The sequence below is a fragment of the Phaenicophaeus curvirostris genome, chromosome 8 (assembly GCF_032191515.1).
Source record: "Phaenicophaeus curvirostris isolate KB17595 chromosome 8, BPBGC_Pcur_1.0, whole genome shotgun sequence".
In the NCBI taxonomy this organism is placed as follows: domain Eukaryota; kingdom Metazoa; phylum Chordata; class Aves; order Cuculiformes; family Cuculidae; genus Phaenicophaeus; species Phaenicophaeus curvirostris.
The window spans coordinates 4,954,732-5,065,017 of record NC_091399.1 but is presented as its reverse complement, the minus strand read 5'-3'; the positions used below and the strand labels follow the sequence as shown (position 1 = coordinate 5,065,017).

The 110,286-nt window shown below is 39.3% G+C and overlaps 1 protein-coding gene across 2 annotated transcripts; it reads left to right on the top strand.

The window, feature by feature from the left end:
* The first annotated feature begins 20,508 nt into the window (after positions 1 to 20,508).
* Positions 20,509 to 85,440, top strand: PLPPR5 (phospholipid phosphatase related 5). Of its 2 annotated transcripts, XM_069862221.1 has the most exons (7): positions 20,509 to 20,583; positions 39,258 to 39,446; positions 62,003 to 62,135; positions 64,368 to 64,618; positions 73,804 to 73,980; positions 75,535 to 75,654; positions 84,448 to 85,440. In XM_069862221.1, the coding sequence occupies exons 1-7, from the start codon at positions 20,515 to 20,517 to the stop codon at positions 84,478 to 84,480; spliced, it is 972 nt and encodes a 323-aa protein (XP_069718322.1). In that variant the 5' UTR covers positions 20,509 to 20,514; the 3' UTR covers positions 84,481 to 85,440. The 2 variants fall into 2 exon arrangements, with proteins under 2 accessions (XP_069718322.1, XP_069718323.1); XM_069862222.1 differs by lacking the exon at positions 20,509 to 20,583 and having other exon boundaries at positions 39,180 to 39,446.
* The last annotated feature ends 24,846 nt before the right edge of the window (positions 85,441 to 110,286 follow it).

Below are 110,286 nucleotides of genomic sequence, written 5' to 3'. Positions count from 1 at the left end.
TAATTGCACAAACTGCAATTTCCCCCCTGCGCGTGGGTTGCCTGTAGCACCCCTGGCACAGGCAGCAGTGAGCAGCTGCCTCCCTCTGCCGAACGCTGAGGTCTTGCAAACATAATGGAGACACTGCTCTGCTCTCTGTATTCATCTGAGCATTTTTTGTCATTTCAGGCTCTGCTCCTTTTCTCTTAATTTTTTTTCATGATATGAGAACGTGTCACTGGTATTTTTACCCAGCTTCTTATCTGTCTGTCTGTAGGATCCATGTTCAGGGTGAGCTGGCAGAGCCTGGGGGCTGCCCCTGGTTGCAGGTTGGGCTGTGGCCAAGTGTGGTGGGCTCAGGATGGGGCCACAGGGCGTGAGTGCAGGTGGTGGCATCGGCAGCTGGGGCACAGCAAGAGTGACAAGGGCCATAGCCGCCTCCAGCCCTGGTGTCCCAACAGGGATTCTGTTAGAGGAGACAGAAATATGTTGTCTTTTGAGCGTAACTGATCTGTAAAAATCAGTCGGCAGTGATTGCTTTGCTTCTTCCTTAGGTACAAGGGACTCTTAGTCATGTGTGCATAATCCTGTTTCAGATGGCACCTGCAATCTCTGTCTGGATTTTCCACAGCATCAATACAGTCCATTTTGAAATTTAGAAGTGAATATGCATCAAACCTGCTCAGTAAAAAATAATCCCAAACATCTGAGCTTCCCCCCAACCCGAGCCCATCAGTCCATGTAATCTGGAAGCAGTCACATGCTATTACAGCTTTTCATTGTTATGCTGTTATTTCTCTGGCTCCTTGCAGCAGCTGTAGGCAGGCAACCACTCTCGGCAGGCTTTCTGCGTGCTCGGAGCCCCCCTGTGGGAAAGTGTGTGCTGCCAGCTGCCCCCAGCACTCCCTGGTGAGTGCTGTGCTGTGCCCTGCCTCTTCCTTTAATTGCCTTTTAAAAATAGTTTTGCCACTATATTTTTCCTCCACAGAAACATTTAATTTCAATAAAAGCATGTAAGGTAGTTTGTTTATAAAAATACATAATGCACAGGCAAACTTCCTAAAGACCCTTGTTCTTTTACCTCCTATTCTATTGTTAGTTTAACAGGCATAGACAGTAACTAATGTTGCTAAAAAGGATAGTAATACTTTTTAATTCTTTTGATTACCTAACATTATCTATCCTTTGGAAGAAATGAACCAAAGAGGTTGATAGTTGCAGTGAAATGCTCCTTAATGCAGGGAGGAATTAAATTATTGTGAGAACTTACCCAGATGAAACGCTGGTTAGTATTTAGGAAGACTAATTATAGTTAAAGAGTGCTTTACTGAGCATAGGCTGATACGCAACCTTGATGTGTGTTCAGAAATCTTTAGTGTAAAACACAAAACAGATGTTACCTTTTTTGAAATCTGGTACATGTGTATTTGTACGGCTTACAAAATGCTTTTTGTATGCAATGAGTGATGGATTGGTATGTAAATAAAGAGACAAAGCACCACACAGCTGTAGCAAAACTGGATACGTCTCCCCTGGAAAAATAGAATCTGATTTCTAGGGGCATTCATCTAACAGGATGAATCTGTGCAGAGCTTGCAGGATGTAAACAGTAATGCTTTTGCTGATGTCAAGAGCTTAATGAGTGGGGAATAAAGTGTACTGGAAGGCAATATATGGGATTTAAAAATAAAAGAGTCTATATTTGCACATTTTTTTTCCAATAAGTTATTCTTCTAATGTACAATTCAAAACTGACAAATGATTTGTGGATATTGACAGAAGATATTTTCTGCAGTAGAGCTGTTCAATTCAATTTATGATGGGTATGATGCTTTTCCATATTCAACTTTACATGCATTTGTTTGCTGCAGCACCAAGAACGTTTAAGCTTTGGGGCATAAAATGATCAGCTACTCAGAATGGAAAGAAGTTCATCCTTCTATCAAACAGTGCATTACTAGAATTTAATGTTCTCTGGACCAGTAGTGGTTGTTAGGAAAAGGTTTAACAGTAGATGGATCTTTGATCTTTTCCTGTATAGTGCTTCTAATGTTCCTAAATTGCTACAGGCAGCTAAATTATAAAGAAATGTGGCAAGTGTTGGTCCACACAAAATTTGCTTCCTTTACACAACATGTTCCATGGAAGGCAGTTGACTAAGTCTCCAAAGCTGTAGAATATGGTGCAGAACATTGTTTTTTATAAAAAAGGAAAATATCAAATAGATGTTCAGTAATATTTATCAGAAAAAAAAATGATAAAGCATATTTCATTCTCCAGCCACCAAAACTGCCTTCCACAAAAACTTTTTCTCTGAAAATGGAAACAATTAGCAATTCCATTAAATTCCCCACTAACTGGTATGTTTGTGCTGAGGTTCCTGATTTTTATTGCTATAGTACTGGAGAGTTGTAATGCCCTTCTACCTAATGTAGTCCCTCACTCCAAGGTAGGCACCCAGACTGGGACCTAATAAGACAGGTTAAACAAGAAGAGCCTAAACTGGTTACTAAAGTATTTTTTTCTTACTGTAACAAATAAATTGCCCCAAAATAGGCCAAATGGGTATATTCCTTCTGGTTAGGATGGAGAACAATTAGTCTCCTAGAAATAATGATACATCCAACACCAGATGCACAGGTACCACAGTCTTAGAGGGAACCGATTATAACACTTTCCAGATTGTCAGAGCAGGAAGGGGAGGATTTTATTTGTGTCTTGGATGAATGTTAAAACGACTACTTTCCTAAAATTTATTACTGAAATTTTCATTAGAAACTGAAATAAAATGTCTTAGAAGAAGTGATTTCCACTAAATAGATGTAGCGATCATCACCTGAATATTTCTCTAAGCTGCGTAGACATACAGTACAATTCTTGTCAAACATAATGCCTATCTGCCCACTATTTACCCATCTTCTTTCCCCACTCAAAGATACTATTCTGATTTGTACCAGATTCATCCAGTATAATCATGCTTGGAATGTTCTTCCTATAGGATGGTGCCGAGCTAGGAAAAGGCATGAATATTTGTTTGAAATAGGTCTCTGAGCAGCCTATCAGCTGCAGCACAACATCATAAGTTTGATGGCTGTATTCTTGATGGAAAATTAGCCTGTGGTCTTTGGCCTATGTGATGGAAAGACATAGCAGTTTGTATGCCCACAGCTGAGACCTCTCAGAAACAGAGGTACCTTTGTCACAGTTTGCATATAGAAAGAAACAAAAGATCTCTGGGAATATTAGGAGATGTGGGTATAGGTAACAGTAATAGGTGGAATTGCAAAAGACATGGGTATTAGCATCTTTTTCAAATTTGCAGCTATGTAAGCTGTAGTGAAAAGAACTTGAGCATTTGTGTGAAGTCTTCTTGATCCACATTCATTATCCTTATAAAGGATTTTCAATAATGAAACTAAGGGGTGCTAAGAATGTGCAAAATACGTGTACATGGAGTAGTAAAACAAGTGTTGTTCCTTACAGTAATGCCTACTTGAAAATGGCTGTAAAATTTGACAGAATTTGTTTTCAACTATCTTCTGCCTAGCCCCTCCTCCAAGATAGCTCTACACTACCATGGTATAATATGTTTGGAAGGAAAACACCTTGACAATTTATTTTATTTTTCTAGTAGTAAGCATGTAATTATTTTTTTTTTTGAGTAGAGATGTTTCCTAATATGTGTCATTGGTAGTGTTTTTTTTTCTGACTGTCGTATACCATTCATAAAGATCAAGCACAAATGGGTCTTCTTATAAGAATTATAACCTTCTGCTTCCTACTGTTTTTCTACTACCTATCTACTCTGAGGTTTCTTTTGTGTACATTATAAATATTTAGAAAAGCTTGTTATTCTTGGAAATAACCAAGTACATATTTATCTACATCTGGATAATTTGAAGAAAGTAATTATAAAAGTAAAATGGGGAGACGTGTTAGTAGAGATTGAATGGTAGCAAGGTAGTGGCATGATGAGTGACCGGCCAATGTAAGGTCACCCAGAGACATGCTCTACCTGGTGGACCAGTGGTGTCAGCAGTACTTATCCCTACATAAATAGATTTTCATTTCCTTTCATCTGTCTTCTTTTAGTCCTATACATTGTTCAAAGTGAGAAGTTAAGTGACAGCAGACCTCATGACACTTTAAATAGGTACACCAGAAAATTTTTGCAGAGTCTGCAGCAAGTAGGAATGGACATAATGGACTACAGTTTTTCATAGTGGTACTTACATATGTTCATAAAGGTGCTTTTAAATTAATGAGTTTTTGAAAAGCGCTCCTGACATTGCGTGCTGTAATCAAGCAGACCAGCTCTCTGTCTAGCCTACCAGTCATATCGTCCAGTAAGAACGAGCCATGGGCAAATTTTCAGTACAAAGGAGGTTAAGAGTGCTCATAAATTTATATCACACTTGGTAGTCAAGGTAGGCTTTGTGCCAGGGTTCTGCAGGCAGAGTAATGGCTTAGTCAATTTGGTTACATCCTCCTCTCCTCTTCACAGTTTTTCTTAAACTTATACCTACACTGTACATAAAAATTTATCTCAGATTTACTGGCTTTCATAGATCTACTTGCGTATTAATTTTTATGTGCTATCCAATAAATGGATCTGGTGATTCTGTAGTGTTGCTATTTTAAACCTGACATCATTTACAGGATAGATGTCTGAAGATTTTTAAGTTACATGGCAGAAAATGCAATGATTTTGTGTTTGTTTTTTGAATGCTTTGTAAGAGAGTTCAAAGAGATACAATAACATGACTCACATTGTTGCAAAACTCAAAAATATCCCAGGCAAATTAATATGGCCTTTACCTGCATAGTTCTCATTTGTTTTCTTTTCTCTCTTATATTGCTGTTATCACCAAAGCACCTGAAGGCCTCTCAGGAGATTAGCAGACCATGCTCTCATTTTTTTTCAGAATCCATGACATCAGGTCCTTCTCTTTCCTTCATGTGTGAATTGTATGAGATAGTCATTTTACAAGGAAAGCAGGGAACCTACACATGCTTATGCTTCCTGAGAGTTGTCCTGGAGCTGGCAGTCCTCTGGCTGGTGACTGATGAGCATTCTTGTGGTAGTTCTTTCATGGCCTTCAACTTGACAGAAGATGACTTCTAGTACCTTCAATAAAAATCTGTAGATGGTAGAAAAGTCCATTGTGTCGCTGTCTTAATCCCCAGATTTACAGCTGACTTTCACAATTTTGACCAATGTGTTTTACAGTTTGAGGATGAAAGCTGAGACCCAGAATGTGACTTGGTGGCTTTGGTGAGACAACAGGAAGCTTTGAAGTTCTGCAGTGAAAAGCAAGAGTCTGATGTACTTGCTTTAGTCCATGTTGACTCCACAGAGTTAGAGCTCTAAAGAATGAGAGCTTCATTGCATGAAAATCATATGTAGAAGTCTAAGAGGATGAGAATACCTCCCCTCTGTGAATTAGCAGAAGCAGATATGCAGGTAAGGCAGTATAGTCTTGCAAGAGTCAATTCTTTCTCCTGTTATCTTGCAAACACACTTTAAAATCCACTACTTACGTAAATAACAAGCAAGCATTCAGAACACCTTAAACTAGCATTTAACTAACTAGTAGGTCTGGATGAAACAGTGTTAGCAGCATCAAGGCCATTTTCTAAAAGTATAAATTATGTATCTAGAAGTTTTATCACCAAGTATTTGACCCTATGCACAAAAGTATTCAAAGTGGTATCTCCAAAGTAAAGGCACAAACCTGTTCAAAAAATAGCAGGATGTTGAGATCTGTTTTTCTGCACATTAAGGCCAAAACCCAATTAATCTCAAGAGAAAAAAGAAGGATCATTATTCTTTTACTTATATATTAATTTATATTTTTAACTTTTTAACTTGGAAACAACTGGGAATGGCTAAAAGAAACTCTTACTAGGAGCCATTAAATTCTTTTCCAGAATCTTTCAAATATCTCAATTTGAGTTATCCTTCAAATGTCAGTGTCAGATAGACACTGCCTGTTCTATTATTACTAATGCTTCCTAACTTGAAAAAAAAATAGTCTGTTCATAATCCATTATTTTTAAAGACCTGCAGCAAAATCTTAATCTGTCTTTCCAGTCTTCCACTGGTTTTATTGCAATGGCATCTGGGCTTCAGGAAGAGGCACTATATCAATGCTAGTCAAAAGTAAAACCTGGAGAAAAAAAAAAAAGGTACTGTCTGAGACAGTAGGATGCATTTGCATCCTTTTTTACTAAGTAGTGTTCAACATTTATGCATTTCTTTTGGGGAAGTTAGCCAGAAGCTTGGTAAAAACATAAATCATATCTGTACCTAAACTGAAGATGCATCACGGATATATTGATAGTTAAAATTTTTTAAAAGGTCAGTTTTCAATACAGTGTGTGGTAAATTCCAAACTGTGTGCTTAATTGTGCAGAAGTCATTTTAGGTTGCATCCCTCTTTGCCCACACAGTTGCTCCTCTAGGATATGCTAAAGCTTTCAGTGGTTTGTTCATATGAATGTAGGTCATTGCATGTTTACAAGTAGTTCCATTGTCCCAGTAGACTTTGTTATCTAATGTAAATCTTAAAAATGGTCTTCAGGTAAATATTTTTCCTTGTACATGTGGACAGTATGGTAATCTAAGCCTTTTGTCTGAGTCCTTTGTTTTTCCCTTATTAATTGTTACTGATCTTAAATCACAGGACACTTGCATCGGTGACTATCTTTCCCTGTCGGCCTGGACAGCAGCTAATACATTTGGAGTACTATTGAAATTTTAATGAATGTTACTAATTATGCATCTTCTTTACAGGCTTCAACAGAGCCACATGGCACTGCAACATTCATTATTGTAAAGAAACTCACATAGTACATGAGGCACTTGCAAGATGCCTTCCAACAGGTCTCAATCAGTTGAAACTTTTTTGACCTAAATGCTTGAAAGTCTATTGACTATAGAGGAAAAACAGAGAGTTCTTCAAAAAGAAGAAGAGAACGGTTTTAATAACATTAAGGTATTCTAATAGCAATGCTTTAACTTTCTTTTGATCTGTCTTAGATTATTTGACTGTAGTGGTAGGCAAAAGGACCAATTTTTGATAGCAGGAGAACCTTGTTCCTAGTATGTCCTGCAGGAAAGGATCGTTTCATGTAGTAAACTGTACAGCAATCTTCACATGAACAGAAAGTGACACACTTTTTGTGGAATAAAATACTGATGCTTTTAAACGTTAATGCTTTTCTCACCATGTCTTTTATGGAAAAAGAAAGGCATCCAGCCTAAATACTATTTTTTTCCACAATACATGAACTTTATTTTTCAATCACCTTTATGAATGACACATATATTCTATGATATCCCCTTAGACTGCACTGTCACTTCATATAGTGAAGTCCCGGAGGTAGCCAAGGATCAGATTTTAACTTCCAGACAGCTTCCCAGCAAAAAATTCTTCTCTTCTTTTCTCTGAGGGTGCGGAATTGGTCTTCTACCAGTATCAGGTTAAGCCCTGTGGCTCTTTGTCTGCAGAAGGGTTATGGAATGAAGGCTCATTGATCACTGTGTTCCTATCCATGCTCAATAGCATAAAGAAATCAGGCAATCAGTAATGGGTGTAAATGTTCTTATTCCCTCTTGTTCTGTTGCAAAGGTATGTTTCAATTTCAAACTGCAAGCACAGACATGTGGAGGTGGAATGGAGGGTCAGCTAGACGACCTCCTCTTTCTGACTGTGGTCATTGAAAGATGCTTAAGGAAAATGTAGAAGAAACATAGAGTATATCTCATTGATCCTTTCCCTGAAAGGATATCCTGAATTTAGTGATTCATAATCTGAAAGTTCATCTGGATCATCATGTTTAAAAACTGATCATGTCCTCAGTGAATGAGTCTAAACACTTTTGGGAGTCCTTTAACAGCTTTAACTTGCACAAGAATATAAAAATTCCTAAACCCTTTCTGAAACAATACATTTTTCTTAGTGATTCATTTCTTAACACTATAACAGCAAGATAAAGAAAGGCCAGACTGTGCTTCTTAAGCTGAAAGCTATGGTGGAGCTAAGTTTTCACTGAAGAGCAGGTGACAGTTATTTTCTAGAAAGTGCCTTGAAGTAAGAACACTTAGATGAGGTGCTCAGGGACATGATTTAGTAGCAGATAGGAACGGTTTGACTTGATGATCTAAGAGGTCTTTTCCAACCTGAGGATTCTATGATTTTCTGCAATTGTTCTCATATCAAAGATCCAAACACGCAGTTGTGGTGATCACACACTTTTAGCACTACTCAGTAGGACTACTTTTGCACACCAATTTTGACTGCCTAGATTCTGTTTCATCCACTGTAGCTCCTCTTATTTCTGTATAATCTGTCACATCTTTACTGTGAAATGACATCTCACTATATTTAGGTGCATATCCTTTTCCTGGCCAGCAAGTTCTCGTCATAACTGCTATTTCAACATGCTCTCCCTCTGTAGGTTCTTTTCGTTTATGCACATACATTTCACATGTTGCTTACTGTCTTTTTTATTTAATTACTTTTTTAATTTAAAAAATAAGCTAGATTTCTGAGGCTATGTCACTGCCTCACCTGATGTTTTCTTACTGCCCCTGATTTAAAAAGTTCACTATTGGGTGGCCAAGCAACCTTCTAAGATTAGTTGTTGACTCTAATTTTAATACATGTTCCTTCTCTTAGGGTTGGAAGAATTCCATTCAAGACCAGATAAGCCAGTTTTTCCCAGGTAGTAGAGACATCTTTGATCCTGCTCTTGATGGAATTTTGCAATGGCTCTTTTTAGCATAAAATAGGATTAGTGTATTCTTCCATTCTCCCATGATAGTTAAGGACAATGTGTATTCTTGCTCCTGCTACACTGCATATCTTTCTTTCTTCCAGATCAGCTCTGATGACTTGTTCATTGACATTATAATGAAAATTCCCAATCGTCTATACATATATGTTTTTCATGTTTTAAATGTGCATCTTCCCTTATCCCTCACCCCATATCTGTTACTTCTTTATCCGTTATTTTTGTCCTTTTCTGATCTCTGTCATGATCCTCTCTATAATGCAATTCATTGTTCTCATGATTCAGCCCCTGCTTATTTTCATTGCCCCTTCCTCTCACCTTATGTAGCTAGCTGTGCTTTTTCCCCTCTTGGTGTGGTCTGCCATTTTCTTCTCTTTATTTTCCCACTTTTGTCTGGCTTTTCTCTTACCTTGACTTCATGGTGTGAATAGCTACTTTTCTTTCCTGGGTCTCCATGTTTCAGACTGTGATTTTCTTCAGGGATATTTAGTTCTTGAATATTCCGTGCTGTCTTTTCTTTTCTCCTCTGTCATGTCGTCCTCAAATGCCCTTTAGAATCTTGATTCTATGTACCCATGGCAACAGTTGCTTCAGATTCTGTCACCAAAGCAAGCGCTGAATTAGTCCTGCAGTGATTTTCTTGTTTACCATGTCACATAAAAATGGGAGAGCTGAATTTTCTTATCTGATGACTCATAAACCTCTACTGGAGCTGATATTTGAGCCCTATGTCTTTGGGCCCCTTTTCTCAGAGCTGAGTGAACAAATCCTAAGGAACAACTAATTTAGTGAAAGTAACCCTACCCCCAATTATTGTATAATAGAATTAGATTTTTACAAAGAGTAAATATTGAATAGTTGGTTAGGATGTGCTTAGCTTTGGAATATTCTTTCCAAAACCTTTAGAGAAGAAAGCCAGCAATGGGCAACACGTATCTGGGATGGTAAGGGAGGGAACAGGATAAACCAGCTTTGCTCGCAGCCATCTGTTACTCCCACAGATACTGCTGCCTTGTGCATGAGTGGCTAAAACGTGAAGCTTTGCAGTAGGTTCTGTCTCAGGGGATGGCTTTGCAAACCCTTGGCAAATGCTCCTAGGAAGCTCACCTCAGTCAATAAGAACAGCTACCAAGGAGATCATCACAATGAATGACTCCATAGATTCAGAGCACCAGCTAGCATGTTAGGGCAACTACATTGATGTCATGTATGTGACATTCATGTTATCAACTACAAAATTAGGAGTGAAATGCACAAATGTCTGTGATACTTACTTACTATGATGCTTAATACTTAATCACGGATGTAGCTTTATACAGGGTATAAATAAAGTGCTGATGTGGTTTCTCATGTCAGTAATACTAGAAAGAAGCTGCTTATGTGATTTTACAGATTGTGGAGAGGACTAGTTCTTTTAGCAGAAGACTCTCCTACAAATAAGATACATCTTGGCCATCTGTTGCCAGATGGAAGCCTTCTACTTCTGAATCACTGGCTACAAGACCATATTTAGAAAATGAATCTTTCATGGATAGATCCACAGCACAAACTGTTTGTGATGAACCTCACATACGCACGATGAGGTTATGTTTTCTGTTTACTTGCCCTTAAGTTATAGTATGGCTATATATTACTGTGAAAATACTGTTATTTAGTATTTAGCAAATCCTGCAGTTCTCACCCACCCTTTGTGAGGTGTCCCAGTTGCCTGAATAAGAAGTACATAATTTATTACTGCAAAAACCCAAACAAAACATAAAGGTCCTAGTTCACTTTTATTTTGAATTCTGGGGATTTACTTGAGGACACTGTAGGATTCAACGTGTGTACTTAGGTGGCCAGTGCAGACTGTGCTTTGGGATTCAGGCAGGCACAGAACAGAGCCAATTGATTCATGTGCCCTCACTTACGGGTCTGTACTTGGATTTCCTCTATGAAAAAAAATCACATTTTTTCTTTCTATTTTTTTCTTTCTATTTTTTTTCTTTAAGATATTTACAGTGATTTTTTTTAGCAAATAGTGATTAAGAAGAAGGAAAAAATATACATCAGCTAACTGGGAGCTTTACAATTATGCAGTGAAATTTGAAGTCCTTACTGTTTTAATGAAGTATAAAGATTATTATCATGCTTAATTCTTTGAAGTTTAATTGTGTCTTTTTGCACGTTATTATGCACACATTAGGTCTTATGCAGAAGCTGAGAACTGTCAGTGAATTTTTTCTCAGCAGAAATAACACCAGGTTTTAGTCTTACATAAGCTGAAATGAGCTGAGTTTATTGGACAGAAGGAAATAAAACATTTAAGTCGAATCTGAAGAAACAGCATATAGAGATTTATATGCACTAGCCTCAATCAAATTTGTCTAAGTGAGAAATAATGGATAGATTGTTGCAGTGTCATAGAGACTCTCACTCTAGTGATGTGGTGCACCTCGCTGATTTTGAATAAGAGCCATACCCTATCCCAGAGTCACATGAGGAAAGTACTTAATGTATTTTAAGATACAGTTTAAAGAAAAGCAGCAGCTTAAGTCTGGGAAGGAAACTGTTACAGTGTGTCTTGCCCAGCTTCCCAAAATTCACCATCAGGAATTCTGAGTTCAGCAGTTCGACATGCAGCTATCATTAAATATAATTTAATTTTTGATATTTTTTTTGATAATTTTGGCCATAGTGACTTCTGCTTCTTTGTATATACTTTTGGTGACCATTAGAGAGCTTGATTTTTTTTCTGACAAAAACATTTAGAAACAGCAAATTTCATAGCCTGTCATGTGAGATAGCTTTTATATACTTCTTAATATAGGATAGACTTGATCTTTCTAACAGAAACAATAATGCATGATATTTACATCTATTTAAAAATAATCACCATAACTAAAAATGATACTTGGCAATGATGACGATTAAAATATCAATGTATAAAAATATCAGTACTGGATAAATTTGAGGAAATCACTAGATGACCTTGCTCTGTTATTATTTTGGTTTAATGATACTGTTAATGAGACAGAAAGTACAGCAGGATAAGTTTCATTGGTAGCTGTTTCACACCTGATTACAGATGAGGCTATATGACATATGGGTCAGTGCCCATCCCCTATGGTTAGCCGACTCCATATCTGTTGTTGGTAGTGACTGTGGTTGACCTGTCCCAGAATTGAAATAAGCAAGGCACAAATATCCCTGCAGATCCTATATTGCAAACCAGGAAGTGAATAGAAAATGTAGCTGCCCATAAAGCACTTCAGGGACCCTAAATACTCAACTGAGGTGATGAATTGTGGGACAAAAGATGCTTATCATATGCAGGCACAATCATGGATGCAGTAAGCAAGCTTGACTCACCCACCACCTCCACAGCCCTATTAGCCTTGACTGTGAGGGACTCAGCAGCAGTAATTCTATCATTGTGAGTCAACAACTGAAAAAAGAGTTTAAATTTACTTAATTATATTTTATTTGTGAATTATTTGTTCAGAACTTTTAGGACTGGAGTCTTGTTTACATTGGATCAAATATTGCTACCCCATTGCATGGCCCACGTCATTCAATGCTTGCTGGCCACTGGTGATACACAGAGAGCTGCATCTGATTTTGCCTTGCCTGATGAATCCATTCCTCACTGAAGAACAACCTGCAGACTAAGACTGGCTGTTTTAAACAGGGAATTATTCCAGACAGTTACACTATACTATTTTATTGTACTATATCTGCGGATATTCCCACAATCACCATCCTGACTGTGGGAAGGTGTCTTTGTATGTACCATCTGAGTGGCAAAGACCTCTTGTTATTATGGGAGAGGGTTATTGTCCCATCCATGTTGGATGAGATTTCAAATCAGCATCAGGATTTGCTCCTTCACTCTAGTGAGGTCTTCTTTTAAGTACAAAGCTATAGGATTAAGATTTGCCTTGATTTTGCAAATGCATGAATTTTATGAAATTCTTTTAATGGCTAATCCCATATTAATTTGCCTGCTTGCAAAACAAGTGTATTCTTCCCTCATCTTCTTTACGTAAAGATTACCTTGTTATTTCTGATAATGCAGCTTGCTGGGCAAAACTTAATCCTGTCACTACAAACATAATTCAGTGAATCCTCTTCTTGTTGATAACACTTTTTACTATTTGAACTCCTGTGTGAGCTTTTGATTTGGTGCTTGACAGACTTGCAGGTCCTCCTAATGTTAATCTTCAGATAATGAGTAATCTAAGAAAGGGGGGGATGTAGTTTCTCTGGTTCCTAGCTTTTATCTTGCATGGTAATAATATTGTGTCTCAATACTGTTTCAACAGTTTTACAAGTGTTTTCAAATGTATTTTATTTAATTTCAAGGCAGGAGAGCGCAATTTAGCCTTCAGTATCACGACAAATGCACACTGATCAGAAGGCCGGCAAAGAATGATAAAACAAGGCAGTTGTGCAACATATGTGGAAATCACTGGGGAAAATAATGTGATAGTATATATTACACTGCCTCCAATCTGCTGATAATATTCTCCTCCACGTTTTATTTACTTTTGGCCTAGATGTTTCTATCTGTTGGCAATCACTGATGCCCTAGCAGATGTTACAGTGATCTGCCTGGCTACGGACTGAAACACTTGTGAGGTGGAAGGTTACTTGGAAGAAGAGGCAAATAGACTAACTGACCTGGGCCTCATTACTAGGTTTCAGTAGTTAGTGACATTCATGAATTTCCAGGTAGCAGAAGCACCCAATAATGCCTTTTCCTGCTCTCATCAGGATGATTTGCAGTTGTTCTTTTCTTATATGACTCTCAGCTGATCGCAACCTATTCTTGCACAATTCAGGTTTCATTGGCTTCACACTTTTCTGTTGCATATACATGAAAATGTTGACTTTGATCTGCATGATCTGTGTCCAACTTATCTTCAATAGTAATTTTTCCCCCCAGCATCTTTGCCATCCACATGAGCTATGTTACTTCTGTTCCTTTTCCTGTTATACATGTAGGAGATAAGTTCTCTCTCCTGCTGGGAGAATTGGCTCTCGCATATTTCTTTTCTTTCTCTGGAAAATGTACAGTATTTTTATAGGAGAATAGCAATTTGGAAAAATGTCACATATTTGGCTCAGAAGAAACTACCTAGCAATAGTAAATCTCTTGGAAAAGGTATAGGCATTAGTGTACAAAATTCTCTATTTTATCACTCCAATCTTTAATATTCTGTAGTTTGGTTTGACATTCAGGTTACAATACATACCAGACTCATCTCTATTCTGTCGGTTATTCAAAGTGCTCATTTGATGTTGATAGAGTTAGAGTTAGCTTCCTATTGCTTTGCCTGACCTCTCTTGTCACACGCCAAGATCAACACTAATTTCAGCATCGGGGAAAAAAGACTTCTGATTGCTGCAGCACCAAAGCTTAAAATGTAAGAGAAAACATCTTGGAAGAAGAGGAAGAATAGTGTGAAGATGTGGAAAACTTAATGAACTATTGTTCTTCTAAAGATTATTCTGAATACATGTTTTGGTATTTCCTCCATGAATATGGTTCAGGTAATTATGGGTCAGAATAAAAGACCAAGGCAACAAAAGGAACCTTGTGGTTGGTGTATACTACAGCCCAACTGACCAAGGAGAGCCTCCTGATGATGCCTTCTTCCTCCAGCTACAGGAGGCTTCATGCTCCAAGCTCTCATCCTACTGGGGAACTTGAACTACCCTGACATGTGCTGGAAAAGTAGCACAGCGAGCTGTAGGTAACCCAGGAGACTCCTAGAATGCATTGAAGATAATTTCTTAACCCACATAATAAACATCCCTACCCAACAGGATGCAGTACTGGACCTGAAGGTTACCAATGCAAGTGAGTTCATCAGTGACATTAAGATCAGAGGCAGCCTAGGATGCAGTGATCGCACAGTGGTGGAGTTCAAGGTCCAGAGGGATATGGGACAGGTGAGGAGTATAGTCAGGACACTAAATTTCAGGAAAGTGAATTTCCAGCTCTTCAAGGAGTTAGTCTGTAGGACCCCCTGGGATATGGTCCTAAGGGAAAAGGGAGCAGAACAGAGCTGGCAAATATTTAAGGATTCTTTCCATAAAGCACAAGAGTGCTCAGTCCCTGTATGTAGGAAATCAGGCATGAAAGAGAAGAAACTTGTGTGGCTGAGTCACGACCTGCTGGTCAAACTCAAGAAGAAGAAGGAATTGTACAGGTCAAGTGCAAGCACCTACAACTGAGTCGGGCAATCTGTGGTTTCAATACAGGATGGGGGATCACATGATTGAAAGCAGCCCTGTGAAGAAGGACTTGGGGGTGCTCATTGATGAGAAGCTTGACATGAGCCAGCAATGTGCGCCTGCAGCCCAGCAGGCCAAATGTATCCTGGGCTGCATCAGAAGAAGAGTGGCCAGCAGCTTGAGGGAGGTGAGTCTGCCCCTCTACTCCGCTCTTGTGAGACCCCACTTGGAGTATTGTGTCTAGTTCTGGAATCCTCAACATAAGAAGGATATGGAACTGTTAGAACAGGTCCAAAGGAGGCTACAAAGATGATCAGAGGGCTGGAGGACCTTCCATATGAGGACAGGCTGAGAGAGTTGGGGTTGTTCAGCCTGGAGAAGAGAAGGCTCCAAGGTGACCTTATAGTGGCCTGACAGTACCTGAAAGGGCTACAAGAAAGTTGGGGAGGGACTTTTTACAATGGCATGTAGCGATAAGGCTTCGGGGAAAGACTTTAAATGGGAAGTGGGAAGATTTAGGCTGGACATTAGGAAGAAATTCTTTATGATGATGGTGGTGAGGCATTGGCACAGGTTTCACAGGAAAGCTGTGGCTGCCCCATCCCTGGAGGTGTCCAAGGCCAGGTTGGATGGGCCTTGGGCAGCCCGGTCTGTCGGAGGTGCCCTTGCCTATGGCAGGGGTGTTGGAACTGGATGATCTTTAAGGTCCCTTACAACCCAAACCATTCTATGATTCTATGATTCTATGATTCTGTGATTCCATGAATTACAATATTTTTCTCTGATGATTTTTCTTAATCTTAGAGAAGCCAAAAAAGTAGCTAGAGCTAATTTTTGTCAGCTTTAGGTCTTGCAAGCATTCTTTTTGATATAAGAACAGAGACTTCATTATCTGTGAAAGCCTGAACAGAGTTTGAAAAAGCAACTGACTCTACGTGCATGCATGGAACAGGAGCTAACTGGAACACAGGTGAAAAGAAAGAGGGAAATCTTCAGTAATGGTATTTTCCATGAGTGAAATATCAACTAAAAATTAACTTTAAGTAAACATTAACTTTAAAAAGTGGGGTGGTTTTTTTGCCCCAATGAAATTCAGCAGTGACAAGAGATATAAAATGTAAATTGTAATTATGAAACTCCTAAAGTTTGCACTGTAGCTATAATGCTTGTGTAGCTGTCAGAGCTGTGTCTTTGTGCTCGTCAAGGCGAGACCACTGGGTGGTGCAGGAGCTCTCAGTCTGGCCATCTGCAGAGACAGGATAATGGACAATTTGAAACAATGGACAAACTTGAGGCAAAGTGGATGCCTGAATTCTTAGCCACGCTAAGAATTTGACTAATTGGTGCAGGAACTATCTAGATGGGAATTTTGGACTGTCCTGAAGGCTTCCTCAGGCAGCTCCTGCCATGCCCAGGCCATTAATATGCATGTTTCAGAATGTTGATTAGCAACATGGGCATAAAATCTGGACCTTCCAGGGACTCCACAGCTGTTTTATTTCAGGAAATTGATCAAGCTCTATATAGCCCACGTACTGTAAACTCTCATGCTTTACGTTCATAGAGCATATCAGCCCTCTTTATGAATAGATATTGATGATAAATAGGTACAAATGATGCAAATAATAGTTATAAATATCAGCATCTCAGAGGAAAGTATCTTTATTGTTTTTCTTTCTCTTTTTCTTCATCAAAATGTTATCATCTTCTCCATTCTCCATTGCCTCTGTGAAGACTATATAGATCTGGCACATAAAAATGGTTTCCTATCACGAAGATTTGTTTTCCTCATAGCAAACTGACCTTATTTTCCTGCTTTCTCGACAAATTCAACATTCCTCAGACACATTCTCTGTTTACCTTCTGGCAAGCCACTATATTTTTACCAGGCTGGGGATATAACTGCTACAAATAGTTCCAGTGAGCTTTATTTGCCTTTGAGTAGAATTTTTAGTTCAGAGTATATATTTATCTCTGAATTACTGATAAGTGCTTTTTCCTTGGTATTGGTGAACTTTGCCATTTGTATTTCTAGCTGAATCCTAAGTTACAAGGGAACCTTTGGTGGCACAGACATCTTGTAATGATGAGGCAGTAGTGACTTAGATCTGCTTGGCACTTGTGTAACAAGCTATGGAAGATGGGTAGCACCAGGCTCTCAAACTGCCTTCTCTCTGGCTTTCACCAAAAAAAAAAGACTGCCAGAAGACAGTTATACAAATGGCAACTGTGGATAATACAAGCAGTAAGATAGCAGGAAGATTAGAGGACTCTCATTCAGAATTAATCATATTTGAGTTCATCTTGTGGCTCTGGCAGAAAGGTGGCATCAAGTAAATCACTTGAAGTCATATTTCCAGGCAAAATATAGGGCAGTGACTGTTTTTTATGAAAACATTCTGCTGTTTTGGCCATGGTCTCACTGACAAACTCCTACTCCCTTTCCACGGTAGCTAAAAGTTTAAAGAAATACCCTAGAAACTTGAATGCAATTCTTTTATGTCGGGGAGACGTGCTGAGGCTTTTTATAAATTGAATGGAGTTTGATCCAAATGGGATCAGAAACACTGAGAACAAGTTTGCAGCAACTGGATAAATTGAGGATGTTCAGCTGGCAAGCGTGACGTTCACCTGTGGCTCCAAACCATGCAGAACTGCAGGGCGGTACCATCGCTCAGGCAAATGCTGCTGTCCAGAGCTCCTCCTGGAGGTACGTGCTTGCAGTCTTTCTTCCAAAACCACAACAGGCACAGATGTAAACATGGTACCCTTGTGTAGCAGTGAGGCTGATTGGTGATGACATGTGGCAGGGGTAGGCTCGGCTTTTCTGGAAAGTGATCCTGTGGGCTACTGTTAGCCACACGCCCAGAGCAGCAGCTGGAGGGAGGCAGACTGCCTAATGCATACAGTGGGGTACTGCTAGGAAAACTGCTTCATAGGCTGCTTAGTAACTAGTTACATGAAAAGATTTCATATTACTGAAATGGAACTTGTTCTTTACTAAGAGCTATTTATAGAGGTGCTTGTAGAGTTTCAGCCGTTCCCTCGCAGATGGCTTCTTGATGCCTAATTCAGGCTCACTCATCTTCCTCCAAACTCATAACAGCAACCTCTGGAAAGGCAATTTTACATATGGTATGTTTTTATCACGTGTTAAAGCTATTCCAGGCTCCAGCCACAGTCTGCCTCCATGTTATTGAAAAGGAAATTCTGAGACACACCTCAAGCTCTGCAGTTCATTCCCATTTTGGTACACTGAGGGCTTTAGGCATTGGCAGACACTCATCTGCAGTCCTCAGGCAAGATTAACAAGAACATGTCTCTCCTTTGATGACAGGCTGGAGAAGAGGAGTCTTCAGCCCTTTTTGTTCTTGAGGTAACATCTGAAGAGTGGCCTCATATTGGTCCTTAATGCTCAGAGCTTGTTCTCTTTTCTTCGAGATACTGTTAGCACTCAATAAATAATAAATAACTGCTATGGTGGTGTCTCTTTAATGAGCTGGGCCTATATTCCCAATGTGCAGTAGCTGTGCATGCACATCTTTGTATGCAATATTAATGGTTATGTTACGCAACCGTATAACAGCGTGTCAAGGAGTCCCTGGGACTCTTGTCTGAGTGAGGATTTGGATGGAATATGAACAACAGAGTTTGGCCCTGGATGCATACAAGTAAACTGATTAGCAGCAACGCCACAATTTTCCATTTGCTTGATAAATAAGTTCAGCCTTAAACAATCTGAGAGCAATTTCAAGAACATGTGCCATACTGCTTGCTTGTGAAGCATTTTCTTCATTCCTTTGGATAAACACAAGCTGAATGCAGATAACCACTGCTGTGCTTGATAGCACCTAAGACCAAGCTAAAAACGCCCAGAGTGACAGGGTTGCAGCTAAAAAGCTGATCGCTCCCAGGGAGACCCCAGCTGGTGCACACACAAGTCTCACCGAGCAGAGCAACAGCTCTGTTCCCACATTTCTACTGACTGACTCTGAAGGGGAGGGAGGCACAATATCAGACTCCCTCAGCCTCCTTCATGAGAGGAGAGTACCAAGGATGCTCAGTGCATTCCTGGGAGCCAGGCCACACACATATACAGAAGTGTTTGATTTTCTGATATTGCTTAGAAGCATCTGCTTTTTCTTCTCCTTACTGTGCTGCCTCCTGGACTGCTCAGCCTCATATGAAATATGCACACGGACAGGCAGGGCATGGGAGGAAAAAACAGTAGGGTCAGCTGCAGCTTGCTAAAGGGAAGAAAGGGAATCAAAGTTGGATTTGAGAGGCCAAGGAAGAGATAGAGAGAGGAAGAGACACAAGATGTTGGAATGTGTGCAGAGTGAAAGAAGCTGAATGAGGGAAAGGAGTATGAGAGAAGGATAAAGAGGAACTGGAGGGGTACACAGTGAAACCAGAAGGAAAGAACGTAAGAAAAAGGAGTGAATGGTGAGACAGAGATGAAGAACAGTAAGTGGCTCATTTGAGAAAAACAGAAAAGGTCTAAAGGACTATTTTAATATCTTTAAAGAAGAGCCTAGAGAAAAGCTTTTAAAACTAGTTTTGAAAATTAAACCTATATTTTGGGGGTTTTTTTGTTGATTTTGGCTTGTTTTTTAATTATTTATTTATTTAGGAATAAGAGAAGAGTCTAGAGGGGCTGCCCAACATTTAGAAGTTTTCTAATTCTTGAAGATGCTAAATCCTATGGAGATTTCAGTCCATTTACTATTCCTGTCATGGGCTGACTCCCAGTATCATTTCACCCAGAGTCTGTTGCTTTCTGTTTGTCTTTTCCTATGGCAGAGATCAGTAATGCAAGTTTTTCTTCCAGGAGGCTATTGCTTTTTTTGTTTTGTTTTATTTTTAACAACAGATCTGAATTTTCTTGCAAAGAACTAGGAAAGCTTTTGTAGCTGTGGTGTTGAAATAAATATTCTGTGGATCCTTCAAAACTAGAAATCAACTGTACTGTGATTGCAAGACACGACTTCACAGCTTGGTAGTTCCTTCTACTCCTGTCTTCTCATGCTTCTGTAGAAGCTTGGTAGACTAAAATTCTATTTTTGAAAAATTTTAAGCCATCGAGTAATGCCCCTTCAACAAAGCCTTCTAGTATATACTTTAAGAACAGACTTAAATTTCTTTGAAGTCAATAGAATTAGAAAAGCTCTGCTGAAAAGAGATCAAGGATTTGTTTTGTTGAAGTATGCAGGAATATAATTAAAACAATTTTAATTACAAATCTTTGTGTAGATACTGTTATTTGGAACAAAAATGGCTGGAATCAATTTAACAAAATAGTAAAATCTAAATTAACTTGAAGTGCTTTTATACTCAAATAAAGGAAAGCACATGAACAGTCCTCTTCCCTATTGTAATTCTCACCATTCCTTATTTTGGTACAGATCTGTATTTTAAGTAAGCCTTTTATAGTTTGCTGTGGTCACTTTATTTCAAAAAATGCTAGCTTCCTACAGATGGACACAACATGTATTTTTTCCTTCACAGGTGAACATGATCTCAAACAACAGGCATCAGTCTCAGAGAAGCTACATGACATCACCACGCTTCATGTTAGTTGAGGTAAGAATATACCACATAGAGATTGCTAAGTTCTTGGGTGCATTTTTTAAGAAAATGCACTCAGCAGCAAAAGATTTATATTTTGCCAACATATTTATGTTTATCTCAACATGGACTGCTGTCTTCTGGTTGGCAATCACTTATGGCAGCTGTGAGTAAAATTTCTTTTCCTATACTGTATTTTTTCCCTAGTTCTTTCAAGAGAGGGAATGAAGGCAGTTCCCTATACCTGTAATTTCATTTTAAGTGGATTTGCTGCTCTCAAGTGCCAGAATCCAGGACAGTGAAGTGGCTGTGAGCTTGACCCATACAGATATTGGTGGTTAAATCTTTATAATTATATTCCATCAGCCTAGAATTCTTTCATTCATCAGTCTTAAACCACCTTACATTTGAGAGCAATTATCATTATTTAATAAATGATAATTAATTTTAAAGATAGGGACCAGTAGGACAGAAAGTTACGTTAATTGTTCAAGGTCATACAATCTGTCAGGAACAGGAGAGATTTTGTAATAATGCATATTGAGTAACTTAATCACCATCTTAACCAGTTTTCATTTCTTTTGCTTTTATTTTTGAGACTGTTCTTACTGAGGCATTATGAACAACTGTTTCTTTACTCTGTTGCTTGCAGATCATGCTTACAGCAGAACTTCATCCAGTTTTATCTGCCCTGCAGTGGAGCTGGAGCTGCAGCACGGCATAAATATATTTGGCTTTATTTGATCTGACTTCAAGGTGGCTCACTTCACCTCCTCCATGAACTTAGCAGAACTTACCACCTGCAGGGATTTTGGCGTGCCTGGCTGCTGTAGCTATATCTCTACTCTTAACCTAATAATGCTGCCGCTAGCTTATCGAGGGTTAGATCTAGAGCTGTAGGGATAAGGATGCTGCACAGCCATAGCAGTGTATGTGGCCAGGGGCACGCTCATTGCACTCAAGTATGTGAAGGTGACAGGTACAGTCCCTTAGTCCTTGTAGTAAATCTTGGGCTAGCATTTAGGTGTAAGTGCAGTACATTGCAGTCACGCAAGGTCTGTGGTACGGAAATGTCCCATTTCTGGCTAGGTGCAAGCTCGCTTCAGAATTGACCAAAGTATGTTGTAAAAAATATGTTATTATATAACATTGTATTTCTTGTGACCCAGTAAAATATTGATGCGAAGGAGAATGTAAATTCTTCATAGGGCAGATTTTACACTGGTAACTCAGTTTAGGGGAGTTTTGTCCATTTATAGCCACAAAGGTTTTGTCCCCATTTCTCTTAAGGCATTTCCATATTCAAATGATTTGGATCATTTATAAAATTCAGGCACCATTTTGATTAGCTTTTAATGCATGTTAATTATAATGAAAAATCTTGATGGTTCTTCCAGGGTCACCAGCTGATTTGGTATGAGGGGGCCTGAGGGACATGATAAGCTCTATTTTGAGCACAATTTTTTCTAACTTACTTGTACACATTGGTATCATTGGATTCTGTGGACTGCAGATCAAAGCAGAACATCTTCAGATAAACATTGGTCAGGTTGAGGGAGTGTATTGGATTTGCATTCAAGTTTCTGGTCAGCCAGAGACTTCCTGCACTGTACTGAACACACTGTTTGAGCCTTAATGCAGAGGCAGGTGGGCATTGCCCTCCATGACCTTTCAAAGATGGTGGAGAGCTTAGCAATAATATCTGCCAGCTCCCTGAGCACTCATCAATGCAATCTCATCAGGACCCATAGATCTGTGGGCGTCTAGTTTGCCTAAATGAGCTCTACCCTGATCCTCCTCGACCAAGGGAAAGTATTTCCTAAAATCCGAACAATTATACACCCACGTTTGGTAATATACACAGATGAAAGACAACAGGTATGTTGTAGCAGTACTTTACTCTAGAATCAGTTTGTATCATCATTGTTCTGCAGGTACAAAAGGTGATTCAAACATTTTAACTGTTGTAATAATTTTTTGTTAAAGCAATTGTATAAGAGAAGTATGCAATATTTGAGCACCTGGGTTTAGGTATTTGTGTGACAAAAAGCTCTGTTAGATTTCTCAGCCTTCCTTTGAAAGCCTCATTTTATGTTCCTTACTTCTTTAGCAGAAGAAATTAGGCCACTCACGTACATAAAAGTCATGATAGCGCAATAACAGTTGCTTACACTCAGGCTGCACCTGGAGAGCAAAAGAAGGTATCAGGTAAGGTTTCAAGTATCTACAACCATACAGCTACCAAAACGAGTCCTCTATACTGACAGAAGGGAACAGAAGTCATGGGGTGCCAGTGGCAGTAGTGATGACTGTCATTTAGTGGCGATTGCCTGTAGAGGGATGATGTGTCTGCAAAGTTTATTCAGTTGGGCTGTCCATCAGAGAAATTACTTATCTGCAGAGGCACAGTAGAGGAACTAAGTAGCTGTGTGTGCCCTTGCCAGCTTGTATTTCAAGAGTTTATTTTGCATGAGGGACAGAAACAACTCTACTTTCCTTGAAATATCTCAGCTTTTATTGACTTGAGTATTAGACAATTTGAGCAGATGTAAATGAGATACAGGCCATGACACAAGACTGTAAGCAAGTTCTAGCCCGCTTCTTGGAGACACAAGCACCTGTGTCCTTGCAGCACTTTCTCCTGAGGTCCAGAGCAGCCGGGAATCAGGGGCTTAGCCCTCATCCAGGGCTCACCCCAGCACTCCTGGCTGTGAGGAAAGCAGCAGTAGCAGAGCACGGGGCAGCACTACTAAAACTATACGAAGGTCAGTAAGTGCCTTAGCCCTGGAAGGAGATTTGAGGGTGTTTGGTGGAAGTTACAGTGGGGAATAGTTACATACATGTTAATCAGATTGTATTTCACCCTCTTCAGAAAAACATGACATTGTCACGAGTAGCCTGGAGGTTAGGAGTAAAAGAAAAGGTGGAGATCAGAGTGATTTACATCAGGGGAATGCTAAGAGTAGTTCCTCTGTTGCAACAAGGCAGCATGAGGTTTTCTGCATTTCTTAGAGTTTGCTCCCAAGCATAGGCTCAACTCTGCTAAGCAATGATGTTACACTTATTTGGTAGATCTAGTCTGTGCTCTTGGCCTTTCTAGTAATATTTAGTGCATTTTTTTTTATAACTCATTTATGCCCTTGGGAGATAAATTATCTAAACAGATAAGATGTACAGGAATCTTCAATAGTAAGAAACTCACAGTCTCTGTAGACTTCATTCTTCTTGTGATACTAAGGTCTATACCTTTCAAAATGTCAGCTTTTCTCTACAGAACAGTCTGGTAAACTGCTACTGTCAACATTCCTAAAAACCTCCGTCTTCTTCACAAATGATAAAAAAGAGACACCTGGGTATTTTGTCATCTGTTCCAGATTCTTTCATTAGTCTAATTCAAAGAGATGAACCTGTTTCTTCTATCTGTTGATCTTAGTCTATGGAACTAGGAACTATCAGACTATTCAAACTGGATTAGACTTTGAAAACTCAGACTCTGAATCTGCATGACAGAACTTCAGCTGTGCAAACATCAATTATATGCTGTTGCTGTCAAGAGCTTCTGCTGGTTCAAGGCATCATTTATGCTGTTTCTTTGGTACTTGGCTTTCTGTATCAGATGTTGAATTCTTCTGATTTGTTGTTGCACTTGTTTATTTCTTGTTTTCCTGCTAGAACCTTCTCCATTAAAGAAGTTAGTTTAAGCATCAGATTTTGAGATTGTTCTCCTCAAAGCCATGCAGTATAAGTTAGTTTCTCCAGCAGTACCAACTCATGCAGCTATTACGACAGTTCAAGTTATTGTTCAAGAGTATTGTTCAGTTTACTGTTGTCCTAAGTCTTCCCTACCTTGCCCATTCTCATGCAAAATCTAGTTTATTTCTACCTTCCCTGAGATGTTTTAATTTATTTGTTGTTTATTGAAATATCTTTTGCTAACACATATGCTGAAAAATGCTGTCCAGGTAACAGCTGTGAGATAACCTTAGCTATAATATCTCTCTTTAATGAAGATACTTTAGACCTGACAATTAGCTGTCAAAAATGCCAGTCAGTTAAGACTCAGTCTTAACCACCCTAAATCTAACTGTACTAATCTTTGTAACTACTTACTATCACCAGGTGCAAACTTCCACTAATCTTGCACACTTTTGCAATTTTAGGCTTAGGCATTCTCCTACTAAAAACATGAAGTGAAACTAGTTAAGCAATCTATTTTATGTGGTTTTTTCTGTTTTTTTTTTTTTCCATTTATGCATATAAATATACTCATTGGAATCTCTATAGGAGGTAGAATTCTTTCACCTAGTAATTTATAGATATTACTAAGTTTACCTTTTTTGAATGTAGGAATTAAGACTATTACTAACTCTGGCTATGGGCAGGTCCTTGAACATATGTACCTGTGAGAATATTGACTTCTATGTACTTCAGGTATTTCAGAGTTACATTCACAAACTACCTATCTAAATTTTGTGAAAAATTTACCTTAATGTGCAAGGGACTTCTGACTTCTTAGCAGATAGCTCTGAACTGTACTTAACTATGCAGATAGACTGTCCTTTTTTAGGTTTTGTTGAGGATATGTTTTGTGGAAATACAGCAGTTGGTTTTTTTTTTTTATGCTTTTCAGGAGATCCCTGCTGACATTTATCTCTGCCTTGGTTATGCACTCTGCAGAGCTCTTTATGCAATTTATTCTCCATTGAATTGTGAGATTCCTGGTAGATGAGAACCAAGATGACTGAGACAATTTACAGCTGATTCAACAGTATGAGGTCAATCTTGGTTTCTCCTTTACCCTTTCTGCAGTTCTCTTAGCCTACCATTTTTTTTCTCCTCTTTTTTTCTGTTATCAGTATCTAATTAGCTTTTTAACAGTCTTAAATCTGGGCAGTAAGGCATTTTTTAGCATAGGATGCAAAAACTAGCTGCATATGAACGACTGTACTGCAGTTGTATGAATCTGTGGTGATATTGGAAAGCCAACAAGAAAGTAAGCAAAAAGCCTTTTATACTTCTCATCAAAATATCCAGTATTCAAAATGGCAACTCATTAAACAATCTTTATTTCAATTTAAAACTCTCAAATTATATCTCTTCTTTAAATCTAGAACTTTTAATTTTTTTTAAATGTATCTTAAAGATACTGCACTGAATTGAAACACTAGTCATGTACTGGAAATTTTTCTTAGATGAACAGAGTTAGTGGTTTCTGCTTCTACCGAGTATATTTGCTGGTGTTAACTTATTTGTATATTTATTCCTATTCCAAGTGTTTTAAACCCCTTTAGGTATGGAGTAACTTTTTTCCTTCAATGTGAAATGAAAGCACATGAACAAGAAAGTACAATGTTAAAGTGTTATGCAGATTTGTTTTGAATAATACTGTTATGTATTGTTGATCTCTTCTCCATGATTTAGCTCTTAAGGTTCTGCAAAGCCTCTTGAATGCAAAATGTAGGTCCTGAAAGGAATTACAGAAAGCATAAAGATTATGATAGCAGTGCTACTGTAATAATAACAACAAACCCAATAATAATTTTAAAATATATTCGTCTGTCTTTTTAATTAAGTTGTAAGAAAATGAAAACTCTTTTAAAGCAATATAGTGCTTTGAATGCCATAGATAAATGCAAAATACTGGGACAGGATCAATGCACAGAGGTTTGATGGAATTGAAGTTACAGAGATTTAATATGAAAAAATAAATCAATAAATTGCAGCTGTAAATCCTGCTCCATAGCTTTCAGTGACTTTGGCTGTCCTTGTCTTGGTTCTTGGTGGAAAGTTTCCTTCAAAAAACAAGGAGCCCTTTGACTCATTTTGTCTTTGCGAAAATATATTTTTTGCTGTCCTGCATATTTCTTGGAGCATATGAATTGGTGGAGATGACTGTTTTTTTCTAAACTTCCATCTCATCAACTACTCCTGGCTTATGACTTCAGATACAAATACAATCCTAAGAGGTGGTACAAAGAAGTTGCTTTAGGAAATACATAAGTTTTAAGTAGGAAGTTAATTGCTTAGAGAGCCTTTGTCACTAAATTTGTCCAGGATATTACAGAGTTCTTTTTACAGAGAAATTGTCATGACTCACTGTCCTCTAACCCCATTCCAAAAACAGGGGAAATAAAATCATTGATCCTTTTTGCTGAATTTGATAGATTAATCATTTTGCAAAGAGCATGGATGGCGATACATCTCTAGAGACTGTGTGTGAGTCTCCTGTTCCAATGGATTCTTCTTTTCCTTTGTGAAAACAGAAGAGTTCACCTGTTCAGAGTCTGAACCTTGTGGATGTTATTGCCATTTATCGAATAGCCTATATTTATTGCACTGTTCATTTAAATTACTTTTGGATAGAAATTGCCTAACATGGAATCAAATCTTTCACAGTTCTTTTCAATTGCTGATTTCTGTAATTCATTTTAGTAATGCTTGACAATGAAAAATATATGTGCCAGAAAATTTATCTGTTTTGTTATTGCAAGACAGGAACAGTCCACTCTTAGAAAGAGTAACCACAGGGGCTCTGGCTATCTGTGTAATATTTTACTTTCAAGAGGATCAACACGTTTTATTTGATAGTAACTTGAAAAACTAAATTTCCAACCACATCTAATAGGATTATAAACATTCAAAGAAAAGATTTCAACACTAATCATTCAGTGAGAGCAATGCAACTGAGAGAGAAAGAACTGAAACTGATGGAAAGCACTAATTGTGCCAATGAAACTTTTTAATGTCTTCTACTGACAAGGCAAGCTCTGGAAAGTGGCTGCATCTTTAAAATGGATAAAGCATAGTAATTCAAACACGTTTTTTATTTGCAATGTAATCCTCCCAAGCAATTTCTGAGCTTAGCTCTCATAAACCGGTAACACCCTACTAAGAAATTTCAGCGTAGCAGGTAATTGTTTAAGGACTTGCATATCAAACAACCAGATGCAAGTAAACATCCTGCATGTGAGGCTGCATCAGCCACCCCAATCAGGCAATGCAGAAATGAGCCACCTCCCTCTCTTTTTTCATCTTCACCTGCTGGTACTGAACATGATTGTAGTAGCCAATAATATAAAGCAGGTACTGTTTCTCCAGCTTTTCATAATGCCTATTTTATTTATGAGTAATGGATCAAAGCACAAGAAGGCAGGAAGGGAAGATGCCAAAGACAGCAGGATCTAAGGGAGCTGTATTCTGAGGGAAACTAAGCTAGGAATACTTTTTCTGGAATTGTCGTGAAGTCTGAAAAGGTTTCCAGAATTTTTGGTCTTTGCTCTGATGCAAAGACTTTTCCAGCCCTGACCCTGAGAAATATAGAGGGGAAAAAACTTCCTAATATCCAGCGGTTTACCTCTTCTACTGGCTAGCCTAGAAGAAGGGAGGGCATCATGAGTTTTGTATCTATTGGATATGAACAAGGAGTTGAACTTGCCTTTCTCTGTGAGATACTTTTAGTATGCTTAGCTATATTTCTAGGCAGTGTAAGTCTTTCTTTCTAAGAACATGTATAGCATAACTATCCCAATTGGTTTATAAGTTTATTACTCTGTATTTCTTTAAAGCACCCCCACTGGTGATATTTTTCTTGAAAACTGAGATGAAAAGATTATGTAGAAGTATCTATTCATTACATAAAACTAGTAAGATACAGTTACTGGTGCAGGATTAAATTGCTGTGTGTGAACAGCAACGAAAAGATCTCCTTTCTGTCTTTGGGGAATTTATACAACAAAAGCTGGTCTGCACCCCCATTTGCATTTACCTTTGTTTCTGGAGTTGCTAGTTGCAACATTATTGTAAGACAGTTGAGATATTAAGCAGAGAGTACATGATTAAAACCTGTGTGGATGATACACATTTTTTAGAGCCATACATAGTACATCATACATATTTTTCCTAAATGTATGCTTGACTTTGGCTGTGCAACTAATGCAAACGTCAGCAGGGATAAATTTGATATTGTTCCCATTTCTGCGGCATGACTTTTCCTTTTATTTTTTATTTTTTTGCTAACTGAATTTTTAAATGCTCCTAATGGAATTAAAGACTGGACGTTAGGATGCCTAATAAGCTAAATAATTTGCTTAACTCCAATTTGGATACTGTCCTAGTTGCTGTAGAAGCAGTATTCAGCATGTTTGATATTGACATTGCTTTGTGAAGAAAAGGTTAATGCCATAAAAACTGCATATCCTAAGATGGTTGTATCTTTTTAGCAACTGCCCACTGCATTTCCCAAAGGTTAATTTTTGTGCCAGCTTAGTAAGAATCCAATTCTGCAGCCCTTCTGTTCTGTACTCATATATCCTACTGATTTCAATTTCTCTAAATCAAGGAAATTCTGCTGTGGAGGAAAGACCAAACACGGATAATGTTTTCATGTCTCTCTGTTTCTGAAGTAGTTACTTCATATTTGCAGCTTTACCACACAGCAGGCAGTTCAAAGTAAATGAGCCTTACATGCTTCTAGGAATGGTATCTTCTGGTAACATGAAGAGTATCAGAACTGCACGATGCTTTAAGGCCGGAAGAATAAAGTCACTAGGAGGTCATAACAGAAGAGAGATACTGATCCTAGTTCTGGCAGGTATCAATTAATCCTGTTCTGAAACGAATCCTAAAGATATTTTATATTCCTCGATTCTATCATAATGTCCTTCTTATTCCTTTGCCACCTGCCAGGCCTTTGAAAGTCCAGGCTGCCTGTGCCTAACCAAGCTCTCTTCATATTGTCCTGCTGTCACACCAGTGCACTCCGTGTGAGCTACTGAGCTGCTACCTTTTAATCCTTTTGCTTTGGCAGGAGCCTACGGAATCTCCCACTTAGTGCATTTGCCCACAAGAGACCAGTAATTTCAGCTTCTGATGTTCTTGCCAACTTTGTAAATGTACCCTTGCACAAATCCGTCTCTCCCCACTTTTTCTTCCTTAATCATTTTTTCCCACATGAACACTTGCCACTTGTTTCTTTCAGTACAGTCAGTTGTCTGGAGTTAAGCTGGTTAGCTGGATGAATAAGGCATCAAATGAGTAAGGATTTCCAAAAGCAGTGATCAAATTAGAGTTGTGTATTAACCAAACAGGCGTATATTTTCTTACCTAATAATTTGACATTGTCCCCTATTATTTCAATAATATTGATATTCTAATCTGATACATTTCTTACCCTTTGGCCTAACAATTTGTTAAGTATGGAATATTTTCAAATAAAGAAGCAGTCTCAAAGAAATTAATTTAGCAAGAGTTTGAAAGCTTTGGCTATTAATAATTCATGGTACCAATGACAGCAAGTTACCACAAATGATCTTCAAAAACTGATTTATTTATTATTTTACTGTTACTCTGGCTCTTTACCTTTCCAGCTGCTCCTTGTATTCCAGGATTCACTTCTCCTGCACAGCAGCAAAGGCTGTTACTATGTCTCTCAACAGTGACTTTCGAACTGTTTGTTTCCTTCCTTGCTGCCTTCCTGAGACTCCTGCTAATGCTCGGCAGTATAATTTTTGTCTGAAAAGTAATTATGATGAGAAATTATAGGAAATGACAACCAAGTCAAAGGGGTAGCCTTTCAGATTATTTTTTTAAGGACCAACCCTGTGCCAGGTCTTCTGTAGCTCCTTACTGGAGCATATAGGCATAGGACTGTCCCTTCAGAAAGGGGAAATCAAGGGATATCTTTGTTGCTACCAGTGTAGGTAAGCAGATGGGCAGTTTCACTTTTTACCAGTTCACCAATTTAGAGGAAACATAATTTTATTTTTAGATCTGAATTACAATAATAAAGTGAATTAAAATAATTGCAGCAAATCAGCATTAGAATGGATTGTAATCATTAAGGCTAAAGGTTGCAAATCTATGGGTTGGAGTAAATCAGAATTAAATCACAGAATTACAATAAAATTTATGTTTGAGAGGCTCCTGGTGGTCCTGCAATCCACCCATGTGTACAAAGCAAGGCTGACTTCAATTTTAGGTCAGGTTCCTCAGACCTTTGTCAGTGAAGTTTTGAATATCTTCAAGGATGGAGATACCTTGATAGGAGGAAAGTATCTGAATAGCAATGGATGGAAATGGATAACTCCTGCAACAAAAAAACCCAACAAAGCCTCCATCAGAGGAGGTTTAGGCTGAACATTAGGAAAAAAATTTTTCACAGAAAGGGTCATTGGGCACTGGAACAGGCTGCCCAGGGAGGTGGTTGAGTCACCTTCCCTGGAGGTGTTTAAGGCACGGGAGGACGAGGTGCTAAGGGGCATGGTTTAGTGATTGATAGGAATGGTTGGACTCGATGATCCTGTGGGTCTCTTCCAACCTAGTGATTCTATGATTCAATTGTTTTGTAGGAATCCTATCATTCAGAGAAATGCACTTACTAACACTGGTATGAGCAGGACTGTCTTTTTTGTTCTTCTCTGGCCTTTGCCTTGTAGCCAAAGGGGTAGTGTGGAGGTGGCATTCAGCAGAAGGTGGGGGCATTTCAAAAGTCCTGCAGCATCTGTCCTTCAGCAGGAATGAACAATGTGGCTTTGTGAAACAAACCAGTGTCGGAAATTCCTGTGAGGTGTGTCCTCACTGGCCTGATGACAGTATCTTTCAAAGGAGTATCACAGGGCTGTACAAATGCTTTGTGTCTTTGTACTGACTATTTTGTCAGTAGAGTTTAAGGTTTTCCTCTTTCTTGGGTTTTCTGCCTTCACTGCATGCTTGTGAACAAGCTACAAAAGAAACAGCACTTTTCAGAGAAAGAATGTTTGTGAAAACATGAGTGTAACGTGAATGTCTTAGTGTTGAATGGAAAACTCTAATTCTTGTATTCTTGTAGCTCTGTGGATTGCGAATACTGAGGGCTACGGCAGGGAACAGATGACCTGAATTCTGGGGGATATTATGAATTGGACTTTAAATATATTTAATATTTAAAATTTTCAAAGTATTCTAAGAAAAGCATCAACTCTTTTTCTTGCTTTCATGAACAGTTATCTACTAGTAGTGAATAGTGTCTGTAATTCTGTGGGCTGCTTTTTTTTTTTTTCACCTTATTATCCATTAAACTACTGGCTAAAGGTATCCCAGACTTGCTCTTTCCATGCTTTTCATCTTAATTTTATGAAGTAATGGATAATATTCAACTTGGGAATGGAATTTCAGGTTAATGCTAATGAGAAATGTCTGGTATAATTTGTAAAAACATAAGTAGTTCTACTGCGCAACCGTGTGTGAGCTTATCCACCAGAAACTGTTCGTGGTTGTATTGGACTCCTGCCAGGATGAGCTGCATACATTAAATGATAACCAGAGCTGGAAGTATGCAGTGATTATGGTGCATAATTTATGATATTAGCATATTTGTCTTTCCCCTTTGAGAGAATATTAGTAAGTGGGTTAATTTAATCTTATGTATAGACTTGTGCTTGAAAGTATCTTTAGAGTTTTGTATACCTTACCTGCTCATGATGCAATTGCTAAGGGCCAAGACTGGTTATGGGAAGAGATAACTCTGCAAATTTTGCTATGCAGCTGTCCCTGAATTGTGAAATCCTCAGTCTTGAAAGGAAAACCTTACAATTCTATTCAGAGTCCTGTGCCAACCTAATGGTTTAATTTCTTTTACACGCTTTGGGATAGTTTTACCTCTCCTCTCCACAGCATCTCAGAATATTTTATTCCCCAGTCATGGAATTAGCAAAAGATAATGATGGTAAGTGTGCAGAGCTAAAAATTAGTCACACTTCTGTTTAAGTGTGGAATTCAAAAATGAGAGGGTGGATTCATCCAGATAGAGACCAGGCTATAAAACACCAATGCTGCAAGCAGACAGGTGTGATTTTTTCACAGAAGTTTTCCTGAAACTGAACAAGGTCTCCTTCAGTTAAAACAGAAGGCTATTTCATCTCTGATAACTTCAGAGATGTTACTCTCAGATCTTTCAAGCAATGTCTTTACAGTATTTATATAAGAACTGTGTACTGCTAGATTAAAGTTCCTACAGGCAGTGAAACTTCGGGTGAGACCGTAACTGCAGAAAGGTGGTGGGATGGGATGACCATTTCCTTCTTTCATACTTACGTGTTTTCAGATTGATGGAAGTTTGACACTGACAATGCAGAATCTTGAGGAGTGGGCAAACATTTATATGCATCTGCTTAAAGGCTGCAAAGAATATTTAGCTCATGAATTATATTAACAAGTCTCACTGTTTGTAATAAAAATGGTGCAAAAGACAAGGCAAATTACAGCACATAAAACTGCCATATTCAAATGAGTGAAATGAATTCAGTAATGTGTAAAGGGCACTGTACAAATGTCTGAACTAATTTTGGATTATGTACAAACTCTGGCTGTAGAGCTGCATGCAGTGTACTGCACACAGCAGGTCTGTGGGATTATTTTTTTTTCCACTTGACTACTGCACCATGAATAGGCTAGTGCTCTGCTTATGTCAGCTGCAGTTCAGTAATCTGTTGCATCAATATTCCAAGGTAACACTAATTACCTTGGAAAGGGATTTTCTTTCATGAAAAGAAATTGTAAGAATGATGATGTTCTGGGTGAATAAGATGAGGATGTTTATTCCAAAATCCTGATGTTACTCATATGGTTTCATTGAACCACTTACGCCAAAACTTGAAAAGTTTTTAGTCAGTTTGTAGAACATTACATTTACTGAAAGTGCGTCTACCAATGAAGAAAACTTCATAGCTGTGGTAATGATTTTCTAAGGGGTAGGCTTCTTCCTAGGTTTATCTTAGGTCAGATTAAATAATCATTATTTGAACTTTCAAATATTGCTGTTTCATTTCACATTGACAAAATGTTTTTATTTTGACAGCACGATGCAGGTTTTAGTTCTCAAGATGTACAGCTCTAGGTATATGGTGTCCCTCTGACATCCTAAATTTCTGTTCTAATCTATGAAGAACTTGCATGCAATAATAGTTCTCCATAATTTGAAGACAGTAAGCAGTTTTAAGAAGATTAATTATCTTATTGATGTAAACACTGACTAGGCAACTAATGCATTGTGACTGCTACTCATTATATCAAAATCAATCATTTCATTGTTGTCTTGTCCTCCTCCTCATTTGTTTCATTTCCATCTGTTCACTCATATACGTGCATTGCATTGTATGAGGCGCCCAAGCTTACTGGGGCAAAATGTTGTCCTCTATGGGAACAGGGTCTAGCTCTACATAATAATGCAATACAAATGCAATGTTAATGCTTCAGCAGCTACTAATTTGACTTTTTTCTCCCTATGTGATTCTTGAAAAGTATAATTCCTATTTTGGAGCTAGTTTAGCTATGTGCAATTGAAAGTTAAGAGTAAAATTGTTCACATCTCACTAGAACATTTAAAAGGAGGGTGCTAGTCTAAGCTAGTCATCACAGCTTGTTTCATTATTGTTCTAAGTGGTATCATCAGAGGCTGGTATTTCTTAGCATGGAATACATGACACTTTCAGAAGATGATTCATCCTGATCTGATGTAGTAGAGCTTAGCCAATTACTGGAATTGTCATTCTCTGTGAACTACATACTAAGACCACATGAAAAGCTTAGATTTGGTGCCTGATTGAATCATATTGCAAGTGTTCTGGGCAAGCTCCTATTTATGATTCTATACTGTGCCCCAACTGCTAGAAAATTATTTTCTCTTGCATTATGAGGGTCCTACAACCATAAATTTTAGCAGTAAATGACCCAGGCTTTAGTCCTCTAAATCACTGCTGGATGGAGCATGTCATTAAACGTTTTAATTAAACAATTAAAATGCCCTTTTCATTATCTCTTAACAATATCTATTATTAAATGCAGAGGAACAGACCACTGTATTTTGGTAGAGTAAAGCTTGCATCAAATAACTAAATATTATACAATGTTCTTCTAAAGTTTGTATGCACATAAATCCCTCTTCTGCTATTTGCCGAATTAAGGGGCTTTTTCTAGTTTTCTTCCTGGTTAAAGCCAGGAAGTTTATAAAGATTTTAGTTCATTCTGTCTCTTTGCTGCGGCTGAGCCATCAACACCAATGCAATATCCTTTTCAGAAAGGTCTGGTTTAGTGTAGTGGCGTGGAGCTCTAACAGGGAAACAGCCTTGGGGTTGTCAGCTGTTGTGACTCTGATAAAGCATGAAAGAAGTAAACAGAAAGGTGCGTTGGCTTTATTTTTTTACTGCTTTGCCATAGCAATGTTTTATAACTAGAAAATACTATAAAATGTGGTGATGTAGGCACATGAAAGGTTAGTGAATTGCATTTGGAATTGGAAATACCTTCCTGTAACAAAGGTCATGATTTCAAAACAGTGAAGCTAAGGTTTCTCTTTTTCTGCTCTGCTCTACATTGTTTCTCTTGAGCTGGTATTTCACTTGAAATTAGGAAGCAAATGAAAAGAACAAGATGAATCTATGAGGACTATCGGGGGAACTCTTGCTCTGAGATCAGTGGTGCTATTCCCAAGAAATTTAGTTTAAAAAACAGTCTGTCTGTCATCTGAGTTTCAACTGACAATTTTACCAATAGCTTTCTGGAAAAAAAATTGTTGGTTCTGGTTTTTTTTTCTGCCATTCCATGGTCATTGCCTATCAGATATAAATCGGCAGGGAATACTGTGATTGTAGAATATATTTTGCTGGCTGCATTAGTCACTGGGGATTGAGTTCTTGTGCTTCTATTTGTTTGATTTAATACATGTTTGCATATTCAGCTGTGCAGCCAATAAACATCACGTCCATTGTAATAAAAAGTGTAGCTCTGGTTTTGCTTGATCAGCTAACTGCATATTCATGAAGGCAAGTCACTGGTGTGCGGGCCTTGCTTGTAAAGTACGTCTGCAAAAAAGGGGACTCATTTAGGAGTATTAAAATAAAGCAATATATGTAATAATTTTCTTTTTGCTTTTGTAAGAGTCTATGAATCTTTTGAAGCTTGGATCTGCCTTACCTATCCATTCCTCAGTGTTTCCATCCTTCACTGTTATACCAAAGAGGTCTACATAGTGCAACAGTCAACTTCTATGAAGAGAATAGTAGCATCAAAAGCATGTACGTTTTTCAACTGGTACAAGTCAGATAGAAGTTAATTCAGATTTTAACTTAATCAACTGCAAGGAACCAAGCTTTTCATACTTGCTCTAAGGAAAAAAAATTCTTCAAAATGGGAGAAAAGGAAGAAGGGGCTGAGAAAATATGACGGTGTCAGAGCTGACCTTATCTGTATAAAAATATAATGAACACACAGTTCATCATTATTTTTAGAAACAGTCATAAGTGTACAGTGCTTTCAAAGGGGAAAAAAATTGACATTTTTATATACTTTCTTCTTTAAAATTTTTTGCTTTAGAGTTTTTTTCATCTAGTCCTCTGTAGTTGAGACCCTTGATATTGAAAAACATGACCTGACTACTTCTCTCACTTAATGATCTTTACTCTAAAAAATGGAGGTTGCAGAAAGGGAATAATTAATTCTTTTAATTCCTCAGTGAATCATCGAGTTGACAATCAATAAATTTGCCTATATAGCATAATTTTTTTAAACTAAAACCAGATGTTGACATTTTCATGTCTTAGTTTTTTTCATCAGTGACCTAAATTGACATATCACTCTGAGCTGGCACTGAGTTGACTGCCAATGAAGCTGATGTTAAAACTTCTCTTCAGCTGAAGTCCTGTATTCTCTGGTTTATAGCTTTAGTAAATGGCAAGTTCTCCTGTAGTACTTGAAGCATGGACACTAGATTGAGCCAAAAAATACAAGTGAATATTGCATCAAATAGATCTATTCCAGCCTGTTGTATAGCATGTTTTTAAATGATTGGAAGCCACATAGTAAAGCCTAAATAGTGTCACTGTTTTAGAGTAAAAGAAAGGCATAAAGACAAACTCTCTTAATCGTAGTGCCTCTTAATAATTTCTCTAAAATCTTAGGTGTAATTTAACAACAGCCAATATATACTGTTAGCATTTGTGTATCAGCAGAAAAGACCAAGCACTCAGGATACAGATATATTCCTGTACCACCAGAAATGTTATTCAGTTTAGACTTAACAAGAGAAAGCCAAGGGCATTTCTTACTGTTGTTTACATCCACCTTGTGGTGGGATGTAGAGAAAGGGGAGTCAGATTCTTCACTCCAGGTTCCCAGTAACAGGAGAAGAGGCAGCAGGCCCAGCATGGACCACAGAAAATTCTGGCTTGATATCTTATGTTTTACATGTCAGTGGTTGGACACTGGCACAGGTTGTCGAGAGCAGTTGTGGGACCTCCATCCTTAGAGATACTTCGTATTTGACTGGACTGAGCAATGTGGTCCAATGAGACCTATGTTAAGTAGGTGGCTGGACTATGGAGATTCATAGATTTTGGAAAAGATTCATAGATTTTGGAAAGATTTTGGAGATTTTGATAGAAGCTTCAGAAAAGTTCTGTAAAACCAGGACTTTACATGTCCTGTGACTCTTATATGCAATAGCTCCACTGGAATATCTACAAATAGGAGTTGTGTTGTAATAGCAAAATGCAGGAACATTTTATTAGCCAGATACTGGAAAAAGGTTGATCTCCTCCAGTGCCAATTTAAAAAAAAAAAAAAAAGAAAAAAAGAAATGTGACATCAGTGTTTCTCTGGGGTATCAACTCAAAAAGAGCTGAAGAGCTGAATCAGTCTAGTGCTTATTGCAGTCCTGCTATTGACTTTGGTCTTTGGATCAAGGTCTTCTATCCTAACAATGGGATTATTTGTGTACAATTCTGACAATTAAATTAAAATTTTTATGTGTATGGTAATGAATGTTGGACTGTGTCAAAGAAATGGGGAAAATAAACTCTGTGCTAGGCAGAATTCACCACAAGATGTCTCATGTCTCACTACATATTTCCCACAGAGGTAGGGTGCTATCCAGCTAAGCCTGGTGAGTGCGATGCAAATGGCACGGCTTAAACTCTTCTGGGGAGGATGTTAGGAACACATAAAAATAGACTGGATGTGGAATCCAGGCATGAAGAGTGTGTGCTTCAAGGGATGATTAAAAATAAATGCACAGAGACTAACGTCAGAGAATATGAACAAAATTCTCAAGAAATGGGAGGGGAACAACAGTTAAAGCCAAAGTACAACACCAAGAGAATGATTACACACTATAAAACAGGGTGATCAGATCTCATTTGTTATTTCTAACAGCCTTTACTAAGTAAGCCCAAGGGAATCTCTAAGGCTAAGGAGATCCTCTGAAGACTCTATCTCAGCCATATAACCTTTTGGGGCACAGAGGGAGTACCTATAAGTTACTTTTTATCTGTTGGCTTCGGGAATCCAGACCAGAGCCCGCATACGGATGAATCTGTCCAAGCACTGGGCACAGTCCGCTGGTCTTCAGTGTACGTGTATGTGCTATGAATGTAGCTTTAAGTGGAATGCTTCTGTGTTTGACCTAGGCTGGGGCAATCTGCGATTTCAATACAGGATGAGAGATGATATGATTGAGAGCCCTATGGAGAATGACTTGAGGGTGCTGGTCAATGAGAAGCTCGACATGAGCCGGCAACGTGTGCTTGCAGCCCTGAAGACCAAATGTATCCTGGGCTGCATCAGAAGAAGTGCGGCCAGCAGTTCGAGGGAGGTGATTCTGCCCCTCTACTCCGCTCTCGTGAGACCTCACTTGGAGTATTGTGTCCAGTTCTGGAATCCTCAACATAAGAAGGATATGGAACTGTTGGAACGGGTCCAGAGGAGAGCTACAAAGATGATCAGAGGAGCTTAAGCACCTCTGCTATGAGGAGAGGCTGAGAGAGTTGGGTTTGTTCAGCCTGGAGAAGAGAAGGCTCAGAAGAGACCTTCTAGCGACCTTCCAGTACCTGAAGGGGCTACAAGAAAGTTGGGGAGGGACTGTTCACAAAGGCTTGTAGTGATAGGACTGGGGGTAATGGCTATAAACTGGAGAGGGGCAGATTTAGACTAAACGTAAGGAAGTGTTTCTTCACTGAGAGAGCGGTGAGGCCCTGGCCCAGGTTGCCCAGGGAAGCTGTGGCTGCCCCATCCCTGGAGGTGTTCCAGGCCAGGCTGGATGGGCCTTGGGCAGCCTGGGCTGGTGGAAGGTGACCCTGCCCATGGCAGGGGGGTTAGAACTGGATGATCTTTGAGGTCCCTTCCAGCCCAAACTGTTCTACGATTCTGATTCTCTGAGTGACATCTCGCAGCCCCGGAGCAGGCTCTCCTCTCGCTCTGGGATGTCACTTGGGCGAGGTCAGCATCTCGTCCAGCCGCCCTCTCCCCGCTGTCTCCCCCCGCGCTCCCGGGGCTGCGGGCGGCTCCGCTCGGGGCGGGGCGGCCCCGGGGTCGCCCCTCAGGGCCGGCGGGCGGGAGCGCGGGGCGGGACGGGCCCGCGGGCGGCGGGGAGGCCGCGCTGCCGAGCCGCCCCGGGGCCGGGGGTGGGGGGGCGTCTGGCCGGGCCGGGGGCCGCCTCGGCCGCCGCTCCCCGGGCGGGGCGGGGCGGAGCCGCCCCCCGCCGCCGCGCTCCGCCCGCTGCCCGAGCCGGCGCCCGCGCTGGAGCCGGTGCGGAGCGGCGGGCCGGGCCCCCGGCTGCCCCCAGCGCGCCCCCCGCCGCCCCCGCCCGCGGTGGATGCCGCCGGGGAGCGGGGCCGCCGCGGCCGCCGGGGCCCTCTCCGCTCAGCAGCATGCTTTACTTCCAGATGGTGATCATGGCAGGGACCGTGATGCTGGCTTACTATTTCGAGTACACGGACACCTTCGCGGTCAACGTGCAGGGCTTCTTCTGCTACGAGGGCGCGTACCGAAAGCCCTACCCGGGCCCGGAGGACCGCAGCGCCGTGCCCCCGGTGCTCCTCTACTCGCTGACCGCCGGCGTGCCCGTGCTGGTGGTAAGTGGCGGCCGGGATGCGGGACGGGATGCTCCGCAGGGCTGGGAAGCGCCGAGATGCGCCGCGGGATCGGGAAGCCCCGGGATGCGGGACGGGATGCGCCCCGGGATGCGGAATGGGATGCCTCGCGGGGCCGGGGAGCGCCGGGATGCGCGCCGGGATGCGGGACGGGATGCTCCGCGGGGTTGGGGAGCGCCGGGATGCGCCCCGGGTTGCGGGACGGGATGCTCGGCGGGGCCGGGCAGCGTCGCGGGGCTGGAGCCGGCTGGATGCGGGCCGGGATGCCCCGCGGGAGCCGGTGGGAGCGGAGCCGCTGCCCCTGGGCTGCCCGGCGGGCGGGGATGCCGCCCGGCCCCGGCCGCTGCCCGCCCCGCGCCTCTGAAGTTTATTTTTAGCAGCTCTTTATGTAACTGCCGGTGCCTGTGCCGGCAGCCCCGCTCGACTCCCTTTGGGGAGCTAATCGGGGCTGCCTGGGAACCTTTCCCGGCGGCAGGCGCTGGGCTACCTGAGGGACACCCGCTTGTTTGCAAGCGTTTAGTATATTTCACCAGGGTTAATTAGAAACCCCCTGTCAGTTCATCGGTTTTGGAAGTGAACCGATGTGAGCGAGGAACGGGGAGCAGGTCTGCCTGATGGAGTTGTCTCCGTTACTGATGGGTGTGCGAACTGAGCCTGTGTCTCATTGACTATGACTCTGTCAGTCAAGTTTAAATAGGTGTAGCTAAAATGAGACTTATTTCATTGATTTGGGGTTTTTTTCTCTTTTTTTTTTGTTTTTGTTTATTTGTTCGGGTTTTTTTAAACAGCTAAGAGGGAAAAGCAGTGACATGTCTTCCTTTCAGGTTATTGAATGTAGGGTTTGTGCTGTCAGATGACAAGGGTATTAGCATCATTTAATAATCCCTGGCCATGCTGTGGAGCAAAGACTAAGAGGAAGTGAAATGGGAGTATTTAACCACCAGGGATGGATTACATACAGACTCACCAGGTGCATACACAGTTATGCATACAGAAACTCCTTGTAAAGATTTTATTTTAATCAGCTGTAAGCATTAGAATAAAAAAAATACAATAAGAAGAGGCCTCTTGAGGTAATAATTATTAATTTCACAGATTAACTCCTTTTTAGGGAAACATAAAAAATATAAGAAGAGAAAGTTTCATCAAAGTGATACTGTGGTAATCCCTGACACAATTCTGTTCTGCATTGTAGCACCATGAGGTCTCTGATGGTGTTGAACATAAAACCTCATGGTCAGAGTCAGCCTTAGTATCTGAGATTTCATTCTTTTTTTGTTGGGATTGAACTTCATCATTTGGCAAAATGTGTTATGTAGCCTGTTGGTTTCATTTTCCTCTTTATTTTAAAATCAGTTAGCTGACCACTTGATTTACTTGTTTGTTTGCTCTTTTTAACGCCCAAATGCTGCTGAGATTTTAAAGGCTTTTTTTTGTTCATGATGTTTTTCTATTGCTTACATGTGATGTTTGTTTTGCTTTTAATTCTGTTTATTTTATTTGGCTCAGGATGTTATAATGTCTGATATTCACGATGAGCATCTCTTTTTACCTAATACGTGTCAGCAAAATGGATTGGTAGTTTCCATTCATTTCCTGGGTGCTGTATGATTACGTCAGAGAAATCACCGTGACATTTTGGGTTGGCAGTCTTGTCATTAGCCTTGCTGAAAGCTAATAATAGAATCTAATGATATTTAACTGTGCTTCCTCTCCCAATCACCAGTTTCTCAAGCAAATGACATGCATGGGGAGGTCAGCGCAGGGAAGACCACATTGCAGGTGCCTGTGCTGTACTTTTTTTTTTTAGTTTTATTTTATTAAATGGAGGATTCGGCCCTTGGGAATCTCCGGACTTCAACAGCATTAAATCTAATCATTAACATTTTTAAATAAAGGAAACGTTTTTCAGGCTTCAGACAGGATTCTGTTCTGAGTCTCCTTGGCCAGTCCTCCTGGCTTTAGTGTTTAGACAGGATCACTCTTGCTAAGTTGTGCATGATATGGACATTTTTTGCTTGTTCTTTTCATCAAAATAAGTGGTGAATATGATATTTCTTCACAAGAGCAACTTGTATGCTTTTAGCAGTAGTTGAACTTCCTTCCCGAGATTTCAGAGATAAATTAGATTCTCTTCTATTTCATTTGGTTCTTGTCTATGACAGTTCAAACATAGATCATGTCTGTAAATTTTTTGTCTTTAAATGAAATATAATAAATAATCATGCAACAAAGGCATATTTCTGCCTGTGAAGATACAAATGAGGACCAGTGAAGGAAATGGATTTCTATGAATGAAATTGCACTTTTTTTTTAAAATTCAAAATCACTGTTGTAATAGAAGTAGTTAATTAAATACTATGATTTGTGAGAGTTTTAAAAAACCTTCTTCCCTCCCCCCTCCCCCCCTTTTTTTCTTTTTGTTACTTTGATGTGTCACGTAAATGCTGTTCCTGGAATTTTGAGATAGAGCAACAAAGAGTCTTCACCTTGATGTTCAGGGTAATTGGTAGCTTTGAGGGATGGAGCTTGTTGAATTGGAACCATAGAGTGCTTCAAGGTAATTCAGGTTCTCTTAATGTGACTCAATCAATGACTCCATTGCATTGAGTTTTAGTGAAATCGCTCTAAAATCGGAGAATAAATGAGGTTTTCCAGTGACTTGCCTCTTTCCATGTGCCTGCTCTTAAAAAATCTGAAAAAGGAAAGTACCAGTAGCTGGATCCGTCTTGATGAGCACCTCGTCAGCAATGGGTCTCTTGCTGCTGGGCTGCTTTCGCATGGCTGCTCATCCAAAACTCCCACATCAGAGCTGTAGCAGCAGACTTGAGTGTCAAGCCATGTGGTAGAGCTGAGTGTCTGGTCACGGGGCAGCAACGTGCGTGTGCTGACATGTAAGTAATGAGCTGGATCCTTTGACAGGGGTGTGTGTACCTGTGAGCACTATGTTAACCTGGGAAACTTTCAGGTTAGTCTTTAAAATACAGCTCTAGTGCAGCATTGCTGCCACATTCCCATTCCGGATTCCTTTTGCTTCTTCATCCAATCTGCCCCCATGCCATCCAAGGACAGATGCTGCTGGCAGTCTGATCGCTGGTCCTCAGGAGTCTGATCTGGGTGATGGAGTCCTGGGGCAGAAGTGGAGGCTGCTTGTGCTCCTGTAATGCTTGAGTTCCAGATGCCCTGGCGTGGGAAAAGGAAACTGTGGCTGAAGACAGGGGATTGTACTCAGCAGATGGGACTTACTGGGTTTGCGTAGCCACAGTCTTCTGTCAAGTATTTACAAAGTATTAAACAACTATTTGGTCAGCCCTGAAGCAGTCAAGCAGTTGGAGCAGGTGATTATTGTAGGTCCCTTCCAACTGAACTGTAGTGTTCTATAACGTCTCTTACGCCGTGTAGGAGCTAGTAAGAAGTCAAATTGTTGTGCTGTTCACTTCAACTGTAGTCAACACTGTAATCCAGTAATAGACACATCTGCTTGAAGTCCCTGCAACTTCAGAGAAGTTGTGGATGTTTCCTCCCTGGAAGTTGTTCAAGGCCAGATTGGATGCGGATCTGGGCAACCAGATGTAGTGGGAAGTGTCCCTGCTCATGGCAGGGGATTGGAACTACATGATATTTAAGGTCCTTTCCAGCCAAAACCATTCTATGGCTCATAGGTATAATAACAATTTTAGGAAACCTGTAGAGGAATCCAACAGCCATTCTGTAGGATGAGAAGAGCTTCTTCCTTTCCCTTTTTCCAGTTGGTTTCCCAGCTTTTATACAGGTTCCATTCAGTGTAACATACATTAAAACACTGGTTTTCTCTGTCCTGTGGATTATCTCTAAAAGGTGTGTGCACTGTGCCTTATTTGTTAAATCTGTAGTTTCCGTTCTTCCAGTGGAGAATTTTGAGGGCCCTAATATTTGGGTTTGATTGGTCGATTTTTAAAAAGGCTGAATACAACTGCAGGTTAACATAAGATATATGGTTCACTCCAATGTTAATCTTTCTTTGAGGAAGGTCTCCTAAATCACACCTTATAGGTACAGATAAAGCGGTGCCTTGAGTGAGTAAACATGTTTGCATAATGAGCACTAAGCTGACTAACAGTAAAATGTTCTACAAAATGTAGGTGAGTTAGAAATTGCAATCAGAAGAATGTAAAAGCCCTAGGCATAAGATTCTGTGATATCAGAATGAGGCTCTCTCGGGGGCAGTGCCCTGTGGGCTTCGTCCCTCCCTCTCATTTGTCTTTGTGGCTCAGGATTGAAAGAGTACTGTTTTTTCTGCACTCCTGTCCTTTTACTGTCCATAGCACTGAAATCCAGAGATCTCTGATATACCGAGGAATTCTCAATATACCTTTTTTTTTAAAATTTATCTTTAAGTCAAATGTGAAGGTGACAAATAGACTTTTGATTTGAGTCTTTTCAAATATGCAATAAGCATAGAAGTGCTAGTTGAGAGCTCAGTGCTATTTAAGCCATTTCCCAAAGTGCCAGTTCTTGCTCAGTGGGCTGGTTGCCTTTTTAGACTTGTTATGACAGATGTAGCTTGGGAAATATATGTCAGTCTAATCCTTTAGCTTCTGCTAGAAATGATTTGTAGAACTGTGAGGCTACTTTCTCGTGTTTTCAGTATCTGTGGAGTGATCAGTTCTACATTATTTGTGTTAGATCTTAATAATTTTGACATTTTTGACCTCTCTAAAATACTACTAACTGTGCTCAAGGATTCTTCTAATGAGTCCATACACTAATATGGGTTATTTAAAATGTCAGAATGGTTCCAGCAATGATTGGTGTAAAACTCCATATATTGGACCTCAGATGTATACTGACTGTCATGTAAAAGCCAGGAGGATAACGACATAGTTCTATTAAGATGTGTAAACAGTTCTATTATGCAAATAATGTTTGGTTTTATTTCCAACTAACAAGAACATGATTACACCACTTATTCATAAAATATACACTGTTCTATTTGCTTAGATGAATTCCTAGCATATTCATATTTTCTCTGTAAACCAATTAAAGACTAATTTATTTTAGGATAATCCTCTTAATGTCATCATTGAAAAAGTATCTGCCATTCAGATATGAAGTATTGTATTCTATTTTTTTTAGTAGAGTGGATGAATCTTTTAATTGGCACATCCCAAACAAGGAATGGATGGGACATTCTACCTTCAGCCTAGCTTTAGTCAGTAACTTTTACCTTTCTGGTCATTTGAGGAAGGAATTTTGAAACCTGGCAAAAAAGACTGTAAAGTGAGAGATTCGATGTCATTGTTTGTGTCTGATGCCTTAAGAAAAGCCAAGATCTTTTTGTGAATAATGAGAAAGAAAAGCTACCTTTTGAAGGATCAGCACAGATTTCACAGGCTCTGTGTTTTTCAGTGTCTCTGCTGTTCTCTTATAGTTTTAGGTCTGAGCAGCTCAAGAGTAGTTGAAGGATATGCGGAGACCTGAAGGAGACACACCGCTTGTTTCCAGCACAGAGATCTAGCTGATGTGATTGGGCATGCTCTTATCTCACTCTTCCTTTTTGAACCTGCTAGCCCCTATTTTCCTTCTGGCACCTGTGATTGCGTGCTCTGTGGCATCAGAGAGTGATCGGATTTTATCAGGCTGAGTTTTCAAAATGCTTTTGTCAGAGTAGCTTTCAGCTAACCTGAAATTCACTGAAACTACATGTATTCTACTCTGATACAACTTCGTGCTATACGTGAAAAAGGTTTGTAATCTATTTCTGGGACACCAAAATATTATGTTATCTGTTTGTTATAACCTGAGGCAAAACACAATTCAATTAAAGTTCTGAAAAAGAAATATTTCTGGAAATGTTCTCTGTGAATTTGCTGTGCCAGGAATCTGTACATTTGCCTCATACCTGAGAACTCTAGATGCTTTTCATTCCTGACCTTAGTCAGGAAAAAAGGTCTGCCTTCACAAATGTTTCTTCCATCTGGTTTAGGCTGATTACTTTTCTACTTCATGGCTGGTACCCAGTTGCTTTAGCTTCTATTGACACTTCGATACTATTGGAAAAAACTAAAGCACAGGGACAGAATGAGACAGATTTTTCTCCTGCTCTGCTACTAGAAGTGGCCTCCATGCATCGTGAAGGAAAACTAAGCTGTTTTGACACTTCTGCCAGAAAGGAATCAAGGAAACTTGATAAATAATGTAAGGACGCACAGTTGCCAGCAGCACTGTGTTACAGGGCGAAAAATTCTAAGAATACGTAGTGAGGTATTCAAGCGTTCATTTTTATGCACATCTTCTAGAACAAGTTAGAGGAACTGCCCAGCAAAGTGTTTGGTGTGTCCTGGTGCTCTTTTCTTTGGGAGCAGCAAGCTTTTTTGCTGGGTAGGTAGCTGCAATATTTGAGCATCTCCCAATGCAGTTTTTTGAAAGTACAGTGGTAATGCAACAGAAGATTAGAATTGTATATCAAGATTTATATGAATTGAGTTGACTAAACTTAGCCTCTGAAATCAAATGGGAATGGTTTTACTTACGTGAGAAACTCCAGCTTCTTCATATGTGACCTATTTCAATAATCCTGGAATATCTTTGATTAGCTAAAGCTTATTTTTGTGTCCTTTTCTTGTTGGCACATTTGACAGCTGTGAGACCATGTGAAGAAGGAATCATCAGAATACTTGTACTCTGTGGTCATGTTGTTGAAGGGCCCATTTGGTCTTTGTCTTTATAGTTCTGTTTCAACCTGTGTGCACAGCTGAAATTCTTTTCCATGATAGTTTTCCTCTTTCATTCTCACATGGGGAGGGGAGAGAAAAAGGGCATAAAACTAGCTGCCTTTTTTTATGTGCAAGTGTAGGGCACTTCACAAAGCAACTTCTTTTTGGAATGGGGGGAATGCCAGCAGGCCATGTTAAAGTTAAGGGACAATTTATGTTATGCTCTTCCTTTGTGAGGGGATAATTGCATTTCAACTTTCCTTAAGAAGGAAAAATAAATCACACCGTTAAGGTCTGCAGTAATTTTGTGTACCAGATGTCGATATCGGCCTGTTAGGACACGTAGCAAGATAAATACATGGTTTGATAGTCTGATGCTGTTTTTATCCCAGCATAAAGCCACTAAACCAACAGAGCTGTAACCAGGAGAAACAATAAAGGATTCAGAACCATTGTGGGTTTCATTGGGAAGTGTTCTATATTTGTTTGTCTTCCTCTTGTGCTGTGATGGCTTACATGAGGAGTGCCTGCAGAGGTGCCTGCAGAGGTTATGTTATCCAGTTGAATGTATAATTTCTGCTGTGCTTGCTATGCAGGCTATTTACAAACACTCACAATATCGAGGCCATATGCTTCATCCCTTAATGGGCTCTCTGGAAGTAAAGTGGCAAGCAGATGTGAACAAAGTGGGCAGGGTTCTGTTTGCACCAGCTGAATGCCTGCTTGCCCTATAAACGATGCACTTACTTTTGAGTGAGAAATTGTTAATCCAGCTAATCCTGCATGATTAGGGAGTTTGTATGCATTGTTTGTAATCTAAAATAGTAGGCTTGAAGTAATAATCAGTTTTGCAACCAAACATTTCTTGCTTTTTGTACATCATGCAAGATTGAGGAGATGGATGTCCATATGATACATAGGAAATGACAGCCAAAGTAAAATTGTAAATAGCCTTAGCTGTGTTTCTCAGCCTTAACAGCAGTGTGATGTTTAAGAAGCTTTACAATGGCCTTGCAGGATCTCTCAGATACATCAAAGTGGTGTCCTGGCGTTCACCATAAATGGTGCTAATTTAGCTGAGGTGTGGTACCTTGTAGATTGCAAATAAAAAGCCTTTATTATATACAGTGAAAACTCAGTTGGCTGTGGATTCCATTTCTGCTTACAATTCTGGACAACATACACTGTTATCTGTAATTTTGCTTGTATTGTATAAATGTATCCTAATTATCCATTGTATGATTATGATACTTTATGTATTTGTGTGAAAATTTCATTAGACTTCTACACTTGCTAATGTACAACCAATTTTAAATGTGATATAGCAATGTTTTAAGGGCCTTCTTCTTTACAAACAGTATTTTTCCTTCTCTATAGATATTACTTCTTGCCTTTCATCCATGTAGGATTAAGGAGTATGTATGAAGGCATTAATTCCTAAACGAGAGGGTTTGTTGTTTTTTTTTTCCTAAATAATAATAATTTTTTAAAAGCTATCAAGAACAAAAGTCAGCTCAGTGGTATCCTGCTGTTCTCATTCTTTTTCCATCCTCTACATAACATTTTGAAACACCCATTGTTCTATGTAGGTTTCATGCTGTTTGTAAAAGGGTTGAGTCATCCTTTTTTTTGTTGTTCAAACTCTAAATAATATTATGAGGACTTTATTTTGTCAGTTTGTGGTTTTCCTCTTTGTAAATCAAGTATAAAATATTAGGATCAGTAAGTGGAACTTAGCTTCCTGGTACAGTTATTTTGGGTAGTAATAGGGATTTCTGTGACCTGTCCATAGTAATTTAGGGCTCAGACATGACTGAATTAATTCCGCTTAACGATTTGTTAATCACGGGTCAGCTGAGCTGCGGTAACCAACCATGTGAAACTTGCAGCCTGTGGGAGCACGAGGTGAAGTACTTCAGCCTGACCTTCTTTAATAAAGGCTTAGGCCAATACTTGTTACCTTTTTGGATTTTCCAGAGTGTGTGCACAGACTGTCCATAACACGGCTCTGCTGATGAACAGTCACACTTCCCCTGGCTGATGTCTGAAGTCCAGCCCCGCCGTTTTCAGAAGCGCATGGTTCTGTGTGTAAATTCATCTCATTTCGCATACTTTGTTGTCATTTGATCATACTTACATAGATTGAACTTGGTATCCAGAGCCACTCCACCGCTCAGTTTCTACCTCTCCTGTTCCTGTGGAGGTTGTCCTTGGACCTGTTGGGATGTGCCTGGGCTCTGCCATGAGGCCAGGCTTGAGGCTGCTGCCATTGTACATTCAGACTGCACAGATATGAGTTTGAGCACCGAAGAAGCCCGAGGGAGGAATGAGGAGCTTGTGCTGTGTTGTACTGCAGGCCACAAGCATGCTTGTATGAATGGTGGTGGGGACAGTCCGTCTGTTACAGTGGTCCTCTTTGCCTTCTTTGCCAAGTGCTCACGCATGACTGAAGTCACCGCTTTAGTCAGTCACGGGAACTCCATCTAGAGCATTTAGCAACAGCAGATGAGATCTGTAGGCAGACTGACCTTGGGGTATGTAGGAGTTCATGAACATCTGCAACTGGCAGAATGAATGTACAGAGCTGAGTTGTGAGCTCTATCAGGATTTACCTTTTTAGAGGGATCTGGCCACCCAAGCAGGATGTACATTTAGCTTTTACTGCTTAGCTGTCCAGTAGTTAACTGTGAAACTAGGCTTCACTGTAAAGCACCAGGAGATTTGTGGATGAAAATTATTATACAAGAGCTAGTTATATACTAATTGTTAATTAATTATCTTGGTCTTGGTGGGATTTAATCACACCCTTTCATGCTACTTGAAGTAGCAAGGCTTTCCTGAGATGGAATAGTGTATGCGAATGAGTGTGGTGCTGGTAGAATCTTTTTATGGAACCATATTCATTTTAAGCATTGGTATTGCAGTATTACTCAGTATTGCTTTTGTTTGTGAGTTAATTTTGATTTGTTGTGTGATAAGAAGTAGAAGAAAATGATAAAGCAGAGACTGTTTCTTTGAAAAACTCAATATGTTTACATATGCAAGTGTGTATATACAATGTGCTGACAGAAAATAGTCATGGTTGATTTGTACCCACAGTTTAGTTCACATTGTTTTTAACCTTGAATGTCAATGGCAAAAAAAATAATGCCTGAAAGAATTAGCTCATCACATCAGAATACCTGAAAGGTTATCATATCACCAAACGTGTGAAAGCACTTTTCAACACAGCATACTTGGAACTTCTCTTTCTAATAATAATTTAAGTTACTGAAATAATGAGAGATTACATTCAGCACTGGTTAAAAACACAATATATCTTCATAGATTTACATAACAATTATGTATTTTATCTAATAAGCCCTTATTATCTCCACAGAGAAGACCAAATGCCAGCTCTAACACAGTCTGCCCTTTGAAGATAGCCAGTGTCAAAGCTTCACAAGATCTAAATTTTTTAAATAGACTCATTCATGCTTAAAACACTTGCTCTCACCGCTTGAGCTTTTTTGAAGGTATTTGATAAAACCAGCAGCATGTTCACTATTATTTTATAGTTCAGTGTAAAGGAGGTGATCCTTGTTAATGTAAACCATTAGGCCTTGTTTCGTGTGTGGAAGGAGTTACAGTCACATATTGAAGAAGAGTAGCTGGCCTTACTTTGGCCTATAGACTTTGCAATTAGTTTTCAGAATACCATTGCACGGCCAAGAGAGCTGTTTTTATGCTCTGCTGTCTTCACAGCAAAGTATACAATCCCCTCTCTGTCTTGTAGGCATTTCCTGTACTAGGAATTTTTTTGCTGAAATTTCTCACTCCTACTGCTCCTTTTTCAGCTCATTGGATGCTGTGCTAATGAGAGTACTTCGGACTTCCTCTTAATTCAAGCACTGCATTGTGTAAACTCCTAAACAGGGTCAGACAACATAGTGTTGCCAGCTGCACATCTGCAGCCATCTGGATTTGTGGCAGGAGCCGTAAAATAGACATTGAAAGAGTGACAGGAGGGGTGCGAATCATATTTGCAGAAAACCATAAAGTAAATGCCCCATATTTGATCTACAGGATATACAGAGTCAGTATCAAACTGATCTTTCTACATTTGTACGTATCAAATAAAGACAAACAGGATATGCTACTCCTATATAATGTTCTGTGAAAAGGCTTGCTGGCTAATTCATTGTTAAGAAAAGAGGTAAGTAATTATTAAAGCTTCTGATGCTCATGAAAGGTTCTCTGCTCCCACTTCTGTGCCTTCATTAAGATTCTGTTTCTAATAAACATCACTTCAGTATATTAATTTATTATAATAACATTCTTAAGGAGAAATAGTTGCACACTGAAATTATAGCTTTCAAGTCTGAGAAAAGGGATGCAGGTGAATGGCCACAGATTGCTTTGTATCTGGGCTTACTAGTTGTTTGTGGAGTGTCTGGAAGAGGGACATCTGATCTCTTTATTTCTGATCTTTTCTCACTGTCCAGCACCTCTAGTGACTATTCTGGGAGTAACATCATGGGTCTGCCTGAAGTCAGTGAAGCTTCATAAGTTATTGATCAAGCCATGGTTTTATTCATTCTAACTGTGTTACTGAAGTGTGAATGCAAGTTGCATTTTCTGCTTCTCCTTTGAAAGCTTTTATTTGGTCATTTGTTTCCTGGCTTTCATAGGCACTAGAAATGGGAATTAAAACTGTCAGGGTTTTTTACTCAGTAGTTTTACTGCTGGTTTTATGCTGAATGTACATATTGCACACAAGTAACCCCAATGCGAGACAGCTCAAAATCAAGTCATAGCTCTAGAGCGGATGCTCCCCATGGAATGGCTCTTAAAGTGCTTTTAACTCTTTTTTTTTTCAATGACACCTGGAGCCTTTGCAGTAGTGCTCACAATGTGAAGACTAGAAAGTATTACATAAGAGGAATGACTTTCCAGTTAAATGTTTAGGAATGGACATTACAGTTTTGGACTTTTATTTCTGATTTATCTGATGTGTTAAACCTCTTTCCCAAATATTTAGTACTATTTCCCTGTGAAGTTGATGTGGCTTCCTAGTTTTGTGGTATTATCTTCTTAGGATGGCATTCATGGCTTTGAATAAAGCTTTGCTCTTAATCTAGAGTGCCATAGGTTTTCAATATTAATCCAGTCAGCCCCTGTTGAATCTAGTGGGGAATCTCTGATTTCAATTGGAAAAAGATAATGACCTTAATGTATTTGGTGGGTTGGCAATTATAGTGCAGCCTAAGATAATTGTAAAGGTAGAGATGCTTATACAGAGGCCATTATAATAAGAGTGGAGCTAGTTATGTGCTTTCAAAGAAGGCCATTTTATTGTGAACATAATCTTTGATGAAGAAGTATAGAATTTTTTAATTGAGCAGTCTACTTAAATTTGTCACTGTGAATCAAATACTAATTGACAGTTACAAATGTAAGTGAAAGCCACTTACATGTGTATGTTTTGCAAACACACATATTTTGTGTCTCGCAACAAAAATCCAGAAAACACTTTTCTGTGGAATCTTGCAGGTATTAATCATGTGTGTAGCCTATTTTTCTCATAGTTATATTAAAACTCAGAGTAGTTATATTGATACAGTGTTTGGTCCTCCAGTTTCAGTTGATGATGGTATTTCAGTGAAAGTAGCTTTCCTTGAACTGATCTCAGGAATAATGTAATGTAAAATGTGGCTGGCCTTGAGTAGAAGGGAGATAGAAGCAAGCCAGTGTGAAAATCAGGAAATTCACATATTCTCCTTCCTCTGAGCCTCTGAGAACTGTTGGCTCCAGTCATATACTGACTGTAAAACCACTACTTTGTGACCAGAATCTTTAAGAGATGCCTTTTATGTGATCAGTTTTTATTCAGACAGGGATGAAAGACCGTTTATGTTGATTTTTTGCAATTGAATATTCATCCTGGGTAGAAAAGTGCAGTTATGTAGATCACCTAAAGTTTTCAGCATAAAGTAACATTGCAGTTGGAAATGATCATTGAATTGAGTATCATAAGCATTGGTATTGTGCTTATCAAGGAATAATGTCTTCAACGTGTGCAGAAGGGCTGAGAAATGAGTATCCCCCAACAAACAGAACAAAGTACTATTTTCTTGAACAGGTGAGAAACAAAGTGAGAAACCAAAGCCAGGCCATAAGGAACCACAGATTTTTTCGTATGTATCACTTGAAGTCCAATGGAAGACTTCCTTGATACAGCTGTGTGCAGATCTGAACATGCTGTATGGAATTCATCTTCCAGTGGGGAAGATATGTTATAGGGCTTTGAACATTTTGGTTTTCCTTTGCAAATATTGTAGTGTTTCAAAGGTTGAAGCTAAGCATGTGAAAAAAAAGAGAAATTTTGATGTAAAGTTCCCTTTCAGAGTTCCCAATGAAATAATTATGTGACAACAACCTTTTCCATGTATCTCTTGAGGATCAGGAGACTCAAATTAGTTGATCTCTGGTCATATTACAACTCATCTGCCTAACGAGGTGTGTTTGTAGAGTGAAGTGTGGAGCTGGGAAACAGCATAATAGCATCCTTGATTTTGTAAAAACAAAACGAGAACAACTTAAAACCTATATGAATTCCCTATTATAAGAACCCTATTAAGAATATTTCAGCCTGAAGCAACTTTTACCTTCTGAAATGTGAACTGATGCCTTTAGAAGGCAGATTTGAATTAACTCTTTTCTCTTCCCCTTCATCATTTTCCAATCAAAATTACTGGGTTTTTTAGATGTTGTTTTGCCACAAAGGAGGGGCTTTCAGCAAAGATCAAGGAGCTCTTAGAAAAACAGACCGTCATAAAAGCCCCAAACTCTCAAATACTCAGGAGTCTTTAGCAAAAATCATCATAAGGGCCCAGATTCAGTGAAGTCAAGTTTTACTCAAGTTATTACAGTGAGAAATAAGAGAAATGATTAGTAGTGATCGATTACAAATTAATAGTAACAGCCTGTAAAATCAATGTGTTTAATCATTAGCGTAAGAGAATAAGTACAGTGATTAAGAGAAATACATCACCAATTGCTTTAATATCATCCAGATCCACAGTCACTGGTGGAGGGGGGGTTCTTTCATTTTTTGCAGAGAGGAACTGGAGAAAGGCAATTGGGAAACTATGCGGTGCATCCCATGGCTGAGGTTTCCCCACCCTTTGCTCTGAGGGGCTTAGCCTTTATACCATTGAACAAAAAAAATTACATCGACCCAAAAAGCAGAGTCTGGCTCCAGCTGCTTACTGCACCTCCCTTCCTCCTGGAATGTGGCCAGGGCCCCAGGAGAGGAGGAAGCAGCTGGATATTTCCTATCTTTAAGCTAAGGAGCTGTAGAAACACAACTTTCCTGTCCAGCTCCTCTCTCTTTCACACTAAACAATTCTAGTGATAATGAAACACTTTCTCACACTCTTATGTATTAGAAATGGCATAGTACAACTCTATTGATGATAGCGATGTGGAAAGTTACAGACTGAACCATACACATAGCAATGGATTACGAATCATCCATGGGTCATACATATCATTTCAGGCCTGTCAATCAGGTCCTGTTACTTCAGGTAGTTTTCTCTAGATTAATATTTTTCCTAGCTTTTGTGTGTTATTTTTCAAAACTGGGAAAGCTGGTGCTTGGGCAAGAGTTTTCACTGACATCTGTTCTCTACTGCCTCTTGGAGTGTGTTCACCAAGAATGCTTGTCTCAGTGGTGTGAAACTGTGCCAGCAGTTAGATAGTTTCAGAGCCAGGTGCTAGACACGTACTTGGCCCCCAGACTGCCATGTTAGCATTACTGAATTTGTTTTCCTAGTGTCCTGGCCATTTCTAATTTCCTGGAGAACTGCAGTGCAGAGCAGCGGGATAATCTTCATCTCACAGTGATGTAAAGGGTTTAGTAGATGCGAGTAGGGGATGTAATGCCAAGCACAGTGGGTGAAGCTCGCTGAATGCAAAGGAAATGGGCCTGTCAAGACTTGTTCACCCCTCTGCTTCTGTTGCAGAGCATTAAATATGGGGTCTTGGGCAGCCTGATCTAGTGGGAGTTGTCCCTGCCCATAGCAGGGGGGTTGGAACTAGATGATCTTTAAGGTCCCTTCCAACCCAAACTATTCTATGGTTCTGTGATTCTATTCTAAACACAACACTTGCTGCCACGCACCAAGACTTGCCCTCTTGCACTCTGTGGTGATGGCACAAGGGCCTTTTCTTAGTTACTGTCAGAGTAGCAAGGTTCTGGCAACTGTTTCTTAAAATCATCTTTTACGTAACCAACTTTGCTCTAGAACTGTGTGATTCCAGCCCTGGTGAGGGTGCTGTTGTGCAGAGGCTTTACCTGTTGGGTAGCACAGGTGTGCTCTAGAGGAGACACCATTTGCATACACAACCAATAGCTCAGTTGGGGAGGGGGGAAATAAAAATAAGGAGGGGGTGGAGAAAGGAAGCCTTTAGAGATACGGTATTTAAAAATATTTCAGTTTTTCTGTCATGTGTTATGAATGAGGATAATACAGTGAATGATGAAGTTGTCTATGTCTCCAGGGTTCACTTGAAACTCCTCGTTTTTAAATGCTTTGTTTTTATGGTGCCTCTTGCTTTCAGATAGCAATGAATCCTTCATGTAGTGGGCAACCTTTACCATTGTTATGTACTTGCTATCTGTACAATTTATTACAAAGAACAGTTAAGAATATTTATCCCTCTCAGAAGTAACGCTGGTGTTTAGTAGCATATAGACATACTCTGCACTACAGTGAAATAAGTAAAAGAGATTATAGTCAAATATAGTCAAATATTGTCTTATATTGCTTTTGTTAATGGCTATGACCAAATATATACCAAGAACTCTTAAAATTTTGATATTTTTCTCAAACAATTGAGAATACATATTTTTAGAACAGAATTTACTGGAGAAAAAAGGCTGAGTATTTTTTTTTTCTCATCTTTCTCTGGAAAATAAATTTTCACATCTTTTCTCTAGAGCTTCAGAGGCTGCTATGCAGTATGGGCTTATATGTCTGTGGTGAACACAAGGGGGAATATTTTATTTTTAATCAATGGCAGGCAGATTTATCTGGAATTTATTTTTTCATTTTCCTCAAAACTACTGGTCATTTATTACTATAGAAAATGTACTTCTGTAAAAATCAACTGACGCATTTGCTGTCAGTTTAAACAAGCAAGAAGCAATGAGTAGGAGAAAAACACCAAGAAAATGGCCCCAAGGGAAAGCTCTGCATAATGAATTTGAAATCGCTGCTGTTGGAAATACTGTTGCTGCTTTTCCTGTCAGGGCTGTAACCTCACACAGAACTTTTAGCTTAAAGCAGAGAGTGGAGTTTATCTACAGCATCACTAGCGTCCGAGGTTTATGCTTCTAGATTTTTCAAACTCTAGAGACCACTGTGCTATGTGGTATATTGATGGCATTTTTAAAGGGGAAATATGGCAAAAATAGAGCACGGTCTTGCTATAAAAGTTAAGATGATGAGATAAAACCAGGAACAACAGAGTCTATGTAAGCTATATTTTCAAACAAAATCTACCCCACACTTTTGAAGTGGGAACTCATAAACGAAATGAATGGGGAAGCCATGCAACTTAAATGATAACAATTTGCCTAGAGATACAGAGATCATCCCCAAGACTTTTAGCTCCAGTTCCTAGCTTCCCTTACTGCCTGATATGGAAGTATGAGGAAGCTCATTCTAGAGACAAAAGCAGAGCTGTGGACTGCCTGGGATGCTCATTCTCCAAAGGGACAATCACTTGCTATGTTATTTCTTGCAGAGGGTCTCACAGAAACCTTGGTTAAGGTTCCAGTCATGCCTAAATGAGGCTGATACGATGAATGAAGAGAGATGAGAAATTACAGTGCACAGTATTGTCAACTGTTCTTAAATTAAGAAGTTCAGAACATGGATGAATATTTAGTAGTCTTTTTAATGCAGTAACTGCTTTTCAGTGTTACTCATCTATCTGAGCGGTTGCTGTAGCTACAACATAACCCTGAGAATTGGCAGAGAGGGAATCGTGTATTCTACCACATTCCCTGGCCCGTACAAAACATTTTGTGAACATTTGTATACTCTAAAGTAGGTGTTAGCTGGGGAGATTTATGAATGTCTACACAGTAGTTTCTTTCCTAATCCCAAATACAGATTTTTAACCTTAAATGTCAGTATTTATCTTGTTTAAATACATTAATATACCCTTGGACACTAATATACCCTCGGATATCTTGTCATCCAAATGAACATTTAATTCTTACTCGAATCCTGTGTATTTGTAGGAAGTTAAGACAAGTCATTTATGAGAAGTTAGTAAAATAAACCTCATTAGTATTTCAGAAGTGCAGATTTAAGGTCATTTATTTACACAGGTGCTGGCTGCTGTAAACCATAGGTGACACTAGGAGAAGTTTGTTTATGGACTCAGTTTACTGCAAAATCAGCAAGGTCAGAGCTCTTCTAGCTCTAATACTTGGAATGAGTCAGCTTTGACATTTCAAGTTGAAAAAGAGCTCAGAATTTAGAATCAAGTTAAGAATATGTTGGATGGATGATTTTAGGAAGGACAAATTAGATTTCTAAATTGACATGCAGTGCTAAAACTAGGAACAGCTTGCCTGGATTCAGAAAAATGACTAATACAAGGAAAAAAATGAACTTATTTGGGAGGAAGGAATCAGTATAGGGAATGTGTGTTAAATAGTGTAGGTATCCTGTGCAGAAAAGATGGAAAGGGATTGGGGCTGGGTGGCTGGCAATAAATACGTTATTCGTACAAGAACACCATGAAAAACAATCAGCTAATAAATTAATTGAGAGCTAAGAGTTGCAACAAGTAGTATTTATTTTAGATCTCACCCCTTGCAAACTCTGTTCCTGGCTGTTAGATGGGTTGTCGCATTGCAGACAGGATACAATTGCCATGGAGATTGTTACGAGAACTTTCCCTGTAATTTAGATTTTGCTTGGTTAATGTTTCTTTTCCATGCTTCCAGAAAAAGAAAATACTGGTTATGAACTATGTATTTAATATTAAATATGTTTACATAGGGTGATTTTTTGTATTATTCCTGTTACGGTTTATATCATGAACCACAAATAAGGGCCTTCCGTGTGGTTACGTAGTGAAGCTGTAGTAGAACAAGGATCTGACCACTGCCTGTCAGAGCTTAGGCCGATGCGCATAAGGCAATCATTCTTCTCTTGCTCCTTCTTGTAATGGTTGTGTATACTGCATTTTTAGCTAAGGACAATGAAGATTATTTATATGTATATATTCCTTAGAATACTGAAAAGCCTGTACTTTGTATTGTTAGTCTTCAGGTGAAAATTGTTCTTTTCCTTACACTGTACATGCTGTAGTTGTGTGTCGAAGGTGTTCTCAGCCTTAGGGGAGGATGGCCTCTGCTTTTAACAGCTGTTAAAATATCTGTGAGCTAATAATTGTATTATGAATCATTCTTAAGAAATCTGAATGAGGATCTAAGCTAGTATAATCCTGTTAGAATCATAGAATGGTTTGGGTTAGAAAGGACCTTAAAGATCACCTAGTTCCAACACCCCTGCCATGGACAGGGACACCTCCCACAGACAAGGCTGTTCAAGGCCTCATCCAATCTGTCCTTGAACATTTCCAAGGATGGGGCAGCCACAGCTTCCCGGGGAAACCTGTGTCAGTGCCTCACCACCTCCATCATGAAGAATTTCTTACTAATGTCTAATCTAAATCTTCCCCCTTCCAACTTAAAGCCATTCCCCTTTGTCCTATCCCTACATGCTTTTGTAAAAAGTCCCTCCACAGCTTTCTTGTAGCCCTTTATAGGTTCTGGAAAGTGCTATAAGGTCTTCCTGGAGCCTTCTCTCAGCCTGCTCTCATAGCAGAGGTTCTCCACATCTCTGATCATCTCTGTAGCCTTCCTCTGGACCTGTTCCAACAGTTCCATATCCTTCTTATATTGGGGATTCCAGAACTGGACAAAGTACTCCAGTTGGGCTCTCACGAGAGCAGAGTAGAGGGGCAGAATCACCTCCCTCGAACTGCTGGCCACGCTTCTCTTGATGCAGCACAGGATATGGTTGGTCTTCTGGGCTGTGAGGTCACATTGGCAGCTCATATTAAGCTTCTCATCCATGAACACCTCCCAGTCTACCTCATTAGGGCTCCTCTCAATCACATCATCCCCCATCCTGTATTGAAATAGTGGATTGCCCTGGTCCAGGCGTAGGACCTTGCCCTTGGCCTTGTTGAACCTCATGACGTTCACAAAGGCCTGCTTCTCCAGCTTGTCCAGGTCCCTCTGTATGACATCCCATCCTTCTGGAGTGACAACTACACCAGTCAGCTTGATGTCATCTACAAACTTGCTGAGGGTACTTGATCTCACTGCCTTTATCACTGAGGAAGATATTAAACAGCACTGGTCCCAGTATGGACCCCTAAGGGACACCACTTGTCATGAATCTCCATCTGGACATTGAGTCTTTGACCACTACTGTCTGAATGAGACCATCCAACCAATTCCTTGTCCACCCACCAAATCCATATCTCTCCAATTTAGAGAGAAGGATGTTGATAACAGATGCTTCTAATAGCCGTGCTTTTTTCATTGCAAGTTATATTTCTATCCCTGAAATAGGGTAGGTCTGTCTAAAATTTTATGTTGTCAGAGCTTTCAAATGCTCCGCTGCAGTCCTCTGCTGTCAGTTTTGGAACATTCTAAAAACTTCTTGTCCCAAGACTTGGCCAAGAAGTTCGCAACTAATCCTGTTATATTAAATGTCATTTGTTGACTGGTTGCCTCTCACTCATGCAGTGGAAGGGGTGATGGCAGTCCCCCTGTGCCAGAGGGAATACAGAAATTGTTCCTTCTTGGAACGTACCAGGCATGCAAATCATGGTAAAGAGGAAGAGAGATCACCTTCCTGTTCCAGGGCCCTGGAGAGCTGATTATTGCCAGTGTGTCAGAGAGAAGAAAGGGAAGGAATTGTTCTGGGAAACAGAATCTCTCCTGGGGCTTAAAGAGATTGAAAAAGATTGCATTTCTGAAACATCAATAGGCTGATTACTAAGATGAGCAGTGCTTGTACTGAAGCATGGAGGAAGGAGAACAGCTTTAGCTAAGCTGTCAGTACAGAAAAATACAGAACCTTTATTTATTGCCAAATTCCAGAAGGATTCTATCAAAGTAAAGCCACAGAAGTGTAGAGATGAATGCCTGTTGTGCTCAGTGGCGTATCCCAGTCTGAATACTTCTGAGGGTAGAGTAGTAGGCCTAGTGTAGCAGAAGTTTTGTCTTTAGCTGAGTTCTGCATCATTCTTACCCTTGCATACTCATACTAAGATTATTTATCAACTAAGAACTTGAATGCTCCCCCCCCCAATTCTTGGAGGAGATTGTGTTCTTCAAGCCAGTCACCACCAAAGATGGAAAAATTTAACATGGAAAAATTGTTGCCAGCAGCAAGGACATCAATGCAGCTCATGAAGACAGATTGCTGGAAGTGAGGGTCTTCTTTCTTGTAACTGAATGAGCAGTTCTCCTATTTGTTACTCCAGCTTCTCTACCAACTGAAAAGAAGAACCTGTATTCCTGGATCAGCAGATTCAGAGACTCTGATGAGAGCTGGAGAGTTGAGCTTGCTGGCAAGCTTTCTCTCTGTGTTCTTGCAAGAGGTTGAGTGTTGTATATCAAAGATGCTTCCCTTGTGCTGGATTCTGCTTTTTTTTCTGGAGTCTGGAAATATGCAATAATTTTACTGAAATTTATAGTTTGGCAAAAATAAAATAAAATAAAATAAAATAATCAGTTAAATGAAGAATCTGACTGTGTTCAGGTTACCTAGTCCTTGACATTTCATTATTCCAGAGGAAAAAGGGGAGTTACTGTGACTCACAGTAAAAATCTCAGTGTTTCAGTTGCCACCTTTATGAATCATATTAAAAATGTGGTTTTGTTAGTTTTTTGCATGACAGCTCTCGGGATCATTGGACTGAATTCTCATTATCATTGTCATAAGTTTGATGACCTTGAATTCAAGGCTGAGTTACACTTCATATGTGTATCAGTCATTTATTAATTATAAATGAAGGAATTGACCTCAGTATGCCAAAAATTTGCTTGTATGAAAGTAAAGAGAGAATGCTTGTTAGCTCAAGTATTGAAATTTCTGTTTTATCTAAAAATTTCACTAGGATCTGAAGCCAGTCTAAAATAATAGATGATGACTCTGTGACAAACTGAATTTTGCTTTTTACATGCTTGCCACCACTATTATTTTTGTAATGTGTGCCACATTATTTATGAAAGCGTTTTCCTCCTCTATGTGTCACAATTTATCCCAAAGTCATCTGTATAGATGTACAAATAACTAAGGTCATTAATTGCATTCTTTTCATTGATAACTCTGCTTATGAGACATCACCCATGTTTTTTTCATAGAATCATAGAATGGTTTGAGTTGGAAGGGACCTTAAAGATTATCGAAGTCCAACCCCCCTGCCATGGGCAGGGACACCTCCCACTAGATCAGGCTGCCCAAGCCCCATCCAACCTGGCCTTGAACACCTCCAGGGACAGGGCATCCATAACTTCCTGGGGAACCTGTTCAAGTGCCTCACCACCCATTCATCATGAATTTCCTCCTTATGTGTAGTGTTTTGTTGTTGTAACCAGTGATGTGTGTAGAATGCTTCTGACTTACTGTGATATATGAGAAGGTTCGTAACTTCCTTTTAGGTCAAAGGTTTAGAAAAACCTAGGCAGTGAATCACATTTGATGGCATTATTTCTTGTATTTGTGTAGTTTGCTGACTTCAGTTTGCTGTTCTTCATTCCTGTTTATCAAAGTGTGATGTACCTGTCAAGAAGCTTTACTGCTTTTCATATAGAAGAGTGGAAAAGGGCTTATCTTTAAGTTCCAGGAGTACAGTGGTCAATAATTGACTTTTCTGCACTGCTCTTTTTTGTGTACTACCTGCCCTAAAGCTTCAGTATCGTAGGTGTAAACAGATACACCCTTAAGGCTTGGCCTTGGCTATTAAGTCTCAATGCCATAACTGTCACGAGTAAATTAAAGGTCATATTTTGCTGTACAGGTAAACACGTATCTTAGACTTTACATTCAAAGTCTATATTTTTCTTTTTTTATTTCTTTTTTTTTTTATTTTTCACCAAATGTAATGTGAATGATCTGTAGGCATGGAACTTTATTCGTTTTGGTATGGTGAATGTGAAACAAGCCATGCTTAATGCTCAAATATCAGTGGTGACACTTCGTTCAAGCGTGAGGAACAAAGCTAAAGCCGGACTTAATAAACTTAGATGGCAAAACATGAATCAAACCCTGTTAAGTAGCTCTTGGCAAACCAATCCTCTGATGTGAACAAGACCTCTGTTGTGAATTTTATTTTATTTTTTAATTATTTTTTTTCACCCTGCTCTACCATGGTCCAAAATTTTGAACTAACCCTGTGAAGTGCTGCGTGTCAGGGAAAGCTACTTTAGTCCAAATCTTGTGCATTATGCGATCTGTTTTTCTTGAACTCATGGCTTCCTTTCTCTTTCCCCTCATCCTGAAAACTAGGTTATGTTATGTCAATTCCAAGCCCTGGTTATAGAAATTCATTCTCTTTGATACAGATAAAGTAAATCAAGCCATATTTCCTTTTTAAGAAGATTAACACATAGAACTTGGTTCACTCATGTTGTCTTTTGTGCTTGGTTTGGTCTTATTTCCTTAACTTCAGATAGCCATCTTTGTAAATATTAGTATATTTTACTTGTTGTAATCTGATGTGCCATTTCTCTCCCCTTTTTTCTCCTTCCCTAAGATTATCGTTGGAGAAACTGCAGTGTTTTGTCTACAGTTAGCTACAAAGGATTTTGAAAACCAAGAAAAAACAATATTAACTGGAGACTGTTGTTATATAAATCCACTGGTGCGCAGGACCATCAGATTCCTTGGTATGAGCAAAATTAATGCTTTCATTTTCTGAACGGTGAGAGTGATTAATTATGTCTTAATTTTGACTTGGGAAAAGCCAACAGATAACAGATAACAATACAACAATACAACATTACATGTGTAGTATTAACTCAGGTTCTCTCCTTCTGGGTAGCAAATGAGGCTTCTTGGAAGTCTGGATAAAAAAGAGTAGCTGCAGAAACAGCAGTAAAAATAAGAAAAATTAGGAGCACAAGAGGGGAAAACAACCAGCAGACCTGATGTATGGTGGAGAAAGGAGATATCCTTGGGCCATGTCTATAGTGAATAGTTTTCTTTGGGTTATGCACATATATGGCAGCCAAAGTTGAAGATATTGCAATATAACTGTGTGTTTGAAGCAAAGCTCAGTTTGGGTACTTAGCCTGGAGACTGTACCATAATTTCTGGTAGAAAACTGTACAAAATACATGTTCCACTGAAGTCTGCTTTAACTCCCCCATTGACTTTAGTAGACATGAGATATCATCCTTTCTGCTTAGTTCATTGTACATGTATTTGGAGGGAGAAGTACCACTACTCAAAATGTCTATTGTATATTCGCAGATGCTACTTTTTAATGTGTGCAGGGGTGCCATAGTGGGCTCAGTCCTGTTGTTTGTTTCTCACGGCTGTATCTAAGAGAAACAGCTGGAGGAATGAAGCCCTGGGCCAGCTAATCCTTCTGTGTGCCCCAGTTGCAGGGGGGAGGGAGGAAATGTGCAGCTGTGTCTGTATTTGTAGTGTTTGTGTGACAACCATCCCTGCCTTCTAAGCCGGGTTGCTTGCTGTCACACTGGAATGCTGAAGGTCATTAGGAGTGAGACTGTCCTGCATAGGTCCAGAGGAGATGGGGAGTGATGATGAGAAGCTCCTCCCACACCACTTACTCTGTGTGTAATCAGTGCCTACGCTTCCTTGGTGGGCCCTCCTTGCTCAAAGCAAAAATAAACTGAGAGGGAGGGAAGAGATGAGCAATGATCTCTGCACTGTTCTACCAGGTGAGGCATCCCTTCCCTTTATGCTCACACAAAGTGATGTGGCCACCCTTGCTGGGGCAATTCTCACCCATGGGGCTTGCTGAAAGAGCCCTTCTGTGCAGAGACTCAGCCAGGCACAATCCACTGCTCACCAATGTCTAGCTCTTCAGGGTAAATTAACATCAGTGGGACATTGCTGACCAGGCAGGATCGTCCTCGGTCCTCTAGCTTTGCTGAAATAAAAAACTGACCTTGAGAAATGCGCGTGCTTCTTTGGGATTGTCTGCTGTGGTATGCATCCATTTGTGCCTTCATGGTGCCCCTTGAAGTTGGGAACTGCCAGAACTGTGTTCACAGTCAATTGAAATATAGGAAAGGTAAGGTGATTTGCCTGTGGAAATAAAGGAGGAAATCTCTTAGCTCAGGTGAAATTTGAACATACACCTGCTGGCTTTGCCTCCCATTCAGGGTGTTGTGTTTGCATTTCCTTCCAGAGCTCACTTTCTGCTTCCAAAAGGATAGAAAGGGTCCTTGGAATAGTGGAAAACTGTTTTCTTTTAAGTAATCGAAAACATGCATTTCCATTCTGATGAACAATATACGTGCTTAATACTTTGTTTATATATCTGATAAAAAACTCTTTAGCATAAGTAGATCCTCAAATATGTAGATCTTCAGCTCAGTGTTAATATCACGATTAATATGCCACGCATAGATATGCACCCAGGAGAAGGCAGATGAAGACAACTCGGGTATTGCAATATTGAATTATTCAGTATTTCAGCTTCTTTACAGCTGCAAGGGAAAAGGAGATGCTTGTCCAGCGTATGTTATGATGACTTTTCAAGTTACTTCTCCATCAGGGCCTGAATTCCTTGGTTCTCAAGCAGATTTACAGGGTGAAGAATTTGCTTTTGTCACTTCTGTTTAGTAAGCATGGGCAAGAGTTAGGTACCAGTATAGCTAACTACCCTGAACAGTGGAGATTCATGACTAGGGGACTTAGGAAATCAGGCTTGTGCTCCTGTGGAGGATGGAGAGAGATCAGGTGCGCAAGTGTATTGCAGTGTTGCTGCTGTGGTTGTACAGGAAAGCATCTCTAGGGTACAATACACTTGAGGGTTTTTCATGTTATTAAATGGAAGGAGCTGGTGTATTACTATGCTAAATACTATAATGTGTTGCACTGGAGTGAAATTGTCAGGAAATTTAACTTTTTGTTTCCCTTTTTAGGAATTTACGCATTTGGACTGTTCGCTACGGACATCTTTGTAAATGCTGGACAAGTAGTAACAGGGAATCTTGCACCACATTTTCTTGCACTTTGTAAGCCCAACTATACAGCACTTGGATGTAAACAGTATACGCAGTTCATCAGTAGTGTACATGCCTGTACTGGAAATCCAGACCTTGTCATGAAAGCCAGAAAGACATTCCCATCCAAAGAAGCAGCACTAAGTGTGTATGCAGCTATGTATCTGGCTGTAAGTATATTGTACAATTTAATGTCACTGTATTTTTGTTCGCAAATAGCTCACGCTGTGAGGGGAGGTGGGAAGAATGCGGAGAACACAAGACAACCACTGGCTGATTTTATATATTTAAACCTTCTGTGAGTAACTGTGAAGCCTTTGAGAGTTTGATTCATTGGACATAATTCTGGTGATAACGAATGTATTGTTTCTCTGAGGCTTGAAAGTTAAGGCAATGCTGAGAGCAGGCAAGTTGTCCAGCAAGGGTTATAGGTTTAAGATAACCAGATTCTTACTTTACTTTTTCCCCATTTCCAGAGAGTGTGGGAGGAGGCTATGTTGGGTGGTAATGAACAAGGGCAGGGGTTGCCTGTGACTGGTAGTGGTTCCTTTCCATGTTTTAACCCAGTATAGATTAGTAAAATTGCACATGACCGTATTCTTTGGTGGAGTGAAGCATAAGAGTGGGCATATGTGTCTGATGTCTGCAGGTTTCCCAAGATCTCCCAAGTGACATGGGGACAGGACAAGAGGGAATGGCCTCAAGCTCCGCCAGGGGAGATTTAGGCTGGACATTAAGAAAAAATTTTTCACAGAAAGGGTCATTGGGCACTGGAACAGGCTGCGCAGGGAGGTGGTTGATTCACCTTCCCTGGAGGTGTTTAAGGCATGGGTGGACAAGGTGCTAAGGGGCATGGTTTAGTGTTTGATAGGAATGGTTGGACTCAATGATCTGGTGGGTCTCTTCCAACCTGGTTATTCTATGATTCTATGAAGATCTGTGCATGTCTTTAGATACCAGAATAGGTATTTATAGGTACCTCAGTGCTCATACAAAATCAGTTTGGCTTTTAATCTGCAATGAAGTGGGCTACTAGCCAATTCAGCCCTTCTCCCATCTCTCCTCTCTGATATAGGGAGAGATGAGAAGGGCTGAGGTAAAAACTGGTGTTCACTGCCTGGCATCAGAGCTGTTCTAGCATCTGTTGAGGGGTGTGGGGAGGCAGGTGAGAGGCAGAGCAACTAATGAATCTCACTCAAGTAACTCTGTGCAGTGTTCCCTGGCTTAGTTTGGAGCCTAGTCTTAGGCAGAAGCACATCATCTTAGTAAAGTTGTCCCTGGCACATGCGTATGGGAATTTCTTACCTGACCTGTGCTGGTAATCACAGGCCTTTGTAGCCCTTTGGGTGGGCCTAGGACTGCCCTCATAGTGTCAGTGGGAAGCTAAACACGTGTGTGTGTCTGTGTGTGTACCTCTGTGGTCATTGCAGGAGTCATCCCTGAAATTCCCTTAGTATTTGAACAGCGGCTTGCCTGTACGTGTACGTAGGTATGTATGTCTGCATATATATGCATGTATATATACATGTGTGAGTGTGTATTGCCTTTGAGCATATATTTAATGAGCTGACTTCTAATTCCTGACTGATCTGGAAAGTGATATTTGCCAACGTGATAAAGATCCCAGCCCCATCCACAGAGAGCGTGCCAACTCCATGCTTCTGAATATGATTTTAGAACCAGTTGATTAAAATTTGCAGTACTGACAGTAACATTTACCAGAAGTTCCTTGTGAGCAATTTCTGTTTAAGAGGTGTGGATCATCAGTTAGTGCAGGCAAGTGTAATCTGCAAATAAGAGATGAGCAATAAAATTCTATTCTAACGTAAGTCAAGTGTAAGACTCCTGATAGTGTTGTCTTTATTTGAGGAGATGTCTAAGGCGTTGCTTCACTGAAACATACCTCTAAATTTGGTACAAGCTATTTTAGAAAATATTCAGCATTCTTTGTTTTAATTGCTCCTGTTTTTCTCATCCATCTGTAAAGCTGGATTTCCACTGTTGCCATGAGTCACAGTAACTAAAGGAAACTAGCTGTTTAAATACTGCAAAGCCGGAAGGAAAATAGTATTAATACATTTTAGAAGCAAAAAGTAGACATTAGTAAGGTCTAATACCTAGTGTCAGTGACTTTTGTAATGAGCAAGAGTACTTTATGCCGACTTTCTTATCTGTGGTCAATATACAGTTAGCCACATAAAAAAATAAAACTGCTGTGATCTGTTTCATGACTTTTAAATCTTTCAGTAACTGCAGAAATTAATATGTCCTATGTCATTACTGTGTCACTGCACAAGGCACGATGCTGTCGTTATTTAACTAGAGTGCTTTAGATTGCCCTCAGGATTTCTGAATTGAGTGGTGTCCTGCCAGTTTATGTCCTTGATGCAATATTGGCAGATTTTTGGTTTTGTTTTGTGGGGTTTTTTTTAAGCCTGTACCATGGTTGCTGCTAAAGAGATTGTTTATTACACACCATGGAAAGAAATGCAACGTTTCAATATTTGGGGTCATCTCCTTATACTGTCATGATGTTTATCAGTATAGTTGGCCTTGAATAACAACTTCCTCATCGCTGTTCACTGGAGTAGAAGACTTAAACAGTAGCCTAGTCTTTGTATGAGCCATGGTACAACAGTTATTGAGGGCACGGACATAAAGACCTTCATATATTACTCAGCTAGTATTTCATGGTCATATAATCTCTGATACAAAATGTGCTTTCTTTTTGGTTAACAGAAATATTTGGGAGAAAGGAAGGGATTGTTGCAGAATCCTCCTTGGACACTTTAGCCAGCTGTGCACAAAATGAAACCAGTTTAAAGACATAAACAGATGACAAGCTGATCCAGAGTCCTTGCACTCTGAGGGGGTGAAGTAAACAAAGTCAGGCTTGTGTGATTTTACCCATTTAAAAACAAAGCCTATTTATCTAATAATTCCCCTGTCTTGTTCCACTTAAGTGCAGCCATGTCCTTATCACCTAGCATCTGTGCGTATTGTCTGTTAACAATAGCTTCTTTTTTCATCGAAGTTCTTGAGTCTTCCTTTTTTCCCCCTCCCCTCTTTTGAGAGTGGGTGGTTGCTATGGTAACTCTGAATTCCCCTTCTGCTGAAAGTACAGTCCTTTTCAAACAACTGCATTGCTAATATTTAGACCTCTCTATATTGCTTTCTTTTAGTATGCATCAAAAAAGACTTAGCAGTGGTAATACTGAATGGCAGCACTATGGTTAGGCATTTTCTATACTCAGCTCCAAACAGGCGTGTTCAATGATGCATTACTTGTCTTCTTCGGACTTTGAGGTTTGGTTTTCCTGATGTCTTCAAAATGAACTACTGTAAATCCATTCTAGTCTCCAACCAAGCTGGCTGCTACTTGCATTTCTTCTTGGGTGTCTCCTCAACTCCTTTTGGATCTTTTTGTTTGTTTGGTTTTGCTTGAGTTGGGTTAATAAATTGGCTGCATCTGCTTTCACTTCTTATCAGCATTGCAATTCACCCTTTTTCAGCTGGACCAATATCTGGTAACATAGGTATTAAGGCAAACACTGCAAGTTTATTAAATAGAATATAATTGTACAAGCCAGATGATATGCGTAAGCTGGCACAGCCTGGACAACTAGAAGCAGCCAAGTATGCACATGTTTTTCTTCCACAACTGAGACACAGAAATGAGAAGTCACAAGTCTGTCTCTTTTTAGTAGGATTTTGAAGTGATATATGAAGATGCAGGCTATCTATTCACATGGATTTAAAAATAAGACTTGTGATTAACAGTTGTCCTTTTGTGCTGCAGACCTATGGGACTGATCATTGCTAGTTGTGGTTTAAGACAAATTTTAATTAATTCTATAAAATTTTAGTTTTTCATTCTTTTATTCTTATTGCATTGGACAAGAGTAGTTGACTACCTGTCTGTAGGGTAGTGTTTGGACTTGGTGTGTTTCCAACTTGCTTTGAACTTGTGATGATAGAGAAGCAGGTTTAGTGTCTTGATAATTGATGTGGCGCTTAGGTCTGTAGGCTGCTTTTGTTGCTTTGTACTGTGAACTCATGGCCTCCAGTACAGTCTCAGGCAGGGCTAGCAGGTAGAACTGACAAATAATTTTTTTCCTCTCTGCAGATCTTTTCTTGGGCCCAGGTTCATCTTTTCTGCTAGATTTTTGCTCCTGGCATTCTGATAGATCGTCTTTGCTGCTTATTCTGTCTATTTCACTACTCTGTCTTTTCACTGGGAAAGACGGCAAGGCAGTCAGAGCCACAGCGCTCACAACATGGTGATGTTCTGCTCACTGTCACACCTTGATCCATTCTTTAGGTGCAGATGTTGTCTTGCTTGTCCTTTGTCTTGAAGTGCCTATTTAGGTCCTGCTCAATGGGCAGCTGGAGGAGGCATGAGCAGTCTCTTTGACAGGCTTTAGGGAATGTTCAGGAGGAAAAGAAGTAGCAGAGACAACTTATTGAATCTGCTTTTTTGTCCATTTTTGTTAGGGAATTGAAGAATTAAAGTATTCTTATGGCTGCTTTTCAGGGGCAGTGTTAGGAAAGTGGAATTTCTTTTCAGTATCTGGTGCACAAGTAAAAGTATCCCTTAATACTGATTGTACAGCATATACCCTAGACTTCATATATCAGGTCTATTAGTTATTTTCAGACTGGATAGTAAAATAGCATTATAATTTGATCCAGAGATTCATCTAAAGACCTCTAGATATTTCTTGTCAGTGAGTTCATCACAACAATTCAATTGCTCAAGATAACGACCTCTGTAGGTTGAATGAGCTTTAATTTAGGTGTATCTTACAATCCTGGTACAGTGAAGGGTACTGTTTGCTTCTCCAGTTGTTTACAGTTATGACTGTGGGGAGATCATATAGAGAAACTTAATACTAAGCATTTGTAGAGCTTTCTCTTCCTTTTGCCAACACAGACCTTGAACTCTGAAAGCCAGTTTTTGTCTAGGATCATCCGTAAGTACTGCAAAACTTACAGGTAGAGCTGAAGGAGGCTTCAAAAGCACTAAAAAAATTCTTCAGTGGGCAGTTGCAGAAAGGCCCAGATGATTTGAGAATGACTGTGGTTTGCGCTGGTAATAATCTGACCCAGCAATGATTAATAAAGAAAGCTGAAGAGCTTTTAGATTGTCAAACAGGACTGTATAACTTAATATTGAACCTGGTTATAGGCTATCATCCGTTATAGCTCACTATTTTTCCAGTTTTTTTATCTCTGAGCATCTCTTTTCTTGTAGGTATGATGAGTATTGAAAGTTGTGCATTGCTCAGGTGGAACATCTGTAACATTACTTGTATTACTTGTGTAGTTCAAGATTCATTCTTTAATGACAGCACATTAGAAAAGCAAAACAAAACATGACATAATTTATGGTTGGACCACTGCCTGAGATAGGTGCCTGTACAGTGATTCCTTCCTCTTTCTGCTTGTCACTTCGTGAGTCATTATTCTCTGCCCACTAACAGACTGGTCTGTCTCTTTGTCAGTCCCCCAGACCATCTGCTTTAAGGAAGACTGAAACACCAAGCACACAAGGGCTCTTCTTCCCTGCATCCCTGGGCCTCAGGCTATTGAAATCCGCTAGGAAAATTAACCTCCCTCCTGGCTGGTGCACCCAGCATGATGGCTAGTTTCACTCTAAATAAAATGAGACTCTGGGACCTGTTACGTTTGTGTTTGTGTGCATAGATGTTTGTGTGGGTGAGCCTAAAGATAGCTGAAAGACTACAACTAAGAGGAGCTTGCAGTGTAGCCCAGGAGGCCACTTTGTCCTGTATTAGACGTACAATTGCTGTCTTTCCTTACATGTTTTGGAATAATTTTGTTTGCATTGGATTTAGGACATAGTTTGCATGAGTCAGACTTGCATCATGACACTTCTGAAAGCTTTCCCGGTACAAGCTAAGTGCCAATGCTATGATTATTCCGTATATTATAGCCCGAAACTGTCATGTCAGAAACCTCACAGCTGGCTTTGTCTTTGGTGGTGATGGTGGTGATTTTGACCCTTTCAAATAGATATTTTCAAAACAACTTCTACTTCCGTTTTTCTTTCAATTTACAAAGTTCTCTATAAAGACTTAGCTTCCAGCATCTTAAACACTGAAGGTGAAATGTTTGTGTTTTCCTGAACATCAAGTAAATATTGTTATATAGAATGACTGGATAACATTCACCTCCTTGTATGACTCTCTGCCAGCGGCTACTTACTGTTATCACCTTTATATCTTCTGGTACTAAATTGTATTTCAGGAAAAAGGAAAAGCAATATCAGAAGTTCTTCAAAAGAAGATTCACTGCTGATCTGATGTCACAGGAGAATGTGCAGCCTGCAAAATTAATTCTATCTACACTATCAATTCTTGACCTTACATGCAAAATCTTACTGCTATTTGACTTGACTAATTTAAAAGATCTCTATAATTAGATTCCTCCTTTCCCAATTTCTGTTCTTAAAAGGAACTGATCTGCACTTGTTCAATAAACATCTTTAGCCATGTGAAAAAATGTATATTCTCATTCATTCTGACTAATGTTTTAAGTCACCGAGCTATTTTCCTTTGTTGATACTGAATTTAATATTTATGAAAAGTAAGAAAAGAAAAATCCTGTAATTTTTTCAAGTTATTTATTCTTTTCAGTTACTAACTGTGGTGGTTTGTAGCTTTTTTCCAGAATCAAGAAGAAAACAACTGCTTAATTGTATTTTTTTTTATTGCATATCAGATCTTTGACCAAGTTAACCGTGTTAATATACTAGAGCTGCAAGAGGTCATGTTTAAAAAGGGACATCTATAAATCCTGCCTTGGAAGAGTGTATATTTGCTATGCAGAGTTCTTCAAATATACAGACCTTTTACTACACTGCTTCAGGACAAGTTTACCCTGTTTCTATTGTTTCTTTAATATATAATTTTAAAATGATACTATTCTTAACATCAGTGCTGTCTTTTCTTTATAGAATAGATAGAAATAGTACTGATGCTGGCAGAGCCCTCAGGTTATTGTGAATAATGGACTGGTTATTGACTGTACAAATAGGCAAGTATTCATTAAATGGAAATGGAGGTCAGTATTATTAATGTGAGGCACAGCATAAGTCTGCAGTTGTTTCTGCTCACTCAGTGCTTTGTCTGAGTAGGGATTTGAAGGACGTGCTTAAATGTAAAAAGAGTGAGAACTTTCTGCAGAATGCGTTTCAGTTTAGGTTTGTATTAAAAATGTTCAAGGTTGACTGAAGTACTGCAGAATCAGAAGTTGTAATATAATGTGCTTTGACTTCATAAAAATTGACATCATCTTTTTGGGCGATGAGCAAGTGCTACACATAACTGAAATACATCACTGAGGCATACCTTAAGCAAGCTGCGCTCTTCTTTGAATTGATTTTTCCTTGCTAGTAGTTGTGTTGATTTAATAAACCACAGTACAGATCTAAATGCAGGATATCTTCCTGCCAACTTCCCTTTGTCAACTTCACCCAAACTGTATTTGAAATTTGGTGATCTTGCTGCATGTTCAAAATACTAGAATATTTTTCTTAGCACCAGATATTCTAACATGCAGCATGGATGTGGGTAAGGGTGGTAGTATCCAGAAGTACAATGACGCTCACTAAAATAGAGGGTTACTGAGTAACTCAGCATTCACTGCTCTCTCTGTAGCTTGAAGAAAATCAGTGGAGCTAAAAAGCTGGAAAATAAAGTTGTAGTTATCTTCTAAGCATTCCACAAGATAAGGGTAACTAACTCACTGATGAGAGCTTGCAAAAATTTAAGGAGCTTAGATAAGAGGATAGTCAGCATATGAACAAATGCTATTTCTGAACTGATCTAGGAAGGAATGGAGGATTGTGGTTTGGAGATACACTCCAAAACTGTTTTATTTATTTATTTATTTTCAAACCTTTGCTCCGTCTGCATTACTTGAAAGCTTTCTACTGCTTTGCTCTTAATCATGTAGGGTACATGAAGATGTGTGTTGCAGTACTCTGCTGTGACTTTAAGTTTAATCTTTGATTCATCCTCTAAACCATGGATCTTTCTCTAGTGTTTCAAACAATATTCAGATGTTGCTCTTTTCAGACGAACACTGACCACTACCTCCTTCATTAAATTTATTGTAAGTGTAACCATGCCTAAACTACTTCTTGACTGAGTTATTGCAATACTTTGTGACTGATTACTCAGTAAATTCAGGTGAAGTTTCAAACAGGACCAAAAAACCCAAAGGACTGCCCATTTTTTTTCCAAAAAGATACTGGTTCTTCAATGCAGATTCATCAGTTTCCCCCTGCAGTCCAAAGCAATGGCATTGCACACTTAGAGTCTGTAGCGAAACTCTGTAGAAAATATTTGCATTCTTCAATCTAAAAGTTTCAACTCTACCTAAACGTGAAGGACTCAGGAATTTCAGTGGTTTAATTGCAGAAACAGCATCTGCAGAATGTAACTATTTCTTTTCTCAAAAATCTTGTTAGTTGAAATATAGTTTTTCAGGGGAGAACTTTCAAGCAACCTTAATGCCAAGATTCAAGAGACTGGAATTCAAAGATTTGGGTTTCATTTCTTCCAGTGACCCATCAGAGTTTGAAAAGTGCTGGCTGAAACCTGGACACTAGTGCACCCTTAGGGCAGAAGAGCTGCTTGATCATCAGGCAGTACTTTTAATTCAGTAGTATTGCACAGTGAGAGTTAGACTACAAGCAGGGCAGATTAATTTCTTGGAGTTTGATGTATGGAAGTTTCTGCATTTAGATAGGTTTGTGTGCTGAGGGGGATTGGTACTAAACGTCCTCTGTCACCAGCTGTGAAGTACACAGGGTATATTAGTTCAGGCCTGGTTGAAACTATTGCACATTATTTATAAAAGTAGATGCTGGCATTTAGTTCGGTTTTCATGGCTTTTTGGCAAATGTCTATTTGATTACAAAGGCATTTGCTAATAAAAACAAGGCCTTGATGTAGCCCGTTTCAGGCTAAAGGTCTTTTTCTATTATTGTTAACACTGCACAGTGAAAAATCAGTCTCTTTACTTCACTGCATAAATAAGTACATGACTGGGAGTAATAAGATACAATTGTTTAATTTGCCTGTTCTTTTGGGGGCTATTCAGTTTCAAATAAAATGTGATTTTGCTGTATTGTCTAATCTTTTTCTGTATCCCTAGGAAAAGGTTGTGATGACTTTATCTAGCACTCTACTTTCTTGTTTCTTTATCAAAATAAAGGCCAAATACACAGTCTATTAGAATAAAAATGTAGAGATTTTATTCACCAATTAGTGGGAGATATCCATCAGTCTTATAGTCTAATATTTTCTTCCTTTGTAATTTTCAGATGTATATTACCAACACAGTAAAAGCCAGAGGAACAAGGCTTGTAAAACCTGTTCTGTGTTTGGGCTTAATGTGCTTGGCTTTCCTTACTGGAATCAACAGAGTAGCAGAGTATCGAAATCACTGGTCAGATGTAATAGCGGGATTTGTAATTGGAATATCTATAGCAGTATTTTTGGTAAGTGTATATCTATCTCACTTCTGTTTTAAAAAAATTGGTGTATAGCTTAAAAAAAAATTGGTAGCCTTGACTTTTCAGGCAACTAGATGACAAAAGATGTGTTTCTGATTTTTGTTCTTATTATTTCTTTAGTTATATTCACACATACTCAAAAATATGAAGTCATTCTACTTTGACTTCTCTATAAACCAGACTGTAGCATTTCAAACATTTTTGCATCAAGCCCCATTGAAAGGAAGTTTGTATCCTTCAGAATAATGTCTAGTCATGATTTAATTTATGAAGTATTAAATTCAGTATAGTGGTACCTAGTCCAATCACGGAAAAAGCTTTTCTTTTCTTGGTTTAAAATAACCCTATTTAATTCAGGTTTACATTGAAATTTCATGTTATTCTGTATCAAAAAATCCTTGTTTAATGTTTTTCTTTTTTGGAACTGCTTTCCAAAACCAAATTGGTAATCACAGTCCACAATGGCTGGTGTCTGTGTCAGAAAGCTGCTGCTAATCTGTTAATCACCATCACTGGTATCTGCACTGCAAGACTATGACATAGAACAGTCACTGCTGTTTGCTGCCTGGGAGGTTATCTGCCTGGCAGCTTGTAATAGTACTAAATACGCTTTAGAATTGTTTTCTCCTATGAAAACACCTTTGAGCTTGATTCTTGGATCTCAAGGTCTTGATCTCTAGACTTGGCATGGCTAAGAACTCTCATGGGGTGGCTGAGGTGGGTGTTTTCATTCTTCTCAGAAATGTGAGGGCAGCTGTAGGTCTCTGTTAAAATACCTGCTTGCATTTCCAAATGCTGCCTTCCTCACAAGGTGTCTGCTGTTTCATTTGTGCCCCTAAAATCATAGACGAGAACGGAACAGAACAGAAATCTGTCCCAGCATTTTTTTTCGTATATTTTGTGTTATGTATTCCACAAACTCCTCTGAGCAGTATGACATCAAATTTAGTTGTATTTTGAAGAAAGTATTATGGGCAAACTTTGCTGCTTCAGTGAGTGCTTGAATTAGTAGGAACACCAACAAACTGGTATATATTGCATTCCTAAATCCCTGTGTGAGGGTCATTACTACCTTGAGAAGGCTTAGAACTTAGTCCAAAGTTGGGGATGATCCTTGCCTTCTTAGTCGCCCTTTCTCACTCTCCATTTGAGAAAGTCTTTACTGGTTGAAACATAGATGGTATGGGCCTTTCGTAGGAATTTAAGGTTACTGCGATATTCTGCTGCACATGAACATCTATTTATGATGTTGCTAATAATTGGTATAGTATTATTCAGCTTTGGTAATGGATTTGCTTTTAGATAAGAGGGTTTTTCTGTTCTCAGATGATGCATGTAGCAGTAAGTTGATTGAAAATCTTTTGTCTTGAAATATTAATTAAGAATTTTCTGTAAAACATGAATTTCACATTTCTGTTATACTACTGTAAGCTGTGACTAAAGCTGGTGTCAGTTCTGCCTAATAATGGATGTCAGGATCAAAGCTCAAAAGATATAGTTGTTTCTTAGCTATTCTGTTTATCTTCTAATCCTTTCTAGGTTGTTTGTGTGGTAAATAACTTCAGAGGACGTCAGCCAGAACATGAACATTCTCATATGGATAATCTGGCCCAGATGCCCATGATCAGCATACCCCGAGTAGAAAGCCCCTTAGAAAAGGTAATGTCTGACTTCTTTAAAAAAAACCCAACAGTTAAATAAAATGTAACTTTCCTGGAAGGATGATTGCTAACTATTCTGACAAGAGTGCCAAGGTAATCATATTTAAAGTAAGGAGGCGTGGCATTGAGGGAAAAAGGAATGAAGAATTAATTCAGAGACACTCCTGGGAGATTCTTATGTCACCTCCAAGAGCGACTGCTACTTATCAGTCCATTTTACTGCTGTAGCCACTGCTCACTCCATGGAGTCAGGCTGAGGAGATCTGAGGCCCTCTTTCCTCATGTAAATTTGATTAATGCTTTGGCAGAGAGTCCACAGAGCTTGTGAAGAGCTTAGAAAGATAAAATTTAACCCCTGAGACCAAGGAATTATGCAATTTATCCTATATCTTCAGGAAGGTGTTCTTCAGTGTGTATCCTAAGGCTATTGTAGAACATGGAATGCAGTCACTTCTGGATCAGCTGTGGGGCTTTTATCATCAGGTACCTTCTAGCCCCAGGACAGGGCACCCACTTGGGAATACGAGGATCACTCTGCACTGGCAGAGTGAAAAACTTAATGAATGTGATAATAATTGAGAGCAACATGGGTCTGCACAGTAACTGCAAAAAAGCTGTGATCTTTTGCCAAAGCAAATGAGATTTTGGACTAGGACACGGACTAGACCAGTAGTCTCCTGGGTGTGCCAAGACTTCTATGAGTAAATATTGCGATGTGTTTAAAATTTATTTTCATTTCCTGTAATAAAAATCTCTGTTTTTTAAAGATGATGATGTACTATGTAAGTGTTAGGTGAGATTACATCTGAACAATTTTATGAGCAAACAAGCAGTGAAATTTGATTTCTTCAAGTGATAGGACAAGAGGAAACGGCCTCAAGTTGTGCTAGGGGAGGTTTAAATTAGATATTAGGAAATATTAATTACCAAAAGGATTGTCAAACACTGGAACAGGCTGCCCAGGGAAGTGGTTGAGTCACTATCCCTGGAGGTATTTAAAAGATATGTAGATGTGGTGCTTAGGGATGGTTTAGTGATGGTCTTTGGCAATGTTAGGATAAGAGTTGGACTTTGTCATCTCAAAGGTCTTTTCCAGCCTAAATGATTCTGTGAAACAGCATAATCAAACAAAGGAAACATCTTAGGTATTTTTTCCAGAGGGAAAGTTTTAACTTCTAGTGCAAAGTGTGAAAGCAATTCTACTTTTTCTAATAACTTTATCTGTCATTATTTGTTAAAATCTTTATTGTTATGGCCATGTTTAAAGACAGTGAACAATTCTGCACTGGGTATGGCAGCAAAAGGATATTTCTATGGCATTTTTTGAAATCCAAACTACTGCTGATTGATTGTTTTTTGTATTAAACATAGGAAGAAATGTTTTTAACCTCTGTCTGTTAGTCACTTGGAAGTGGTAGGAGTCATTCTGTAATAACAATTCATGCTAGCCCCAGGTTTATTATTCCTTTCCTTGAAGGGAAAGAAGATTTCGTTTCAGAATGGCCTAACACACCATTTTGAACCAAATGTGTCTAAGCTACTTCTGCTGATGTCTTGTCATAAGGAGGTCAGAGTCGCATTTGCTTGAACAAGCATTTAGGTGATGAATGTGTATCTTCAAAATAATCCATTCAGTAAACTTTATGTAAAATGTCGAAACAAAACAAGATGTCAGTCGGCCTAGGACACATCACATTAATAAGAGCATATCTTATTTATGTGCCAGGCTCTCCTGCAACAGAAGCCATTTCTGTGGTTCAAAAGCCATCATAGGTAATAAAAACACATTTGCTGGCTCTTGAAATTCTTAATTTTTTTTGTGGGGATAATGACCTCATATTAACTTAGTGTTTCTATCTGATTTGACACCCTCCTGCTCATGATGAACAGTGAGAGACTTGGCCTAAGCCAGATTGAGGCGTTGTGGGGAAAGCTATGAAAGAGTGTGGAAGGGTGGTGGCAGGAGTAATGTTTGCTCTGTTTGAGGATGAGATTGCTACCGTTTGTGAACTGCCCCATCCCTTTAGATGATTAAAGTGGGGACTGTTAGCAGTGTGTTACACTTGGTGAGATCTCAGTGGATGGATTCATCTTAGTCTATGTTGCAAAGCCTTTCTCCTTTCCAGACAGAGAGATGGAACAATGGTAACGTTGCTGTTTCGGGGAAATGCTTTCTTCCATTCTCAGAAAGATTAAATTTGAATTAGCAAATAATTGGTGAAAAAGTTGCTTGCATGTGAGTGCTTTAGGTGTTGAGTTTTTGTGGATTTTTCTTTTTTTTTTAATGTTTAGTCTAAAGTTCCAGATAGAAGCCAGACCCTGTTAAATAAAGACACTAAGAATAATGCTTATGTGGAACTAAGGTCTAAATTGAGCCATCTCAATTAACTACCATCACTACAAGAATTATTAAATTAATCTTCACTTTTTAACTCCCTTCTTATTTTACATCCTTTATTCTCCTTGGGAGAGAGATGGGTGCTAAGTAATTTGTGTGCTGCTTGGTACTTGCCTCCTTCAGCCCTGTGCAAGTTACTTTTCACCACCTTTCAGTTAGGGCTGTTCCAATTCCATATTCTTAATGCACCTACATTTACATTTGGCTTATTTTAAATCTGTTTTTTCTTATTCTCAAGTCTGCAAGGTCCTGTGCCAATATTAAAGACAGCTTACTGTCAGAAATTAGCTACTAAGAGTAGCGCATATCCTGACTGACTGAAGTTATCGTGGCCTAAGGCAGTGCCAGCTTTGTTATCGGTATTTAAAAATAGTAACTAGATGGGTATCATGGGTGAGTATTTCAAAGATGCTGTCTTAAGGAATGATTTTATTAGAAATGCCTACTAGATGGACCTCACTCATTGCAATTTTGTCATAAATCCACCTGTGAATGAAAAAGCACCTGGTGCATTACACCAACCTAGAAGCACCTTCTGTTTGTGTTTCCAGATCTGCTACATGCTATTTCTGTGCTTTTTACTGCTGGAGAGCAAATGCTCTTGGCATGCTTGACATGTTCTCTGTGCTGCCACTGTCTGAATTCTGGTGGAGGTCAAGAGCTGTATTTGAAGTGCACTTAAATAGGAATATGTGTGCTTGTAATATTCTAAATTGAGCTGCTGCTGGTTAGTGACAAGGGTAGATCACTGTTTGCATGAAATTTCTGTTTAATTGTGGTGCATGCAGATGATTAAGCTGCTATGCATGGGTACCCACTTCTCATGCACTCAAATAAGTCATAGTTGCAGAGTGTCTCCTTGAAGAATCCTTACCAGAGCTGGCTCAGCAATGCAGTCTTATTGCTTTCACCTCAACTACATTCATCCTCAGAATTAATGAATAGAATGAAAGCCAAGACAACTCATCACTCACCCATCTGCTCCTTTTTCTCTCCTGTCTCTGACCTTCTTCATCTCTTACAAGACAATTTGTGTTTGAGTTAGCCGGCACTCTCCTACAGAGAGGATGCTCTCTTCCTACCACAGTCAAGTTTAGAGTCCTGTTCTTTTGCAAGAGTCACTGGGAAGTAGGTATATTCTGGGTGGTACCTGAGTTTAAAGTTCAGCTTTATCTAATGCAATCACAAACTATTTTTTCTTTTTTCTGTTTCAGGGTAGACTGGCATTATTTCATGCTAAAGTCACTTTGAAATTGGCCAGAGCTTGCAAAAGGTGTATACATGTCTTGTAGTAGCTGCTGACTCTCCTCACCATTTTTTTAAAAAAAAAACAAAAAACACAAAAACAAAAACCAAACCAAAAAAGTATTCTAGCTTTGAAAAATCTAACACAAAGGGATCGTGGAGCATTTTAGGACTAATTGAGGCAGTAGATAGAATACTGAGATTAGAGGTTTTAGAAGGAAGTGTTGGGTTAGGAGAGGGACTATGGTTCATCTCCTGTGGGATGAGATGATTACTGTGTCTGATTGTTAGTCCTTTTTGTACCTGTTCAGTGTTACTTATTTGGACAATGGATTCTCTGGGGTGCTCTACTTGACAGCTAAGCTGTGTTTATCCCCAAAATCTCTGCTTAGCATTCCTTTATAGTACTGATTCTTTCAGCAATGCCCAAACCATTTCCCCAACACAGTCACCGTTCCTTGTTACAATGGGGTTTCTTATACTCTACCTGTGGGACTGATTTTCTGTGAAGCAGAAACAGATACTTCAGGGTTGATTGGTCAGTCAGTCTGTCTGTCTTTCTCTGAGACACAGCTGTTTATAACTTTTAATGGTGATGAGTATTTGGAATTCCTCTCACAATGTGTGACTTTTTGTGGTCTGTCATACCAATTGCTAGTGAGTATCAGGGTTGTCTCGAAAATCTTGTTGAGTTTTGACGCTGTAATTCTTGTTCTGTTGTGTATATGCCAAAGGTAATGGAGGTGATAGGACTTCTTAACAACAGCAAGTATTGGAGTATACTCCAATGGATTCTAGTGGTGTTTTAAGATGCTTTCTCTTTCTTAATGTGTTTTCCCTGCTTTTAAGATACAATGTTTTTTTCTGTTTTTTTCCACGTAGATTATTTATGAGACAGAACAGCTTTACAGTGTCACAAAAGGGTATTTTTAATTTTAATTTGCAGTGCTACTGCTCTTGCCTTGGTCTTAGGTGTTTTGGTACTAAGGAGCCTTGCTGAGGTAGCCTGATCAAGTCTCTCCAGGGAGACTGAGACTCTATCACTGAGCTCACAGGCTAAAAGCAAAACATAAAGATGTTTTGGCTCATCATGCTGTGGGCAGATGGGGGAGAGGGTTGGTGCTTATTTCTGTTGCTTCAAAATGTCATAATTGAGAAGTATCAAAATACGGTTGTGCTTGATGTCCGGAAGTGCACCCAGATATCCGTACTGGCAGTGGTTTAGTTCATCTATGTGAATCTCCAGGGTGGCCTGGCTAGAGTCTATGTGGTTACGTTAGCTTATAGACAGTTTTTCATATATCTGTGTCATAATGTTTCTTTCATGCTAAAACAGAAAGTTAAGGAGATGGAATACAACATTGTTTTGTGTGGAGAAACACATAATCAGGAGAGGCAGCTCATAAAGGACCATAAGCAGATTTGTTTCTATGTCAAGCATTTGAATGGGCGTTCATGTCCGACTCTTCTGCTTAAATTTACTTCTGGGGGATTGTACAAGAGTTATTTCTGTTTTAATGCAAACTGTGGTCACCACACCTAATGTTTGAATAAAATAATATTTAAACATAGGAAATGGAACAATATATTCAATGTGATTTCCTCAAATATACATATTGTAGGTTTTAGAGAATCAAGGTATTCGTAATAATCAAGAAGATCCTTTGCAACAGAACTCCCTTAAAGCACGCATCATTAGGCTCTTCTCCTGGATATCAGGAATGGACCATTTTGAACATCTTCATATAAGGCAATAAACATATGTGCACAAGAATGCACATGAGTGTTTGTGTGTGGAATTGTAGCAAAGGCAGATGCAGTGTGGCAGTAGCGTTCTGTGCAGGTCTGCAATGTTCTAAATGGGGGATTTCATTTAATTCACTCTTTTCTTTGAAAATTTGTTTTTTTTCCAGTAAAAGCATAAAATATGCTTTGGTCACCAGGAGAATTATTTGATAATTATTATTGTTGTATGATAAATTATCATTTGCCTGAATTACTACAGTAGTATTTTTCTCCTTCTTTTATCAAATTCCATTGTGTGAAGGACTAGAAAGAATTTTTCAAATTCCTGTTTTCAAAAGTGAAGAAACCCTCTTTTAGGATGATGACTGCTTCTGAATATTTCTAACTGCATACATAAGAGCAGAACAAAACAAAAAATCAAGTAAAAATATTTAATATATACAATGAAAACTGTAAACCATAAAAAATGTTGTCATGGATTTTTTTTTCAATGCTTTAGCATTGTAACATCATTCATAGACAGAAATTAATTAAAATCTTAACAGAAGATAAGCGGATATGGATCAATTCCCCCCAGAAACCTGCACTCAAGGCTTAGCCTTTCACCTTTCATTTTTGTTAGTCGTGTGAGAGCATGGTTATAAAGCATGCTTGGTTCATGTGGTGCTAACACCAATTTGGAATGAATAATGGAAAAGCTGGCATGCCTCTTTCTGAACCTGTTGAGCAGACCCTCAGCGTATTCTAATTCTTTTGAGTCTATAGGGGGAATTATTTCCCATGGAGCTGGAGAAACTTGAGGTCTTGTGCATGGTTTTTTGCTTGTTGGCTGCATCTGTGTGAATCTGTTTGCTGACAGTGGTTAGTGTCTCACACTGAAATTTGTCACAGTAAATCTAAGTGGAAGTAAAAGCATAGTAAGAGAGTTGAAATGCAGTTATTCAAGATGGATGCTGTTTGACTGGAGTTTTTCTTGTAAAGAGCCTCAGCAAGGCTCGTTTGTAGTTTTGCCTGGGATGACAACATGAAAAAGCTTGAATACCCAGACAGTTGCATGAATCTGTAGCAATGATTCTTGCCATCAGCAAGTGATTAATTTTGACCTAGTTATGCATCACCCTGATGAGTCCGTCAGAAATTAATTGACGAGCCTTCACTAGGGTCCAAATCAATAGCTCTGCCATTGGTAGCTTAGTGAGGATTTATTGAGGAAGGGGGCTTTTCTTCTGTGTTATTATATCCCATGCTCTATGTGCCCTTCCAAGGATGGTGACCTGATCATTTTGGAAGTATAGCTGGCGGGAGAGTGAACTGCATTCCCCTTTCCTAAGTAATAGTTAGTCAGTCCTGAATTAATGCCACATGAAAGAGCATTTGTTCTCTGCATCACAGACAAATGTGTGTCACTTTGAGAAAGGGATAGCATATAACAAGACATGAAAGAATTGATTGGAATAAATAGTGAGGATTTTTTTTTCCTCTAATTCCTCAGTTTTAAACCATTTTATTATCAACAAAGTGATTAATTTTAGACTGATGCTAGTTTAAATTGACAGGATAATTTTCAGGTCTAAATAAGAAAAAATAAAATAAGTGCTGTGAAGAAAATGTCAGCATAGCCTCACAGCAACTCCAGAGTCATTGAGATTGCTCAGTGTATCACCTTTCCTGTATTAAAGCAGATGACCAGCCAACTAACATGCTTTGAAATATTAATGTTTTGTTTTCCAGTTAGAAAACCTAATTTTGGTTTTCTTCTGCAGATTCAAAATCTGGAAACAATGGTATTTGCTAATATTGTTTACTGAAAACATTTCTATGGAAAGTTGCACACTGACTTTTTTTTTTTTTCAATGCTTCTTTAAAAAATCTGTTGGCTATGGTTTAATCATTGTTACTTGTTTAAAATATTTTCATTCTGCTTTGGAGAAGAATATACATAGGTGCTTACTATTTGTTGGTGGTCTCTTATGAAAGGTGTCATAAAATATAGCAAGAACATTGCTGGAGCTAAAGTGCTTATTATAAGGAAGGGGGAAGAGAGCTCCTCCTCCTGGACACTGTATAGTTATGGCACAGTGAGAGAGGGAGCAAAGCTGCTGACCTTTGGAGAGGAGGGGAATAAGAGGCAACTCTCCAGTGCTCCCACTGAGAGTCCTAAATTCCTTTCTGTAATGCGAAAATCAAAGGAACCTGCCTGCCTCCCCCTGGACAGACCGACAGGCAAATATCCAGACAGTTTAAAGAAGAACTGAGAAATATAAACTTGCGTGTTGGCCACTGTTTCTCTCCAGTGCTTTCTATGGTGTGTGATAAGGGATTTTCTGAAGAACTTAAAACAATTTCCCTTAAGCAAAAAAAGAGAGACGTGTCCCACTTTCCATAAGTTATCTACATCCTCCCTCATCTTCAGCTTATACCTTCTCTTTCTGACTTTGATCTGCTCCAGGAGTGGAGGTGATGAGAGAAATCCTAGAATCAGCAGTGCTTTGCATGGCATTGTTTCCCTCTGCATTTTTGTGCTGGGAAACATCAACATGATGCTAACATGGGTTAGCATCAAGATTCTCTTTATTAATTTCACACATTGCATGTTTTATCAAAAATGGTGGCAGCCAAGGGTACCATGTGCCTAAAGGGAACGTACGGTTCCTCTGGATCCTGCATGTCACTGAGCAGTTTGAGTCCACACCTACCAATTGTTTGCTGAGACACTTGCTTAGGTTAGAGCATGAAAAAGTAGCAACGCTCTTTGGGATGCTGCAGTTTTACAATGTAGAGTCACACATAGTATTTTCACATTCTGACACAAATCTTCCTGTTTGTAAGAGTCATCCCACTGAAGAAAAGAGGAGAATAATGTTGCAAAGAGGTCAGAGTAGTTATTTGGAAAAAGAAATTTTGAAGAATTTTCTCAGCCACTGAGTGCAATTTTGTTGTATCATTTTACTGCTTGATTGTGTGTCATTGAGCTCTTTAAAAAAATGCAGCATTAAAATTGTATTAACACAGAAACAGAATATTGTAATAGCTCAGAAACTGTAAGTTTAATTTCTAGAAATTTTTCTTTAAATTATAAATAAGGTAGCAATAAAAGTATAGCTAACTCAATTATTCACATTGTTACTTAATTTTAAAAACCCACCTAAAACTAAAATATTGTAGACCCATTGCACTTAATTAATTAGCTCAGAATACTTACATTGCCAGTCTTTCAGTGGTTAACACAGAATTGCCATGGGAGTGAGTGAAAACAGTGCAGTGATTTACATCATCCTGCAATATTCTCCAAGCTTAAGGCTGTTACTAAAGCACAAGAGGCAGAAATTTTCACCATGGTGACTGATGTCTGTCTGTGTGATTTCTGGGTTTTTATCTGTTTGTTTTTCCTTTAACTCATAGAACCACATCACGGCCTTTGCAGAAGTCACATGATGTTGACGCTGATGTATATTCACTCCATTGGACTTCATCTCTTTTCACAGCCCACACACGATAATTGCAGTGTATCAAAACTAAGAAATTTTTAGAAGTCCTATTGCTGACTTGATTTTTACATCATTACAATATCAACATTTTGAAGAATTCTTAAATATTAGAACGTCACTTTACTTTCTAGCAAAAATATTAACTGTTTACTTTTTGATGGAATGGGACAAACTGAGCACTAATTACTTTTATCTGACGATACCCTCTATTTGGCTTCTCATTGTTTTTAATGGTTCATGTAGCTATTCCAACAGTACTTCATATTTTGATTTGACTTTGCTTTTTAAAATCTACATTTTTAATTCAGCATGAACTTGTTTCCATTTGAGGCAATTTCAGTGTATAAAAACTAGACAAATATTATGTTCTGTATGAAAATGCCGTTTGCACATTGTATTACGCTGTATTTCATGTAAGATATCATTCAAACAGTATGTTATATGTAAGACTGGTGCTTCTGCTTTTCAAGAGGAAAAAAATGCCAATTTTTACTGTAATAAGTATTGTATCATAATTAAAAGTTTATTTATTTGGATATTTTCCTGACATAATTGTAGTTGAATTGTTGTTTTGTAGTTCTTGAATGTCTTGGATGATATATATGTATCTAGGCTAAAAGAAATGAAAATAATATAGAAAGTTTAATCATTGATATATTCTTTGTTACTAATGACATCCCCTGAAAGGTTAAGGGCTCCATTCTTAGCTCAGCTTATCTGATGGGAAACCATGATGTTCATAAATCATTTAAACGAATTATTCAAGGAACCCTGCATCTTCTCATGTTTGTTGTATGCCCTGATGATGTGCTGGGAGAATGGGTGCTAAGATAAGAAGAGAGTCACTGGCTTAGTGAGAAAAGTGCATAGGAGTTTCTAGTCTCCATTTTCACATTGGAGCACTCATGGAAAAAGCATGATGGCTTCATTAATTTTCTTCAGCTAATGTGACCAGGACAGGCTTACTGTCTTATAGGAGACTTAACTCTTTACAAATCTTTTTATCTCTGTTGGTGTTTTAAGGCTGTGTTCTTGGGAAAAAAAAATCCTTTGACACTCTGTGTGGTGTTCTCAAACTGATTTTTCTTCAACATCCGGCATTGTTATCATATCTCCGTTATCGCTGTGAATAACCAAATTGGACCTCCCCTTCAAAAGGCAGCCTTGCTGACTCTTCATAGTGAAATTGGCCTAATAAAAATGGAGCACCAAATGGATCTGAATATTGTAGATGCTGAAGATGCTCTTAACATCTGCCAGAAAGTTTTACTCTGGCAGCAGCTAGCCCTGTAGAAACACTGACAATAGTAATTTTCAGTGCAGGCTGTTGAACATTCTAGGCCTTAAATTTTTGATAATTCAGTGTATTTCCTGTTCATTAATCATTGTTAGAAGGTGCTTGAAGAATAAGACTGCAGAATCAGTTACCTGTTTTCTGTGATGAATTTTTATGCATTCCTATGTAGTCAACCAGGTGACACCTGCCTTTTACTCTATAATTTGACCGCTGTTTTCACTAAATACAACCATCTAACTAGTACTTGGTAAACAGGGAAAGGTCAAGTCCTCTTTGAGTAAAGTAGAGTATATCTCACAAAGTCAGTGTGCTCAGCTGAGAATCAGAGAATAAAGATATACATCAGTGGGAAGAAAAGTCCTAGAATAGAGCCCTTAGCTACAGTGTTAATTTATGTGATTGAAAATCCACCTTTATTAGATTATCAAGTGTGTTTACAAAATTGTAGTAGGTCCAAAGTTGGTATCACCATGTTAGGCACAATTACGCTAGGGTCCAAGATACTAATGATTTCTCTGTGTGCAGATTTAAATGAAATCTTCACTCATTTTTGCATGGTAGCAAACCTGCATTTTTTTATATCTGATTTATAAGATTACCAAGAGATTCTTTTATGTTAAAAGAGATGACTCTTTTTCAGTGTACTGTATCTCATCAGCTTGTAACTGGTCTCCTTCTCTCTCAGGATATTTCCCAGTCAAATATTTGGGTTAAATTTATCATATTATCTCTGTGAACCAGCAGTGAGAAAACAAAAAGAGAGACACTCTGCTGTATAATGTATTTTTAAATAAAATAATTTTTCATTCATATGAAGTGTATTTTTTAAAAATATCTGCTCTCTTTTGATTGATAGCATATGTATAATGAAATGACGATTTTTCAGTCAACTGCATTTGGTGATATATTTTTACAGTCAGCCATGAATTCCTGAGTTAACTAACTTCCCTTAGGGGTGGTTCTGGTGAAACTGAAAAGCAGGAGAGGAGGAGCTGTATTGCAGAAGAGTTCGCAGCTGGTTGGTGAAGAATTCTCCCCAGGATGTGGAGTGGCCAAGCTCCTACCCTACTTCATTTGATTTTCAGAAGTAGCAAGAATTTCCGTCTCCTAGACTTGTAATTTTCCACTGCTCTGGAGCTTGGGCCTTCGCTCCTCCATTCTGGACCAGAAAACGCTTTCAGTAGGAGCAGTTTGACAAAAGTAAGTTGGCATTTTCTGACTAAGATGATTTTTTGGTGGTTACTTTTAAAAAAATTCTAGTGAGGAGCCTATGACAAACAAGCATGATCCCTCATTGAGGGAGTATTCTGGTACACAGTGTTTCCTAATAAAACCACCATGGTTGAACCATTGCAGTGGTCTTGAATGCAGCTGGTTTTATAAGCCTTGTGGACCTTTTCAGTGTGTACTTCAGTGAAACAGCTCCACTCTATTTATAAATGAGATGTTTAAGAAGCATCTCTAATGCTATATGCTGCTGTGCTCCTAAAAATGGAATTCATAAGGCATATGGGGACACCAGCTGGGCTCGTATCCATACCATTTTAGATTGCCTTATACGTATTCTGCTGTTTGTTCGTAATCATGAACTGCATAAGACATACGGCGATAGCATCTGGGCTCACATCTCTTCAGCTGTTAAAAATGTTCATTTTAACAATACGTATTGAAAGAGGATAATGTTGGTATTTTTTAGCTGTAATTTTCTTTGTTGCTTGCTGATGCCTTCTAATTTTGTTGCTGTGCAAGATCACAGTGAATGCGACAGTCCGTTTGCACATTATGTTGAGTTTTTTATGCTCTTCTGAAGACTGATTTTGGTATTTCTGAGGCTTGCCATGCACAAAGAAGAGTGCACTACATTTTAGGAAGATAACCTTGGGTCTGTTTGATCTCTGGCCATCTGCATAGCCTCAGCCTTTGGGACACTCAGGAGCATTTGCAGGTCAAAGGGTGAGTAGATCTCCAGGACTTTTAGCTCTGTAGCACCTTCCTCCAAGCTCATCAGACTTTCCTTTACACCAGCACTTTGCAAATTTCCTCAAGTACCTTTGAGAAACTGGACAGATTAGGCAACATACCACTCCCTCACCCCAAAGTGTACTACAAGCATGACTGCAGCTGGAACCAGCAGCTGGCCAGTTCTCACTTGGAGAAGTGGAAAGCCACATGAATAGGGGACCTGTCATGGCTTCAGCTCTTGGCTACCTTCTCTACTTTCTAGACTTTTTGGCTTTCAGGGACTTCCACAAAGGGAAGTAAAGGAAGGCTTCACAGTCTCTCTGCTCACTTAAACCTCCATGGTGTGCCTAGGGTTGCCCCAGCTTTACTTTGAAGACTTTCTGCTAAAACAGTGTTATATTTTTGTCATCTTCTCTGTGAGAGTGGCTAAAAAATCTCCTTAGAGTTCCCAGGCTTGTCCTGATGTTTTGAAAAAAGGAAATAGTGAACGTCCTAGAACTGCTCCTGTCAGGATGGGAATTGGAATCCCTAGTGTGACTGTGTGATGAGGCTGGTTCTTTTCTCAGTGCTTGCTGAGTTGCCGGGCCAAGGTACAACTTTGGATAGAATCACAGAATCATAGAATGGTTTGAGCTGGATGAGACTTTAAAGATCATTGAATTCTACCCGCCCCTGCTATAGGCAGGGGCACCTCCCACTAGATCAGCCTGCTCAAGGCCCCATTCAACCTGGCCTTGGTTTTCCTTGGTTTGCTTTTGGTTGTAAACTGCCTATATTTATCTCATTGTAAAGCCCCAGCCCACTTCTAGCACAGAAGATTAGGTACTTGGTTTCTGCTCAGTACTAGAGTTTGTTCTTTCTCTGTAGAGAATCCTAGGAAGCATTCCACATCCTGTATGAAACCTGGCCCCAGTGTCTGATGAATTCTGTCCCAAAGAAGCTGGTGGTAAGATAGCTGTAATTAAGGCTAGCTTCAAAGATGCTTAGCTCCCAATTGCTTAAAATATATCATGATCTAGGCATGTCTGATGATCACGCTATGTGGAAGTCCAGGCTCTGACTACTTTTTTCTGAAGATGATGATGACATCCAGTTCTCTGCCTATCATTCTTGAACTCAGTTTCTTCCATTAAAGTTGTCTGCTCTTGATTCTGTGTTCTGTTATGGGATTTGATATTCATGAGGCATAAGGGAGGGTAGGGGGAAAGGGCTGTATTCATCAGCAGACCATTTTAGATACTCTTACATGGCTTCCAGCCTTGGTCTGTCATCACTAGCTGTGTAAAACATTTGAAGTAAGTTAATCCAATTGAATTAGGGCAATTTAATTCTGAATAAAAGCATACACTCAGAGGTTTTCTATGATTCTAGCTAATCCATAGCAAATCTTTCACTAATTCAGAAAAACCATCCTGAATTGTCTCTTGTGTGGACAAGTCCTAAGCCTTTATTTTCCCAGAGGAGCTCTACTGTTGTACTGTCTTCCCCTAGTGACTGTAGCCAGAACAGCGTGTGGCAGCCAGTTTCCTGAAGTGATCACATCAGCAAAATAATCATTGCTAAATGATTCAGCTGCTAGTGGCTTCATTAGTGGACTGAGTGAGAGGACTGTTCTTGTGCCAGTAAGTGATTAAGAATGGACACAATGGTAATCTCCAACAGTGGAAGCTCCAGTGAAGAATTTTAGATCCTAAACCCCAAATTCTTTGCACCAGTGGTCTCATCTGACAACATCTGATCTAAATTAAAAAAAGAAACCAAACCTTTTTTCTGACAAATCTCTCCCTAAATAACTGTAATATACTGTTCTGGTTTGAGCAGCTACAGGAAACTTGTAGCCTTGCTTTTTAATGTGGTTCTAAATGTGAAATCCTTGACTTGTGAATTCCTAGGATTGTTCTGAAGTAGGCAAATAACCCTGAAAAAAAAAAAAAAAGAGGCCATTAGTAAACAAGTAAAAGAAAAAGTAAAGAGCTACAAAATGAGAAGGGGATGAGTTTGAGAAGCAGGGAAAATGCCTTCTTACACTCTAGAAAATGTGCCAATTTGAGGTCGATCTGCTGTATTTTTCTAAGCTAAAATTTGAGTACATTAGTGGATGGCATTTCTGCATTTTTTAAATACTGCAGCAGAAGATAATTGCTGTTCTTAGTCTGCCATTGCTGCTAATAAATCACTGCTCTTTCATCCTCTTTTGCTACTGTTGCTTAAGGAAGCAGCTACTGTTCCTTCCTTAGCAACCTCTATTTATACAGTAGCAACTGACAACTTAAAGATAATCTATTCGAATATTCTAAAAATAAGTCTGATGTGATGGAAGTGAAATGCTTATTTAGGAAAACAAAAGAAAAGCCCCCTTGGCTTTTGTTGAAGATGGGCCTTGAAGCTAATCCTAATAGGAAACACCAGGAATAAAATAAGACCCTTACCTTTGGCAATACTTTGCTTTGTTTTCAAGACAAGATTATGGATCTTTTTTTTGAGATTAATACCTGTTTTTGTTGTTTGTTTGTTGTTGGGTGTTTGATTTTTTTTTCTGAACAATTAAAGAAAACATTATAAAGATACAGTTTTGGAGCATATAGTCTTCCAGAAAGAGACAGAGAATGTCACTGGTTTTGTGTAATATTTATTCTATGGGGTCACACTCAAAGACAGTGAACACCAGTGCAGAAGATGAGGAACTGAAAGACTAAACAACTATATATTGTCAATGGAGGGGTGAGATCTTTCCCACACAGAGTCTTCTTAGGAAAGAAACCAAGTGATTAGGGACTTGATGCCAGGTGATTATGTGACAGAATTCTGTCCTGGGTCTCCTGTGGGAATGTTGCCTTCCTGTAATGTATCCATTCCTATCAACTGCCATTTTGCTTAAAAGAACAGCTAAACACAACATGTTTGATCTTCAGTTCTTTGTCAGATTAAGAAAAGTAGGTACTCTCATGGCATTGGGCGCTATACTGCTGCTTTTTCTTTGCTGCCTAATGAACTGCCTTCCCCATGTATTTAAGGTAAAAGACTGTATTCTGCATTTTTGAATGAATAAAATGGAATTTTTCTTCAGGAATCTGGGAATCTGTGTTTAGACGTTAAGAAAATCTCTCTCATGCCTGTAATTTCTTCTGAAAATTGGGATTGTAAACTCACTTATACCTTGTACGCACTGCTATAAACCTGAAATGAAAAGCTTCTCATAGCTGAGGGCAAGCGTCATCTCTGCAGGCTGAATGGAAGAACCAGCTTCTATAAGTCTTGAGCACTGCAGTGGGAGATACCACAAGGTTTTGGTCACCTTCAAGGCTCTCTATGACCTGCTTGATCTCAAGTGTGTGATTTGATTTCCAAATGTGCCACTCAACTTCACTATAGTTGTAGTTGCAGTTGGAAGGAAGATTGCTGAGAAACATACATGTCAACACAAAAGAGAACTGTACTAAAACTTCCCTTTTCATCCTCACTGGCATTTAGCACAATGCTGCTTTTGTTATATGGCTCCATACTCTGTCTTCACTTTTTCACTCTGCTTCTGGCATTTGTCTTTCTCATTAGATGTTGCATATTGCTGTGCCACATTGTGTAAAAACCAGCAAGTGTAGTTGGGCTTAGGCCTTTGCCAACATATAATGGATTTTTGAGGTGCTGAATACGAAATTGGAAAAATGTGGTTAGGTACCGATTATTTGATAATAAATGTGAGTGAGACAATCTAAGCTAAAGGCTTAAACCTGAATACAAGTGGAATTTAAAAGGATATTATGTGCAATGACTTTACAGACAGTAGATAAGAATTTCCTATAGAGCTGGTAAAGCAAACAGATCATACAAGATTAATTTGTGACTCTGGAGACCCTAAAAATAGTGATCTGACAGTCATGTTTACAGACACAAAGATACCTGAATTTGTGATGAGTTACAAACTAATGGTAAAGCAAAGATGTGCAAGGCTGTGTGTATCATGTCTTCTTCAATACAGTAGAAAAGAAAATTGCTCAAGAAAGGACTAGACATCACTCTTGTCTATTCTGGTTTGTGTAACTCTGAGTGGGAGTCAGGGGACTTGTTCCAAATTTAAATGAGACATAGTGGGGGGTGGGAGGGGTGGTTTTGTATCTTTTTATCATTTACAAATCCGACCATATGCTTGTTAATTCTTTCAAATACATGTGGTATTTGGGAGCATCACTCCAGATATGATAAATTATCCTTTCCTAAGGAAGCTTCTTGGGTAGAGCTACTCAAAGAAAATCATGAACAAAAATGGACAAGAGACAACAGGAAAATGCCAGTCATCATCACTTTCCTTCAGCCACCCTGTGTCCTCCTGCTTTGAGAGGTCCACTTTCTCAAAGTCTTACCCACCATCATTAGGCTTCAAATTAGAACTTAAATGTAGGGTACCCAATGCAAATCCAGTACCTGCTCTCCTGTACTTCTTTCCTCTGCTCTTGCCTCTGTTCCAGCCTTCACTCACAGACCATTAGCCAGACTTGAAACACAGCTTTTGCATTAGCTGTGATCTGGGGACAGGAGAGCTGCAGCTTTCCCTGTCACTGCTGTTCTGCAGCTAAGGCTGAGATACACAGCCGTGCTCCCTCCTACTGGGGTAAAAGGACACCACGTGTCTTCAGCAGGACACCGTGCTGTGGGAAGCTGGGACATGGTCGTAGCTACTAATGAGTATTTGCACATTTGTATTGTTATGTTTGTATTGTTCTTCTTGACAAACCTGGTGGTGCCTGGAGGCTGCAAGCTTGTCTTAATCAGTGTTTAGCCCTGGAACAGGGAAAGGCTCTTTCACCTGCCAGATGGAAAGTGGAATTGTCTTGTGAATTTTTCAGTTGTGTATCCCAGAAGCTTTAAGATGTCCTGGCATAACTGTTTTCCAGGACAGTGTGTTATCTGAATAGGCTTTCAGTTCATCTTCTTTTATACCTTCAGGATGAGAAAGATGTGATTTCTATTCATTCTCTGTAACAGATGCTGTCTTTTTTTTTCATATGCCAATTTCTTATTCTTGATTACTTTTTGAACTTATTCACTCTACCATATTGGTCTTTTATTGCTCTTATTTCCAGATGGTATAAAGAGCTTTGCAGCACACATCAATCTAGATTTAAAAATTTTCCATTTCCCTACAGTGCCATTCCTCTCTGCTGAGTTTTGCGTTTCAGCAGTGTTTTAAGCATGTCGTCTTCCTTATTGTTAAGCGTTGGCTTGCAGTCTTGCATTTGGCTTAGACTATATCATAGGCAATTAGAGAGCTTTGCCTTGCACTTTCCAGTATCTAGGCTAATGTCTCCCTGTGGCAGTGGTGGAAATAAAGCATCCTGCCATTTTGTGCATTATCATAGAATCATAGAATAGTTAGGGTTGGAAGGGAACTTAAAGATCATGTAGTTCCAACCTCCCTGTCATGGGCAATGACATCCCTCTAGACCAGGCTGCCCAAGGACCATCCAACCTGGCCTTGAACACCTCCAGGGATGGGGCATACCCAGCTTCCCTAGGCAACATGTTCCAGTGTCTCACCACTCTTGTGGTGAAGAAATTCTTCCTAATGTCTAGTCTAAATCTGCCCCTCTCCAGTTTATACCCGTTCCCCCTCGTCCTGTCACCACAAGCCTTTATGAATAGGCTGACAGGTCAGTAGTTCTCAGGGTCGTCTTTTCTACCCTTTTTAAAAGTGGGCACAATGTTACCTTTCTTCCAGTCACCAGGGACTTCTCCTGATTGCCATGGCTTTTCAAATATCATAGAGAGTGGCTTGGCAACCACATCTGCCAATTCCCTTAGAACTCTGGGATGCATCTCATCAGGTCCCATAGACTTAAATATATTCAGGTTCCTCAGGTGGTCACAAACCTGATCCTCCTCTATAGTGGGAGGGGTTTACCCCTCTGGTCACCATCTTGTTGTCCCATGACCCAGGAGAGGTGAGGAGAGCGGTTATCAGTGAAGACTGAGGCGAAAAATTTTTAAAGTATCTCAGCCTTCTCCTTGTCTGTTTATACATGATCACCATTTCCAACCATCAGTACAGATACATTCTCTTTGACCTTCCTCTTTTGATTGATGTACCCATAGAAGCCCTTCTTGTTAGTCTTTACTTCCCTTGCCAAGTTCAGCTCCAGCTGTGCCTTGGCCTTCCAGACCTCATCCCTACACAACCAGGCAGCGTCCCTATACACGTCCCAGGTTCCCAGTCCCTGCTTGCACTGCCTGTGCAGTTCCCGCTTCTTCTTTAGCTTGACCAGCAGGTCTCAACTCAGCCACACCTGTCTCTTCCCTTCCCTGCTTGATTTTCTGTGTATGGGGACTGAGCACTCTTGTGCTTTACGGAAAGCATCTGTGAATATTTGCCAGCTCTGTTCCGCTCCCTTGTCTCAGAGGACCATGTCCCAGGGGATCCTACCGAGTAATTCCTTGAAGAGCTGGAAGTCTGAAATTTAGTGTCCTGACTATACTACTCACCTGTCCCATATCCCTCTGGACTTTGGACTCCACCAGTGCATGATCACTGCAGCCTAGGCTGCATCATTATTGGACATGAGTGCTCATTTCAGTGCAGAGATACAGGCAAGGAAAAATGTGAGACTTTTGAAAGGCAGGGAGAAACCTCCTGGTCCCGACAGTAGTGTCCCCGTGGCTCTCCTGGCACAGTCACTCAAGAGATTGAGGAAGCTCTGTCACAGGCAGGTGTGGTTGTTTTGGAGCCGTGTACTTGTGCTCGGTGCTGTTGTCACAAAACCAACTGTCTTCTGCTGGTTTGCCCATACACTTTTGTTTCTGTGTCAGCAGGGTCCAAGTGGATTAAGTAAGTAATGCCAGAAATGCACCGGCTCCCTGACATTTTTTTAATTTTCTGTTGTCTACGTCTTTGTGCAAGCCTGCAATGTGCTGATATGTCAGAGCATGTATTGCCTCATCTGTTTTCACATCTCTCCTTCAGATATGATGGATGATGTTTTTACCAAGGAAGCAACACAATATTTATTCTTCTCTCATCTAACTTCCTTTCTCTGGTGACGTCCCCCCTACTGGTAGTCACTTTGACTTTGGTTCTATTTTAGCAAAGGCCAGTATGAAACAGAAGTGGCACTGTTTATGCCTGTATTTGCCTTCTTACTACATATCTGGCTACAAGATTTATATCAGACTGTAGATTCTTTGCACTATGAATTGTCTATATCTGGGTCTGCAAGGCACCTCAGCTTTCATCCCAAATGGGACTTTTAAATGTCATCCATAGTTTTCTACAGACACTTTTGTCTGTCTAAGAGATACTTGGGATCTTACTGCTGACAGAGATCTGGAACAGTGGACATAGCACTGAGGTGCTCCAGCCAGCCTGTGAACATGAAAGAATAGGCCAGGATAGATGAGCATCTTTAATTCTGATGAAGTGTGCTACTGTTGACCTAAATTTGAGATTATTGTGAAAGAGGGAAGACATGAAAACAAAAAAAAAAGGAGAGAGAAAGAAATTTAGCTAAAGATTTTAAGAGCTGTTTAGATAGTAAGATTCTGAAGAGAAGTTGCTTACTGAAGTAATTAAGCATATCAGATGAAAAATAACAAAAATGTCTCCACAGAAAAGAGAGCTTTCCAAATATTTTGTTGAAGAATCCATGTGAACACGAAGAAATGTAAATAGATTTCTGCCTTTTATCTGAGACTAAGCCTTTTGCTGTGCCATTCTTTGCAGGAAATTGCAGTCTACGATCAGTGTGCAAAAGTATAAATTTACTGTATTTACAGACTATATTTATGTAACAGGGATTTTTTTTCTGACCTGCTGTTCCCTGAATAGAGCTCATCATGATCACTATGTGCAATCAAGTGGAGTTTTGCTGAGAATGGGTGTGCAGCCAGAACTTCTGATCTCAGCTGTCGTAAAAGCAGCTGAGGAACTGGTGATGATGGCTACTGATTCCGTTATTCACCAATTCCCTTATCACTCATCCATGCTCTTACAAAGAGAGATTATAACCAATCACTCAATTTACGACAGTAGTTGTAGAAACTGCCACTGTTGTAGATTACGCTTTCTGATTAGAGCAGTTGAGAGGCTTCTAGATAAACAAAAAGGCAATTTAGAGGCAGTTTGACTCTAGGTATCAGAGCCCAATGTTTCTGGCTGGTCATTTATTTCTGGAGAGGTCTAGGAGAAGGATTCACCAGGCAGGGGCTGAGGAGGCATGAGGAAAGCAGATCTACAGCTGTGCAATTGTTAACTCAGCAATCTGGATAACAATTTAGGGATCTGTTTATAAGATAAGGTACTCAGCCTCACAGCACTCTACTTATATGAAGGTGCTATAGGAGAATTCATACTTATCATCTATGAAAGCAGTTGGTCATTGTGTTATCTAAAAGTAAAATCATGGTAAGGGACCATTTTTCATCCTAGTATTTCTGAAGCACTTAGGAAACTCCAGAGAAGGGACAATTACATTTGAATGAACTGAGGGAGCTTTAATTATTTTTTTCTCTGTAATGTTTTTGTTGTGCATCTTTTAGTATCTTCTCTCAGAGTTAGCCTAACGGACCGAAGTGTGGGGAGTGGAAGTGCAAGATCCTGCCAGCAGACCTTGACTTGAGCTGGCAGAGAAGTAAACCCAGAAGAATTAGGGGGGAGACAGTAAAAATTACTGGTGACACATTTAATTTTCTTGAAACATTAAAAACCAATGATTTCCTTCTTTCTGTTGATTTACTAGGTGATCTTATGGCAAAGACTAAACATAGAGGAAACACTTAAAGCTATATTTCCTCAAAACAAAAGTATCGTTTGTTTTACTTACCTGTGTTTTAATTTCTTTCACTTGGCATAATCTTGAAACAGTAGAAAAAAAAAACCAACCTCAAATATATGCTAGCTTATAAAATGCCTAAAAATATATATAAAAATGGCAGATGATTTTGGCTTCCTGGATGTTGACCAATGTGGTCACCCAAGTAGTTAGAAGTACATTGCAGTTTGGCTGTTTTTTCAGCCAAAACAGCCAGTTTCATTTTTACGCGCTAGTTTTGATAGAAAAGAGCCTGGTCCCTTGGCTGGTCGTCCCTGACTCTAATTAAAAATTGCTCATTGCCCTAGGGAATCCACTCCTTGGGAAACTTGCTCTTTTCAGCAGCAGAGAATCAGTTGTTTGAAATGAACATTGCTCTTGTTTCCATTTCCTTGGTCTCCTGGTCTTCATGTCTCAGCTTGTATCAAAGAAGCAGGACATTTCAGAGAACAGCAAAAATAAGACCTGAGCACATCTTTCTCCTCCTGCATTCTTCGAAAATGGTATTCTAAAGGTCATCCCTTGGTGCAGATATAAATGTGTAGCTATGTCTTGTTTCCTTTTCTAGATGGAGTTTAGTTTGAGTTATAGTCCAAGATCTTAGTCATTTTGATGAGACGATCTGTAGTACATTTTGTATTCTGGCTGGCCCCCAAGTGTACCCTGCCTGACTTAATTTACACAGTGCTGCCAATGGACTGATGCAATTTGCATTACTTGTTCTTCAGTTTGGTATAATGCCACTGTGCACCACTGAAACAGCCAACCCAAGGTAGTCACTGGGCAAAAATGGTAGTGGCTAAGGAGGCTGCCTGTCCCGGGGCCACGCATTTAGTATCCAGGGATGCAGTTCTGGATGGTGGTCCCCACTGGCTTAGGGGATACTATTACCAAGGTCCTTGGAACTTTCACAAGAATGATTGATAGATGCATAAACTGTGTCCAGACTGTTTTTGGAGCATGTAATTTGTCTCATGTTTACTCTGTTTGGAAACACTTTTGTGAACCGTGAAGGAGAACCATGAGGAGAAATATTATAGGGAAAGCTCCATCTGTGGGTGAGAAGAGCCACAAATTAATTTTAAAGGGCAGCTAGTTGTTAACCAGTTTTCATATCTGCATATTCTGCAGTGTCCTTCAGGGTTTGGTTGAAGTCTGTGGCAGAGATTGGTGGGTAAGATTTCTCACACCTTAGTATCTGTCTTACTATGGAAAATAGAATTAACTCAAGGAATATTAAATAAATGCACTAAGCACTTATTATTAAAGTGTGAAAGCCCAAGGAGAAGAGATAGGGAGTACAGAACTAGGAATATGGAGAGTATGTTTTAAGCAAGATAATTATCTGGAAAGCACTGAAATATAAGAATGAGTAGCCTGTGCTTTGAAAGCCATTCTTCACAGGAAAATCACATTCTAATTTGTATTTTGCATGGATTCATACTTTATTATGAAAGATAATATAGAAAACTCAAAGAAATTCTCTAATCAATAACCAATCAACTTCTAATAATAAATTAGAAGTTATGTTACTCTGAAAGTGTGTATTTTTATTTGATACCTATTTTCATACTGGTAGATCTCTTTTTTAGTTCCTGTAATCTTGTATTTAGGCCTGAACAGATGCTAGCAGAGCTTGCTTACTTGACCTACACCTGACTTGGGCTTTTCCAAATGATTAGAAATTTTAGGAATTCTACCTTTCTGTGTCCTTGGTCCAAAGTTTTCAAATGCGTTTTAACTTCCAAAAGCGGCATTTTTTCGGAGCTATTAACTGCCCACATGTACAGGAATGTGTGTATGGCTGGATGAAGCGGTCTACTATTGGGATGAACACTTAGATTTGGGCTTAATATCCTGGCAGTTACAAGCTCATGCTGGAATGACCCCATAAGGGTCAGCTTGGAAGTTGCATTTTTTTTGACTCTGTGCAAAGAAATATGGTTGCATAGGATGCTGAGCTGTGGAAATATATTACCGTGGGACAGAAACAGCAAAGGGCTTCCAGACATGCTGAGGAGCTCAACTTGAGATTTGGGATTTATATCAAGCTCTTGGTGAGGCGCAGCCAGCAGGGACTGAAAACAATGAGTGCCTCAACGCTGACTTAGCAGGGGCAGAGGTGACCCAAACAATCCGTGCAGAACAGATTAGCCTGGCAAGATTACCAGGACTGAAAAGCATAAAAGCAGAGATTATACCTCGTTCCAGCAGGATGGTGGAAAATACAGGCCACGAGTTCACCTTTCTAGCATGCACCTGGAGCACAGACATGGCAAGAAGTGCTCTCTCCCATGGAGCAGCCTTGCTTCTTCCTGCATTTGTGTTGGCCACAGTGCCTATTGGGTCATAAAATAGCCTCTGCAGGAGGCAATTTCTTTGGGCCAAGAAAAGGTGCTTATATACCATAACTGAAGGATTTGATTAAGGGTTGGTAGATGCTGAATGTCAAATGCTTTAGCTTGCCGTGGGAGCTCAGTGGATTAACTCCTAGGTGCCTTTGGAAAAGCACAGTCTGTGCTATTAATTCAAGAGTTTTAAGTGGGAGATTCATGGGTTCTAAAAAGCCTTTTCTTTATATCATAGTTTTTGGATTTTTGAAGTCTATTAAGCCCAGTACTGGAATATTGCTTCTGAAACGAGGAAATCTTCATATTGCCTGTAGCGGGTATTGAGAGATTCCACACGCTTACAGGGCAGCAGGGAAGAGCTATGCAAAGTCCAAGCTAGGAAAACTAGTTCTGCAGCACAACAGCCATCAAACGCTTAGCATGTGTTACTTAGTAATATTTCTGCTCCTACTTATCATTGAATAAACCAAAAAGTAAACAGCATGAGGCTTAATTTGCCAATACTGATACCGAAAATACATTCAAATATAACTCTCTAAGACTCATTTTGGTGTTTTAGAAAGCAAGCATCCTTTATCAGGCTGGGCAACGTGCGGGAGTGATCTCCATTAATCATGTGCAACGACACAAAGGCTGGTTACAGAATATATTTCCCACTTACATGCATGTGTATAAATTTTCCCAGAAATCTTATGCATATTCTATTATTTTCCAAGGTCTAATTTTAATGTTATGAAACTTTGCAACAGTCAAAACTCTTGCCAATTCAGAGCTGGCTCCAGCTCTCTGCTTCACCTTGGCTTTAAGATAGATGAAAACTCTAAACAGAAGAAGAGACAACTGTTCAGCACATATCGTATTTCACACAATACATTACCATTTTCAAAGAAAGGACAGTGTCTGAAAAACACTATTTTAAGGAAAACATGCTATCAGAGAAAGAAAACGTTCTCAGAGGGACATTCTGTCTAAGTTACAAAACCCACAACTGCTTAGATGAAACTTAACTGACTTTAGTTGAAATCAAAATATTCCGCTTTGAAATATTCCACATATTGTATCAATACTTCTGATGCTGAGTCAAAACTTCCAGGTTAGATGAACATCTTTTGGAAGGAGGAGAGAAGAGAGAAGAAGAAGTTGGGAACTGAATTGTTCTTTGGCAGGTAGGCTGAGTGTTGGTGGGTTTTGTTTCTAGCATAGGTTATGTGTAGAAAACTGGGCAAGTCACTGGGAAGTGGAAGCCTGTGAGTCATCCCACAGCCAGTGAGCAGGGATCTGAGACGAGTTACTGGGAGGTGGATGGCTCTACAGAGGACAGAGAGCCCTTTGTGTTTTAATTTCTCACACCTTGCAGCATGGATGATCACTCATGTTATCCCAGCGGCAATAATTTTTCTTAGTGGTGAAACAGAGCAATCGTTCCTGTGTGCAGGGCTGGTGATTTTTGGTGCCAGATTGGTAACTCTCATGATGTTGCTGAAAAGGTACTGTTTAACCTGCTTCAGAGCACAAACTGGATTTTGACTCTGATACCAGTTTCCCACCTGTCCTGAGTGATTGTCAAATGCCATTGTGTTTTAGGCATGGAAAATGGTTTCCCACAGTTTTTAAAATACATACTTAAATGTAATTTGGTTAAATAAGGTCCCTAGCATTAGTTCTTGAGAACTGTGTTTTGGTTCAGGACAAATTTATTGAATTATAAACTATGGAAAAAAACAAATTTTAAATTAAAATGCTATCAGGCATTAACTGTGAAAGCACTGCTGTAATAAGTTCATCTTTGTGCCTACAAGCAGTCTTCTAATGGAAAAAAATATTTAATTGTGTTTATGACATATTATGGCATTTCCATCATTCCATTGCTGAACACTACTCCCATGTTAGAGAAAAGTCTGTGTGATTGCACTTAAGCATGAGAATGGTTCTCTGATATTCCAGAGTTCATTTAAAAATGAAATTTTACAGCCCTTACCACCATTCATTCATGGAGCCTAGCAGGCTTTTATTGAAGATACTTTTTAAAGTATTTGTGATAATTTGTGCATCTTTATCCAAACAACTGAGCATTTTATTTAATTTAGAGAAGCCTACAATGCTTAAACTATAAATAAACAAATCATGCAAAAGCTGAGCATCTTCTGCAATGCAGTTATTGTAATGCAATTCCTTGTGAGATTGGAGTTGATCATATTTTATATATATAAAATTATATTATAATTATATTTAATTATATATTTATAAATATATATTTTTTAATATATTATATATATATAAAATTCTTGTAATTTTTTCAGGTAACAAATTAACCTGTATAAACTTTATTAAAATAATTTAACTACAGAGTTATTGTTATTCTGGTTATTCTTTTCTGGTTTCTGTGCAACCTGCCTACTGTGCTGCAATATAGTATCAATAATACACGATATTTTCCTTTTATTTGGTAATGTGTACACATTTAAAATAATGGAAGAACAGTTCTCTAGCACTCATCGATGATTCAGTGCAGTGCTCCAAAGTGTACTTGCAATTCAGTTCTGTTAATATCATCTGCAGCTGTTATAATGGTACATTGTACATTTGCAGACTGAAATCACTTGGAAATAAAAACAAGATTTAAAATACTTCCAAGTAGTAAATAAGAAAAGAATTACGTTCTTTGTGCTCTTTACTGCAGGTGCTTTTTCCTTTTACAGGTTATTTCCAAACACCTCAGGACCTACCTAGCAGTTTATAGATAATAAAATCCAATTAAACTATATAGTTTTCCTCCACATATCACCTCCATGAAACAGAATGGTGGGTGAGGAACCAAGCAGAGCATGTAGAGATTTTGTTTTTATTGATTCAATGTTAATAAATTCTCTCAGGTACCAAACTTCTGCCAACTGAATAATATTTTTTTTCGATTTTCCTTTTCCCCTTAAGGAGTTAGAAAACAAAACTCACTTTTTAAAGGGGCTAGGAATAGAAAGAACCTTACGTGCAAGAAATGAGATGGTGAAATCCTAATTCAATCATGCACCTTGCACACTTGTTTAACAGCTCCTTTCAGCATATTAATGAGTATTTATTTTAATGGTATTTAATGGTATTTGTTACACTTGCAAGTACCGTGTACTATTTATAACCATATTCATAACCACTTTTAACTATGTCCACAGTGCACCCTCTGTACCCATGGGTGTTACAACACACTTCTCTCTTCTTCTACAAAGATCATTTGGGGCTTTTGATAGCTAAATTTTCCATGCTGGCAATTTCCCTCTGCCTCCCCTTCCCTCCTGTGGTGTTAGGAAGCAGCTGTGCGCCGTGACTTGACCTGCCACCCATCCAGCTCTCTCCTTGCCCTGCTGCAGCAGCGCAAGGAGTGCCATCCAAATGACACGCTCCAACTGCTCCTTGGGGCTTGGAGCAGTCCTGGCACCAGCGCTTTTGAAGGAGGAGTTATTGTTTCAGCAGGAATTGTGCGCCACGTACTGTTCATTAGACATTTTATTAAGAAGAGCAGTATTGCAGAAGTCACATTCTGTTTGGAAGAGGGACAGTTCTGATGGAATTGCAAGTTGAGGTTCACCCTTTCCATTTTTTAACTTGGAACTATGCTCTTTATAGCTGCTGCTCCCTTTTGTGTGCATTTCAGGACAAACATCTTTGCTCTCTGAGCCTTTTCTCACTAGGAGTTTAATTTGATGTTTAGCACACTGCAAGGGGCTATGTACGTTATGCATTTTCTATTAACTGCTTTTCCTTTAGACAACTTAGACAATACTGTTGAAATATATTTTTTTCCTCATGAGTAGCAGGATCTTCTATATCCCTGGTTCCTGGTAGGTGATAGGAATGGTTGGACTCGATGATCCGGTGGGTCTCTTCCAACCTGGTTATTCTATGATTCTATGAAGAGTCAGGTATGTCAGACATTCTGTCCCATGGTTCTGTGCAGTGTACTGGCTGATGCTGGAACTTGGCTTAAGTTCCAAGAAAACACAGGACTGGTGAAGCAGCGAAAACCCTAGCGTTAAAGCCAGGCTTTTAGCAGCATCGTGCTCCATTTCACTGCTGTAGTATGACTGATTTACCTGTTTTTCAATGTGTGTGCCTCAGTCAACAAATGGTGCTATAGAAAAAGTAAGTCATCCATGTTAGGGTGTCTGGGTGTCTTCAAGGAAAGAGAAGCAAAAGGTTGCATTGAGAAAAGGGAATATATCTTTATCAAAGAAGGGGAAAAGTATTGAGAGAATAAAATAGCATGCATTGAGTAGTTATAATTTTGCAAAATAGTAATTTTCTTCAAAGGAAGCCTGAATCTAATTTGGAGTGGCAAGAAGTAAAGGGATCTGTGGTGAAAGTGAGTGAGTGCGTGAGTGACTGACTGACTGGCTGGCTGTTTGACTGACTGAGGAAAGGAGGAGATCCAGCTCCTCAGGAGCTGTTAGCGTGTGTACAAAGGATTTTTCCCGTGACACAAGCTTATAACTGATGACTAGCTCCAGGTACCTATTACTTTTGCTGAAGCTAAGAGTTTAGTAGGATTCAGAAAAACAAACTAGTTGTATAGATAATCAAAATGTTTGTGATTATTGTAGTTAGAAGTTCAAGCTTTCTACAATATAATTAAACCATTAGGCCAAGGAAGCAGTCCTGGTCCTGAAAAGAGGACTTCTATAGGACTGTTATTTCATATTTGCTCTTAACCAGCCTCTTGTGATAAATCTGATACCCACCAGAGACCACATACTGGACTAAATGGATCTCCGGTCTAGTGTATACAAATCCTCTCTCAGCTATTTTCTATCTGTGGATTGCCTACAAATGACTTAATAAAAATGTTTAGTATTTACAGTTGGAACTGTTCAGATAGGAAGTGAGCAAATCTGTAATGTGGCATGGCCTCCACTTTCTGCCTGGCTAACTATGCAAACATGTCATAAAGACAGACCCTCACTTTGAGCTGTCAAGGTGGTTTTGGTTAGTAATAAAATACGAGGTGAAGTCTCATTGTAACAGGGCAATAATGATGCAAGTTTGACAAACGTGATTTGTGTAGCTAGCAAATAGTGTGTAGATCGTAAACTGCTAAGGAAAATTACATAAATCATAGCAGGGCATAGTGCAAGGAGTAGGTGTTGCAGTTATTCCTACAGTGTTTTGGTACCCTTCCCCCTGACTTTTGTGACAAGACAGTTTTTCTACATGTAACAAGCAACAAGGCGTGCAAATGCCACTTGATTTCTGTTTAAGAAATAATTAAAGTATTCATTTAATAAGTAATAACAGCAAAGTATTAATTTAAGTATCATAGGTCAGGAAAAAACCTGTAAAGAAGTCAGATGTGGGCATCATCCGACCTTTCAACGGTATCACATTCAACCTTAGTTTCATCTATTAGCCCTTTGTGTATATCACAAAACCCATCTTTTATCTCTAACCACCCAGATAAGCAAGCACGGGAGTGGGCTGTAGGCTTGACATGTTCTTCTTCTTGAAATTACTCTGAACTTTTTTTTGTTAAGCATTGCTATTTCTTAAGATTTTCTTTGCCAGACAGAATTCCTCCCAATATTAAAATTATGGATAACTTCAATAGCAGTGTGAACAGTATTGAATATTAAAGAAATTACAACACAGAGAAAAGACATTATTTTTTGCAGTGCTAAACACAGAGAAGCAATAGTGATCCCATAGATTACAAGAACATTAATCACCAAAAAGAAATGTATAAAGACTGTGGTGCACCTAGTGAAAATGTAGTTTCTAGCAGTTGCCAGAAATCAGTTATAATCTTAATATTCTTTGCAGTGGTTTAGTTTAAGTTGTATAACATTTACTCTTGCTCCAAAAGGAAGACATGCTGTGGAAAGAGACCGGATCAATTTTTATATTGATCTGCAGTTTACTCAGTGGCTTTGACTGCACCTGGATCTGATGCTTTTCCAATAATTCATAAATGAAAAGTAATAAACTGCAGTAAATCTGATTAACCCTGAACTTAGTTTTAGGAGGATCGGTAGTATTTCAATAAAATAAACACGTTGTTATATCTTCCAGTGGTTTTTTTGTGTGTTCGGAAAGGCACCGCTATCTAAATACACTGTGTGTGAACTGATCAGATCTGACTCTCTTAACATTTTAGGCTCATTGCATAACAAATAATTTGCCACAAGCCCCAAGAGGATCAAGGTTTGGGGCAAACTCCTTAAATCCTGTGGGTTATCATTTTGATATAGTTAATTATATGTACAGTTGTGAACTTAAGGAATTCTATTCCTTTTGGCAAAGATTCATCAATGCATGAAATTGTACAAAACGCCCTCAATTTTCATACATGATATTTCCTTGGTTACTTGCTGCATTTCAAAAAACCTTCCTCACTTGTATTTCCTTTTGTAATTGTCTTTCCTATAGGAAAAGTAGTGTGTTCAAAAGCAGTCATTTAATTTTTGATAACATCAGAGCTGTAATATTTTTGTTTCCTTGCGATCAGATCTGTCTCTTTCTCTTAGGCTTTCAACAAAGTACGTTCCCATAGCAAGTGCCACAGGCTGCAGAATCTTTAATGTTAAGATGTTGCTCTGATTAAGAGGTAGGCAGCCAGCAAATCAGAAATGCTGATACTCAGATGCCAAGCTGGAACTTTGATTAGTCACTAGCAATAAATGTAAAAGTCATCTCAAAATATCTTCATCACTCATAGATAAATATTATGTGTCATGCCTATCTCTTTTGCAGTGATCTCTTCTCTTCTCTGCAAAAATGACCAGCAGCCAAATGTAGTCCATTGGCAACAAGGAATTAAGAGTGGTCTGTTAAATATTATGCCAATTATGTAAGAATGAAGGACATACAATAATGCATATATCAAGTGCATTGCGTAGACAGCAGTAACTGCAGCCTACCTGGACCAATTTGTTTAATGTTCTGTTGTCTCTCAGTGTATGCTATTTCATAATGGATAATCCAGTGTGCGTGGCTTCTCCAGAGCCACATTCAGCTGTGAAATCTCTCTCAATGGGGTGCACAGTCCAATAACAGCAAATTTTTCAGTGCTTTGGCAAGTGATCTCATTTCTACCAGGCCCACAGATGGTGCCTGGGGGCATGCCAGGTGGAAGCTGCAGCTCAGGCTTCCCCTAGCCCTGCGCAAGGTGTCCCCACATGAAAAGCTAAGGCAGGTCCGTAGGAAGAGGCTTTGAAGAGGCCTTAAAGAGCCAAACTACCATCCACCCCCTGCCCTCTGAGAAACGTGCCTGGGTCTGGTACAGGGCTGCATGGATACAGGGAGTCATAGAGAGCTCTGCAGGGTCAATCACACCTGAGTAGCACTGGGCAGGATGTCACCAAGGTGTGAGGGATGTAGTGGCTCTGCCAAGCTGTCTTTCTAAATCGACTATTACCCCTCTCTGAGTTGGAGCACTATAGCATGGAAAGCTGTAAACTGGAGTACAATGGCACTGGACGGCTCTACTGGCAAGGAGGGATGATAGGCTGTGTAAGTTTTAATGCTGTGATAATGCCTATACATATAAATAAGCTTTTGTTCATAGCAATTATATAAAATTTTATATAAAACTATTTTCATAGTGTTTTTCAGATATTTTATATATTGTATAACTGAGTTTTAACAGTGATAACCATGTGAAAAAATCAGTAGTGTGCTGAACAAAATGTAATTCCATAAGGGATCTATTTTACAGTTTAATTTGAATCTTTAACTGCTTCATTTGCTTTCTAGTTAGTAGGAAATCCATCATGTATGCAAACAGCAAGTACTGTAAATTTCAAGACAAGATGGGAAAAAAAGAAAGGAATCCACATCATCCACATAAATAATGAAGTTGAACCCCTGATTTAAATTCAAAGCTCAATTCAACCTTAACTATAGAGCTGCAGCTGGCACCTTATAACATAACACTTAAGTGGCCTGTGGAATTTATCCACAATGTACACAAATGAACTTATAAACTTCCTTTACTTCGCTGCTTCTTCAATGCCTTCCCACGGCTTTAGATCTTCTGCAGACTTCACAATAGCCTTGTGTTTCCCTGGCTGTGCAGAAAGTTTGATAGCAAACCTGCAAACACCCTGTGTATTTAGCTCTCTGCAGCTGTGCAAACAGCACAATGCATTTCCAATATTCTACTTTAAACATGCACATGGATAATTGAACTTCAAAGCAACAGCTCTGCTAATTCTTTTATGAAGATGCAAATTACTAGTGTGACTTCTCACCAGACTGGAAGTTTAATGGAACAGTCAGTCTGATCTGAATCCGCCCCAAAGGAATGAACACAGTTGGGGGTATTTCTGTGAGTCTAATCCATACTTTACTCACTGGCAGGGTGCAAAACTAATAGTAGCCTGGAGTTAGCAAAGTTTTCACGTTCAGATCCCAATACTCGAGTTACCTCCCTTATAACCTATGTTATTTCAGGAACAATAGCCCTGATTCTGGTCTTACTTGCAGGGATCAAGCATGAAGATAAATGTTTAACCGGGGAAAAAAAGATTCTATGTCTTCTCAAACGTTCAGTATGGAAAGATGGAGTATTTGTTAAATTCTGTGTCTTCTCTTTCAGCAAAACCTCAATGGTTGTTAAAATATGCGATTTATTTGGCTCCAGTATACATGTTTCCTGGTATGTTTGTTTCACATGAGGCTTAACTTGATAAATGCTTGGCATTTTCTCCTCCGACCATTAGCAATGAACAGCCAGCTGAAATGAAGGGCTGAAAAATACATTAGATGCCTCAAAGGCAGCCAAAGCAATGTACCATTGTACTTTCCAGTTCACAGAAACAGATAAGAAAGTTTAAACTCTAGCTACTGATTAATTAATTCTATCTAGAAAATTAAGGCCCAAGAGGAATAAACGGTTTAATTTGTGCCTTCACACTTTTGCCTCTCTCCACACATGCACCTGAAATGAGCTGAAATGACACAGTTTGTTTTTATTTTTTAAAGAAATATATTATGAACACTTGAAAACAAGTGCAAATTTCAACTTTTAAATGCAATTTGAATTACCATGGAAGGCCACATGCAAACTCATAGTCTGTATTTCTGAGTGACTTGTAGAGAGAACTGTCTAGCTGTTCTCCAGTCTGAGAACTGTGGCTGAGGATTTTTACATGTTTTGACAAATTGCCAGCTTCTCAAAGGGCATACAAACAGCACTGCAAAGGGTGATTTGTGCAATGACAGTTCATTTTCATGGGGTGGACTTGGCTGGGGCACTAACAGATTGTCCTGAATAATACCATTGACCCCCTTGAAATCTAGTCAGATTTTACCAAGGAGAAGAAACCTCTCCTTCCCTGTGCAATGCCAGTTCTGCACATCAGAGCCAGAGTGCCACTGAGCTGGCACAGAGAATGGGGGTTGGACATGGAGTATGTAGCAGTTATTTATTCTTTTTTTTTTTTCTTTTCTCCTCTCTAGTCTTTGATCAGAGACTCTCTACATTTTTTATTCTACCTCCTTGTGCTCCATTTCCCAATCTTTTTTTTTCCTCTACTGAGTTATTTCCTCTGGGTCTTTTTTCCTGTTCATCTTTTCACAGAATTTTTTGAAGCAGAAAATACATCAAAGATGCTTCAACTTTGAACTGAACTTTAAAACCCATAGTCTTTGAGGGACTTCAGGACTGAGGTGGATTCGTTTCCCTCCTTGGTGAGGAGGACAGGATGCCCAGCTGGCCAGGCAGCCCTGGCAAACAGCAGGTACCGTCCCCAACAGGGACCAGAATAGAAGTCTTGGTGGGAGCTATTCATCCAAGTGGAAAAAAGAACCACAACCTGCTACCTAACCACTGCCACCATTCCTCTTCCTCTCTGATGGAAACACAAGTACTTTAAAGATAATCTAAAATTTCCCAAAGCCTCAGTATTTGGTAGATGAACAAGAGAAATGCAGTTGAGAAAATGCCCGCAGTAACAGAGATGCTTTTGTAGCATCTTATTAGCAAGCAGCTCAGAGGTGACCAATGGTGACCTTCGAAAGCTGCATGGAAATGATGCATCTTCCCTGCTAGGGGAATACCATGAAAATCAATGATGTGAGCTAGGGGAAGGGAATCTGGGAGATGGAGACGCCCTGTGCTCTCCCTGGGACCTGGCACAGGGGCAGGAGCATGGCTGATTGTCCCGTTGCAAACACACATACTCTCACCCCCTTCCTAGAGTCTATCATGCCACTTAATTATCCTCTTAATAGAAAGGAAATGCTAAAAACCAGTGCAGCCATGTGCAAGCACCCCTGAAAGATGTGGCCTGCTGGCACTTCTTTAAATCTGGCATTTAAAATTGCTCAGACAGATGGAACAAAACTATGTAATAAAATGTGACATTTTATTTTCTCATCTATATTTGTTAAGTGAATTCTCCTGATCGTTCCCACTGTCAGCGGCATTGAATGCAGATCAGACTCTGACAATTTGTGATTTATAAAAAACAACTCCAAGGGTCATGCAGAAAAATAATAAATAATCATTAATTACAGGATACACATTCATCCATGGAATCTGGCTACTGTGGGTGACAGCTCAGCCCGACAGAAAAAAATTACACAATTCCAAAAAGTCACAGCTCTGTAGTCAATCATTTACAGACTGATTCTCAGTAACATTTGTCTACTTTGTTGTCTTCCTTATATATATTTCTGTGTAATTCAGAATGAAAGTTTGTATTTGTATTCCTCATTGTCTTCTAATTTAGTCCCACTTATTTGCTTTGGTCTGTAACAGAGCACCTTCTGTCTGTCCCCTTCAAAGCACAGCTCCGTTTGATACACGCTGTCTCTCTCTGTTTGGCTCCCTGTTGCCCTGAACACACTGCCAGAGCCTCTGCAGAGCACAGGTACAGCTGACAGCATTCTCAGACGGCAGAAGATAGAAACAATTCCAATTCTTTGTTCAAGAGAAGTCAACCCTGAGGGTCAGCACTCTCCCCTTAGCATTGATAATGAAAGGAGGAGGTGGAAAATTGGTAAGCGAGTCCTAGTGCTTTGAAAGATTGCCCTGCACCCCTCCTTTTCCAGTTTGGTCAGGGACTTCAGCAGCAATTATATCACTTAATATGTTAATTTAGTGCTAAATTGGGAATATTAAGCAGTAAATGATTGAACTTTTAATTAGCAATGAAATTAAAGCAGCCTCCTCGCTGCAAGAGAAATGTCATTGAGAATGAACTTTATATCTGACTTTGTTTTGCAAACAGCTTTACTGCATTTTATAGGAGAGGCTTTTCTGGGGCCTAGTCCTGGGTTTGTGATTACTACTTGCTCCTACTACAAACATTACATCCTTTGGACATACCAAAAGTAAATGTACAGAGGTAAATGTTAAT

Coding starts and splice junctions, on each gene's coding strand:
- PLPPR5 (XM_069862221.1), top strand. CDS start 20,515: ATGATCTCAAACAACAGGCATCAGTCTCAGAGAAGCTACATGACATCA. Junction 39,447..62,002: donor CCGGCGTGCCCGTGCTGGTG/GTAAGTGGCGGC, acceptor TCCTTCCCTAAG/ATTATCGTTGGAGAAACTGC. Junction 73,981..75,534: donor TATCTATAGCAGTATTTTTG/GTAAGTGTATAT, acceptor AATCCTTTCTAG/GTTGTTTGTGTGGTAAATAA.